The sequence below is a fragment of the Neoarius graeffei genome, chromosome 23 (assembly GCF_027579695.1).
Source record: "Neoarius graeffei isolate fNeoGra1 chromosome 23, fNeoGra1.pri, whole genome shotgun sequence".
Lineage (NCBI taxonomy): Eukaryota > Metazoa > Chordata > Actinopteri > Siluriformes > Ariidae > Neoarius > Neoarius graeffei.
The window spans coordinates 49014303-49158481 of NC_083591.1; the positions used below are offsets into that span (position 1 = coordinate 49014303).

At 41.0% G+C, this 144179-nt stretch overlaps 3 protein-coding genes and 3 non-coding genes across 11 annotated transcripts; 5 read left to right on the plus strand and 1 right to left on the minus strand.

The window, feature by feature from the left end:
* Window positions 1–1339: 1339 nt before the first annotated feature.
* Window positions 1340–1410, plus strand: trnag-gcc (transfer RNA glycine (anticodon GCC)). Its single transcript has one exon. It is a non-coding gene; the product is annotated as a tRNA-Gly (tRNA).
* A 379-nt stretch (window positions 1411–1789) lies between these two features.
* On the plus strand, window positions 1790–1860 carry trnag-gcc (transfer RNA glycine (anticodon GCC)). The gene has a single exon. It is a non-coding gene; the product is annotated as a tRNA-Gly (tRNA).
* Window positions 1861–2691: 831 nt separating this feature from the next.
* Window positions 2692–11757, plus strand: calr3b (calreticulin 3b). Its single transcript, XM_060906312.1, has 9 exons — window positions 2692–2892; window positions 5463–5564; window positions 5729–5932; window positions 6035–6129; window positions 6215–6424; window positions 6737–6850; window positions 10175–10318; window positions 10462–10554; window positions 10652–11757. The coding sequence occupies exons 1-9, from the start codon at window positions 2805–2807 to the stop codon at window positions 10853–10855; spliced, it is 1254 nt and encodes a 417-aa protein (XP_060762295.1). The 5' UTR covers window positions 2692–2804; the 3' UTR covers window positions 10856–11757.
* trnag-gcc (transfer RNA glycine (anticodon GCC)) lies at window positions 3470–3540 on the plus strand. The gene has a single exon. It is a non-coding gene; the product is annotated as a tRNA-Gly (tRNA).
* A 20360-nt stretch (window positions 11758–32117) lies between the features above and the next one.
* On the plus strand, window positions 32118–102109 carry eps15l1b (epidermal growth factor receptor pathway substrate 15-like 1b). Of its 6 annotated transcripts, none has more exons than XM_060906313.1 (24): window positions 32118–32206; window positions 43590–43631; window positions 48141–48230; window positions 50741–50788; window positions 51039–51140; window positions 51335–51397; window positions 51867–51992; window positions 55910–55969; window positions 57878–58150; window positions 61034–61194; window positions 64082–64238; window positions 68640–68702; window positions 68909–68997; window positions 69803–69875; window positions 71491–71652; window positions 71812–72009; window positions 72171–72323; window positions 74565–74679; window positions 76164–76264; window positions 83071–83134; window positions 87244–87320; window positions 87587–87680; window positions 92385–92539; window positions 99772–102109. In XM_060906313.1, exons 1-24 carry the CDS (start codon window positions 32180–32182, stop codon window positions 99913–99915), a joined length of 2637 nt encoding a protein of 878 aa, XP_060762296.1. In that variant the 5' UTR covers window positions 32118–32179; the 3' UTR covers window positions 99916–102109. The 6 variants fall into 6 exon arrangements, with proteins under 6 accessions (XP_060762296.1, XP_060762300.1, XP_060762299.1 ...); XM_060906317.1 differs by lacking the exon at window positions 92385–92539 and adding an exon at window positions 94702–94724; XM_060906314.1 differs by having other exon boundaries at window positions 32119–32206; window positions 74568–74679.
* A 5906-nt stretch (window positions 102110–108015) lies between these two features.
* klf2b (Kruppel like factor 2b) lies at window positions 108016–110508 on the minus strand. The gene is made up of 3 exons (XM_060905381.1): window positions 110084–110508; window positions 108992–109919; window positions 108016–108873 (listed from the first exon to the last, which is right to left on the minus strand). The coding sequence occupies exons 1-3, from the start codon at window positions 110153–110155 to the stop codon at window positions 108698–108700; spliced, it is 1176 nt and encodes a 391-aa protein (XP_060761364.1). The 5' UTR covers window positions 110156–110508; the 3' UTR covers window positions 108016–108697.
* Window positions 110509–144179: the final 33671 nt, after the last annotated feature.

Consider the following 144179-nt stretch of genomic DNA (forward strand, 5'->3'; position numbering starts at 1 on the left):
GCAACTCAGACAGAGTCAAAGAGCAAAGATTCCAGTATGTACAGGTTGGTATATATCCAGACACATTCAATGTTGATTACTCTAAATAGTGATTTACTGTAGTGGCCTAATCACTTTTTCTGTATCACTTACAAAACTATATCTATTTCTACAGAGGGTTTTTCAACTGGATGCAATGGAAAGACCCCATGAATACATCTACATGAATGAAGCTGGGTTTAATCTCACCAAAAGGAGAAGCTGTAATGTGATTGACCATCGGGCCATTGTTGGTGTCCCTGGGCAGCGTGGTGGCAATATCACATTATGTGCTGCCATCAGCAATCATGGGGTTGTCCATCATGCCAACCTGGGGCCCTACAACACTCACCAGCTCCTCAATCACATGCGAGATGCTCTGTTAGGGCAGCAGGATGAGCATCCCATCTATGTTGTTTGGGACAATGTGAGTTTTCACAGAGCCCTCCAGGTTAGAGAGTGGTTCAATATGAACCAAGGTTTTATCAATCTTTGCCTTCCACCGTACTCCCCTTTACTAAACCCCATTGAGGAATTCTTCTCATGGCGGTGGAAGGTATATGAACGCCAACCTTACACCAGGGTAAATCTCCTGCAAGCCATGGAACTTGCCTGTGGTGACATAGGTGTGGAGGCATGCCAAGCCTGGATACGGCATGCCAGGTTTTTTTTTCCCCCCCCATCGCCTGGCCAGACAAAATGTGGCCTGTGATGTGGATGAAGTCCTGTGGCCTGACCCAGTACGGAGACATGATGCTGTGGCTGAGTAATGCACTTATTTGTATATTTTTGCACTTTATTTTTACATGGGCTTACTGTACACAAGTGGCAAATGCACAAGATTTCTGCTTGTGCATTTACATGTAGCACTTGTAAAAACAAGATTTGTGTTTTTTGTCTTTGTACAAGTGCTAAATGCAGTTTGTTTGTTTTTTTGTTTTGCATCATGCATTTAGCCTACAGTGAACAATAAACATGTATTTCTCCAGCTTCATGTCCTGAGCATTGTTTTCTATTTTTCTATGTAGTGTTTAGTGACTGCTCTGTAGTGTTTTTAATTTTGATTGACTCGGGGCACGATTTGACAACATGGTTCAGTTTTGAGCACAGATTGAACTGTTTTGAGGTGGAAGTTTGGTTTTGCAAGAAGAGTCTGAGGTTTTGTGAATGTAGCTTGAAAATTAGGTTTTGTGTTCACAGTTTAGAGAAAAGGAGAGTAGCTGTCAAGAAATGTCTTAGCAATCAAAAAAACTGTAAACGTGAGACAGCAGAACTTGTCTGAAGTTTGCAGGCAGATCTTGTGAAAATGCAAGCCAGCACAGCATTGGTGGTTCAGTGGTAGAATTCTCGCCTGCCACGCGGGAGGCCCGGGTTCGATTCCCGGCCAATGCAAAGCAAAATCTTTTTTTTTTTCGCTTTTTGCTGGTTATTTTAAGACTTTTCATCAAGAGATTCACTTCTTTTCAGAACAAAAGCAACTCAGAGGCGCATAAAACAGCTAATAAATTTTTATTTTACTAAGTTGAATGTGTGTGTAAAAGTCTTAGACACGCTATTTTTGTAAACAAAAAAAAAAAAATTTTAATTACTAAACTTTTTTAATGAAGTGTATTTTTATGATTAATTATATTGCAGTCCAAACGAAAGGGATGCATGTGCATTTTAAGTCAGAAGAAGTAATTTCCTTTCCATAATAAAATTTGGCTAAACATGAGGCAGCCGAACTTGTCTGCAATTTGTAGCCAGATCTTCTAGATGGTCTACTAGTTGCGCATTGGTGGTTCAGTGGTAGAATTCTCGCCTGCCACGCGGGAGGCCCGGGTTCGATTCCCGGCCAATGCAACGTCAAATTTTTCTGTTTTGGGTCAATAGATCTTGCTAAGATTCATTACCCCCAAAAAATTACATATCCACTTCTGCAAAATGCTGAAGAATACAATACTTGTTGCAAGAAGTGCTTTCACAATGCACATTCGATTGCAAGTAATTCAAATAGACGTTTCCTATTTTTTAATAGAAAAAAGTTACTTTTTTTTTAGATAGGCAGGAAATGACTCTGAATCTTATCTGCAATCTAGTTTAACAGGCATTTATTATATTTCTGAACAAGCCTAAACCAGAGTCTATTTGTTTCGACAGTTGACACATGAAAAACTGCACACTGAAATTCTTGTGGTTGCTCGACTGACAAATACTGGATAAATATTACATTGAAAGTATACAAAACAAAATATACAAATGTGCAAATGCAAATTTAAAACCTAAGCAGGACTTTCAGTACACAAATAAATAAGAGATATACAAATTATCCACAGATATTGCTGAGTAGTGTATGCAAAAAAGATGGCTGTATGGTATTTAATTACTTTTCCCTGTGTATATATATATATATATATATATATATATATTTTTTTTTTTTTTTAATTTAATTTTATTTTTTTTTCAGTGTCGGAAGCAGCTGATTGGAACAAACTCGAGCTTTGATTCCTATCCACACAAAATCTGACTCATTTATTTTGATTCACTTCCTCTTTTTATCCATGAACAAAAATGTGATGCGAAGGGCGGAGCCACGCCCAGCGGAGGCGAGCCCTTCACGCTTCGTGGGCTATTGTGATTGGGTCGCTGGTCAGCTGAGGAGCCAATCAGAGATAGACATCTGTTCAGCCACGCTTCTCTGAAACTAGCGATAAACCTCACGAGACCTGGTCGAGGTGGACAAGTCGTTGGAGGGAAGGAGGACATACCGGTTCCGTTTCAGGAGAAACAAACACAAATAATTAAAAATGAAAAGCTTTATACTGTTTTCAGTGGCGTTGTTGGCGTTTTCAGTCAACGCAACTGTTTACTTTAAAGAGCAGTTCCTCGACGCCGGTAAGTTGAGTCCAGTGGGAAGGTTATTCGATATTAGCAGGATGCTAACAAACAACAGGAACTCAAGTTTTAACTAGCCAGAGGTTATAATGGCAGAAAGAAACACCAAAAAGTCTATAACTTTTTTTTTTTGTAAATTTTTTTTAGCAGTTTGGTCAGTTCAAATCTTTTAAAAAAAATGCATAAGTGGTTTACAAGCACACTTCTTCTGAGAAATAGTTCTTGATATCAAATTAAGGCTTGAAAAAGAGGCTTGTAATGTTTTGCTTTATTTTTGTATGTATGTCATGCTGGTTTTCTCTCAAAACATTACACATTTTTTTTTAGCTCTTTTAAAGAAGTGAAAGCAACAAACTAGTAACACTTCAAGATCCGAATCGAAAGTAAAACGCTTTAATAATGCTTTTTTGTGGCGTTTTGCCAAGCGGGAAGTGTGTTCTGCTGCCCTTTTTTCTAAAAGTTATTTTACTGTACACAGTTTTACTCGAAGTGATTCAGGAAATTTTGTCTTTTTCTATTGTTAGTTTCAATAAAAATTCTTTTTCTATTGGATTTTCTTAGCGTGTCTTTCAGCTGAGCATTGGTGGTTCAGTGGTAGAATTCTCGCCTGCCACGCGGGAGGCCCGGGTTCGATTCCCGGCCAATGCAACAACGAATTTTTTTTTTTTTTTTTTGCTTGATTTGGGTTCCATTCATTCCTCAGTGTCTTCATGTGATGTATAGTGGTTGTGGATATACTATTTATTTGCTACAATAACATTTAATCCCCTTTTTGGATACCTAGGGTTAAAATGCCCCCTCTTAATTGTATGCATAACCAGGGTGATTGGTCAGAATGTGGTGTCATTAGTCACAAGGGTGCATTTGAAAGCTGTAGGTTTGACGTTTATTACACAACTAACTTCATTCATTGATTATCCATAGCACTTATCTATCAAAAGTCACCGGTAAGCTGAACCTTTCCAATCCCAGCTGACTTTGGGTTTGAGGCAGGGTACAACCTGGATAGGCTGCCAATCTATAGTAGGATTAACACTGAGACAGAGAGCTGTTCATGCCCATGGGCAATTTAGAGTAGCCATTTGACCTAATCTGTGTGTCTTTGGCCTGTGGGAGACAACCAGAGCACTCGAGGAAACCTGCTCAAGCATGAGAACATGCAAACTCCTCACAAAAAGGCCACAGTTGGCTGCAAGGTTCGAAACTAGAAGCTTCTTGCTGGGAGGTGATAGTTCTAACCACTGTGCCACCTGCATAACTAACACTCATGCAAATAAATAATACAAACCTTATCTGCAGAGTGCGCTTGTAACCCAGACAAAGAAATGTTAAGTACAGCTGTGCATCTGTGGGTGGGTTTGCAATCTGAGCGGTGTTTAAGCCACATTTGAACATGATATGTAAATTAAACAAATTCTCAATTAAGTGTTACGCAAAACCTTTTTGTTCAGGAACCATTTTAAAGTTTCCTCACAGCTTTCACCTATAGAGATCTTGCATGTGACGTCACAGCCGATCCAGATTGTGACAGACGCCATCTTGTCGGTCAAACGCCATATTTCCGCCTTCTACTTCTGCTTCTACTTCTGCTTCTACCTTTTCTTCTGGAAAACCCTACTATATACAATTCTACTACAGCGGCTACAAGCTCTCCCTACCTGTGCACATTTCTTATGTTTTTTTGTGTGTATTTTTATCTGTACCGGACTTCAATATCCACTACAACCGTATAGACTTACTGGACATTGGTTTCCAGCAGAAAATGACAGTTTGTAGCGATTTCCATCGCATGCACAACATTCCGGACGAGATAGCGAGACCAGCGGGGTCTCCGTGGATTGTTATCGGGTCTGGCAGGCGAAGGAGGCGGCGCGGGGAGAGGAAGCAAAAGCAAGGCTGCAGAGCTGGCCTGTTGACTGACTAAGCTCAGAAAACAGCCACTCAAATCTCCACTGCCAAGCCTCTACCTCTCCAACGCCAGATCCATGATAAACAAGACAGACGATTTGGAATTACAGCTGGAATTACCTTATTCTATTCTATAATCGGCTGGTCAGTGCTATACTAGATACTACTGATATATCTAGTATCAGTACTAGTAATACTTAAGTGACTTACCCGTCCAGTGAGGATTGTTATTTTCTTGTTTACAAGATGCCACATCTGAGGGCGGCTGACAAATCCTGAATTTCTGTAAAGATAACTGTCCAGAGATTTATAAGCACGCAGTGCTTCACCACTGAACAGCGAGGGAAAGTTAATGAGGTAATTATACACGTCTGGGTATTCCACTTCTGGCAGTTCAATATCCACTGACACGGTCGTGAAAACTACGTCCGGTAATCGATAAGGGTCACTAATCTGTAGGCCGTTTATTTTAGACATGTATCTAGTTATCTGTTCATTAGAAAAATGAGCCGTGTAGTCCGGCGGTTGAAATTTATCCATTTTGTACACGAGTGCAGCAGTATTCAGCGGTGTTTTTTACCGACAAGATGGCGGCTGTGTACTTTCCGGTCACGTGACTGCCAGATCTCTATTGTTGACTTTTTTTTTTTATCCTGATGTAGATGCATGGAAGAGTCGGTGGGTGAACTCCGAGCACAAATCTGACTATGGACAGTTTAAACTCACTGCTGGAAACTTCTATGGTGATGCAGAGAAGGACAAAGGTAAATCCAATGCCGCTGCACAATTACATTTGTAAAGATTCACACTTGAGTGCTGCAGCCTGTAGCTGCTCTAAGATCTTAATGTGAAGACTCCGGTCGTATCCTGTTGTATTCACCACATGCATGCTTATTCAGTTTTGATTTATTTTTTTTTATTCCTTAAGGTTTGCAAACCAGCCAGGATGCCCGCTTTTATGCTACCTCTGCACGGTTTGAGCCCTTCAGCAACGAGGGCAAAAGCCTTGTGATCCAGTTCACCGTGAAACACGAGCAGAAGATTGATTGCGGGGGCGGTTATGTCAAAGTCTTCCCTGCTGACCTCGATCAGGCTGATCTGCACGGAGAGTCGCAGTACTTTGTCATGTTTGGTGGGTCTTGTGTGTGTGTGTTTTTCTTTTTTTCAATGATTGGTGAATCGGAGAACTAAGGTTCTTTTTTTTTTTTTTTTAATTATTTATAATTCTCAACAGGTCCGGATATCTGTGGTTACAGCACAAAAAAGGTCCACGTTATCTTTAACTACAAAGGCAAGAACCACCTCATCAAGAAAGATGTCAAGTGTAAAGTAAGTGATTGTGTATTTAGCGTGCCACTTGTTGGTATATGGGTCCACTGTTGTAAACACTCCTCCTGTAATTTCTTTGTGCCAGGATGACGAGCTGACCCACCTCTACACGCTGATCCTGAACCCAGACCAGACCTACGAGGTGAAGATCGACAACGAGAAGGTGGAGTCTGGCTCCCTGGAGGAGGACTGGGACTTCCTGCCTCCTAAGAAGATTAAGGACCCTGAAGCCAAGAAGCCAGAGGACTGGGATGATCGTGCCAAAATTGATGATGAGACTGACACCAAGCCTGAGGTATCATCTCGCACTTCATTCAATTAAATTGGTGGATGTTCATGTACGTGATGCTTTTAGGGACAATCATGTCATCAAATAATCTGTATATCAATTTACATACAGTATGTAAAGATGGCCAGGCATTATCTGGTTTAAATATATAGAAGAGTGAAATAAAACTGAAGTAATTGAGGTCTCTTCACTTTTTTTTTTTAAGTGCTTTCTGATCATTAGCACAATCTTCATGGACACTCCACTGATCCATGTTATGATCCAGAATGTTCTACATGTGTTTATTGATGGCACCATGTGTAATGGTTGCTTTCTTAGGACTGGGACAAACCTGAGAATATTCCAGATCCTGATGCTAAGAAGCCTGAAGACTGGGACGAGGACATGGATGGTGAATGGGAGCCTCCCGTGATCCCCAACCCAGAGTACAAGGTACAGACTCCTCTTGTGTTGCTTGGAGTTTTATTGACCCCTTTTTCATTTGACTTTGTTACTACACCTCGAATTGCCCTCCGTTCACACGAGCAAGTGAGCATGTGATTGCTGAACACTTTGTTTTCTATGTTCGTGTGAATCACAGAGCTGCAGTTTTGAGTCCTTGCTGCAGATACAAAAGAGCTGGGGGTGGAGCCAGACCTGTTCCATCTCCTCCTATAGACCCTTTTCACTCACGTGACCTTCGTAAACGCAACCGCCATTTTGGACGTGAAGAAATAACGGTTTATGGCACAGACCCTTTCGGTTCTCGCTCATCTAGCTGCTACAATGACTGCTTAGACTGCAACAATAATACCTAACGCACGTTTAAGTATCCGTCGTAAAGACGTGAAACTCGTCGAGTGACGGGTGTGTTCATTGATAAGCTAACACAATCTAAAAGTAGACATACCATCACACTGCCCTGGCGCTGTGTACAGTTTACCTTCTATGGTTTGTGCACTCACTATTTGCCATTACTTTCTCCAACCCAGTGTTCGAACTATGCCGATATTTTTGGGGGGTCCCTTTTTTTCCCTTGGGGGGGTGGGGGGTGCTTGCGCTTGTCTCAGAGCGCGGATCTCCAAACACATGAGAAGCCTATCTTACGCACATATCACGCAGACTCCACACACGCATCGCGTCTGAAGTCATAACTCATCAGGGGAAATCGTGTCCGCATTGGCATGTTCAAAAAACAACCTCGCGTCAACAATGATACCACACGCAAGAAAAAAAAAACAAACAGTCAGGCTACTCAACACATCTGATCCACAGCAGCACCAAAGCATCACTGGAAATCATGTCAACAACCAATCTTCCATTTCAACACGCGTCAACAAACAAATGGCACCACAAACATGAACGAATCGGTCAGGCTACCGATTCCAAACCCACAGCGGACAAATAATTAAATGCATCTTACCTTAAAGCAGAATCGACCACAAAGGAAGTCTGTTGGCACACTTCCTTTCTACTAGTTTGTGTCCCCAACCTGGCAGCAGCAGTCGTTGTCATATCGGTTTATTTTACCTTTGATGTAAACACAACACTTCGGATATGCAAATGCTTCCCGTTACACACGATTGCTATGTCAATAAACATCATTTTGCCAATATTTTAGAGACCATCCATCTTCTCCGTCGGTCAGCATCTGTCGGGATCCGATAAAATGATAAATCTTGCCTTGTGTGTTGATGGTTACTACATCCAGGTGCACAACAATATAATGGCATGATGGAAGTCTTGCTGAAAGTAAAAGCTTTCTTTGATGGCTATATTCCTTTCGATGCTTCGCCGTTGTTCCTTGTTGTTGGCTGTGGTAGACTACTGGTAGTTCATGTCCAAAATGGCGGCCGCGTTTGTCGTGACGTCACGTGGGAAGGGTCTATAAGCTTAACCCACACCACACTGTACTACACACAGTGAAAAACACTCTGGCTCCAGGTAGGAGGAGCTGGATCAGGTCTGACTCCACCCCTTTGACTTTTTGTTCTGCAGGGAGTGGGACTTTCGGGGACATTTTGAACTGACATTTTCATATTTCCTTTCAAATTGGGTGCAATGCAGTAAAATCATTAATCCAGACAATTCCTCAGATCAGTCTTGTGATTGGTATTACATGACGACGAGTATTTAGCAAATGCTCTTATTCAGAACAGCTGGGGGTTGGGTGATTTGCTCAAGGGCACTTTAGCCATTCCTGCTGGTTCAGGGAATCGAACCAGCAATGTTTTTGTCCAAAGCTGCTTCTCTAACCATTAGGCCATGGCTTCCCCTGAAGTAAGCTAACTGCACTAGAGGTACCACCAATCTTTTTTTTTTTTTCTTCAGGAAAGTGTATAAGCATGGTGTCGTAATCCCTCATTAAACATCTGTAGAGACATTATGAACAAAATAAAGCTTCAAAGGAAGAAATGGAGAACGCTGATACCTCTAGTGCAGTTAGCTTGCTTTACTAGCTTGCAAAAAAAAAAAAAAGCTACTACAAAGCCTAGCGTGTAACATAAACGGCCCATTTTTACAGAGGGTATTATTTAATTTGTGTTTAACTGCTTAGCTTTAGAAACTATGGAGCGCAGGTGGCCAAGTGGTTAGAGCGCTTGACCGCTAAGTGAACGGTCCCTGGTTCGAGCCTCGGCTCGACGGGGATCTGGGGCTCGCTCCCTGTCCACCCAGCAGTGAATGGGGACCTGGTGGAAACATTGGGGAAGTTAAAGGCGGCGAGGAAAGGAACTGGCCACCCTACCTCACTATGCCGATGGCCCAGGACAAGTGCGCTCTCTAACAGGCACTCCCCCAATGTACGAAAACGTATATGGGACTCCCCTTTGCTTTTTAGAAACTATATCTATTACTGTTTGCACACCCACAAGTGACAACTGCAGTGGTCACTACAGGACCCTTTGTTAGTGTGCTTAAAGGAACAGTCCACCGTACTTCCATAATGAAATATGCTCTTATCTGAATTGAGACAAGCTGCTCCGTACCCGTCCGAGATTTGCGCGACCTCCCAGTCAGTCAGACGCAGTCAGACGCGCTGTCACTCCTGTTAGCAATGTAGCTAGGCTCAGCATGGCCAATGGTATTTTTTGGGGCTGTAGTTAGATGCGACCAAACTCTTCCACGTTTTTCCTGTTTACATAGGTTTATATGACCAGTGATATGAAACAAGTTCAGTTACACAAATTGAAACGGAGCGATTTTCTATGCTATGGAAAGTCCGCACTATAATGACAGGCGTACTAACACCTTCTGCGCGCTTCGGCAGCGCATTGATACGGAGCTCAGATATCAATGCGCTGCCGAAGCGCGCAGAAGGTGTTAGTACACCTGTCATTATAGTGCGGACTTTCCATAGCATAGAAAATCGCCACGTTTCAATTTGTGTAACTGAACTTGTTTCATATCACTGGTCATATAAACCTATGTAAACAGGAAAAACGTGGAAGAGTTTGGTCGCATCTAACTACAGCCCCAAAAAATACCATTGGCCATACTGAGCCTAGCTACATTGCTAACAGGAGTGACAGCGCGTCTGACTGCGTCTGACTGACTGGGAGGTCGCGCAAAGCTCGGACGGGTACGGAGCAGCTTGTCTCAATTCAGATAAGAGCATATTTCATTATGGAAGTACGGTGGACTGTTCCTTTAAGTCTGAGTTTAAAGCAGGTTTTTATATATATATATATAAATTTTTTTTTTTTTTTTTAATTTAAGCATGTTTTGCATTGATGGCAAACCCTTTTGCTGTACTTATGATTCGTTTCATCTCTGCAGGGAGAGTGGAAACCAAAGCAGATTGATAACCCCAATTACAAAGGAGTCTGGGTGCACCCTGAGATCGACAACCCTGAGTACAGCCCTGACTCTGAGATCTACAAGTTTGACAACATCGGAGTTATCGGGCTGGATCTGTGGCAGGTGCTGTTCTCTTCTCTTAAGATGATTGGAGTTATTTAGTATCCCATATCTGGGAGCTGTAAAATGGGTTTATGATTGGAAAAACAAGATAGCAGGCTGTTCTAGTAATCTAACATGAACGTGCAAACCCTTGTTAATACCAGGTAAAGTCTGGGACCATTTTTGACAACTTCCTGATCACAGATGATGTGAAGGAAGCTGAGGAATTTGGAAAAGAAACCTGGGGCGTTACTAAGGTAGTTTGATTCTGTTTGTACTGAAGTTTTGTTCTAGGTAAAGCTTTAAAAATGTAAAGCTTATTTCCTCTAAATATTGATCTCTTCCTTACTGCAGGGCCCAGAGAAGAAAATGAAAGATGAGCAAGATGAAAAGAAACGTAAAGAGGATGAAGAAAAGAACAAGGACCAGGACACAGTAGCAGATGATGATGATGATGGAGATGATGATGATGATGAGGCAGGGGATGAGGATGAGACATCAGAGGAGCCTGAAGAAGAGGGAGAGGATGACGATGTTCAGCCTAAAGATGAACTATAAACCAGGAAGTGCTTCCTCGGCGCATGCGTTCTGGCACCAGGGATACAGCTGCAGGGCATCGAGTCAAAATGATGCCAAATGGAATGTGACTCTTTTTGCGTTTAATGTGGAACAGAAAGCAGAGTAGCAAATTTCAGATTTAGAGTTCAATGTTTTGGGGTGTTTTTTTTATCAAAGGGGTTTGGTTTTGTTTTTTGGGGGAAGATGAGGTTTGGAAGCAGGTTTAGGGGTTGAAATCTTTCACAGATCTTTAACTTTCACCTCATGAAAAATCAGACTACATTGCTCAACAGATCAATTTCATTCCGTGGAATTATTTTTTTTTAATTAAAAAAAAAAAAGCCTGAAGTCTTAACGATAATGCAGTTGTAAATAAGTTGGAGTTAGTTACTGGTTCACAGCAGTGGGAGATTTCTACCTTTTGTGAGAATGTGGTGGCTTGAGAGTGAATGTTTGCAGATGATTATACTTAATTTTGAACAGCAACTCTGTTTTCACTAGTCATTCTGTGTGGGTGGGGTGTCTCTCTCTCTCTCTCTCTCTGGCACTGATTTTTTTTTGGGGGGGGGGGATATCAATTTTTTCCACCCCTTTTTCTTTTTCGTCCCCCTCCTGTCTCCAACTAAGACGTTGAATGTGATTTTTCACTCGTTCCAGGTCTATTTATTTAACAAAGTTCTTAGGAGTAATTTGACCCACAGCATCATTAATTACACACTGTGAAAATAGTGACCAAAATGCCCAGGACAGTGTTTTATTAAATGTTAGCACTAAGGTCATCATGACCTAAAGCAGAGATTTCCAGCAGTAAATATGACTGTCATGGTATGTCTGGGTCACTTTGCTCAGTCATCAGTTGTGTGTCTGTAATGCCAATACTTTTAATAAAATTTATTAATGAATTTTGATCTGAGACTGATTTATGCATTAGTATAACCTGATGCCTTTTTCATCTCCTCTCATCTCATTATCTCTAGCCGCTTTATCCTGTTCTACAGGGTCACAGGCAAGCTGGAGCCTATCCCAGCTGGCTACGGGCGAGAGGCGGGGTACACCCTGGACAAGTCGCCAGGTCATCACAGGGCTGACACATAGACACAGACAACCATTCACACTCACATCTACGGTCAATTTAGAGTCACCAGTTAACCTAACCTGCATGTCTTTGGAGGAAACCCACACGGACACGGGGAGAACATGCAAACTCCACACAGAAAGGCCCTCGCCGGCCACGGGGCTCGAACCCAGACCTTCTCGCTGTGAGGCGACAGCGCTAACCACTACACCACCGTGCTGCCCTCCTGATGCCTTTTTAAAATACAAAAAGGGGGTTGACTAGCTTAAATAAGATAACTAAGTGTAGGTCATTTAAAGTGCTGACATGAGAAATTGCATATAATAAAAAGCTCTCAAATTAAATGGGGTAAGTCCAACAATCACATTTGGCATGTTATTTAAATTTCAGTTAGATTCTCTCCCCCCTGAGTGGCGTTTCTAAAGCTGCCAACTCTTCTAATTTTCACCACCACTGAATTTTTAATAAATATAACAAACTAAAACTTCACATTACATGCTTTCTGTTTATTTTTCCCCTCCATCTTCATATTGGTCTATTCTCTCTTTGGCTAATAGTTTCCTACATTACCCACAATTCTCTTCTACCACCAGTTGTTATTCTTGCCAGTGGGGTTAACCTTTCTTTGTCTCTACCTAAAGAGAGAGTGGTGCAGTAGCATCTTCAAGTGCATATCCTGGACCAATTATTTATTTTTAATATATGAAAGTTTACACACTCATCCAGAAGGGTAATTTTGCACAAGGCCATCTGTCTACAGCAGAAAAAAAAATAAAAAAACGCATCTGGAAAAATCCCAAGGGAGTCTGGAGCCAGATTAGTGACGTCACGTGCGGATCTGCCAGCAGGATGAGAGAGCTCGCATGGGTTCAGTGCACAGCCTGTGTAGACCAAGTTTAGCAGCTAGCGATTTTGCGTTGAAATATGGAATTGTCGCCTGAGCTTCTAAACCCATGGATTCATGTATCAATGTTCATCTGTCTATTGTTACATACAGTGGCGCTTGAAAGTTTGTGAACCCTTTAGAATTTTCTATATTTCTGCATAAATATGACCTAAAACATCATCAGATTTTCACACAAGTCCTAAAAGTAGATAAAGAGAACCCAGTTAAACAAATGAGATAAAAATATTATACTTGGTCATTTATTTATTGAGAAAAATGATCCAATATTACATATCTGTGAGTGGCAAAAGTATGTGAACCTCTAGGATTAGCAGTTAATTTGAAGGTGAAATTCGAGTCAGGTGTTTTCAATCAATGGGATGACAATCAGATGTGAGTGGGCACCCTGTTTTATTTAAAGAACAGGGATCTATCAAAGTCTGATCTTCACAACACATGTTTGGTGAAGTGTATCATGGCACGAACAAAAGAGATTTTTGAGGACCTCAGAAAAAGCGTTGTTGATGCTCATCAGGCTGGAAAAGGTTACAAAACCATCTCTAAAGAGTTTGGACTCAGCCAATCCACAATCAGACAGATTGTGTACAAATGGAGGAAATTCAAGACCATTGTTACCCTCCCCAGGAGTGGTTGACCAACAAAGATCACTCCAAGAGCAAGGCGTGTAATAGTTGGCAAGGTCACAAAGGACCGCACGGTAACTTCTAAGCAACTGAAGGCCTCTCTCACATTGGCTAATGTTAATGTTCATGAGTCCACCATCAGGAAAACACTGAACAACAATGGTGTGCATAGCAGGGTTGCAAGGAGAAATCCAGTGCTCTCCAAAAAGAACATTGCTGCTCATCTGGTTTGCTAAAGATCACGTGGACAAGCCAGAAGGCTATTGGAAAAATGTTTTGTGGATGGATGAGACCAAACTAGAACTTTTTGGTTTAAATGAGGAGTGTTATGTTTGGAGAAAGGAAAACACTGCATTCCAGCATAAGAACCTTATCCCATCTGTGAAACATGGTGGTGGGAGTATCATGGTTTGGGCCTGTTTTGCTGCATCTGGGCCAGGGTGGCTTACCATCATTGATGGAACAATGAATTCTGAATTATACCAGCGAATTCTAAAGGAAAATGTCAGGACATCTGTCCATGTACTGAATCTCAAGAAAAGGTGGGTCATGCAGCAAGACAACGACCCTAAGCACACAAGTCATTCTACCAAAAATGGTTAAAGAAGAATAAAGGTAATGTTTTGGAATGGCCAAGTCAAAGTCCTGACCTTAATCCAATGGAAAAGTTGTGGAAGGACCTGAAGCGAGCAGTTCATGTGAGGAAACCCACCAACATCCCAGAGTTGAAGCTGTTCTGTACGGAGGAATGGGCTAAAATTCCTCCAAGCCGGTGTGCAGGACTGATCAACAGTTACCAGAAATGTGTAGTTGCTATTATTGCTGTACAAGGGGGTCACACCAGATATTGAAAGCAAAGGTTCACATACTTTTGCCACTCACAGATCTGTAATATTGGATCATTTTCCTCAATAAATAAATGACCAAGTATAATATTTTTGTCTCATTTGTTTAACTGGGTTCTCTGTATCTACTTTTAGGACTTGTGTGAAAATCTGATGATGTTTTAGGTCATATTTATGCAGAAATATAGAAAATTCTAAAGAGTTCACAAACTTTCAAGCACCACTGTAAATCATATTTTTTCTGATTACTATTATGTATTTATATATTCATTTAGAAGAGTACTGGCTACTATAGGAGAAAGATTTCATAAGCTACACACATGGAATTGGCTAAGCACGGTTGTATATACATTTAATGTGTTTGACAGGTCCCAAGATCTCAAGCCCTGACACGCATATCCCTTGATACATGTGAAGTGTATTATTGCCCAGCGCTTTTGTGTTTACTTTTGTGTGTCAAATAACATTATCTGTGTACTACACAAACACAGGAACACCTAATTTAGAGTATCAAAAAAAAAAGTCCTTCCCACACCGCTTACAGTACCTGGTATTCCTAGGCAGTCTCCCACTCAAGTACTAACCAGGCCCAACCTGTATGGTGGCGCATCGGGCGGCGCCGATCTCCGTTTCCATAGCCCTCGGCCTCTCGCCTATTACATAGCTAGGGTTACAGTGGGGGGCTAGTCCTCTGGTAACCACGAGAGTTTGACTCCCCATGCACATCTGTATTGCAGCATGCCTTGCCAGATGATAGTAGGTACCATTTTTATGATGGTCTTTGGTATGACCCGACCGTGAATAGAACTCACGATCGAGAGGCGGACACGCTACCACTAGGCCACTAGTCGGTAATTTAGAGTATAGTCTCTCTTATTTCTTACCCTGGCAACAGTCAACTTGTGAATCGTCGACTTTCTTGGTCTTTTTCTCGGCTCTGCTTGGTCCTCGGCTTCCGGGTGCCTCGCACGAAGCGCTCCTATTTCTCTCTCATTGTCCGGGCTTTTGGGAAACGATGAGTACTAATCCCATCAAGACTGGTGTTGCTACACCCTTTTATGATACATCTGTTAACCATTTTAATAATTATGCGATAACGTTGAAGAAATTTGCAGAAAACCACCAGGTCGTTTTCTCATAAACAAACCAGCGCTGACGTAGGATTCAGAAGGAGGCGTCCCGCACGCGACGTCACGAAAATCAATGTTTGCCGGGAAATCCAAATGCCAAGTTTTTTCAGAGGCGGACCAATTCGCCTCAAATGGCTTGATTTCAACTGAATTTTTCTGGTATTGCGCAAGATAAAAAAATTGCACAAAATGCAAAATGTGACAGATATTTGACCAAAGTTTGATATAAAATAGTAGAATTACATCGATCTTGCTCCTGAATTTACTCATGATATGCACTTTAATCCTTCAGTCTATCCAGCTTTCTCACCTTGTCTGTACCAGAGGTGGACAAAGTACCCAACTTCATTACTTAAGTCAAAGATCTCACCGGTCAAATGTTACTCTGATACAAGTGAAAGTTGTACAAATTTTTACTTAAGTTAAAGTACCGAAGTACTTGCTTTTAAAAATAAGTATTAGAAGTACATTTTCTGTCAACGCATCGTTGTATTATTGCCACAATGCTTACAAAACCTAATGCCTCTGAATCAACCAACTAGATTTACTGACTCGTTTGTAGAACCTGTAGAATAAACATCTTTAAGCACAGATTTCCACATTGTTTATCTGGCAAGATTATGCTAAAATAGGGTGACCAGACGTCCCGGTTTTACCGGGACAGTCCCGATTTGGGGTTGTGTGTCCCGAGTCCCGACAAAAGTCTGTCGGGACACGGATATGTCCCGGTTTTCGCCACTCGCGACGTTTGGGACTGAGCAGCGTGGGAATCATTAGCGGAGAAATGTCTGCATTTACTATTTTGATGAATTGACAGGAATCGCAGACTTTCCTGGTTACTGCCCCCTGGCCCTGTGGCATGGGTGTTTATTTAGCCACATTATTCCAGACAACAGAATGTGTTGCCATGCAACAATAAAATAAACATTAACTGGCGCGAGTGTTCTTTGTCTAGCAGCTAGCAGCAGTAATGCCGCAGCAATTATGCCGAAAAGAAAATGTACCTTTTCCAAAGATTTACAGGGCACCTACCCCTTCCTCCGAGAGGTGCAGAACAATGCGCACGAAGCCTACTGCACACACTAAGTGCTTTGTTCTTGTACTGAGTTGGGTAGCCTATGTTGCAAATGCTGTGCGTTCCTGTGGGGGCTTTCCTCGGGCTGTCACCCCTCTCCTCCTTTACTGCTGTTTTGTTTGAGTGTATATTTACGGAAGCCGCGAGAGGCCCTTCATATAATCTTTTTTTATTCACCTTGTTATCCCGAGATAACGACATAATTAATTCAGGATCTCGAGAAAACAAAACCGTTATTCCGAGATCTCGAGAAAACAAAACAATTATTTCATGATCTCAGCTGGATCACTGTATCTCCGTCGGTAGAGACGAAGCCGGGCCAGTCTTCTGCGGAGGTACCGTGGACTAATTTTGAAATTATCCCTTATTAAAAGACTTAATGCAATCTCTCCCTGTGTCAACCCCTGATCAAAATATTGCCTTATTAGGTGATCGATTATTCCAGACATTCTAATGACCAAAGTTGCATCTATACAGAATGAGAAATAGCCCCAAAGTCGCATATCACAAGTCTCTTGGCGCACCGGAATGAACCATTTCTCAGCTGTTTACTCGAGATCATGAAATAATTCTTTTGTTTTCTCGAGATCTCGGAATAACGGTTTTGTTTTCTCGAGATCTCGAATTAGTTGTGTTGTTTTCTCGAGATCCTGAATTAATTATGTCGTTATCTCGGGATAACAAGGTGAATAAAAAAAAAAGGATTATATGAACGGCCTCTCGCGGCTTCCGTAGTATATATTCTCAAATCACTTGTCTCTTTTTTGTTTCTGTTTAACATACCATTCTGACACTTTGGCCATATTGCTGTGTTGAACAGCTTGTTGCACCTTCCATTAAAGCGTTCAGTTTTGTACACATCTTGCTTTATTCATTCAGTTGTGGGGAATGGTTAGTAAGGTTGATTCTGACCTAGGCTATGTTGAGGTCACATATCTACTTTAAGTTCATGCTATAGTGCATACAATTTTAGAGATATAGCCTACATGTGCATATGCATTCTTCTTGGTGTTCTCACAAACAGGTGAAATAAATCAGTTTAAATTTGGCCTATGGACATAGCCTGGCCTATTCTCAGCCATTACAAAATCTGTTGTCTGACCATAATTTAACTGATCTGTATACCACCATGCTACTAGATAACAAAATGCCTGTTTTATTTCATGTGAGATGTTGATAAATGTGAGCTTCAACAAAATGATGAGTGTAGCCGTTACAGGCTGAAATACACAACACCGCAAGGACACGAGCTCAAACTATACATTTCTTTATTCAATTGACAATATCTAAAAACAAACAAAAAAAACACTACTGAAAACTTAACACTAATAAAAAAAAAAAAACAATAAAAAAAATATCAAATTTAAATAAGTGGCACCGGTTTAAAAAAAGTTAGAACAAAAAAAATCAAAGTTAACTAATGGTTGATCTGCCCTATGAAACCAATTCACATGGGCTAAGCAGCAAGTGCAAATTGCAAGTAAAATCCATTGGCAACACACTACACACAAGCATGCAAAAGCCTAAGCAGCAAAGGCAACTTGGAAAAGAAACAGTACAAGCAACATGCGAACGAGATGGATGCCACACCACTACAAAAAAACCCCACTCAATATCCACAAATTACAAACATATAGACAAGTGCAATAATACAATTACACATCACAGTCATAAGAGCAGATCAAACCACTGCAATAGAAGCCCATAGGCCGACCAAATTAACAAGTAGGAGATACTATAATCCAAGGACAAGCCCAGTGAACACTGATAATAGTAAAACTTATGCATTCGTTTTCACACCAATTTCAAAGGTCCACACGCCACACAAAGAAAGCCACTACAAACGGAACACCACGCTATAATTCGTCAGTGGACTAGGCTTATCACTTAGACAGGGTAATACTCCTACTCAAACAATTAAAAGAATTGCCACTATAAAACCTCAACAAAGTACAGATAGAAAAAGGAAAGAAAACTACACTTAACACTCATTGAGAAGAAAAGGACGGCTCCAAGAGCCCATCACAGTCCACATTTACTCACGGCCCCACCCACAGTCTCCTTCGGCAGTCCAAGGGAAGGCGTTGCACTGAACGCGCAGGTCGCTTGACTACGCCTACGCGCCCTCTCAGTAACGTTGGCCGCTGCGTCCAGACTTTATAAGATGAATTGAGTGCATTAAAGAATCATCTGCCGGGTGCCCGTCACAGAAGTATCCACTTCTTCCGGGGCTGCGAAGTGCAGGAGGGGGAAAACACAATCAGCACCAGTCAGCTACAGCGGTTAGAGAAACCATACTCACACACGCACACAGTAAAAGCACAATTACTTCCCTTTAGTAAGAGGGTCGAGTGCGTCGTATACTCGCTCTAGCAGGTTGCAACTGGGGTGAAAAAAAAGACCTCGGCTCGTTCCTTCCTCTTCTCTTCTCAGACATCAGTAGTCAGGTGCGCATCAGTAAATCTCCAGAGCTTCCTTTTAAAGAGGCTTTCCACCAATCCCTGCTGGCGGCTAATCAACGCTGATATCGGGAACACCTGAAGAGAAAATATACCACAAGCACAACACCAAACACACCCCACAAACATACACAGACTGCCCCGCCTCATGTCTCATGTATAACATTTCCCCCGTTACAAGAGCACCTCTCTGAGTGTCACGTTTACGTAAAAAAAACGTGTGCGTGCACGAGCATGGTCGCACGCAAAAGTGTCCCGGTTTCAGACTAGGGAAATCTGGTCACCCTATCTCATCTCATTATCTCTAGCCGCTTTATCCTTCTACAGGGTCGCAGGCAAGCTGGAGCCTATGCCAGCTGACTACGGGCAAAAGGCGGGATACACCCTGGACAAGTCGCCAGGTCATCACAGGGCTGACACATAGACACAGACAACCATTCACACCTACGGTCAATTTAGAGTCACCAGTTAACCTAACCTGCATGTCTTTGGGGGAAACCGGAGCACCCGGAGGAAACCCACGCGGACACGGGGAGAACATGCAAACTCCGCACAGAAAGGCCCTCGCCGGCCATGGGGCTCGAACCCAGGACCTTCTTGCTGTGAGGCGACAGCGCTAACCACTACACCACCGTGCCGCCCCTGGTCACCCTATGCTAAAACGTATTTCTGAAAGGACTTCAGATAAGTTAACATTATTCATGCTAGCGTAACTCCATTTTCACATAATTGTAAAGCGTCCTTGGGTTTTTTGAAAGGCGCTATATAAATTTAACTTATTATTATTATTACATGCTAACAGTGTCCAAGTTAACTAGCTATGTGTTAACGTTAGCCGTGGACAAGGCGATAGCAACTTGGTGGGCAAATCCATAGAAAGTCCTTTGACTAACCAGACTGCATAGCTACATTTGCAATGTTATCGCTAGCTCTAAAAGCACAGACAACTTCATTACAAGCTTTCTCTTGGAATAAAACGTTTATATAGATCGATATGCTTTCACAGGTTGGGCAGCAAGTTTTTGTAGGCCGTGATGTGGTTCGTTTTAGGCAAACAACTAAAACAAAATGAATCTTTAATCCGTACAGAAAACTGAAGCATGGGTTCTCGGTATGGTCATGGGTGCGTGCATTCTCCAGAAGAATCGCCTCCTTTCATTCTGCCATCAACTGATCGTGTTCAAATAATATTGCTGAGAAATCATTGAATTTGATTTTATACAGTCTATGGACATGACGTGACCCTAGTGATTACTGACAGGCTGTCTCAGTATCACATGCGAAAAGAAAAAAAAACAAATCACTTTTCTTTTTAGAAAAGAAAAGAAAAAAACATCCACTTTCAAAGGTGCTTCATAGTAACGAGGACCTTGATAGAAATGTAGTGGAGTAAAAAGTACGATATTTGTCTTTCAAATGTAGTGAAGTTAAAGTCATAAGTCTCCAAAAAAAATACTCGAGTAAAGTACAGATACTCAAAAAGTATACTTACAGTGCCTTGCAAAAGTATTCATACCCCTTGAACGTTTTCACATTTTTCCACCTTACAACCACGAACTTAAAAGTTTTTTATTGAGATTTTATGTGATAGACCAACACAGAGTAGCACATAATTGTGAAGTGAAACGAAAATGATAAATGGTCTTCAAAATTTTAAACAAATAAAACTCTGAAAAATGTGGTGTGCATTAGTATTCAGCCCCCCTGCGTCAATACTTTGTAGAGCCACCTTTTGCTGCAATTACAGCTGCAAGTCTTTTGTGGTATGTCTCTACCAGCTTTGCACATCTAGACACTGAAATTTTTGCCCATTCTTCTTTGCAAAATAGCTCAAGCTCAGCCAGATTGGATGGAGAGCGTCTGTGAACAGCAATTTTCAAGTCTTGCCACAGATGCTCAATGGGATTTAGGTCTGGACTTTGACTGGGCCATTCTAACACATGAATATTCTTTGATCTAAACCATTCCATTGTAGCTCTGGCTGTATGTTTAGGGTCATTGTCTTGCTGGAAGGTGAATCTCCTTCCCAGTCTCAAGTCTTTTGCAGCCTCCAACAGGTTTTCTTCCAGGATTGCCCTGTATTTAGCTCCATCCATCTTCCCATCAACTCTGACCAGCTTCCCTGTCCCTGCTGAAGAAAAGCATCCCCATAGCATGATGCTGCCACCACCATGTTTCACAGTGGGGATGGTGTGTGCAGGGTGATGAGCAGTGTGTGTTTTCCGCCACACATAGCGCTTTGCATTTAGGCCAAAAAGTTCAACTTTGGTCTCATCTGACCAAAGCACCTTCTTCCACATGTTTGCTGTGTCCCCTACATGGCTTCTTATGCCTGTCTTTCAACAATGGCTTTCTTCTTGCCACTCTTCCAAAAAGGCCAGATTTGTGGAGTGTACGACTTATAGTTGTCCTGTGCACAGATTCTCCCACCTGAGCTGTGGATTTCTGCAGCTCCTCCAGAGTGATCATGGGCCTCTTGGCTGCTTCTCTCACCAGTGCTCTCCTTGCTCGCTCTGTCAGTTTAGGTGGACAGCCATGTCTTGGTAGGTTTGCAGTTGTGCCATACTTTTTCCATTTTTGAATGATGGATTGAACAGTGCTTCTTGAGATGTTCAGAGCTTGGGATATTTTTTTATAACCTAACCCTGCTTTAAACTTCTCCAGAACTTTATCCCTGACCTGTCTGGTGAGTTCTTTGGTCATCATGATGCTGTTTGTTCTTCAGTGTTCTCTAACAAACCACTGAGGCCTTCACAGAACAAGTGTATTTATGCTGAGAGTAAATTACACACAGTAGGAGTCTATTAACTAATTAGATGACTTCTGAAGGCAATTGATTGCACTAGATTGTATTTAGATGTATCAGAGGACAGGGAGCTGAATACTAATGCACACCACATTTTTCAGATTTTTATTTGTTTAAAATTTTGAAGACCATTTATCATTTTCGTTTCACTTCACAATTATGTGCTACTCTGTGTTGGTCTATCACATAAAATCTCAATAAAAAACTTTTAAGTTCGTGGTTGTAAGGTGGAAAAATGTGAAAAAGTTCAAGGGGTATGAATACTTTTGCAAGGCACTGTAAGTACAGTACTCAAATAAATGTACTTCGTTACTGTCCACCTCCTTGTCTCTAAACTATGGTACAAGAGATCAGTTTTCAATGTCAATGCCACCTCTCATGCTCATCGTTTTAGAAATCATTAACTTGCTGAGCTGTGTCAACGTAACTGCATTGTACACCGATCAGCCATAACATTAAATCTGCTTGCCTAATATTGTGTAGGTCCTCCTTGTGCCACCAAAACAGCTCTTGACCTATCAAGTCATGGACTCCATGTGTGCCACTGGTTCACCAGTTGTCCTTCCTTGGACCACTTTTGGTAGGTACTAACCACTGTATACCATGAACACCACACAAGACCTGCCATTTTGGAGATGCTCAGACCCAGTTGTCCAGCCATCACAATTTAGTCCTTGTCAAAGTCACTTTATGCTTGCCCGTTTTTCCTGCTTCCAACACATCAACTTTGAAAACTAACTGTTCTCTTGCTGCCTAATATATCCCACCCCTTAACAGGTGCCAGTGTAATGCTAAAATCAATGTTATTCCCTTCACTTTTCAGTGCTTTTTAATATTATGTCTGATTGGTGTACAACCCCGATTCCAAAAAAGTTGGGACAAAGTACAAATTGTAAATAAAAAACGGAATGCAATAATTTACAAATCTCAAAAACTGATATTGTATTCACAATAGAACATAGACAACATATCAAATGTCGAAATTTTGAAATTTCATGCCAAATATTGGCTCATTTGAAATTTCATGACAGCAACACATCTCAAAAAAGTTGGGACAGGGGCAATAAGAGGCTGGAAAAGTTAAAGGTACAAAAAAGGAACAGCTGGAGGACCAAATTGCAACTCATTAGGTCAATTGGCAATAGGTCATTAACATGACTGGGTATAAAAAGAGCATCTTGGAGTGGCAGCGGCTCTCAGAAGTAAAGATGGGAAGAGGATCACCAATCCTCCTAATTCTGCGCCGACAAATAGTGGAGCAATATCAGAAAGGAGTTCGACAGTGTAAAATTGCAAAGAGTTTGAACATATCATCATCTACAGTGCATAATATCATCAAAAGATTCAGAGAATCTGGAAGAATCTCTGTGTGTAAGGGTCAAGGCTGGAAAACCATACTGGGTGCCCGTGATCTTCGGGCCCTTAGACGGCACTGCATCACATACAGGCATGCTTCTGTATTGGAAATCACAAAATGGGCTCAGGAATATTTCCAGAGAACATTATCTGTGAACACAATTCACCGTGCCATCTGCCGTTGCCAGCTAAAACTCTATAGTTCAAAGAAGAAGCCTAAACATGATCCAGAAGCGCAGACGTCTTCTCTGGGCCAAGGCTCATTTAAAATGGACTGTGGCAAAGTGGAAAACTGTTCTGTGGTCAGACGAATGAAAATTTGAAGTTCTTTATGGAAATCAGGGACGCCGTGTCATTCGGACTAAAGAGGAGAAGGACGACCCAAGTTGTTATCAGCGCTCAGTTCAGAAGCCTGCATCTCTGATGGTATGGGGTTGCATTAGTGCGTGTGGCATAGGCAGCTTACACATCTGGAAAGACACCATCAATGCTGAAAGGTATATCCAGGTTCTAGAGCAACATATGCTCCCATCCAGATGACGTCTCTTTCAGGGAAGACCTTGCATTTTCCAACATGACAATGCCAAACCACATACTGCATCAATTACAGCATCATGGCTGCGTAGAAGAAGGGTCCGGGTACTGAACTGGCCAGCCTGCAGTCCAGATCTTTCACCCATAGAAAACATTTGGCGCATCATAAAACTTAAGATATGACAAAAAAGACCTAAGACAGTTGAGCAACTAGAATCCTACATTAGACAAGAATGGGTTAACATTCCTATCCCTAAACTTGAGCAACTTGTCTCCTCAGTCCCCAGACGTTTACAGACTGTTGTAAAGAGAAAAGGGGATGTCTCACAGTGGTAAACATGGCCTTGTCCCAACTTTTTTGAGATGTGTTGTTGTCATGAAATTTAAAATCACCTAATTTTTCTCTTTAAATGATACATTTTCTCAGTTTAAACATTTGATATGTCATCTATGTTCTATTCTGAATAAAATATGGAATTTTGAAACTTCCACATCATTGCATTCCGTTTTTATTTACAATTTGCACTTTGTCCCAACTTTTTTGGAATCGGGGTTGTATATCTGTATTGTATACTGGACCATGAGCCCAGTGTTTGCACCAAAGCTTCCACTCGTTTTATGTTGGATAGATCATTGATATCCGGTGTCCCTGGAAAATGGTGTGTATGATTAAAAAAACTCTTACACTTTTGTTTTTCAGAGCTAAACCTGAAAGGTATCCTTTATTTCTGAGATCGTTGAAAATGTTCTTCTATTAAACACTATTGTAACTGTTCTAGAATTAAAAAATGTCCTCCTGTGACACCAGTACTGCAAACAAACAACATCTAACCTATCACAAGAATAACAACAATACAACATTAACCAAAACATTAGCACCAGAATCAGTGAACACATCACTAATATTCCAATAGAAACATTTAATTTGTTTCAAGGGTGCAGTTTTTAAAGCCTTTAAACACCTGGGCTATTCACAAGGGTGTTTACACACGTGTGATCTCAAGAAAGGGACTTAAATATGGCTAAAGAAAGTGAAACAGAAACAGCAGAACGCAAATGTTTATAGCAAAAAATTTACAAGTAGACAAACAAACCAAATAAATTTGGATGTCTCGTGTTGAGGGCACTTTTCTAAAAGATACAAAGGTTTTCCTTTGTTACTACTGTAGGAAGTTAAGGTTAGAGCTAGATTTATGTGTCACATAGCATTAAAAAGGTGCATTATTGCATATTATTATACATACAGGCCACTTTTTCCATGGAATAAAAACATGTATTCTGTTCCCTTCTAGTGGGTTTATTGATAGCATGCAGTATTTTTAGCGTATCACTTATCCTCCATGTATTACGTCACTCTCCCCAATGGAGAATGAGTGTGCAATATTGTTACAATATTGCACGTTGTCAAGACAACACAATGTCACTCATCAGAGCTCATGCGAATATCCAATGACAAAACTTTTCGGCTGTGCATGCACACAATAACTTCTTTGTCCGCCGGGAAAGAGAAAAGATGAGGCTAATCCAGTGCTACTGCTCGGATTAAGAACTAAATAAATAAACCGAAAACTGAAACTGAAGACATGCTGAACACCCGAAAGGCTACCAAAACTTCATTATATATTCTTCATGCATGTTTACAAGAGAAAAACATACCAATGGACATCGAAAAACTGGAAAAGAGACACATCGGAGATGTAAAACTTCCGTGCTAGCGAGTGACTGTGACACTTTGTAAACAAACATAGCCATGAGGTTTGCTTCATTAAAAACAGAAGATTTTGAGAGAATTTTGGCTGTCAGATCGCTCTGCTGTGTGTAGCTGTCGTTGTTGACTTTAAAAGTAACTACGTAAGTTACACAGGGAAAGTAATTATAATATTCGGCTTGACTGCACTAGCATTGGCCTTTGCTAACACTAAATTGGCTGGAAGGTTAACTGCACTGCTGCGCTAACAACACCGAGTCACAGGTAAGCTAGCTACTGCTATGCCGGCTGGAAGGTAACTGGACTGCCATGCTAACAACACCGAGTCACAGGTAAGCTAGCTACTGCTACGCCGGCTGGAAGGTAACTGGACTGCCATGCTAACAGCACCGAGTCGTGGGTAAGCTAGTGTTGGCCTTTGAGAATGCTGATATGAAGAGAGTGTGTATGTCCGTCCATCCATCCATCCATTATCTGTAGCCGCTTATCCTGAGTGTGTATGTATAATAATAATAATATTGGCTCAATGGCTGGCTTTTTTTTGTGGTCTATCAGATATATTCCATTCAGCTAGCATGATATTGAGCTCATCTTTGAGTCATTCAATATCATGCTTGCTGAATGGAATATATCTGATACACCATTCAAAGCCAGCAAATATTATTTAAATGGATGGTACAGTACAGCTGGAAGAACTTGCTTACTGTGTAATAGCTTTCACTTCCAACCCTTGACACAAGATGGAGACATTTTAATTGAAATAACAAATAACTGACCCCCCAAAAATCTTGTGAGTCAGTGTGTTTTTTTAAATATGTTTTTTAAAAATAGATGCCTTTTATATACCCAAATTATAGCTATCAATAAATTTCATCTGAAAGGATACAATGGGACTCCATGACTGGACTATGTTCATGTTACTGTCCCTGATAATGAAAGCTTGTCATTATACAATCAGGTAAATGTCGGCTATATATGCATTGCATTAGATCATGCAGTCTTGCTTCCTTGCTATGACACATTAGGTTTATACAGCTTTTGATGAAGAACAAAATAGAGAAGACATGAAATATAATTTAAACTCACAAGATATTTATCGGCGGCACGGTGGTGTAGTGGTTAGCGCTGTCGCCTTACAGCAAGAAGGTCCGGGTTTGAGCCCCGTGGCCGGCGAGGGTCTTTCTGTGTGGAGTTTGCATGTTCTCCCCGTGTCCGCGTGGGTTTCCTCTGGGTGCTCCGGTTTCCCCCACAGTCCAAAGACATGCAGGTTAGGTTAACTGGTGACTCTAAATTGACCGTAGGTGTGAATGTGAGTGTGAATGGTTGTCTGTGTCTATGTGTCAGCCCTGTGATGACCTGGCGACTTGTCCAGGGTGTACCCCGCCTTTCGCCCGTAGTCAGCTGGGATAGGCTCCAGCTTGCCTGTGACCCTGTAGAACAGGATAAAGCGGCTAGAGATGATGAGATGAGATGAGAAGATATTTATCGTATTACATTCCACAAATGTCCCTTCACTAACACAAGTGATAAAGTGTCCACCATAAAAAAGTCCCATGTTACCAATAAAAGAAATCAAAATGATATGAGTTCAAAAGTTCATCTCCATTTCTGGATGCGAAATAAACATTTTCCTTCCTTCTTTTCTACTCAGAAACCACAAGTGATGCAAATTATTGCATTCAGTTAAAAGATACAGCAGGCCTAGATCTAGAAATCCATCCATTATCTGTCACCACTTATCCTGTGCAGGGTCGCGGGAAAGCTGGAGCCTATCCCAGCTGACTATGGGTAAGAGGCGGGGTACACCCTGGACAAGCTGCCAGATCATCACAGGGCTGATACATAGAGACAAACAACCATTCAAACTCACATTCACACCTATGGTCAATTTAGAGTCACCAGTTAACCTAACGTGCATGTCTTTGGACTGTGGGGGAAACCGGAGCACCCGGAGGAAACCCACACAGACACAGGGAGAACATGCAAACTCCACAAGAAAGACCCTTGTCAGCCACTGGGCTTGAACCCAGAACCTTCTTGCTGTGAGGCGACAGTGCTAACCACTACACCACCATAGCTAGAAATGTAGATGTTTATTCATATATCCAAATTAGATATTAGCACTTCAGCTTCAAATAAGGCGGCACGGTGGTGTAGTGGTTAACGCTGTCGCCTCACAGCAAGAAGGTCCGGGTTCAAGCCCCGTGGCCGGCGAGGGCCTTTCTGTGTGGAGTTTGCATGTTCTCTGCGTGGGTTTCCTCCGGGTGCTCCGGTTTCCCCCACAGTCCAAAGACATGCAGGTTAGGTTAACTGGTGACTCTAAATTGACCGTAGGTGTGAATGTGAGTGTGAATGGTTGTCTGTGTCTATGTGTCAGCCCTGTGATGACCTGGTGACTCGTCCAGGGTGTACCCCGCCTTTCGCCTGTAGTCAGCTGGGATAGGCTCCAGCTTGCCTGCGACCCTGTAGAAGGATAAAGCGGCTACAGATAATGAGATGAGATGAGCTTCAAATAATAAACATAGCAGGGACATTCCACTGTTAAACTACCCCTCAGTAATCAGTTTGTTTGTTTGTTACAGGGTTGAAGATCCAGCCTTTTTTGGGCTGTTTCACAATCAGGATAAACTTTCTAAAAGCAAACCTCAGATTTTTGTGTTTCTCTGGTGACCTTTGAAATAGAAATGAACTGTGCAGAGTTTTAGAGCTACAGAAAGTCATATACTGGGCGGCTTACTTGTAGTGAGAAGACAGAAGTGTATAGTGTATTTCTAAAATTGATCCATTTTCTTATAGTCCACTACAGTAAGGTATACAAAGTGAAAAACTGTTGAAATGGATGTGATTTTAAGTACAATTTTTCAAGTTCTGTGCAGGAATGTTTGTACACGGTGGTGACTGTAAGAACGCCTGAAGTGGCGATGATCCTTGCAGTTTTCCGGAGAGGACACTTTTTGACAGATTCACATTTCAACCACATGTGAAGCTCTGCTGCAAATGTGTCTCACATCTGTTTCAAGTCCTGTTTTTTACTGTGCAACAACAGAGTCTTCTGGTTCAAAAAGAGCCAAATGTTTTCTTTAAAAAATCATTTACAACCTCATCATATGGTGGGTGATTTCTGGAGAGGACATTTCTGACAGATAAAGGATGCTGTCGGAGGTGCTTAGTTTACAAAAAATTTAACTTCCACTCAGTATTGCAGTAGAGTCACTAAACCTCGATTCTGAGTTCAGTCTCAAGTCCCCAGTGTCCAAGTCCAAGTCATTAAAGAAAATTTTGAGTCGAGTCCACTATTGGGCCGAGTCAAGTCCGAGTTGAGTCTGAGAACAAGACTCCAACTGTACCATTTGACGGTGGCTGTTGCTGCCTTTATGTGAAAGCGTCTCTGTTACTGTGTTGGACTAACGTTCCTGCTCGACTGCCCCATTTTAGTTAATAGGCTACAGATAAAAAGCTTGTTCATCGCTCAACAAGCCCCGCCTACTATCAACAGGGCAAATAACATGAGGGTTAACACTAGCTAGTTCATCGCTCAGCAAGCCCTGCTATCAACAGAGCAATGAACATAGCGTGTCACTTACTGTTCTGGGTGGAGTCTTGCCAAATGAGGATTGAAGTTTGAGGTTGTCCCCGCTGTCTCCTCGATAATTCTTCTACATATTGAACACATAGCAGTGCATTTTTTCCCAGTGTACAAGAAATCTTTATAAGCAAAGCGGACAACCCTAGGGGTGTTCTCTCCAGGCATTTTAGCATCCTTAATGTTAGTTTGTTCCTGAACATGACATATGAACAGGTGAATGTGCATTCTCTTGCACAAAACGAGTATAAAAATTAACATAGATATAAATGCCTTATGCCAAATTATTATGGCATGTTACAAAAAAAAATAAAGAAAAAAATCAGAGTCTTCATCTCCAATTTACAAGTCCGAATGCAGTTAATGCTCGAGTCTGAGTCCAAGTCATCAGTGCTCAAGTCCAAGCCAAGTCACGCGTCCTTAAAATCAGGACATGAGTCGGACTCGAGTACTGCAAGCCTATTTCCACTTACATATCTTTTTATTATCAATGAAAGTATACGTTCCAGAGTAAAACCCAGTTAGTGTTAAAAATGCAATTCTAAATTTAACCAGGAAAATCCATCCACCCATCCATTATCTGTAGCCGCTTATCCTGTTCTACAGGGTCGCAGGAGTCTATCCCAGCGGACTATGGGCAGGATACACCCTGGACAAGTCGCCAGGTCATCTCAGGGCTGACACAGAGACAAACAATCATTCACACTCATGGTCAATTTAGAGCCACCAATTAACCTAACCTGCATGTCTTTGGACTGTGAGGGAAACCAGAGCACCCGGAGGAAACCCAGGCAGACACGGGGAGAACATGCAAACTCCACACAGAAAGGCCCTCACTGACCGCTGGGCCCAAACCCAGAACCTTCTTGCTGTGAGGCGACAGTGCTAACCACTACACCACTGTACCACCCCCAGAAAAATCTAAATGTAATAATTAAAGTAGAGTTAAATGAAATGACTACAAGGTCAAAACTGAGATGCATTTGACTCTTACAAACATATTTATAAGAACTTATAAGAGACATTAGTGCTGTAGGTAGGGCTAGGGCTGGTGTATTCCTTTAAAATAAGGTATAAGAAACTCCACTATATACCGTACAGTGGTGCTTGAAAGTTTGTGAACCCTTTAGAATTTCCTCCATTTCTGCATAAATATGACCTAAAACATCACCAGATTTTCACACAAGTCCTAAAAGTAGATAAAGAGAACCCAGTTAAACAAATGAGACAAAAATATTATACTTGGTCATTTATTTATTGAGGAAAATGATCCAATATTACATGTCTGTGAGTGGCAAAAGTATGTGAACCTTTGCTTTCAGTATCTGGTGTGACCCCCTTATGCAGCAATAACTGCAACTAAACGTCTCCGGTAACTGTTGATCAGTCCTGCACACCGGCTTGGAGGAATTTTAGCCCGTTCCTCCGTACAGAACAGCTTCAACTCTGGGATGTTGGTGGGTTTCCTCACATGAACTGCTCGCTTCAGGTCCTTCCACAACATTTCCATTGGATTAAGGTCAGGACTTTGACTTGGCCGTTCCAAAACATTAACTTTATTCTTCTTTAACCATTCTTTGGTAGAACGACTTGTGTGCTTAGGGTCGTTGTCTTGCTGCATGACCCACTTCTCTTGAGATTCAGTTCATGGACAGATGTTCTGGCATTTTCCTTTAGAATTTGCTGGTCTAATTCAGAATTCATTGTTCCATCAATGATGGCAAGCCGTCCTGGCCCAGATGCAGCAAAACAGGCCCAAACCATGATAGTACCAGCACCATGTTTCACAGATGGGATAAGGTTCTTATGCTGGAATGCAGTGTTTTCCTTTCCCCAAACATAATGCTTCTCATTTAAACCAAAAAATTCTATTTTGGTCTCATCCATCCACAAAAATTGTTCCAATAGCCTTCTGGCTTGTCCATGTGATCTTTAGCAAACTGCAGACGAGCAGCAATGTTCTTTTTGGAGAGCAGTGGCTTTCTCCTTGCAACCCTGCCATGCACACCATTGTTGTTCAGTGTTCTCCTGATGGTGGGCTCATAAGCATTAACATTAGCCAATGTGAGAGAGGCCTTCAGTTGCTTAGAGGTTACCCTGGGGTCCTTTGTGACCTCGCCGACTATTACACCTTGCTCTTGGAGTGATCTTTGTTGGTCGACCACTCCTAGGGAGGGTAACAATGGTCTTGAATTTCCGCCATTTGTACGCAATCTGTCTGACTGTGGATTGGTGGAGTCCAAACTCTTTAGAGATGGTTTTGTAACCTTTTCCAGCCTGATGAGCATCAACAACGCTTTTTCTGAGGTCCTCAGAAATCTCCTTTGTTCGTGCCATGATACACTTCCACAAACATGTGTTGTGAAGATCAGACTTTGATAGATCCCTGTTCTTTAAATAAAACAGGGTGCCCACTCACACCTGATTGTCATCCATTGATTGAAAACACCTGACTATAATTTCACCTTCAAATTCACTGCTAATCCTAGAGGCTCACATATTTTTGCCACTCACAGATATGTAATATTGGATCATTTTCCTCAATAAATAAATGACCAAGTATAATATTTTTGTCTCATTTGTTTAACTGGGTGCTCTTTGTCTGCTTTTAGGACTTGTGTGAAAATCTGATGATGTTTTAGGTCACATTTATGCAGAAATATAGAAAATTCTAAAGGATTCACAAACTTTCAAGCACCACTGTATATTGGACCTAGCTGCAGGAGATATAATCTGAGTAACAGTTGTTAAACTGGACGCAATAATGACAATATTTGAAAAATATGGCAAACAGCTGAGGGGACAGACTTGTCTCTTGGCCATGCTGTTAGAAAGGGCGTTGATGATGAAACTTCCTGTCATGTGACTTTTTGGTTTTTACTCTTCCTTTATCTGGGTAAGTGGGCTTCAGTGAGAGGGTTACTTGTACGTTGTGAGACATGGTTTAAATGTGTAATTATGATTACTTTAATTAAGTTAATAATGCAAATGAATGATTTCAACCTTAAATGACAAATAGTAATTTGACTATAGGAAAAGCAAAAACATTATTATTATTATTATTATTATTATTAATAGTAATGGTGTGATTTTTTTTGCGATTAAAAAAAACACGCATCTCAAAAAAAAAAAAGATCCTCCGATATGCAAATTTTTGGTGCGCGTTCACGAGGCGGAGGAGCAGAGCAGAGCAGTGCACGCGCATCGGGCAGAAGCCGGAAACATGGCGGCGCTCATGTCACTGACTCAGGTAACTCAGCGTTTTAAAGTTTGTTTTCTTCATTTTAAGCTTCACAAGAAAGGTTGAGTGACTTTAAACAAGCTTAGTGACGGTACACACCCCAAAGGGGCTGGTTGGTGGATGTGCAAAATGAAGTTTGCTCCATTTTCTGTGAGGAAAATGATAACAGGAGGCTAATTATAGCTAAAACCGACTGTGTTGTTCCTGTAGAGACCACAGCTGCAGCTCTGACAGGAAAACTGGTTCACGATCCAGGACAAGTGGAGTGTCTTTTCGCTTATGATATCAATTATAGATAGAAAAATATTGCTTAGAAATGCGTTTTTGTTTGTTTAGAAACTTGTAATAGTCTGTGTCCGTCTGTATTTGTAGGTGCGATCAAATCAACCGTGTCTCCTGGACGCCCACTTTATTCCTGACAGGTGTCTGTTACATAACCAGCTCTGTTTAATCTATACAACCTGAGTAAAATGTATTTACAGCTATTAGTGTCTTAATATAGGGATTAAATAATGACATACAGTGGTGCTTGAAAGTTTGTGAACCCTTTAGAATTTTCTATATTTCTGCATAAATATGACCTAAAACATCATCAGATTTTCACACAAGTCCTAAAAGTAGATAAAGAGAACCAAATGACACAAAAATATTATACTTGGTCATTTATTTATTAAGGAAAATGATCCAATATTACATATCTGTGAGTGGCAAAAGTATGTGAACCTCTAGGATTAGCAGTTAATTTGAAGGTGAAATAAGAGTCAGGTGTTTTCAATCAATGGGATGACAATCAGGTGTGAGTGGGCACCCTGTTTTATTTAAAGAACAGGGATCTATCAAAGTCTGATCTTCACAACGCATGTTTGTGGAAGTGTATCATGGCACGAACAAAGGAGATTTCTGAGGACCTCAGAAAAAGCGTTGTTGATGCTCACCAGGCTGGAAAAAGTTACAAAACCATCTCTAAAGAGTTTGGACTCCACTAATCCACAGTCAGACAGATTGTGTACAAATGGAGGAAATTCAAGGCCATTGTTACCCTCCCTAGGAGTGGTTGACCAACAAAGATCACTCCAAGAGCAAGGCGTGTAATAGTTGGCGAGGTCACAAAGGACCCCGGGGTAACTTCTACGCAACTGAAGGCCTCTCTCACATTGGCTAATGTTAACGTTCATGAGTCCACCGTGAGGAGAATACTGAACATCAATGGTGTGCATGGCAGGGTTGCAAGGAGAAAGCCACTGCTCTCCAAAAAGAACATTGCTGCTCGTCTGCAGTTTGCTAAAGATCACGTGGACAAGCCAGAAGGCTATTGGAAAAATGTTTTGTGGACGGATGAGACCAAATAGAATTTTTTGGTTTAAATGAGAAGCGTTATGTTTGGAGAAAGGAAAACACTGCATTCCAGCATAAGAACCTTATCCCATCTGTGAAACATGGTGGTGGTAGTATCATGGTTTGGGCCTGTTTTGCTGCGTCTGGGCCAGGACAGTTTGCCATCAATGATGGAACAATGAATTCTGAATTATACCAGCAAATTCTAAAGGAAAATATCAGGACATCTGTCCATGAACTGAATCTCAAGAGAAGGTGGGTCATGCAGCAATACAACAACCCTAAGCACACAAGTCGTTCTACCAAAGAATGGTTAACGAAGAATAAAGTTAATGTTTTGGAACGGCCAAGTCAAAGTCCTGACCTTAATCCAATGGAAATGTTGTGGAAGGACCTGAAGCGAGCAGTTCATGTGAGGAAACCCATCAACATCCCAGAGTTGAAGCTGTTCTGTACGGAGGAACGGGCTAAAATTCCTCCAAGCCGACGTGCAGGACTGATCAACAGTTACCGCAAACATTTAGTTGCAGTTATTGCTGCACAAGGGGGTCACACCAGATACTGAAAGCAAAGGTTCACATACTTTTGCCACTCACAGATATGTAATATTGGATTATTTTCCTCAATAAATAAATGACCAAGTATAATTTTGTCTCATTTGTTTAACTGGGTTCTCTTTATCTACTTTTAGGACTTGTGTGAAAATCTGATGATGTTTTAGGTCATATTTATGCAGAAATATCGAAAATTCTAAAGGGTTCACAAACTTTCAAGCACCACTGTATACGTCGAATGATAATATTTACACTACCGTTCAAAAGTTTGGGGGTCACTTTGAAATGTCCTTATTTTTGAAAGAAAAGCACTGTTCTTTTCAATGAAGATCACTTTAAACTAATCAGAAATGCACTCTATACATTGCTAATGTGGTAAATGACTATTCTAGCTGCAAATGTCTGGTTTTTGGTGCAATATCTCCATAGGTGTATAGAGGCCCATTTCCAGCAACTCTCACTCCAGTGTTCTAATGGTACAATGTGTTTGCTCATTGCCTCAGAAGGCTAATGGATGATTAGAAAACCCTTGTACAATCATGTTAGCACAGCTGAAAACAGTTGAGCTCTTTAGAGAAGCTATAAAACTGACCTTCCTTTGAGCAGATTGAGTTTCTGGAGCATCACATTTGTGGGGTCGATTAAATGCTCAAAATGGCCAGAAAAATGTCTTGACTATATTTTCTATTCATTTTACAACTTATGGTGGTAAATAAAAGTGTGACTTTTCATGGAAAACACAAAATTGTCTGGGTGACCCCAAACTTTTGAACGGTAGTGTAAACATACTAATCGAATTTCCAGAGAAGTTAGGGTGTTTCCCAAAATGCAATTAAAACAAAAATCTGTGATTTTGTTTATTCATGTGAACCTTTTATTTAACTGACACAACTACAAAGAAAATATTTTCAATAGTTTTACGAGATTAAATTAGATTGAACTTTATTGATCCCTTTGGGCAGGTCCCCTCAGGGAAATTAAAATTCCAGTAGCATCATTTACAGGATAAATAGAGAAAAAAACTTCTCATCTAATCTCATTATCTGTAGCCGCTTTATCCTGTTCTACAGGGTTGCAGGCAAGCTGGAGCCTATCCCAGCTGACTACGGGCGAAAGGCGGGGTACACCCTGGACAAGTCGCCAGGTCATCACAGGGCTGACACATAGACAACCATTCACACTCACACTCACACCTACGGTCAATTTAGAGTCCCCAGTTAACCTAACCTGCATGTCTTTGGACGAAACCCACGGGGAGAACATGCAAACTCTGCACAGAAAGGCCCTCGTCGGCCACGGGGCTCGAACCCGGACCTTCTTGCCGTGAGGCGACAGCGCTAACCACTACACTACCGTGCCGCCAGAAAAAACTTCTAGATAAATAAATTAGGTATTTGCATATACAAATCTAAATAAGAATAAGATATGGGGAAAGGGCCAACGGAAGAGGTATTGCACATTGTCCAGTATTGTTTATTGTCAGGCTAGGCTACTGCTCCTTCCCGTCCTCTGTCCTCCTGTTACCCCTCCTCTCCCCCAGAGAGGAGTTGTACAGTCTGATGGCGTGAGGGACAAAGGAGTTTTTAAGTCTGTTAGTCCTGCACTTGGGAAGGAGCATTCTGTCACTGAACAGGCTCCTCTGGTTGCTGATGACAGTGTGCCGAGGGTCACTGGCATCGTCCATGACGTTCAGTATTTTGTCCATAGTCGTCGTCTTTGCCACCGTCACCAGAGAGTCCAGCTTCGTGCCGACCACAGAGCGGTCCAGCCTGGATGTGTCCTCCTTGGATGTGCTGCCCCTCAGCACACCACGGTGTAAAACAGGACACTGGTGACCACAGACTGATAGAACATCCACAGGAGTTTCCTGCAGATGTTAAAGGACTGCAGCCTCCTCAGGAACTACAGCCTGCTCTGTCCCTTCCTGTACAGGTGGTTGGTATTGTAAGTCCAGTCCAGCTTGCTGTCCAGCCACAGCCCGAGGTACTTGTAGGAATCCACAGCCTCCACCTCGGCTCCCTCGATCAGAACTGGTCGTGATCTTGTTCTGGACCTCCCAACTAACCAACTTAATTGTATTTTGTAAATATAAATGAAGTTAGAATTTGATGCCAGGAATACACTCAAAAAAAGTTGGGACAGAGGCAAAATAAAACTGAAAAGTTTACAGGATATTTAAGTAAAACCATTCTGGAAGATTCCACAATAAGCAGGTTAATTAGTAACAGGAGAGGGGGTCATGATTGGGTGTAAAAGCAGCACCACCAAAGGCTCACCCCATGTCCGAAATTGCTCCCTACTCACTATATAGTGAGGACGCCATTTTGTACTGCTGTCCGAAACCTTAGTGAGGATTATTTACACTCTATATAGTGCACTCAAAGTATCCCACAGTGCATCACAAAAAGTAGTGGTCAAGTCAAATCAAGTTTATTTTTATAGCGCTTTTAACAATCAACATTGTCGCAACGCAGCTTTACAGAATTTGAATGACTTAAAGTGCTGATGACACGAACATGACTCTATGCAATTTCTTAAATAAACTATACAACATGGCAAACGTTAGATTTCTGTTATAATTACGTGAAAAGAAGCTGTTGTTACGCAAATATCCAACTTTTAATTGCACAGCGCAAGAAAACTGGGTCCGTGGCTCGCGGCCATGTTGTGACGTCAGCGGGAGAACGCGCTGCGGTTCACTGGCTGTTCTACTCTGGTTCTACTCAATGGAAATGGCGCATGAAAACGCCGGTGAACTCTCTAGTGCTAGCTCTTCCTCTTCTGGGAGTCTAGAATTGTGTTGATCTCTTCCAAATAGAATCTATGATAGCCTACCCTCTTTACCCTTTGCCTCTCGTTGCTAGGCGGCAGTTACATGAAAGCCGCAAGCTTTCACAAGCAAATACATGACTGATATCACGCCGACTTTATGATTACATTTATGATTATCATGTAGAATCTATACCTCTACGTACCTTTATCTTATGTCGTTTCACAACACATGTTCTGACAGGAGGACTGTCTTTGGATCCGGCATAGCTACTAGTAGACCCCCTCCGGAATACTGGCAGTGTTGCCAGATTGGGAGGAATCCCGCCCAGTTGGGCGGTTTCAAGTGCATTTTGGTGGGTTTTGAACATATTTTGGGCTGGAAAACTTCAGCAGTATCTGGCAACACATACTGCTGACGTTTTCCAGCCCAAAATATGTTCAAAATGCACTTGAAACCGCTCAACTGGGTGGGAAACCTCCCAATCTGGCAACACTGTGTAGGCACTGCTGATGGTAGTAACACACGTTTCTGCTGAACTGAACACCCAAGAGATTCTTTTAAGCTGGGAAGGGTGTCAAAACAATCCAAATCGAAGTGTTCAGAGCACAGGACGGATGTTGGTGAGGGCTCCCACTTGTCACGAGTGCGCCTGACTTGCTTCACCCACTTCGCATGCAGCTCGGGATCTCTGGGAAACTTGAATAAACTTACCCCATCCTTGTGGGTTTTGGAGCAAAAGCCGGCAACACAACGCGAACGCATAATAACTTTTTATATATATATATATATATATATATATATATATATATATATACTAATAATGACAAACTGAACACCTGTCGCATCAACAACAAACTGGTAAGTTAGGAGGAAGGTTCTTTCGCTGACGTCATATAGCTCCTCCTCCTCTTTCGTCTCCTGGATGCTGCAGCCTAAGGTATTAGGCAGAGACCCGTCCACCCGTAAATTTGACGGGCGATTGCCGATTTCAACGGGCAAGTATACACACAGACGGATACTGAAACGGACGATAATGCCGAAAATTTTCGCACATGAATACTCCCACATGTCATCCGATAAATCCAGTTATGTTCCACCCACACACGGACTGGCCATCGGGAGTAGCGGGAGTTTTCCCGGTGGGCTGGTGGTTCAGCGTGGGCCGGCGGAGAAAAAAAAAAAACAGTTGCGCGCTGGCCTTTAATATGATAAGCAATGTTAACAGTTTCTTTAACAAACTGTTAACATTGCTTATTACAGTTGCGCACTGGCCTTTAATATGATAAGCAATGTTAACAGTTTGTTAAAGAAACTGTTAACATTGCTTATCATATTAAAGGCCAGCGCGCAACTTTTTTTTTTTTTTTTTTTTCTCCGCTGGCCCACACTGAACCACCGGCCCACTGGGAAAACTCCCGCTACTCCCGATGGCCAGTCCGTGTGTGGTTCCGCCATCATTTACAAATCGTAAGAAACACAGTTTAATACGAAAAATACTGAAAACTTGAAATGAAAAATCAGAATATTTCATCGTTTCCGCCATTTTGGCCCGCACTGAATCTTGTAACATGCGGACTGAATAAATCGCGAATTCTGATTGGTCGAAAATTGCCAAACACCCTGCGTTGTAGTTTCCTCTTTCTTGGCGGGAGAACCGCATTTTTTTTTGCTGACTCACTCTTCTGGATCAAGATGAATCCCAACAAACGCCCCAAATTGAATGTGACAAAAACTGATTCGTTTTTCCACAAAAAGACAGAAAAGGTATGTGTGATACATTGATTAACAAGGGGGTTTCATTGGGGTATGGTAAAATAGAATACTGTTGGTTTTTTTTTTTAATTAAATACTGTAACTAGATCAAAAGATTATATACAATTCATTGTTGTTTATTTTCTTTTCACTTTTGTTACCAAATCAAACACCATACATACATCTGATACATTCAGGAGTGAAACTGAAAAAAATACAAAGTAAAAATATGCAATATTTCTGATCAAAAATTACACGCCATTTCACCCTGAAAATGTCCTAGAATGCAGGAAATGAAGTCTAAATTTCAAAAATTTTCTGGGGGGGCATGCCCCCAGACCCCCCTAGAGGGACTTCGGGCCTGCAGCGCTCGTCTTCGCACCTGCGGCGCTTATCAGGATTATATAAAATATTATTTTTGACTGGTAAATTTCTTTTTCTGCCTAATACCCTACTGCAGCCCCGTCAAATTTGCCCAAATAGCCGCGTTTTTTATCATAACTTGTAAAATAGGCACCTTCGTGAATTAATATATGAATCATCAGGAATTACTTATGTTATAAAACATCACCAAAGATGTCAAAAACGTGTCATCAGCACTTTAAAACATGAGCTAATTTTATCCCTAATCTATCTCCAATGAGCAAGGCTGTGGCAAGGAAAAACTCCCTCAGATGACATGAGGAAGAAACCTCGAGGGGAACCAGACTCAAAAGGGAACCCATCCTCATTTGGGCAACATGATTATAACATTAACAGTTTTAACATGAAGTCAGTTTCATTGATGTTATGACTCTTCACTGATGGAAACTTGAGTACAAAACTGTTCATGACAACTGCAGTCCTAAAGTTAGCAAGTCAACTGTAGTCCTCTGCCTTAAAAGCATTATTGTAAGTGTCCAGAGCGTCTTCCAAGTGTGACTTTCAGCAGTCCATATGGGGCCGTCCTCCACAGGAGCGATGTGATGAGACTCCGACCAGACATAGGGCATCAGGATGGATCAGATAGGTCAGAGAAGCAGAATAGAGGTCAGAATCTTATACGACCGATGGTCACTAACCAAAGCAATATATCCCGTTGTGCTGAAAGAAATCAAATTTAAAAGTCTCGAATTTGATTTAATAAAAGGCAGCGGCAAAGAAGAAAGTATTCAGCCTTGATTTAAAAAAAACAAAACTGAAAGATGCAGGTATTTTGTATTGATTTAATGTAGGAAATACGCTCAGTATAACTGGGACAGAGGCAAAATAAAACTGAAAAGTTTACAGCATATTTAAGTAACATCATTCTGGAAGATTCCACAATAAGCAGGTTAATTGGTAACAGGTGAGGGGATCATGATTGGGTGTAAAAGCAGCACCACCAAAGGCTCACCCTGTATCCGAAATCGCTCACTACTCACTATATAGGGCACTATATAGTGAGGACGCCATTTTGTAGTGCTGTCCGAAACCTTAGTGAGGATTATTTACACCCTATATAGTGCACTCAAAGTATCCCACAATGCATCACAAAAAGTAGTGTACAGCCAGTGGTCACTAACCAAAGCAATATATCTCATCTTGCATTGTGGTCATGCTGAAAAATCAAATTAAAAGTCTCAAATTTCATTTAATAAAAGGCAGCGACAAAGAAGAAAGTATTCAGCCTTGATTTAAAAAAAAAACCTGAAAGATACAGGTACTTTGTATTGATTAATGTGGGAAATACGCTCAGTATAATATATATTTATCACAAAAATACATGTATTTTATTATTTTGAAAACCCACCAGCCAACTGATCTGGCACGTTTTAATTGTGCGACAGTAACGATGTAAATACCAGCGTGACAGACTAGTATCCGAAAGTGTTTTTTTTTCTTTTCTTCATTTTACCAATGAGCTCACTATTTAGTCCTCTATATAGTAATTCCCGATGTAGGGAGTAGTGAACGAGTGACTGATTTCGGACACAGGGTCAGTCTTTGCAAACAAGGATGGGTTGTGGCTCACACCTTTGTGCCAAAATTCGTGAGAGAATTGTTAGTTAATTCAAGAAGAACGTTTCTGAATGCAAGATTGCAGAGAATTTAGGTCTTTCAGGATCTATAGTTTATAATATTGTGAAAAGATTCAGGGAATTCAGAGACATCTCAGTGCGTCAAGGGCAAAGTCGGAAACCACTGTTGAATCGAGCCCTCAGGCTGCACTACTTGAGAAACCATCATGCAGATGTGACATATATCCACGCGGGCTCAGGAAGACTTCAGACAATTGTCGTTCAACGCAGTCCGCCACTGTATCCAGAAATGCGACCTGACTCTGTATTACGCAAGGACGAAGTCGTTCATCAATTCTGTGCAGAAACGCTGCTGATTTTTCTGGGCCTGAACTCCTCTTAGATGGATCGAAAGACAGTGGAAACGTGCTGTGCTTAGATGAGTCCACGTTTCAGGTTCTTTTCATTACGTTCATTATGTCTTATATTGAATATTGTTAGTTTTTTCTTTTTTATCAGACATCTAATTTTTTAGGTTTGTTTACCTGACATGTTTCGACGTACGACTGTCGTCTTCCTCAGAGTGTCACCGGATGTTATTGGTGACGCATCTTTTATCAGCTGATGTTTCCGAAGGCGTGGCCTTCCTGTCTGGATTGACAGGTCGGTCACGCCTTCTACTGTCAGTTCGTCCCCTGCAAGATGGCACTCCAGGTATGGGAGAGCATGTATGCTCCCTCATCTCGGTTGATGGTCCTCGGACTTCGCTTACGGATCTCTGTGGCCTCCCTGATCCAGCGCTGATGTTTATTATCTTCTGTGCGGATGACTCTGGCATTCCCCCAGTCCATAATATGATATGATTTAATATGGACTGGGGGAATGCCAGAGTCATCCGCACAGAAGATAATAAACATCAGCGCTGGATCAGGGAGGCCACAGAGATCCGTAAGCGAAGTCCGAGGACCATCAACCGAGATGAGGGAACATACATGCTCTCCCATACCTGGAGTGCCATCTTGCAGGGGACGAACTGACAGTAGAAGGCGTGACCGACCTGTCAATCCAGACAGGAAGGCCACGCCTTCGGAAACATCAGCTGATAAAAGATGTCACCAATAACATCCGGTGACACTCTGAGGAAGACGACAGTCGTACGTCGAAACATGTCAGGTAAACAAACCTAAAAAATTAGATGTCTGATAAAAAAGAAAAAACTAACAACACATTTCAGGTTGTTTTCAGGAAAACTGGACATCGAGTTCTCAGTGCCAATGGTGAACACGACCATCCAGTTTATCAGAGAAAGGTGCAAAAGCCAGCATGTGTAATGGTATGAGGGGCATCAGTGCCCACTGTACGGGTGAGGTGCATGTGTGTGAAGGTACCATTGATGCAGAGGCATATATTGAGATTTTAGAGAGACGTACTGTATGTTGCCATCAAGGCAGCTTCTCTTCTTGGGAAGTCCATGCTTATTTCAGTAGGACAGTGCCAAGCTTCATTCTGCATGGGCTACAACAGCGTGGCTTTGGAGACATAGAGTGCATGTGCTTGACTGGCCTGCTGCCAATCCAGATGTGCCATACATTCTCAATAGGAGACACATCATGAAGAGGAGAATCAGACAACGGCGACCACGGACTGTTGAGCAGCTGAAGTCTTGCGTCAAGCAAGAATGGACAAAAATTCGGGTTGCAAAACTGCAACAATTAGTATCCTCAGATACCATATGATTCAAGTGTTATTATAAGGAAGGTGATGTAATACAATGGTAATAACGCTTCTGTCCCAACTTGTGTGTGTGTTTTTGTTGCAGGCATCAAATTCTAATCTCATTTATATTTACAGTGTACAATGAAGTTGGTCAGTAAAATGATTAATCTTTTCTTTGTACCTTTATCAGTTTAAATAAAGGTTCACGTGAATTAACAAATCACAGATTTTTGTTTTTATCGCGTTTAGGAAAATATCCCAACTTTTGTGGAAATGAGGTTTGTATGTCTGACATGCTAAACTCCATTAAAAACAACAAGAAGCAGGTTTATTTTACTTCAGTTCTACAACAGACATATTGTTAAAGCCAGAGGTGACAATAGCGACAACATGAAGAAAAAACTTGAGACGCAAAAGGAAATCCATCGTCTTCTGGGTGGCACCAGAGACAGCTTATAAATCATTACTCTTCCACAATTATACTACATTCTATAACATCAAGGTATAAAGTTAGTATGAGTATAGTATTTATGATTACAGCAGCAGTTCTTGGTGTCATCTACAGCATGCAGATGAGCTTACCCACTGAATCATGCTTGAAATTTAAACTGTCTTTGGGAAATGCACATCTTTACGGTATCCATGTGGACCCATCAACAGCAGCAGATCACACATGCAGAAGAATAACTTGGGCAGGTTAGAAGGGCGAAGGGGACACGGCAAAGATGACAGTCGAATGAAAAGGTTTTTTTTTTGTTTGTTTGAATATTAAATATTCTTCAATTTGCTTAATGCCATTTTTTATGTTTGTGTTTTATGCTAAAATTTGTTGTCTTTTCATTTTTACATGTTTTATTTTTCACTGTATCTTGTTCTTTTAACTTAACACAACTTTTGTTATAGATTTGGTAATAAAAACTAGCGATATCATAAACTGACATTTCGACATCAGAGTAAAATAGTGTTTTAAGAGTCAATTCAAGTTTTTATAAAGTCCCAAGAAAGTGCATCAAGTAAAAACCTTACTCCAATCTGATTCTGTCCGTGCTAAGGTTTTTACTTAATGCACTCTCTTGGGGCGTCATAAAAACTTGAACTGACTCTTAATCACTTACTGAAACACTGTTCATTTTACTCTGATGATGTCCGTGACATCGAAATGTCAGTTTATGATCTCGCTAGTTTTTATTATTAAATCTTGTTCATTTTAATGACCACACACCTTCTTTTTCATCTTATTGTATAATAATGTTAGAGTAATGTTTATTCTTTTATTTATATAGATATCAAATGGAAACCCAGCGTATGAAACCTTCTACAGACAGGTAACGTGGTATTGCTCATATGTCTTTATAAACTTTATGACCAGTGAACGTAATCACATTATATTCATTATTGTGGGGCTTTTTTGTTTGTTTTTTTTAAGGTCTGTAAAATATTTTCATTTTTGGTGATAACCAGAGTTTAAAATGTTTAAAAACTGTTTGAAATAGAGGTCTGTGCGGGACAGAATTTTCAGTCCAGCTCCCGCATTGTGCAGTCCCGCTCCCGCAAAGAATTATGATTTTCAGTCCCGCTCCCACCTGCCATATTTTGTCCCGCTCCCGCCCGCAAATCCCGCATGATGCAGACGTTCGCGTTATTTCTCACGAAAGTTCTTGTCATTGGCTTGGGGAATTAAACATGCTGAGCTTAGCTGAGTTCTCCACTGACCGATCCTTCATTTATTGTAAGTTTATTGTTTAGACTCTGACATTCTGCTGACACATTCCAAGTGAGCGCTGCATGCGCTCATGATTGACAGCTCTCGCTTTGCGCACTCGCACTCCCACTTCCGAGTCTGTGGCGTTATTATTCCAACCGCGATTTCATTCTCCTCTCATATGAAGTGCTGCGCAACCACAACCAGCTCCTCAGATTATACACTGTCTATTTCTAGCTTTAAATTGAACAATCTGTGCGATACACAGTCCTTTTTAATACTAGTTAATACTTTTTAATACTTAGGACTAATACTCTTGACTTTTTAACGGTAAATGTACCTCTTTTTAAAGCAGCACTTACTTCTGAAGCACTGTGAGCTTCACTAGAGGAGCTCTGCTCTTCTGCCATGATCGAAGATCTCAAACACGGAAGAGCGGAAAGGAATCGGAAACGTACGCGAGATTAGACCACATCCGCAAATTTAGGCATCTTAAAATGTTTTTATTAATGCCAAATAAAATATCCAGCACAAATTAATAATTTATAAATTTTATTTTAAACACGTTTTTAGTTAGCGGGACTGCAGCTTATCACCTCTCCCGCCCGCGCCCACATTGTGCACTCCCGCCCGCGCCCGCAATGAGCTTTCAAAATTTGTCCCGCGCCGCACTGCTTTGCGTCGGGTCCCGCGGGACTCCCGCGGGAGTGCAGGGCTCTAGTTTGAAAGATGTACAAAAGAGAAATATTGTAGTTCAAGAAAGCGTGTCATTTCCAGAGGGGAGAAAAAAAAAACATGTTTATTATTATAGCAGTGGCTACAATTATTGCCACCTTTTCAGGTTTACCAATAAAAAAAAATTGTAACAAAAATTTACAAAGGTGAGTTTCAGTTACAACAGTTGTTAATTGGTTAATTAATCAACCGGAAGACCCGCCCTCACCCTTTGAGCTTGTCGTCTGAGCTCATTACCTGAGATGGAATTTTTTTCAGCACAGTCAGCAATTTCAGGAAAACCAGGATGTTATCATCGCAGGTAAACATGGTGGAAAGATCATGGACATGTTTTTACTGATCAAAATCACCGATATTTCATGATCTCCTTGTCGAAACCTACTTTGTTTCTTACTCTTTCATTTGACAGTTGCCATTTTATATCTAAACGCACGTTTGAGAAGTCACGTGTGTGAGGTGCTGATAATAATGATCACTTTGACCGGTGTCCACCATTATCGACACCCTGTGGAATTAAGTGACATTTACAACTATTATGGATCGATCTTTGTGTAACGTTGTTAAAGTCGATGAAGTACTTTAAAAAAAAAAAAAGTGCTGTGATTTAGAATATTTTTTTCTGATTCATGACAGAATGTAATGTTTATAGAATATTTGGAATCCTGTTGCAATAAATGGAATTGGACCAGAATTAAATTCCTAGCATATAAAAAAATTACATGCTTGAAATATTCAGATTTTTTTCTGTTCCATTCAGAAAATATTTTTTTTGCAGTTTGTTGTGAATATCTGCCACATATTACAATGCCAGTAGACATTTTGTATTTTTAGATGTAAAAATATTAAGTTTTGGTTCGAAGAATGACATGCGACCTTTGACCTGGATTTTCATGTGGTTACCAGGTCAACTGCCTGTTGACATTTATTGGTAAACTACAAAACTAGAAATTAATACAAACTAGAAAAGCACTCGGAAAGCGGAGACCTCCGCCAAGAATCCTTTAAAAAAATCCGGGATCCAGAAGGTGATCCGGATCACCGCCAGAATTTAATGGATTGTTACTTGTGCCCAGTCTCACACCTGGAAAAATTTTCAGAGCAATCCGTTCATAACTTTTTCCGTAATGTTGCTAGCAGACAAACCAACAAACAAACAAACCAACGCTACCGAAAACATAACCTCCTTGGCGGAGGTAACAACAACGAATGATTAACAAAATGTGATCTATGAAAATACTTAGAAAGTGGAACAAAAAGATTTTCTGGCAGGTTAAACATTATCAGTTCATTTGTTTACAAACATTAGAATTACTTCATTACGTAAGCACCGATATCGAGATATTTATATAAAAGATATTTTGTACTAAATATAAGTCTATGTAAAACAAATTTAAAATAAAAACTTCTGTCAACTTAATACCACATACCTATTTATTTATTAATTTATTTTTAAAATAAATAATCATCTGGGTGTTTAACTGTGGAGAAAGGTGTCAATACTTGTGGAACGGTGTCACGTGATCTGATATGCTACAGTGGTGCTTGGAAGTTTGTGAACCCTTTAGAATTTTCTATATTTCTGCATAAATATGACCTAAAACATCACCAGATTTTCACACAAGTCCTAAAAGTAGATAAAGAGAACCCAGTTAAACAAATGAGACCAAAATATTATACTTGGTCATTTATTTATTGAGGAAAATGATCCAATATTACATATCTGTGAGTGGCAAAAGTATGTGAACCTTTGCTTTCAGTATCTGGTGTGACCCCCTTGTGCAGCAATAACTGCAACTAAACGTTTGGGGTAACTGTTGATCAGTCCTGCACACCGGCTTGGAGGAATTTTAGCCCATTCCTCCGTACAGAACAGCTTCAACTCTGGGATGTTGGTGGGTTTCCTCACATGAACCGCTCGCTTCAGGTCCTTCCACAACATTTCGATTGGATTAAGGTCAGGACTTTGACTTGGCCGTTCCAAAACATTAACTTTATTCTTCTTTAAGCATTCTTTGGTAGAACGACTTGTGTGCTTAGGGTCGTTGTCTTGCTGCATGACCCACCTTCTCTTGAGATTCAGTTCATGGACAGATGTCCTGACATATTTTCCTTTAGAATTCGCTGGTGTAATTCAGAATCCATTGTTCCATCAATGATGGCAAGCCGTCCTGGCCCAGATGCAGCAAAACAGGCCCAAACCATGATACTACCACCACCATGTTTCACAGATGGGATAAGGTTCTTATGCTGGAATGCAGTGTTTTCCTTTCTTCAAACATAACACTTCTCATTTAAACCAAGAAGTTCTATTTTGGTCTCATCCGTCCACAAAACATTTTTCCAATAGCCTTCTGGCTTGTCCACGTAATCTTTAGCAAACTGCAGACGAGCAGCAATGTTCTTTTTGGAGAGCACTAGCTTTCTCCTTGCAACCCTGCCATGCACACCATTGTTGTTCAGTGTTCTCCTGATGGTGGACTCATGAACATTAGCCAATGTGAGAGAGGCCTTCAGTTGCTTAGAAGTTACCCTGGGGTCCTTTGTGACCTTGCCGACTATTACACACCTTGCTCTTGGAGTGATCTTTTTTTGGTCGACCACTGCTGTGGAGGGTAACAATGGTCTTGAATTTCCTCCATTTATACACGATCTGTCTGACTGTGTATTGATGGAGTCCAAACTCTTTAGAGATGGTTATGTAACCTTTTCCAGCCTGATGAGCATCAACAACGTTTTTTTCTGAGGTCCTCAGAAATCTCCTTTGTTCGTGCCATGATACACTTCCACAAACATGTGTTGTGAAGATCAGACTTTGATAGATCCCTGTTCTTTAAATAAAACAGGGTGCCCACTCACACCTGATTGTCATCCCATTGATTGAAAACACCTGACTCGAATTTCACCTTCAAATTAACTGCTAATCCTAGAGGTTCACATACTTTTGCCACTCACAGATATGTAATATTGGATCATTTTCCTCAATAAATAAATGACCAAGTATAATATTTTTGTCTCCTTTGTTTAACTGGGTTCTCTTTATCTACTTTTAGGACTTGTGTGAAAATCTGATGATGTTTTAGGTCATATTTATGCAGAAATATAGAAAACTCTAATGGGTTCACAAACTTTCAAGCACCACTGTAAGTAATCGGGAATCAACTCCCCCCAGTGGAAGTTTGAGTAATTATTCATGCCAAATTTACATATTGAAAGTCTTCTACTTTTGCAGCGGTCAAAAGATTGTTAAGGTGTCGATAATTGTAGCCGCTGCTCTAATAAAATGTCAAATTTTTGGTTTCCAGGCCTCCACACGTGCATGAACAGGAACAAGCTAAACATTAGTGTAAATGCTATTGTTGCCGATATATGTGTTGTTGTGTGTGTCTGGTTGCTGCAGGTGGACCCAGGAAACATGGGCAAAGTTGGTGCAGCTGAAGCAGCGCAGTTTTTGAAGAGGTCAGGACTTCCAGACGTTACTCTGGGCAAGGTAAGCCCCTCCAGCTCTGCCTCGTCAAAACAACTAACCAGTTCGGTTAATGGAGATACATGTACTGTCGAATTCTCGATTCAGAAATTACAAGTTAAATCACAGGTTTATATTAACGTGCAGTACACGTTCTAATACATTATCATCTTTAGTGTAACTGTTTACTCCTTTTCTGTAAGGAATCACTTCTTTAGCGTTTTAACTACTTGAGTAGTAGTGATTAACCTCATATGATGATTTATTACATCTATAAAGTACTACATTCAAATGGATCAGAATATCATTCATACTCGAAATAAAAAAATTAAAGTGCTTGTCTAATAAGCACAACATAAAATCTGATTGTTCATGAAATGTCCTTAAAATAAATCAACAAATATTTACCAAATATCATAAGGAAATTTTTCCGCAGGTTAGTTTCATAAATCTTCCAGGACAAAGAGGAGTGAGACGAGAGCCGTGGGAAAAAGACAGATGTGAGCAGCACAGAGTCGTGTGTGTGTGTGCTGAATAAATTAAAATTGCTGAAAAGTGAACAAAAATAAAGCACACCTTCCATTTGTCCATTTCTGTTTTCAAACTCCGTGTGTAAAAGCAGTCGACACAGAAGCTGTGCGCGTGTGAATAAACATAATTTAATAAATTAAAGGAGCAAGAAGTGTGTAGTCTAATGTAATGGAGTACTTTTTTTCCATCCATCCATCCATCCATCCATCCATCCACTATGCGTTAAAACTACCCCTATAAGTACAATTTATTGGAAAAGATTTACTTAAGTATGTGTAACAGAGTAAACATAATGTGTTACTACCCACCTCTGATGGAATGAGGCTCCAGAGTCAATGCTTTAGAACAATCAGATAAGAGGTAAAACTGTCACTTTAATGCTGTGTTCACACTTATACCGGTATGAAAGTGGTATAACTGTATCGATACAAAGTATACCGGTACAGTTTAGTGCATCTGTCCACACTAGCGAGAAGTGTTTGCGATTTTCTTTCACGGTAGTTGAAATGCGCGTGCGCGAAATGTTTCCGTGGTTACCGAGTAACTTCCTTCCGAGAATATATGGCATCCGTTATTTCGAGATCTCGAGAAAACAAAAGCGTTATTTCATGATCTCAGCTGGCTCACTGTATCTCCGTCGGTAGAGACGAAGCCGGGCCAGTCTTCTGCGGAGGTGCCGCGGACTAATTTTGAAATTATCCCTTATTAAAAGACTTAATGCAATCTCTCCCTGTGTCAACCCCTGATCAAAATATTGCCTTATTAGGTGATCGATTATTCCAGACATTCTAATGAGCAAAGTTGCATCTATACAGAATGAGAAATAGCCCCAAAGTCAGCATATCACAAGTCTCTTGGCGCACCGGAATGAACCATTTCTCAGCTGTTTACTCGAGATCATGAAATAATTTTGTTTTCTCGAGATCTCGAAATAACGGTTTTGTTTTCTCGAGATCTCAAATTAGTTGTGTTGTTTTCTCGAGATCCTGAATTAATTATGTCGTTATCTCGGGATAACAAGGTGAATTAAAAAAAAAAAAAAAAGGATTATATGAAGGGCCTCTCTCGGCTTCCGTACGGATGAAACAACGTGTGTGTGCTTTTTGTTGTCAGTGTACAGTCTGTATTTCTGGTGGTCATTTATTCAGTCGAATCGTATAAAACGCGCGAGGCAGTTGAGAAAGAAAGAAAGAAAGAAAGAAAGAAACAAACAAACAAACGAATCTCCGTTCTTCACTATTTTATTCAGCGAAGACATTGATTGAGGTGTGTGACTTTGTGCATTATATTTGTATCGATACAGACCTGTCCACACTACAGCGAAGCGCTACAGTACCATTACTGTACCGGTACGAAACCCATACATTTGTGGGTTTCATACCGATACAGTTATACCGCTACAGTACCGGTATAGTTGCTAGTGTGGACAGGTGCTGCGGTACAAAAGTAGTTTCGTATCAGTACAAAATCCCTAGTGTGGACAGGGTATATGTTTTCAGGATGGAGGACTGTTCTACAGAGCCCCAGAAGGGGCATTGGGGGGGGGAATGTAATTTTGCGAGATCTAGTAAAGTTTTTTCATTTAGGTTTTCGTGTCATTTGAGTTGGTGAAACAACAAGAAACTCTAGCAAATTTGAAAGTTGCATAAACGCTGTTTAGCCTCCATTACAGCTGTGTTTCCATGTTGCCACTTCGATCTGGACGTACATTGACCTAAATTTAAAAAAAAAACTGTGCAAGATCTTGAATTTTTTTTTTTCTCTTTCTTTCCCCTCTTGTCCTTTGAGGAGCTTTGTATTTTTCTCAATAGCAAGCTGCAATTTTCATTTTGAGATGCTGGGGAGGAAATGACTCTCTATAGCTGCTATAATATGATTAATTTCCTGTAACAGCACAGCCTGTGGTGTTTTCCTGTATCTCTCACACATTTATAATTTATATTTCTGCTTAATTTTGTTAATTGATAAGTGTGATTAAGCTCTCTCTGATATTATTATTTCAGATCTGGGATTTGTCAGATCCAGAGGGAAAGGGCTACTTGGACAAGCGGGTAAATGTGTCTGTTTCATATGAAAGTAGGCATTTTGTGGTGATGGTAGTTTTTTTTTTTTTTTTTTGTTTCATTTTCAGGGATATTTATTATTATTGTTGTGGTGCATTACCTGTTTAACCATCCCATATGATACAATTTTGTGTGCGCGGGCGCTTTTTTTTTTTTTCTTCTTCATTCTGATAAATGTATGTGGAAGTTGCTGCACTGATCTCTCTTTTCTTGGGATTTTCTTTGTCCTGCTCTGTAGGGTTTCTTTATTGCACTAAGGCTTGTCGCTTCAGCCCAGAGTGGCAACGATGTCAGTCTGTCCAGCCTGAACCAGACCATGTCAATACCGCCTCCCAAATTTGTAAGCGTTTCTTAATTCTTTTTGGCTAACTGGAGTAAAATGTGACTGTCTAATTTGTCATTTGAGGCACATTGCAAAAAGAGTATTTAGCTCCCTACTGAAAAATTGTTGCTGAAGATGGCTCAGAATAAATGAAAATAAATCTAAAACTATATCGTAAGTGAAATGAACGATATGTCTGTTTCTGTTTGTAGAGAGACACAGGCAGTCCTTCTCTAATCTCAGCATCTTCCAGTGACTCCACATGGACGCTGAAGGTGAGAATGTGTCCGTTAAAGATCGGTTAAATATAAGATATCTGTTTCATCGCTGTAAAATCCTCTCATTGGTGAAGGATTTTTTTTTTTGTGTGTGTGGGGTGTTGGGTGCAAAAGTTTACACCCCCACGTTTCTCACTGGAATATTACAGTACAAACTGTTCAAAGGATGCAAAAAGGGTGATAAAGTTATAAGAAGTTTCACTATTAAGATCTTGGCACACACTTTTTGGCTATTTGTGTTACTTGTGATAATGGAAACGCTCAACTAACACACACACACACACACACACACACACACACAAAATATTTTGTTGGCATAAATTGCACTGTCTTCTGGTCTTCATTCATTTTGTTCTAAGGGTGTGCAAAGTTTCCACTTAACTATACTTGATTATAAATATGCTCTCTCTCTCTCTCTCTCTCTCTCTCTCTCTCTCTCTCTCTCTCTCTCTCTCTCTAACTACAGTTTGATGAAAAAGCTAAGTATGACAGCATATTTGAGAGTCTCTTGCCCATCAATGGGCTTCTGTCAGGAGATAAAGTGAAGCCAGTCCTCATCAATTCGAACCTGCCCCTTGATGTGCTTGGGAAGGTATGTTATGGAAGGAATAAAACGCAACAAGGCCTGCTGTTCTAGAAAAATGATCAACGACAAAGTTGATTTATTTTCCAATAACGGCACAACCTGAAGTGGGTTTTTTTTATTCCTCTTGTATCACAGCAATGTACCAACAATTTACTATTCGTAATTTAATAATGAATTACATATCAAGCTTTTTATTAGTTGTGAAATGTCTGTAAGGCAAGTTACTTCCTGTTATCGGTTGCATTATAGCAGTTTTACCCTCTTTTAACTTTTTTTTCTTTTATTCAACCTCAACTTTTTTTTCCTCTCTCTTTTGAAGTAAGCACGACAAAAAAAGCAACTTGTGATACAGAAAAAGTGCTAAATTCTGACCTGTGGACACCTGACTCATTCCGCAAATATTTCCTTGTTTTAAAAAAAAAAACTCACCATATCAACAATTTTATAAGTTATTTTAGTTTACTATTGGTCTTAGATTATGTAGATCTGCCATACTGCCAAGCCCCTGTGAGTGATCTGTCACTATAGAAATGATAAAGAGAACATTAATATAACTTTGTGGACTTACTTCCTGAGAAAATGAATCACCGCCTTCCTTCTGACCAATCAGATTCAAGAATTCTATAGCGCCGTCGTATAAATATGGTTTATTGTGGCTACTGCCTTGTAGAGACGGAGCCACTATGTCATCCTGTTGTAAGAATGAGTGTAACAATCGAAGCGAAACTTCGTAACCAGTCAGCACTTATCTTGATCAAGTTCGATTACCCGTTCTACTTCTTGATACACGTCAGAACCAGGAAAGAAATAAGAGAAACCTAGTTATAACTTCACAGTATCGAAAGATAATCAGCAGATAAAAAGATGAACAAAATTCACCTCGTGGTTCTCCAAGGCTACCGATTCGATATCAAGTACCGTATTGGCTCGAATATAAGACGGTGTTTTTGTTGTAAAAAATAGCTCTTAAAAAGGGGGGGGTCGTCTTAAATTCGCAGACTAGACAAAATGCCGCCAAAAACGAAAGTGAGGACAGTGAGAGTGAGCAAAGTGAGGCTGCGGATCTCTGTGCTGAGTAGCTGTAATTTAGCAAACTACCCTTTCCATTGTTTCAGTTGTTTATTATTGTAAACCTTAATGTATTGTTTAATGCATTGTTTAAAAGCATTTGCACTGTTCTGCAAATTTATTCCATATACCCGTAGGCTATTGGAAGTTATGCAGTGACATTCTGAAGTTTATGAACTTTCAATCTAAACCTGACAAATTTGTTGAATTAATGCAATTTAAATGTTTTAATTTGGCTTGTCTAGTAGCCTGCAGTTTAGCCTCTTTTTTTTTTTTTTTTTACTTCTATGAAAAGTGTTCATGGAAATGAGACTGAAATGACCTCTATTTAAATGTGAAAAACAAAAGCCTCTAAGGCCCACTTTACACGGGGACGGTATAAAACAAAAACGCAAAAGTCCGTTTTCGTTCTCACTTTTTTCCGCGTCTACACGACCGTTTTCAAGGAGGAAATCTGCGTCTATACGGTGACGCATAAATGTCTCCGCTATGTCTGCACGCATGCGCAACGTCTTCTGTCTTGTCTGATCTGCACATCTGCGCCGCTGTTCTGGCAAGTTATCCTAACAAGCCTACTACGCATGCGCGAAATCCAGGAGGGTAGGAAAATTCAACAGTAGTTTTGTCCCACCGATCAGCTGCGCTGATAGAAAATCGGTGAGAATTTCACGCATTTGCCGATTTTCATGTTTTGTGCATATTGGTCGAGTCTTTGGCCGAGTCAAATAATTTGTAATGACTTATTTTGAATAATAAAACGATCTGTATGAGAACTTGCTAGGATAACTTTACAGAACACCGGTCCGGCTGAGGTACTGTAGTGCTCGAGGGAGGAGCAGGAGCAAACCGAAACTCTTTTAATCTGCCTTTAAGTAACACTCACTCTTGTTTCGGTGAAGAAGAGAAAAGGCAGTGTCCATCTCAGCAAAATAAACCCGTTCGGCTGCTGGTTTTGTTTTCAGTCTCGGGTTTATGGTTTCACGAGCGGCTTGAATAGGCGGCGCGCGCGTGCACGCACACGCGTGTGCGCGTAACTTGGCGACACCAAACTGAGGAGCTCCAGCTGGGCGGGTGAGCAGGAAAACACATCTACTGCATTAAAACACAGAGCAGCTTGAAGGTCTGTTGGATGGATGTAATCAGACATGCTCTTTTTTTTGGATAGGACAGTGTAGAGAGACAGGAAATGAGTGGGAGAAAGAGACGGGGAGGGATCGGGAAATGACCTCGGGTCGGAACCGAACCCGGGTCCCCGGATTTTATGGTATGGTGCCTTAGCCATCTGAGCCACAACACCCCCGCTTACTTTCTTACTTCCCGGGCTGGCATGTACAGTATATGACACATGTATGACGTAAACGCGTACCCGACGTGAGCAGATCCGAGCAGAGTTTCGCGTATTGGGTAGTTTAGACGGATACGCAACGGGGGCCGTTTTTAAACTTATCCACTTTGGAAGGCGTTTTCAATTTTATCCGTTTTTCAGCCTCGGAAATGCCGTCCTCGTGTAAACGAAAGGCACTTCTGATAAAATATTTAGTCGTTTTTACCCGACAGCGTCCTCGTGTAAACGGGCCCTAATTTTAAACAGAATTTTGAAATAAATACGCTTTATATGAATGAACATTTGGTCTTCAAAAAACTTTTTCCCCAAAGATGAACTTGGAAAAGGGGGGGTCGTCTTACATTCAGGGTCGTCTTATATTCGGGCCAATACGGTAAGTGGTGTTTATTGTAAGAAAATTTACCTTTAATTATCACAGCTTTTGTTTGGTCTTTCTGAAAGGTCAAATGAAAGGTTTTGTAAGGGTGGGTTTTTTTTTTTTTTTTGGAGCTTTTTGGCAGATATTTACCCCAAAAATTCAAGCCATTCAACAAAAATTCGAGAAGGCAGCAAAGACAACGTTGGAATCTTTTGAGCGATCTGCTCGGTTTGCAATTACAAAAGTCCCATGTGGGACTAAGTCAGCTCCTTTGTGAAAACTAAGAGTAAAAGTTAAAAGTATAATTGGTCAAACTTCTACTATTCGCTTTAATTTTTTTAATTTTATTTTTATTTTAGAGTCTTCACACTACACTTGTGAAACAAAATGCACTCATTAGTACTAAATAATGCGTCTAAGACAATTCATGAACAAGTGCTTTCTTACTATTTTGAAAATAGATCTAGTTCACAGCACTGTATTTTGAACCAAACACAGTAAACAAAATTGGTAGCCAAAATACTACTAGCCCTGATGCTGTTCACAGCTTGGTGATGCTTGCAAGAGATGAGGCTAATATAATTTATAATAATGCTATATTTACTGTATGGACATGGGATCAGAAAACACATTTATTTATAAGCAGTAGTCACATGTACCCATAGGGTACCTATTTTTACTGTTTACTACTACATTATACGTAGATGTTATGCTTTAAGAAGAACTTTTGTTCATCACACACTTGTGAAATTCCTCTCTGCATTTAACCCATCTGAAGCAGTGAAAACACACACCCAGAGCAGTGGGCAGCCATGCTAACAGCGCTCGGGGAGCAGTTGGGAGTTGGGTGCCTCGCTCAAGGGCACCTCAACCCAAGGCCGTCCCATATTAACCTAACCGCATGTCTTTTGGATTGTGGGGGAAACCGGAGCACCCGGAGGAAACCCACGCAGACACGGGGAGAACATGTAATTTCCACATAGAAAGGCCCCTGCCAGCTGCTGGGCTTGAACCCAGAACCTTCTTGCTGTGAGGCGACTGTGCTAACTACTTACACCACCGTGCATTACATGTGTTTTTTAAGAGGTTGCAGTGTTTGTTTATTCGAAGCGTTCTAGACAATGCTTTGCATGTTTTGTGTTCTTTTGTCAGATTTGGGATCTCAGTGATATTGATAAGGATGGACATTTGGATAAAGAAGAGTTTGCAGTGGTGAGTTGAAAATCTGATCCAGTTGTACAGTATTTCTCATTTTAAGCACATCATCTCTTCATAATCCGTGTGATATGTACAGTGGTGCTTGAAAGTTTGTGAACCCTTTAGAATTTATTATATATCTGCATAAATATGACCTAAAACAACATCAGATTTTCATACAGGTCCTAAAAGTAGATAAAGAGAACCCAGTTAAACAAATGAGACAAAATATTATACTTGCTCATTTATTTACTGAGGAAAATGATCCAATATTACATATCTGTGAGTGGCAAAAGTATGTGAACCTCTGGGATTAGCAGTTAATTTGAAGATGAAATTAGTCAGGTGTTTTCAGTCAATGGGATGACAATCAGGTGTGAGTGGGCACCCTGTTTTATTTAAAGAACAGGGATCTATCAAAGTCTGATCTTCACAGCGCATGTTTGTGGAAGTGTGTCATGGCACGAACAAAGGAGATTTCTGAGGACCTCAGAAAAAGCGTTGTTGATGCTCATCAGGCTGGAAAAGGTTACAAAACCATCTCTAAAGAGTTTGGACTCCACCAATCCACAGTCAGACAGATTGTGTACAAATGGAGGAAATTCAAGACCATTGTTACCCTCCCCAGGAGTGGTCGGCCAACAAAGGTCATTCCAAGAGCAAGGCGTGTAATAGTCGGCGAGGTCACAAAGGACCCCAGGGTAACTTCTAAGCAACTGAAGGCCTCTCTCACATTGGGTAATGTTAATGTTCATGAGTCCACCATGAGGAGAACACTGAACAACAATGGTGTGCATGGCAGGGTTGCAAGGAGAAAGCCACTGCTCTCCAAAAAGAACATTGCTGTTCGTCTGCAGTTTGCTAAAGATCACGTGGACAAGCCAGAAGGCTATTGGAAAAATTTTTGTGGACGGATGAGACCAAAATAGAATTGTTTGGTTTAAATGAGAAGCGTTATGTTTGGAGAAAGGAAAACACGGCATTCCAGCATAACGACCTTATCCCATCTGTGAAACATGGTGGTGGTAGTATCATGGATTGGGCCTGTTTTGCTGCATCTGGGCCAGGACGGCTTGCCATCATTGATGGAACAATGAATTCTGAATTAGACCAGCGAATTCTAAAGGAAAATGTCAAGACATCTGTCCATGAACTGAATCTCAAGAGAAGGTGGGTCATGCAGCAAGACAACGACCCTAAGCACACAAGTCATTCTACCAAAGAATGGTTAAAGAAGAATAAAGTTAATGTTTTGGAATGGCCAAGTCAAAGTCCTGACCTTAATCCAATCGAAATGTTGTGGAAGGACCTGAAGCGAGCAGTTCATGTGAGGAAACCCACCAACATCCCAGAGTTGAAGCTGTTCTGTACGGAGGAACGGGCTAAAATTCCTCCAAGCCGGTGTGCAGGACTGATCAACAGTTACCGGAAACGTTTAGTTGCAGTTATTGTTGCACAAGGGGGTCACACCAGATACTGAAAACAAAGGTTCACATACTTTTGCTGCTCACAGATATGTAATATTGGATCATTTTCCTTAATAAATAAATGACCAAGTATAATATTTTTGTCTCATTTGTTTAACTGGGTTCTTTTTATCTACTTTTAGGACTTGTGTGAAAACCTGGTGATGTTTTAGGTCATATTTATGCAGAAATATAGAAAATTCTAAAGGGTTCACAAACTTTCAAGCACCACTGTAAGAAAACGTCAGTGCAAAGGACCTAGAAGAAAAAGAAAAGCAGTGATACATTTATTTGTTTTGTAAATCAGGTCTTACGATGCAAGGTTTATGGTATAAACTTACACTGTGTACAGTATCTAAAAACTTGGTTTTTTTTCTTCCTTCAATTGATATTTATGGAGACGAAAGGGCATGTCTGTGTAGGTGATTCACTGAGTGGTGTTTACTTCTCTGCTCAGGCTATGCATTTGGTATACCGAGCCCGAGAGAAAGAACCCGTTCCTTCCATTCTACCAGCATCCTTGATCCCGCCATCCAAGCGGAAGAAGAGTGCAGTTGCTCTGGCTGGCTCTGTGCCGGTACTACCCTCCAGTCCTTTCCTCCTGAAGGAAAACCTTCGACCCACAGTACCTCTCGCCAAGAGCCCTCTGACCATCGCTTCCAATCTCTCACCATCAAACTCCTTTAGGAGCGCCAGCCCAAGTCCTAGTCCCAGCCCAGCACCACAGCTGGTACACACACACACACACGCACACGTTGTCTCTTAGTACAAGATTTTAAAATTTTCTTAACATTGGTAAAAGTAGCAGAATAGACAATGCTTTTTAGGAGCTCTAGCTAGATTCTCCAAATACTTACAGTTGTCAGAAGTTTACATACAGTGACATGAAGGTCATGGCACTATTTGGGCTTTCAGTAACTTCTTTGAACTGTTCGTTTTCTGTGGCAGAATGTACAGCATATATCTTTAATTTAAAAAAGTCAGTGCACAAGTTTTAATTTTCTTTGAGTTTTCTGAAATCAACACAGGGTCAAAATTATACATACATCGTCAAAAATTTACATACACTTACTTAGATTATTAATTCAACGCTGCTGAAACTTCCAAAATGCCTCTCATCTCGCCAAGGCCGAGGTCTCTTAACTTCCTGTTAGTGATCATGATTGACTACAGCTGGTAGCTTCTCTGTGCCTTCATAAAAACAGTTTGTTTACAGCACTTATTGACTTTACCAGCACACAGTAAAACGGGAAAGTCCAAGGAGCTCAGTACAGATCTGAGAAAGAAGATCGCAGATATACACAACTCCGGAATGTCTCTTGGAGCCATTTCTAAACAACTGCAAATTCCAAGATCAATTCAAACAATCGCATGCAAGTCATTGTGAGGTGTAGTCACTTTGCCAAGCCACTTTGCTTCAAGAAAACCCAATCTGTCACCCTCAGCTGAAAGGAAATTGGTTTGGATGGTTAGGAACAACCTGGGAACCACCATGGCACAGCCCTGCCATGAACTAGAAGCTGATGGATCACTGTCTACAGTTCAGATCAACAGCTGCTATCCAAGAAATAACCCCCTGCTCCAAAATTGACACGTTCAAGCTTAAATAAAGTTTGAAGCTGACCACCGGGACAAAGAAGAAGCCTTCTGTATGGTCAGATGAGACAAAGATTGAGCACAATGACCACCATGTACAGAGGAACACTGTAGCAGGTGGTGGTGGTAGGATCATCATGCTCTGGGGCTGTTTTGCTGCCAGTGGAACTGGTTCGTTGCACAAAGTGGATGGAATAATGAAGAAGGAGGACTACCTCAGAATTCTTCAGCATAAACCATCAGAAACTTGAACACGACTTGGGAGTTACAACAGGACAACGAACCCAAACACGCATCAGAGCTGGTTGTGGAGGATAAAGCAGGCTAACATTAAGCTTAAAACAAGTCCTGACTTCAGTCCTATTGAAAATATATGCACCGTGCTTATAAAGCCTAGGTCACAACCGGATGTACGATTTTTTTTTTTTTGGCCGTGTGATTTTTGGCGTTTCCCAAATCGCTGCGTTTTTTTTTTTTTTTTTCATGAAGAAAGACGCACATTGGCCGTAAGTTTGTCTTGCAACCTGAAAAAAACGTAAGAGTAAACGTAGAGTTTGTTTGACATGACAAAGAACCTCTGCGGCCAGTCTACGGCTCGAAAATCAGCACGTCACACACGCGCCCTCCGTGCGTTTCTTGCGTTTTTTGCACGTAGACCGGCCGTAGGAGCACGTACGGCCGGTTGTGACCGAGGCTTAAGTTGAGTACATGCCAAAAAAAAATTTTTTTTTTAATTGAACTCTACCAATTCTACCATGAAGACTCGTGAAATATCCAGCCAGAATTCTGCCAGGAGCTTGTTCATGGTAAACAAAAATGTTTGGTCAAGGTGAATCTTGCAAAGAGACATTTTAGCCAAATATTAGGTGTGCTGTCTGTATATTTTTGACCCTGTGTTGATTTCAGAAAACCCAAAGAAAATTGAAACTTGTGCACCAAATTCTAGTGTTTTTAATTAAAGATGTATGCTGTACATTCTGCCACAGAAAAAGAACAGTTCAAAGAAATTACTGAAAGCCCAAATATTGCCATAACATTCATGTCACTGTATGTAAACTTCTGACCACAACTGTAATACTCAGAATACTGTAATGTTTGGTTGATCTCTGTTGCACTCTGACGATGTGGACCACCACCTTTCAACCCATCAGGACAATCTCGTTTCAATGCAGGAAGCTCCCTTTTTTAAACCAGCACAAAGGCGTTCTTGTGTAGGCACACCAAAGGGAGGGGATGGTATTTGTTTGAATTTTGGGTTTCAAAACGGCGAACTCTAGCCAACTTTTCTCCAAAATTGCTGAGCATATACCTTTAAATGTGACAGGAATGATATTCCATGTGGAGTAAAAATGATTTCCTGGGTTATAAAATAAACAAGGAGCTTTTAAAAGCGTTAATAAATGGTAGTTTGATGGTTATACAAACCTAACCACCCAGAGAATACAAACATTCCCACCCAGTCAGAATGCTGTATCAGACGTCAGCCCAAACCTGCAGGAACGTGAACAGTCTCTTTGAATAAAGTTTTAGGATACGCTTTATGGCAAGTCAAATGTTGCTTTCAGTATGTCTGTGCTTTAAACAAGAAAGACATAAACCTAAACTTGTAAAAGTAGCAGCGTGCTTCGTCCAAGACTTGCGAATTAGTTTCACTATGGCACGTTTTAGGACCTTTTTAAAAGGCCGGAGTTTGTTTCAAACCTGTATGTGCTGTTTTACCATTGAATCAGCGCCAGTGAAACTGGTTTATCAACATTCTGAGCATGACCTTGCACCCCGTTCCTTTTGTACGGTATTCATGTCATGATGGCATACATTGCGTGTATTGCAACACCTTTAACATTGTGTCTTTTTGTAGAGTTTTCTGTTGTACCTGTCCACAATGTTGTTTAAAAAATAAAATCTCTCAATTTTTATTTATGATGGAGCTTTAAATTGTAATCACTTATGATGATTTTTTTTTGGACTGAATTTGGAAATTGATGGGTTTTTTTTGGTGTGTGTGGGGGTGTTGTAGCCTGTTTCGACGAACTGGGTGGTGCCTCAGGATGACAGGGAGCAGTATGAGGAAATCTTCGATCTGGCCGACTCTGATTTCAGCGGCCTAGTTGGAGGAGGTGAAGTTAAGGATATCTTTATGAACTCGGGGCTGCCTCAGAGTGTCCTGGCCCACATCTGGTAAAAATGCTGACACACAGTGCATTTCAGTTTCTGCATTTAATCACAACTACAGGGTTATGTACAGTGGTGCTTGAAAGTTTGTGAACCCTTTCTATATTTCTGCATAAATAGGACCTAAAACATCATCGGATTTTCACACAAGTCCTAAAAGTAGATAAAGAGACCCCAGTTAAACAAATGAGACAAAAATATTATACTTGGTCATTTCTTTATTGAGGAAAATGAGCCAATATTACATATCTGTGAGTGGCAAAAGTATGTGAACCTTTGCTTTCAGTATCTGGTGTGACCCCCTTGTGCAGCAATAACTGCAACTAAACATTTGCGGTAACTGTTGATCAGTCCTGCACACCGGCTTGGAGGAATTTTAGCCCATTCCTCTATACAGAACAACTTCAACTCTGGGATGTTGGTGGGTTTCCTCACATGAACTGCTCGCTTCAGGTCCTTCCACAACATTTCGATTGGATTAAGGTCAGGACTTCGACTTGGCCATTCCAAAACATTAACTTTATTCTTCTTTAACCGTACTTTGGTAGAACGACTTGTGTGCTTAGGGTCGTTGTCTTGCTGCATGACCCACCTTCTCTTGAGATTCAGTTCATGGACAGATGTCCTGACATCTTCCTTTAGAATTCGCTGGTATAATTAAGAATTCATTGTTCCATCAATGATGGCAAGCCGTCCTGGCCCAGATGCAGCAAAACAGGCCCAAACCATGATACTACCACCACCATGTTTCACAGATGGGATAAGGTTCTTATGCTGGAATGCAGTGTTTTCCTTTCTCCAAACATAACGCTTCTCATTTAAACCAAACAATTCTATTTTGGTCTCATCCGTCCACAAAAATTTTTCTAATAGCCTTTTGGCTTGTCCACGTGATCTTTAGCAAACTGCAGACGAGCAGCAATGTTCTTTTTGGAGAACAGTGGCTTTCTTTTTGCAACCCTGCCATGTACACCATTTGTTGTTTAGTGTTCTCCTGATGGTGGACTCATGAACATTAACATTAGCCAATGTGAGAGAGGCCTTCAGTTGCTTAGAAGTTACCCTGGGGTCCTTTGTGACCTCGCCGACTGTTACATGCCTTGCTCTTGGAGTGATCTTTGTTGTTTGACCACTCCTGGGGAGATTAACAATGGTCTTGAATTTCCTCCGTTTGTACACAATCTGTCTGACTGTGGATTGGTGGAGGCCAAACTCTTTAGAGATGGTTATGTAACCTTTTCCAGCCTGATGAGCATCAACAACGCTTTTTCTGAGGTCCTCAGAAATCTCCTTTGTTCGTGCCATGATACACTTCCACAAACATGTGTTGTGAAGATCAGACTTTGATAGATCCCTGTTCTTTAAATAAAACAGGGTGCCCGCTCACACCTGATTGTCATCCCATTGATTGAAAACACCTGACTCTAATTTCACCTTCAAATTAACTGCTAATCCTAGAGATTCACATACTTTTGCCACTCACAGATATGTAATATTGGATCATTTTCCTCAATAAATAAATGACCAAGTATAATATTTTTGTCTCATTTGTTTACCTGGGTTCTCTTTATCTACTTTTAGGACTTGTGTGAAAATCTGATGATGTTTTAGGTCATATTTATGCAGAAATATAGAAAACTCTAATGGGTTCACAAACTTTCAAGCACCACTGTAAGGGATAAAAACATGATGTGGCGCGCTGTTATAGGAAAAACGGGTGTGTTACTGTTACCATCCTGGAGTTTTTTTTTTTTTTTTAACACTTCCCCCAAAAATAGCAGGACATCCTGAAAAGCTTTATTCCTCTGATGCCACAGTAGTTTTCCAGAACGAACCATTTTTAATTTGTTGAATGACACTTTTTTTTTTTTAAATCCATTTACATATACTGTACTTACATTTAATATTGTGGAACATTCATGACTTACGATAAGAAGTCATTCCATCACCAGCCTCTCCTTTTTAAGCAAAGTGCAAAGTCCTCTGTCCCGAAGGCTTTGGTACTTTATTATAGTGTGAATTCAGTAGCACTGTGGGATAAGAAATATTGGCTGGACAATGTTGTTGTTTAATCATGGAGTGTATGGCAATAGTATAATGTTTTTGAAGCATAATTCAGTCCAACTGATTCAGCCCCATGTTTATATTAAAGTGCCTATTCTGGACCAATTTCATGTTTTTTTTTGTTTTTTTTTTTATGAAAGTATGTCCCTTTACACACTCATCCAGAAGGGTAATTTTGCACAAGGCCATCTGTCTACAGCAGAAAAAAATAAAATAACAAAACGCGTCTGGAAAAATCCCAAGGGAGTCTGGAGCCAGATTCGTGACGTCACCTGCGGAAGCGCCAGCAGGCTGCGCGAGCTTTACATGGTTTCAGTGCACAGCCTGTGTAGACCAAGCGCTCCCATTTCTCTCTCATTGTCCGGGCTTTTGGGAAACGATGAGTACTAATCCCATCAAGATTGGTGTTGCTACACCCTCTTACGATACATCTGTTAACCATTTTAATAATTACGCGATAACGTTGAAGAAATTTGCAGAAAACCACCAGGTCGTTTTCCCATAAACAAACCAGCGCTGACGTAGGATTCAGAAGGAGGCGTCCCGCACGCGACGTCACGAAAATCAATGTTTGCCGGGAAATCCAAACGCCAAGTTTTTTCAGACGCGGACCAATTCGCCTCAAATGGCTTGATTTCAACTGAATTTTTCTGGTATTGCGCAAGGTAAAAAATTGCACAGATATTTGACCAAAGTTTAATATAAAATGGGAGAATTACATTGATCTTGCTCCTGAATTTACCCGTGATATGCACTTTAAACTAAATCTCTGGTGGGGGAAACCTCCTCTTTTTTTGTTTCTCATTTACTTTCTCGTCTCTTCCATCAGGTCACTGGCAGATACCAAAGGTGTTGGCAAAATGACCAAAGAGCAGTTCTGTCTGGCTATGTACCTTATTCAGCAGGCGGTCAAAGGTGTTGACCCCCCTCAGAGCCTGACCCCTGATATGATTCCTCCTTCAGAAAGGAGCTCTGCTGCCTCTACCGTGAGTCCATGTTGAACTGAGTATGCAACATTCACTAGAGGTGTCCAGTCTTATCTGCAAAGGACCAGTGTAGACGTCTGTGTTTGTACTTGTTTGCAGAGATGCCAGCATACACGATTTGGCCGTAGCAGCTACGGATTTGAAGCACAATTACAGCGCTGCACGTAGACCTGAAAATAATACGTTTTTCAACCGGTTTTGCCCGTGTATCGACCGAATCAACATATTTTCGGCGTTCAGGCTGTTCCACATATTGTTGACACCGATTCGGATAATTCTGGGAATTTCCATATCTTTACGTTAGCTGCGCTGTGATTGGCCAAGAGGTGATCTGATTCATGCTCTCAGCCAATCGCAGCGCGTGTTAAATGCAGTGCTCAGAAATGTGCAGTAGTGATGCGTAGTCGTCTTCTTGGGAGCAAACTGTCTTCATCGGTCGTGTGTGAAGTGAAGACAGACCACGGATTGTGAATGATGCACTACGTTCAGACTGCAACCTGAAACGACCCATATCCGATTTGTTGTGAAATCCGATTTTTTTGTTAGGCCGTTCACATTACCAATTATATGAGACTTGTATGCGATCTCCAATATGAACGGAAAACGACCCAAAAGTGTCCCGCATGCGCAAATTGACACGTAATAAGCACATCTACGTAATACGTAAACAAAAAAAAGCGCACTCTTCAAGTTTAATGATTTCTTTTTTTGTTTGTTTGTTTAATTATCTGGTTAGTGTTAAAGTGTGAGGTCTCGTGTGTGTTTTTGTTTCTGAACTGAAATGAAAACGTGTAGCCTGGTAACGAGGGTTGACTCCTAAATGTCTCTCTAATTTCTATATAAGTGCACTACATGTTACTAGGAAGTAATGGATTTTTAAACTCTATATAGTGCACTCGAGCTTCAGTAGGCAGTCATTTGGGATACGGCCGCTGTATTACCAAACTCTTAATTCAGGCTTAATAATTTGCACATATTTATTTCGCCATATTAATAAACTTTTTCTACATTTTTATAAATATTTATTTAGATTGTTTATAGCCAGCTGAATTCTGCAACTTCTCTCAGCGCTGGCTCAAGGTGCAGAAACACCAGTGCAGTTTGCTATGGAGATGAGGCGAGACCTGGCGATGTGGTTTTTGTGGCGGCGGCAGAACTCACACAATAATCTGATTAATGTGGGCAGCAGAGTAATGAGACCGAAGGTGTCAAATTACTGGAAATTTCCAGAACAATCTTATAATCTTGTAATACAGGATGGTTTAGTTATAAATCAGTTATAGAAACTGTTTTATTTAATCAGGCTAACAGATCAACATCCAGGTCCCTACCAAATCCACCATTAGCTTGATCAATTCTATAAAAGTCTATTTAAATTCTGAAAACTGTACAAATGTTGTTGTTTTCCACCAAAGAGGCGGGATTAGCCAACGCAGAATAGTGACGTTTGTCTCTTGTTGATGACGTGTAGGTCGCATGAATGCGACCTGTCCGGTCAGACTGCAGTCGCATGTGAAAATATCGGATATGCATCGGATTTAGGACCACATATCCAAGCGGCCTGGGTCGCATGTGGAAAAAAATCGGATCTGTGTCGTTCAGATTGTCAATAACAAATCGGATACAGGTCGCATATGGGCAAAAAAATCGGATATGGGTCGTTTCAGGGTGCAGTCTGAACGTAGTCATGGAGTCTGCGCCTAAAAAGAGGAGGCTATGTGAACAGCAATTTCTAGCTGGATACACAGCCGAGTGAACATCCTGGTCACATATAAGCAATACAGGATTGCCAAAGTTTCAGTTTGGTACTGCCAGTCATACAACAGAAGTACACTGGAGAAGGCAAAGTCAGCTACATACAACAAGTTACCTAAGTAACTTCAGCACGTTCAGTTTAATTAAATGTTGTATGGCTGGGCATCTTTCAATATTGACTTTAATTCCAGTATTAGACTGGTGCACAGGTCAGGAACTAAATACAGTGTTAATTTTGTTGTTATTGAAATCAAATCAAAGTCCTTCCCACGCCATGTGGCGCACAGGGCGGCGCTGATCTACGTTTCCGTAGCCCTCGGCCTCTCACCTATTACATAGCTAGAGTTACAATGGGGGGCTGGTCCTCTGGTAACCGTGAGAGTTTGACTCCCCACTCGCATCGTATTGCAGCGTGCCTTACCAGACGGCAGTAGGTACCATTTTTATGATGGTCTTTGGTATGACTCGACCGTGAGTAGAACTCGCGATCTCCCGATCGAAAGGCGGACACGCTAACCACTAGGCCGACTCGCGGTATATTGTTATTGAAAGACCAGTACATAAATCTCTTGTCTTTTACTCTGGCTTTTGTTGTTGATCATGATGAAACAACTGAAACACTGTAGTACAGTACAAGCTCCGTTATCTGAACCCTCTTTTATCTGAACATCCTCTTAGTCAAACTTTTTCCCCAGAGTGTTTGGATGATTGAGGTTATACTGTACAGTAAACCCTGCATTTATTCTCCTCAAAATGACCTAGATTGCATCTCTGAGCTTCCCTGAAATTTGGTTTCTGGGGGCCTCGGCGGCCCCCAGACACCCGGCCTAATAGGAAACCTCGCTGCGCTTGGAGATGCTACTCTTTTTCATTTGCCAGTGTTGGCATCTCTGTGTTTTGAAATAAAATTCTGCAGCTACACTACCGTTCAAAAGTTTGGGGTCACTTTGAAATGTCCTTATTTTTGAAAGAAAAGCACTGTTCTTTTCAGTGAAGATCACTTTAAACTAATCAGAAATCCACTCTATACATTGCTAATGTGGTAAATGACTATTCTAGCTGCAAAGGTCTGGTTTTTGGTGCAATATCTCCATAGGTGTATAGAGGCCCATTTCCAGCAACTCTCACTCCAGTGTTCTAATGGTACAATGTGTTTGCTCATTGCCTCAGAAGGCTAATGGATGATTAGAAAACCCTTGTACAATCATGTTAGCACAGCTGAAAACAGTTGAGCTCTTTAGAGAAGCTATAAAACTGATCTTCCTTTGAGCAGATTGAGTTTCTGGAGCATCACATTTGTGGGGTCGATTAAATGCTCAAAATGGCCAGAAAAATGTCTTGACTATATTTTCTATTCATTTTACAACTTATGGTGGTAAATAAAAGTGTGACTTTTTTCATAGAAAACACAAAATTGTCTGGGTGACCCCAAACTTTTGAACAGTAGTGCACGGTACATCAGCTCTGAAGATGAGACTGAACATCAATGTGCATGTACTGTACTGCATGACAACATCCTGTGATGCCCTCTAGTGGCTGGTTACAGTACAGTTTCTAATTTTGACAGTTGAGACAGGGTTTTTGTGTGCACGTTGCAGTGGTGTTGTCGAGTCACTAAACCTCGAGTCCAGTCTCAAGTCCCCAGTGTTCAAGTCATTTAAAAAAAAAATTTTGAGTCGAGTCCACTATTGATCCGAGTTGAGTCCAACACTCCAACCGCACCACATGACGTATGAACAGGTGAATGTGCTTCTCTTTATCAGGGAGCGCAAAGTATTCTGTCAGAGATGGTTGGGAGACGGATGTAAGCGCAGAAGGTGCGTTTATTAATACAAGTGAAGACATTAAACAATCCAGAACGGCAGGCAAAGCAGTGAACCAGGCAATAGGTTGAGCGACGCACAAATAGGCTATCGTAGACTTGGCAGAATCAAAGAAGAGAAACAGGAAATCAGGATTCAGGAAACCAAACAAGGAAATAAGACTCAGTAATGCAACTCAATACTTTGCAAAGCAAGTGTGTTTTTATATAAGCGTGCTGACTGCGCCTTAATCCTGTGCAGATGCGAGTCACTTACGGCGCGCTGTCCGGAGCGCGCCCGAGAGTCTGTCTGATGCACGTGCCAAGGCACACAAGTCTGACACTCTTGCATGAAATTAGTACAAAATTAATATAGATATAAATATCTTATGCCAGATTATTATGGCATGTTACCAAAAATAATAAAAAATCCGAGTCCTCGTCTCCATTGTCCAAGTCGAGTCTCGAGTCCTTAAAATTGGCGCACGAGTCAGACTCGAGTACTACAAGCCTGGCATGTTGGTACAGTTTGCACAGGTGGAATTAATGGCATTGCGTTGTCCAATATGTACACAGTCACAGGTACACGTACAATTTATAAAGTAAAACACAAGATTTTAAGTGCTTGTACAGATTGGTGGGTTTTTAATTTTATTTATTTTTAATGTGCACGCATCAGCTAATGTTTAGAATCAGTACTTCCTTTCCATGGTCAGAGAGCTAAGAAGTTTTAAGAAATAGTTTGGGTTGCTCAAACCACTAATTCATCTTAATAGCATATTTGTCAACCTCTTCCTTTTTTTTTTTCCCTTTCTGCTCTCTCTTCCTTGTTTCTTTATCCTTAGGCAATCTCATCAGAAATTTCATCGGTCAGTTTTGAAATGCCTGGACTCTCCAGCATTTCTAGAGTAAGTGATATTTGTTTTAAAATTTTTTTTTTTTTTTTGCCTTTCGGTAAATTCACTACTGCCATCTAGCGTTTACTTGTGTGCACTGCGTTATTAGGTTATCAGATGATCATCTTATTTCATACACCCCTCGCTTTCTAATGGGTTGTTAGGTGTGAACATGGGCGACTTCTTCTGTGTTTTGCTCAGTTGTTTTCTCATTTTAGGAGATTAGTAGTTCAGTGGTGCCGCCGGTGGAGTTGACGGGAAACAAAGAGCTTGATGACATTAGCCAAGAAATCGCACAGCTTCAGAGGTGAGACGTTTCAGCCCTATAATAAGGTGGAGGATGTTTTATTATTATTATTATTATTATTATTATTATTATTATTTTTAAATCCATTGTTCATCTGTGGCTTGGTGATTTCAGCAATACTGAACATGTATGAATAGATATATGTTTAATTCTAATGCAACATAAGCTAAAGTGAAGAGTAATGACCCAGTATAACCGTATATGGTGGGTGTTCATGAGTGATTCACATCTGCTGAGTAGTATAATTTTTCAGTCAGTTCAGCAATAGGTCTAATACTTGCTTTGCTATGCAGGCGAAACTGATCTAATTGAATAGATCGCCCTTAATTTAGAGCAGTTTTCTTACAGAGGTTAGAGTACATTCCATTACAGGCATTTAGCAGACGCTCTTATCCAGAGCGACGTACAACGTACCCAGAGCAGCCTGGGGAGCAGTTGGGCGTTAGGTGCCTTGCTCAAGAGCGCTTCAACCATTCTTGCTGGTCCAGGGAATCAAACCGGCAGCCTTTTGCTTCCGAAGCTGCTTCTCTAACCATTAGGTCATGACTTCTCCAGTAGGTGATAAATGGAGGGCTTAAAGTTATATCTTTTTATTACATTCAGAAGGTGAGATGTAAACTTGAAATTGTCATTTTATTATATTTACGATTGTCATCTTACCATTTTTTAAGTAATAATAAAAAGGGAGCACGTGTAAAACTTGGCGAATTCAATAACTTGTTAGAAAACATTTCTGTGTCTTTTTAGTTTGTCCTGTAAGTATGCAGAATATTGACCTTAACCGTCTTTATTTATATTTGAATAGCGAGAAACGCAGCATGGAGCAGGAGATCAGACAGAAGGAAGAGTCCCTTCGTCAGAAGAACAGCAAAGTTCATGTAAGGCTCAGACTGCAAGAAATTACTTGCTACTTAACAGTACAGTACAATTTCTTGCTCCACTATAGAGGTTTTCGGCCCACGTGACCGTTGCCATGTCGACAAGTAGATGGCGCCATTTTGGCGGTCACAACAATGGCGACTCCCGCTAGATCTGTATACCTGTATATCTGTATCCCACATGATCTATGTCGTTAAAAACCCATCGCCATACACAGGTATTGATCTGAAAGCGTATGAGTTTGGATGCCTACAAATATTTTGTGTCAGGCTGGGTAACATGCCTACATCAGTGGGTCGTCCCTGGAGCCGGTGGTCGCCATCTTATTACAGCTAAGGTTTGTTCACATTTTCATTTACTTTCGGTCCTCAGGATAAACAAAATGTTATTAAATGTCATTGAAATAACTTCTTAGTCTGTTGAGACATGGCCCGTTATAAATTCGCTGTTACCAGGCAATGACCAAGAACTGTATTATTAGGGTCGGTGTCTGTGTTGTAGCAGTGTACTAGCAGCTAGCTGTTAGCACTAGTTAATGTCAACAACATAGCTGGTATGTTACTGTAGCAATGTTTACGTTCAGTCATTTGGATGACTGTTAAAACCTTTCAGTCTCAAGTTTTTCCTTTACTGTATTTACTAGTTTACTGAGCTAGCGCGCTCGGGCAAGCTGGGAGCGAGCGCGCTAGTTCCCGGCCTGCCCGAGCGCGCTAGTTCCCGGCCTGCCCAAGCGCGCTAGCTCAGTAAACTAGTAAATCCAGTAAAGGAAAAACTTGAGACTGAAAGGTTTTAACAGTCATCCAAATGACTGAACGTAAACATTGCTACAGTAACATACTAGCTATGTTGTTGACATTAGCTAGCTTGACCTTCAAAATGGCGGACACCGGGGTGTCACGTGACCCTGTGACATCAGGTGAAAAACCTCTATAGCTGCATTTTCCACTGCACTTTCAACAAGAACCGGCCCGAACTGATACCCAAACGGACTTTGGGGCTCATGTTTATTTTCAAACATTTGTGCTGGCCTGTGCGCGCACGAGTGTGTATTTATGCTGCCTTACGCTCAAGTACGTATAGTGCCAGTTGATAAAATCATAGAGCTGGTGCCAAAACCATACACCTGGTACCTTTTCTATACTTGGTACTTTTTAGTTTTCTGCTGAAAAAAAGGCTCACCCATGTTTTTTTTTTAAAAGGGTGAAGAACCACCAGCATGCCATTTTTCTCAGACATCGTTGACAATCAAACACACATTTTACTTTGCTGTCGTGGTCTAAACACCAAGGGAGTGTTTTTACTCTTAAAATACTTTGGAGAATGTTTTTAAGAAGGTGCCACCACAAAAAGTGTTAGAAATTCTCACGAGCATTTTTACAACGGTTCATTAAGTGAATTATGTCTTTGATTTATAATGTGACCTACCTTTTAAGAAATGCTCTTGCCATGATCTAGCCTCAGGTGCTGACATGGCATTAAAAAAAATCACTCACTCACTCACTCACCCTTTCTGCTGTGAAAAGTTTCTGTATTTTGCTCTGAAGGAAAAAGCTGCATGAGCCTGTTTTATTACAGACAGAGCATAAACCTGTGTGTGTGTGTGTGTGTGTACAGAGCATGCAAGTGGACCTGGAGCAAGAGAACAGCAGTGCGAAAGAACTGGAGCGACAGACGCTGAGCGCTCAGAACAGACTGCAAGAGATGGAGCAGCAGAGGAGCAAACTGGAGAGCAAAGTGACTGAGGCCAAGAGCAAGGTCCAGGAGGAGAACAGCAAGGTGAGAGACTGAGAAAGGCAGAGAGATAGTACCATATACAAACACACACACAGATTTACAGTGAAGGAGCAGAGAGTGAGAGACAGAGTTACAGTGATCAAGAGAGAGGAGGAGTGTCAGGATTGAACACATTATCGCTGATCTGGTGTGTGTGCGCAGATCTCCTCTTTGCAGGGGCAGATCATATCTCAGGAAACGGCTCAGCAAACGCAGGAGAAGGAGCTGAACAGAGCCAAGACGGACTTGTACTGCCTGGAACAGGAGGAGAAGCAGCTGGAGGAGAACCTGCGTGCAGGAAAAGCCAAGTTAGAGAGCATCCTCAAACTGCTCAAAACCTCTCAGAATGAGATGGATGAGGTTGGAGGCCACACTCTCTCTCTCTCTCTCTCTCTCTCTCTCTCTCACTCACTCCCACACAAAAGATAGCAGTTGTGACTGCAGCAGTTTGTCTGATTGTATCCGAAGATGCTCTTTAACCTGTTTTGTTTGTTTTTGTTGAAATGTCACTCGTCGCATAGGTACGTGAAGAGATCTCACAGATACAGGAGAGGCAGAAGGAGCTGAATAAGACCATCGAGTGCTTCGACAAAGTTCTCAACAGCAACATAAGGAGTGTGGCTGAAATCGACCAGCTCCTTGCTGAGGAGGGTTCAGGACTCAGTAACACTGTGGTGAGACACTTTTTAAGTGTTCTATGTCACAGATATTCATTTTCTGTTTTTTTTTTTTTTTGGGGGGGTGTGCTTTCACATTCTCACCACTTCCAATCCCAAAGTCCATTCTGCTTTCTTCACAGCTCCCACTGAAGGCATGAATGGAATGTAATTTCCAATAATTAAATTGCTTTCAGTGTGCACATGCTCAAACATCCATTAGTTAAATATTACCCATAGTATATGAAAATATATGCTTATTGACCATTTGTCGTCATCAGATTTTCACACAAGTCCTAAAAGTAGGTAAAGAGAATCAAGTTAATCAAATGAGACAAAAATATTATACTTGGTCATTTATTTATTGAGGAAAATGATCCAATATTATATATCTGTGAGCGGCAAAAGTATGTGAACCTTTGCTTTCAGTATCTGGTGTGACCCCCTTGTGCAGCAATAACTGCAACTAAACGTTTGCGGTAACTGTTGATCAGTCCTGCACACCGGCTTAGAGGAATTTTAGCCCGTTCCTCCGTACAGAACAGCTTCAACTCTGGGATGTTGGTGGGTTTCCTCACATGAACTGCTCGCTTCAGGTCCTTCCACAACATTTCGATTGGATGAAGGTCAGGACTTTGACTTGGCCATTCCAAAACATTAACTTTATTCTTCTTTAACCATTCTTTGGTAGAACGACTTGTGTGCTTAGGGTCGTTGTCTTGCTGCATGACCCACCTTCTCTTGAGATTCAGTTCATGGACAGATGCCCTGACATTTTCCTTTAGAATTTGCTGGTATAATTCAGAATTCATTGTTCCATCAATGAGGACAAGCCGTCCTGGCCCAGATGCAGCAAAACAGGCCCAAACCATGATACTACCACCACCATGTTTCACAGATGGGATAAGGTTCTTATGCTGGAATGCAGTGTTTTCCTTTCTCCAAACATAACGCTTCTCATTTAAACCAAAAAGTTCTATTTTGGTCTCATCCGTCCACAAAAATTTTTCCAATAGCCTTCTGGCTTGTCCACGTGATCTTTAGTAAACTGCAGACGAGCAGCAATGTTCTTTTTGGAGAGCAGTGGCTTTCTCCTTGTAACCCTGCCATGCACACCATTGTTGTTCAGTGTTCTCCTGATGGTGGACTCATGAACATTAACATTAGCCATAATGAGAGAGGCCTTCAGTTGCTTAGAAGTTACCCTGGGGTCTTTTGTGACCTCGCCGACTATTACACGCCTTGCTCTTGGAGTGATCTTTGTTGGTTAACCACTCCTGGGGAGGGTAACAATGGTCTTGAATTTCCTCCGTTTGTACACAATCTGTCTGACTGTGGATTGGTGGAGTCCAAACTCTTTAGAGATGGTTTTGTAACCTTTTCCAGCCTGATGAGCATCAACGACACTTTTTCTGAGGTCCTCAGAAATCTCCTTTGTTCGTGCCATGATACACTTCCACAAGCATGTGTTGTGAAGATCAGACTTTGATAGATCCCTGTTCTTGAAATAAAACAGGGTGCCCACTCACACCTGATTGTCATCCCATTGATTGAAAACATCTGACTCTAATTTCACCTTCAAATTAACTGCTAATCCTAGAGGTTCACATACTTTTGCCACTCACAGATATGTAATATTGGATCATTTTCCTCAATAAATAAATGACCAAGGATAATATTTTTGTCTCATTTGTTTAACTGGGTTCTCTTTATCTACTTTTAGGACTTGTGTGAAAATCTGATGATGTTTTAGGTCATATTTATGCAGAAATATAGAAAACTCTAATGGGTTCACAAACTTTCAAGCACCACCGTGGGTGATTGTGAATACAGAATTTCTTAAAGCAACCTACAATGCTGCTACTCATACCCATGACGTATTGTATAAGTGAATTGTAAACAGCATAGAAATCTATCCAAGTCCAAAACATTATAATATATAGCGTGCTAATTTTATACCTTCTCTTTGCGTAGGAGTCATGATCACAAAAATAGAGCTCCAAAAGTGTTTCTCATCCTGTCATAACTCACTTTGTACATACATCCATGCCACTCGCTGTCAGACTGGCTTCCCTGGAAGTACGCTTCCTCTGATGTCACCTTCATGAGCTCTCTTCTCTTCCGAGCAGGAAATGAGTAGATGAGGGCTTCATTTGAGACGCAGTAGAAACCGTCCTCCTTCTGGTTACAATGATAATATTTTCCCCCCACACTGAGCAGGAGAGCAAACAACGTCTCTGAATGGCGCGTCTGTTTCAGCAGGACTCCTCCTTCAAGTCGAGGCTGGCCATGTTTAATAACAACGCTGCTCAGAACTTCAGCGTGGATCCCTTTCAGACTGAGGACCCCTTCAAAAATGACCCCTTCAATAAAGGTGCTGTGATGTACAGGGGTAACTTAACCTATTACTTACAGTGTGAGTGCGTGTAAGTCAGATATAATGGAAAGCACTATTTTAAAGTTTTAAATGCATAATAGTACGAGTGTACTTTGGGTTCGTGTGTGTTAAAAGGCATTTATATCACAGCGTTGTTGAACTCTCCAATCTGATTGATCAGAATGTCTTGATTATTTTTGATCAGGGTTATATTAAAGCGCCACTTCTAATACGTTATCATTTATATAATAACGGCTAACTCGCAGCAGTTGTATAACAGACATTCCTTATAATTTAAGCCTAAAAATAAACATTATATTTTCTGTAAGAGGGCGGCACGGTGGTGTAGTGGTTAGCGCTGTCGCCTCACAGCAAGAAGGTCCGGGTTCGAGCCCCGTGGCCGGCGAGGGCCTTTCTGTGCGGAGTTTGCATGTTCTCCCCATGTCCGCGTGGGTTTCCTCCGGGTGCTCCGGTTTCCCCCACAGTCCAAAGACATGCAGGTTAGGTTAACTGGTGACTCTAAATTGACCGTAGGTGTGAATGTGAGTGTGAATGGTTGTCTGTGTCTATGTGTCAGCCCTGTGATGACCTGGCGACTTGTCCAGGGTGTACCCCGCCTTTCGCCCGTAGTCAGCTGGGATAGGCTCCAGCTTGCCTGCGACCCTGTAGAACAGGATAAAGCAGCTAGAGATGATGAGATGAGACATTTATGCAATTTGTCACGTGTCCGTTAAGCAGAAATGATTTTGTCGTATGTTTTGTATAAAGTTTTTATCGAATTTGCCAGAAAAAAAGCAGCCGTTTCTTAAAAACCAGTGAACGTGGCTAGAATAAAACAATTATTCCACTCGATTTGATCGTACATGGCTTATAGCGGAGTTGTCAGCTCATGTACGACTCGATTTAGTGGAATAACTGTGAAATATTTATGAAGGGAGTCTCCAGTGTCCAACATGCTTAGAGTTTGTGCTTTCCAAGCTGCTGCCCTTTTATATAAAAAAAAAATCTTAACTTGGAGAGAGAAAGAAGAGCAGCTGGTGAAGCAGCTAGCTTGTTTTGTCGATGGCCCATTATGTATCATATGTTAAACCTTTTCGTTTAGAATGACCTGTGATTGGCTTTGAGCTGAGAACAGTAAGTCAAGGTGTGTCACATCACATCACATCACATCACGCCAATCTGTTCATTATTTTCCTTTAACAGTATGCCCGTAGTGTTTTAGACGTGGTCCACACAATATTCTGCTTAGCTAGCATCTGCATTTCTGTGTTTGGACAAGCTGATCATCCAAATGCAGTTTCAGGCAGAACTAAAACAGTCAATCTGTGTTAATTGCAGCTATGTAAAATAAATAAAATAATTATTTGATTCTGATCTAACACACTTGGATGTCAGCTTTCCAGCTGTTGTTGAAAAGATGAGCGAGTCTGTATTGCTTTGAAACACCTTGTGTATATCTAAGGATTGTTTTTCTACTGTAGCCGACCCGTTCGGAGGAGATCCCTTCAAACAGAGCGACCCTTTCAAAGACTCCTTCAGCAGCTCGGATCGCTTGGTTAAAAGTCCCACCAGCCTGTTAAATGTGAGTGTCTATCTGCTCAAGGGTATGTTGGGTGTGTTCATGGTTTGGAGTGGTCTGTTGTGGGTTGCTGCTGTGACAGATCAGTTTACTGATGGGTAAATTAACATAAAACGAAAGCATCTTCAACAGATATATAATGTGTGATTTTAAACTTGCTGTACCTTTAGTTCATCAGGCTTAATTCTTATAAATGAGGACACAGATTAGTCAGCAGTCTGTCTGTCTGTCTAGACAGTGCTCAGCGTAAATAAGTGCACCCCCTTTGAAAAGTAACATTTTAAACAATATCTCAATGAACACAAACAATTTCCAAAATGTTGACGAGACAAAGTTTAATATAACATCTGTTTAACTTGTAACGTGAAAGTAAGGTTAATAATAACTTTTTTTTTTCAGTTTTACTCAAATTAGGGTGGTACAAAAATGAGTACACCCCACAACAAAAACGACTACATCTAGTACTTTGTATGGCCTCCATGATTTTTAATGACAGCACCAAGTCTTCTAGGCATGGAATGAACAAGTTGGCGACATTTTGCAACATCAATCTTTTTCCATTCTTCAACAATGACCTCTTTTAGTGACTGGATGCTGGATGGAGAGTGATGCTCAACTTGTCTCTTCAGAATTCCCCACAGGTGTTCGATTGGGTTCAGATCAGGAGACATACTTGGCCACTGAATCACTTTCACCCTGTTCTTCTTCAGAAATCCAACAGTGGCCTTAGATGTGTGTTTAGTCATGTTGGAAAAGTGCACGACGACCAAGGGCACGGAGTGATGGTAGCATCTTCTCTTTCAGTATAGAGCAATACATCTGTGAATTCATGATGCCATCAATGAAATGCAGCTCCCCGACACCAGCAGCACTCATGCAGCCCCACATAAGGACACTGCCACCACCATGTTTCACTGTAGGCACCATGCATTTTTCTTTGTATTCCTCACCTTTGCGACGCCATACAGTTTTGAAGCCATCAGTTCCAAAAACATTTATCTTGGTCTCATCACTCCAAAGTATAGAATCCCAGTAGTCTTCATCTTTGTCAGCATGGGCCCTGGCAAACTCTAAGCTGGCTTTTTTGTGCCTGGGCTTTAGGAGAGGCTTCTTTCGTGGATGGCATCCATGCATGCCATTCCTCTGCAGCGTACGCCGTATTGTGTCACGGGAAATAGTCAGCCCAGTTTGGCTTTCTACTTCTTTAGATAACTGCAGTGAACTAGCATGCCGATTTTCTTCAACCCTCCTCATCAGAAGACGCTCCTGTCGAGGTGTTAACTTCCGTGGACGACCTGGACGTCTCTGTGAGATGGTTGCAGTTCCATCTTTCTTAAATTTTTGTACCACTTTTGCTACAGTATTCTGACTGATAAGTAAAACTTTGCTGATCTTCTTGTAGCCTTCACCTTTGTGGTGGAAAGAAATTATTTTCTTTGGGGAATTCTGAAGAGACAAGTTGAGCATCACTCTCCATCCAGCATCCAGTCACTAAAAGAGGTCATTGTTGAAGAATGGAAAAAGATTGATGTTGCAAAATGTCGCCAACTTGTTCATTCCATGCCTAGAAGACTTGGTGCTGTCATTAAAACTCATGGAGGCCATACAAAGTACTAGATGTAGTAGTTTTTGTTGTGGGGTGTCCTCATTTTTGCACCACCCTAATTTGAGTAAAACTGGAAAAAAAAATGTGTAATCTAAGTTATATTATTAACCTTACTTTCACGTTATAAGTTAAACAGATGTTATATTAAACTTGTCAACATTTTGGAAATTGTGTTCATTGAGATATTGTTTAAAATGTTACTTTTCAAAGGGGGTGTACTCATATTTACGCTGAGCTGTGTGCATGTATGTGTGTGTGTTTTTAAAGGATTAGTCCAGGATGAGGGGTTTATTTATTTTTTTTAATCTAATCCATCTTCTGTATATATTGTGATGACTGCAGACAAGACTGTTTCCTTGTAAACAGTTTTTTCCTTGTATTGAATATTCACTTATTATGGATGCCTAAGGCTAGTCAATAAACGAAGCAGTAAGTAAATGTAATTTTTTTTTTTATTATTCTATCCATTACAGAGCAATAACTACAATACAAAATACAGAGCAATACAATAGTATCTTACCAAAGCTGCTGTCTTGTGGATTTATTTTAGAGCAGTACTGTACAGTGACCATTGACTGCCCCAACAACTGCCCTAATATATATGACTATTGCCTAAATTTAAACGCTCGATGAATTTGTGGTCGCCATTTTGTCATGTATGCTGTAGTTTTGGATAAAATCATACGTCAAATTACATACACTACTGACAACGCATCAATTAAATGTTTAGCATTTTTCATTTATAGTCTGTGTAACTAAAGTTTTTAATCAGCATTTATTAAAAACATCCATCATGACTAGCCTTGTGTTCTACAAACAAGGGGGGGGGGAATGGTTCTAGTGTTAGAGAATTTACACAGGAAAAAGTTAGAGTATTGCTTTAAGACAGAGTTCCAACTGTGAATTGTAACAGCTTTGTGGTCTTCTATTTATAAGTATCTGATACAATTTGGTAATATTCGTGCAGAATGATTCAAGTGTGAAATTTAGACTACGTTCAGACTGCACCCTGAAACGACCCATATCCGATTTTTTGCCCATATGCGACCTGTATCCGATTTGTTATTGACAATCTGAACGACACAGATCCGATTTTTTCACATGCGACCCAGGCCGCTTGGATATGTGGTCCTAAATCCGATGCATATCCGATATTTTCACATGCGACTGCAGTCTGACCGGACAGGTCGCATTCATGCGACCTACACGTCATCAACAAGAGACAAACGTCACTATTCTGCGTTGGCTAATCCCGCCTCTTTGGTGGAAAACAGCAACTTTTGTACAGTTTTCAGAATTTAAATAGACTTTTTTATAGAATTGATCAAGCTAATGGTGGATTTGGTAGGGACCTGGATGTTGATCTGTTAGCCTGATTAAATAAAACAGTTTCTATAACTGATTTATAACTAAACCATCCTGTATTACAAGATTATAAGATTGTTCTGGAAATTTCCAGTAATTTGACACCTTCGGTCTCATTACTCTGCTGCCCACATTAATCAGATTATTGTGTGAGTTCCGCCGCCGCCACTAAAACCACATCGCCAGGTCTCGCCTCATCTCCATAGCAAACTGCACTGGTGTTTCTGCACCTTGAGCCAGCGCTGAGAGAAGTTGCAGAATTCAGCTGGCTATAAACAATCTAAATAAATATTTATAAAAATGTAGAAAAAGTTTATTAATATGACGAAATAAATATGTGCAAATTATTAAGCCTGAATTAAGAGTTTGGTAATACAGCGGCCGTATCCCAAATGACTGCCTACTGAAGCTCGAGTGCACTATATAGAGTTTAAAAATCCATTACTTCCTAGTAACATGTAGTGCACTTGTATAGAAATTAGAGAGACATTTAGGAGTCAACCCTCGTTACCAGGCTACACGTTTTCATTTCAGTTCAGAAGCAAAAACACACACAAGACCTCACACTTTAACACTAACCAGATAATTAAACAAACAAACAAAAAAAGAAATCATTAAACTTGAAGAGTGCGCTTTTTTTTTGTTTACGTATTACGTAGATGTGCTTATTACGTGTCAATTTGCGCATGCGGGACACTTTTGGGTCGTTTTCCGTTCATATTGGAGATCGCATACAAGTCTCATATAATTGGTAATGTGAACGGCCTAACAAAAAAATCGGATTTCACAACAAATCGGATATGGGTCGTTTCAGGTTGCAGTCTGAACGTAGTGTTATTGAGAATAAAGGCTGGGAATGTGATTCAGCCACCCATCAGCATGGTGGTAATAATTTAAAACTTCAACATACTTTGTAGAAACTTTTTATCTGGCCAACTGTTTAAACTTACTTTATGGCAGACCTGGGCATTTTACGGCCCGCGGGCCACATCTGGCCCTTTGGTTCATTCTGACCGGCCCGCGTAAGGTTAATTAGAAATTACAAAATAAACGTATTTTCTAATTTTACCTGATGCATGGACTGACTGTGCATTTGCTTTTATTTTGAAGTTGTGTTCAACAAAAACTCAATGCGCACGACATGAACATGACATGAAAGCCCACGAAAAAAAAGCCCAAAAAAATCTTACAAAAAAAAAAACCTAATCCCGCAATAACTACTTCCGTAATTTGTCCAGACCAACCACAAACTTGTACATCATCCTTCAAACGGTCCAGCCAATCACATAGTGTGACGTCACTAGCAGGCGCCGGAGCCCGAGCCGGTCTGTAGATCTGATACCTACACCGAATCAACGTTGTTGCGAGCAGATCACAAGAAGACTTTAGTCCCCAAAATGTCCGCAAAAAGACGAAAGGTAGATGCCGAATGCAGGGCTTTCAACAAAACATTGACTGCTAAGTATTGAAGTCAGAGATAAAGCCGTGTATTTAGTTTGCGGAGAGCAGATCGCAGTGTTCAAAGACTACAATTTGAGTCGGCATTACCAAATAAAAAACACCAAATGAGGTGATTAGACTACAAATGTGGGCATCATTATTATAATATGATGTATCTTGCTTGATATGTGGAGTAGAAAGCCAATATTGTGATGTCTTTATTGTGTTTTGGGGTGAATGTGACTGAAAAAAAATGGTACAAACGTTCACATTTTGTTAAGCATTGTTTTGGGAAATTTGATTGAATAAATGACATTTTTTGTAAGGCAACCTCGTTTTTTCCATACTCTTAGCAGTCTTAGCAGCTTGTAAAAACAATGTTATTTATTGCTTTATATAAAGAAATACAATTAATATTATGCAGAATTTAGTTCAGCCTTTTGGTCCGGCCCTCCACAAAATTTTCTGTTTCTCATGTGGCCCCATGGAAAAAATAATTGCCCACCCCTGCTTTATGGAGTACCTGTTATAAGGACAGCTGGGTTTGCGTTGGCTGGTTAAAGGCTAATTTACACCAGAACCATTTGTGAGGCATTTCTTCAGTTGTCTGTCTGACGTCTGTCTTTTGCTACAGATAAAATTTCATTGGAATCAACGCAACAGTTTAGGCTGATAGTGCGTTAAGCAGGCATTGCATCCGCAAAATCATGACAGGAGCATTTATTAAAAATAAACGCTTCAGTTCCGTTTTTTAAATCATGTAAATGAAACATAATAGAAATACACACACACACACACACACACACACACACACACACACACAAAAACCTGCCTCCTATTTTGCCCCATTAAAACATTGTGTTCGAAGACTCGGGAACTGCTACTTTGTGACACCGATGTCTTTCCGTGTCATTGTTTATGCCATGACACTGTGATGGCATGAAACATGAAATAAAATATCCTTACAAACTTTTGTGAGCATGTTTACGGCTTATTTGCTGCTCTTGAAATGTCCGTGGCACAGGCATCCCCAACACGTCTTTTCAGGTTTTCATCTCGCGTCCTATGAAGATTTTTTTTTTTTTAACCGTTTATATCCCGTTACCTTGGCGATTACGCCACTTTGGCCTTTAATACAAATTCCAGGTTCGTCATTTTGTTTACTTTTTGTGGGGCACGAGCCTGCTGTTGTGTTCTCGAATCTTAAAACTTGCGCTTTAGAAACGGAGACCGTGTAAATTGGCAAACCTTCACTTACGTTTCACTCACGCCTACGTCTTGCTCGCTGTGTAAATTCTCTAATACTAGAATCATTTCCCATCTTTCTTTGTATAGGACGAGGCTCGTCATCATGGATGTTTTTAAATAAATGCTGATGAAAAACTTTAGTTACACAGACCTATAAATGAAAGCTGCTAAATATTTAATTGATGCACAGTCAATAGTGTATATAACCTGAGGTATGATTTTATCCAAAACTACAGCATACATGAGACAAAATGGCGACTGCAAATCCATGTTTTGGTGCCTGGATTCCCTCTTGTTTCTGTGAATTGCGGCGATCTGTTTGATTCTCATTTCTGTAGCTTTCAGCAGTCTGTAAAAAGAGAGCTCGGATTTTCCTGTTGAATCTATCTGGAGAGTTAATCGCACCCTAATGCTGCCAGTAGTCTTTTTGCCACTCGGTGGGCATCGCCGCAGTGACTTACACATATATGATGAGGTCATGTGCATACCCTCTGTACCGTATGTTTCAGCTCATGTTGTGGCCCAATTATGGAAAATAGCTGAATCTTATTTTTTTCAAAAATATTTAAGTGTTTTAAACAAATGTTAGTATATTTCCCCAGATTATATTGCTTTAGAGTCTGGTTTAGATTTTGTGCAAAGATCACGTTAAATAAATGAAGAACTGCTGCAAAAATGAATGTGGGTGGATACTTAAAAAAAAAAAATTATGGTTATATTTATTATTTTTATATTGCGATTATTACATGTTAAATAGAAATTATATCAGTGTATATAGCAGTTGCTTTTAGTCAGTGTCTTGCAGTCAGAATTTGTTATAAATGCTGTAGCTGAAAATCTCAAAATTGGAACATATGAAGGGTTTTCCAGCACCTCCAAACACGCTGTTTCATTTTGATATTTTGACCCTCACATGATAGAAACTTGAACGTGGTCGTCAGAAACGCAAGATGTGCTTCACTGTCCACAGTAAGGAATTATAATGAAGTACCATTTTGCATTTGAGGTTACTTAGAGAATGAGGAACTCCTCTGGGGAAGCACCATCTACTCACTGTACTCTCTAAACCATGAAAAAATAATCTCGTTTCTCTCCCGTTTTGTCTTTCTTCCCTCTTGCACACCCTCTCCGTTTCCTTCTCATGCTGCAGGCCAGCCCTTTTGGAAGGCAGGCGAATCTTACATCCACCAGTTCTTCCAAGTTTAAAGACTCAGGTACTGCATGTTTCCTGCTCATTCGGAGTTACTCTCTTGCTTAATCAGGCTGCATGATTCCTCGTATAAGTCACAAACACGTAACCGTGAAGTTTTCCACTGCACGTTAAAAGACCAGACCTGGCGCAAACCAGCAGAACTAGGGGTTCTGCTTAATTTTCCACTAACTTGAGAGATGACTGGAACGGTTACAGTGATGACAGTAAAACCGACGACGTCATCGTTACAGTGCACAAGGATGCCTTTGTGCAACATGATCCACTGCTGTGCTGAAATTACTCATGAAATGCTTGATTTAGTTGTTTTTTAAAAGAATTGGCACCATATAAAGTAAAAAAAAAAAATTAAACACAACAGCACAGTGTTGCAAAAGAAATGGATAATGCTGCTTCTGTGTTTTGTTTGTTTGCTTGTTTGTGATGGAGTAGGGTGAGGAAACCTAAACGTTCCTGTTTTTCTTTTTTTTAAGCGCTTCGGTTGCTGGTCATATTCATTATCTCTGTAGGTAGCCTTCTCAAATTGTTCATAAGGGGAAGCTTCGAGGCTTTCTACGTATTAGGGTTACTATAATTTCTGAGAGATGATGGTAGATAAAGGTCTGAGTTTCATAATGCAGCATAACATCCTTGCACAAGCAGGCAACACTGTTCCTCATGTTAGTTCAGATTTACTGACACAGTATTATAAATTATATCCTTTTTTTTCTCTCTCTCTTTAAACGAGACATTATGTATATTTTCTTTCTTATTTTATAGTTTTCCTGAGAAATTTTTGCAAAGATTTTTTTTTTGAATTATTAAAAAAATGCCTTGGTTCTTATTTTTAACCCTGTTTTAACATGGTATGAAAACCCTACAGAATAAAACAGGCCAACTTTGGGGATGTACCTTTTTAAATTTAAATATGTAAATAGCTTTACATAATAGATTGATTGGCTGTTTACAGTGATCTTTGCATAGTCATACAGTAAGAAATGCAGCTTGTCCTGTTACTGAGAACCTGGAAAGTCCTGAAAACTTCTGGGTTTGGGCGCATGCGCCTGCCCCTCTGAAAATTTTGAAATTTACTTTAATGCATTCTCAGCTAATAAATTACTGTTTCCCTGTAAAATACTTGCAACATATGTATGAAATTTCTCTCCAGATGTGTGTGTGCTTGGCTTTCTTAGTTACCCTCTGTAGTACGCTGCCTGGCTCTGTAACATAACTACGTGATGAGCTTATTTGATGCATGTGTAAATTTACATTATATTTGTAAAGTATTTTGTGAAAACTAAGTAAAATCATCTGCAACAACCAAGTGCATCTTTACCATCGTCTACTACGATGTGGTCCGGCTCAGCCAGTCAGAGCGCAAGAATCGATCAACAAATATGGCATTGTTTTCGGTCATGCTGTACCCAAATTAAAGGCAATTTCGTGGTGAAATAATTGGATTTGCAATAAATTATGGGCAGCGGAGACTATCTAAATTGCTTGAACATTGAAAGGCAAGGGTGTGGGTCGCGCCCTGCGCTAGAGGTCTGCGCGGGTCGGGTTTTTCAGTCCCGCTCCCGCCCGCGCCCGCATTGTGCAGTCCCACTCGCGCCCGCAAAGAATTATGATTTTCAGTCCCGCTCCCGCCCGCGCCCACAAAGAATTATGATTTTCAGTCCTGCTCCCGCCCGCGCCTGCCATATTTTGTCCCGCTCCCGCCCGCAAATCCCGCATGATGCAGACGTTCGCGTTATTTCTCAGGAAAGTTCTTGTTTTGACACAGCGTGATGGTACCCCGCCCCCTACTTTGAGTGGATTTGAGCATAAATATCCACAGCTCATGTTCACGTTTGTTATTATTTACCTTGTTTCTGAATTCAGCATGTAGTGTCTCTAATAATAATAATTAGTGCTGTCAAGTGATTAAAATATTTAATAGCGAATCGCACATTTTTGTCACATGAGAAACCATTGTAATTCTCTGATCAGCATAAAAAAGTGAATGGTCTTGCTTTGTACCAAAGTTTTTTTTTTTTTTTTTTTTAATTGCAAAGCAGAGCTAGCAAGAGAACCATGAGTGAACAACTCTAATCAGAGAGACAGGTTACACAGTGACGGTAGGCTTGACTCAATGCTATCCCAGAAATCCTTCCTGTAATAGGCAAATTTGGCCGCCTCTGATTGGACAGCCAAATTTGCATATTACAGGAAGGATTTCTGGGATAGCATTGAGTCAAGCCTACCATCACTGTGTAACCTGTCTCTCTGATTAGAGTTGTAGACTAACTCAAGCAGTAAATCACTTCACTCATGGTTCTCTTGCTAGCTGGGTGTGAACGGCGAGTCATTAGAGTGATCAAAGGATTTCCCGTTAGGGTGATCAATGGCAAATTTAAGATGCCATTCCTCACTCAATCTGGCAATCTGACTCTCTCTGCAAATTTAGGCATCTTAAAATGTTTTTATTAATGCCAAATAAAATATCCAGCACAAATTATATATGATAGACATAAATTAATGATTTATAAATTTTATTTCAAACACGTTTTTAGTTAGCGGGACTGCAGCTTATCACTGCTCCCGCCCGTGCCGCATATGTGCACTCCCGCTCCTGCTCGCGCCCGTATATGTGCACTTCCGGTCCCGCCCGCAATGAGCTTTCAAAATTTGTCCCGCGCCGCACTGCTTTGCGGCGGGTCCCGCGGGACTTCCGCGGGAGTGCAGGGCTCTACCCTGCGCCCCCCCCCTTCTTCCGGGATTGAGTAGCTGGCGCAGACGGTCTGTGTAGGTGGAGAAAACCGCTGGTTGCTGGCGCTTGTGGACATCTCTGCTAACTGTTACAAAGCACTGGAACTGGAGACTCCTTCCATAAATATTAAATAATATCTCCTTATAGAAAAGTCTCAGTGAATTAGCTGTTTAATATAGAAATGATAACGTCTCAGAACAAGAACATTTAAGATGAGCATGTGATTTGAATTACAGCTAGAATTATTGTCAGAGGTGCTGCTATAGAAAATTAATCCGCGCCTTCCGGCCAATCAGATTTGAGAATTCATCATCAATGATTGATTTATGTATAATTTATGGAAATTTTCAACCTGTGATTCAGGTGTAGCTAATATAGTAAGGGAGAACTTTTCCAGCAGAAGGAGTCATCCAGTTCACACAAGTGTGCTTCAGAGTTTCTGTTTTAATTTCTTGTTTTAGGTGTTTTTATCCGTAGCGCTTCAGATTTTCCTGTGGCGTAAAGGCTATTTATAGGGCTTTTACCTGGATGAAAAAAAACCTCCAGCTGTTCCTAAAATAGTGCTGCCGAAACAGACTTTGCTTTGTGGCCAAACAGAGCATCCCGCTAACATGTTAGAGCAGGAGAACTCTCGAGGAACACTGACACTTTTGAGCTGCCCCGATTGCTTACACACGCACACTCGCACGGCATAGATGTCAAACAGCTACACACTATTTCTATTTTCTCACCGAGGAAATGGAGTTAATTTATGAAAAACAGTCTCCTACACCTTGTTTTGTATGAATACTGACTTGTGTGTGCTGCATTATTACTGGTCCTGTGTAGTATTCATGGAATAAACAGAGGGGTTTCCACATCTAATATCGTCTTACCGAATGCCAATTCTGTGGTCGCAAACACAAGCAGCACATTGTATAGAAATAATGTTGTTGTTGTTTTTTTTCGTTTGTGTTTCCTTTCTGTCTGTTTACTGTTTTATTCATGAAGTCATAAACTGTGTTCCATAGCGCTAGATAGATGATAAGGGCTGTTTGCCACACTCCATCGAACACTGCTTCTACTTAAGTCTATAATCAGTTAATTAAAGACATACGTCATGAGCATCTCGCGGGGGAACTGAAAGCAGGCTTTTCAGGAGTAGTCATGGAAAATGAAACAGTGCAGCCACAGTAAAGCCACGTGCCTAAAATAAAACGTTCAACTCCCGGACTGTTCATGACGCTGTTTGCTGACCTGATGGCGTGTGTGTGTGTGTTTCTGTAATGGAGAGAAAATAACAAAAGCATACCTCTGTACCTGTATGAGAAGTAATAAAATGCATCATGTCTGTCTGTCTAATTTTTTTTTTCCCCCTTTTTCCGTCCCTCCCCCCCAAAACATAGATCCCTTTGCTTCAACGGACCCTTTCGACTCTTTTGGCGGAAACAGTGGCTTTGCAGACTTTGGAAATATGTCAAAGGTAGGAGGGAGGTCACTGGTGAAACGGCCTATTCAGTAATCAGCCCGCAGGAAAGCACAAGTACATTTTGCACCACTGGTAGTTTACATGCTGCTCGTTATCTATCATCTGCCCATAACTGCTCATTTATTCCTTTTATCTGGAATCCCGAGGATAATTCAGGGAATTTTTAACGAGGCACAGCCTTAAAAATAGTTCTCCGGCGTGTTCTGTACCATGCTCACACAGTCCGTATTGTCCTTCATAAATCTGTATCATCTTTGAAGGGCTCCAGTGGGAAACCTGCAGGCCGAAAACCCACCTACCCACTGCCTCCACCCAAAAAACCTGCACCAGCCAGACCAGCACCACCTCCTTATGGTGAGTGTTATTCGTGTGTGTGTGTGTGAGAGAGATCCAATGGATTTATTTTATTATCTTTACAGTGTGGTGTGTCTGTGTGTGTGTAATGTATTTATTGTACGTATACACACGTGTCGAACCTTGTTCGTTTGCACCAAAGCCGTTTGTCACACACCATAATTAGATATTGTTGATGGTGATAAGTGCTACTGTATGAAGTAAGAGACATGGTGTCTTTTGTGGTGTCTGTCGATTACCACTCTGTCAAAGGCATAGGCAACAATTTTTGTCGAAATTAGCTGAACCTAGCTGTTCAGTAGCAGGAAACGCCTAGAGTCTAATTTGCACTAATAGCATTGCTGAAGTAGTATTTTCTCCTCGTCTTACAGAACAGATCCACTTCTATTTTAACCAACGTTTCAGTCATAACCACTTTCATTCCTCCATCATCGGTATCTAATTTTGAAGCTCAAGCGACATTCCCGTTCACATCCCTCTTAAACACGATGAACTAAGCTTGGATTTAAAATCATAATCCACAAACTTTTACCATTTGGTGCTCATCCAGTTTCCTTGACTGATGTCTGCTACCAGAAATTGCACAATAATCAACGAAGCACAGCATTAAGATCGACTTTCGGTATTTCCTCTTGCACTTGTGCTTTTAAAGGCATATAGATGTATTGAGCATCCACACGCAGACTGTCGTGGGTGTAGTCTGGTTGCCTCTAATGCACCTGTACTCTACAGTACAGGAGTTATAACACTGGACAAAGTGGAATAGTCTCTCTCTCGCTCACACACTGGCCATGAAATGGACCGTACTTTTTCCTTTTTTTTTTTATTTTTTTTATTTGACCTTCGTTAATGGCCCACTTTTTGAAGGTGTGTTTCAAGCCCATAACAATAATTTGGGGAGAAGTGAACAGCAGTATAAGGAAGGGAAAAGACATTTAAAAACATTTGCTTTCATTCTGAGTCAGCAGGTCTTTGGTGCCACACCCAAGATTTGAACTGGCAACCCCTTGGTTGCTGGTGCAGAACCCGCTGAACCACAAAAACCATGTGTTCTGTGCTACGCTGTTGCTTTTTTTTTTTTTTTTTTTCCCCACTTTGATCTTGTGACCTCTGGCTTATCTGTTGTGTGCATGGTTGCATTCGACAGAGGGGTCAGATAGGGGTTTCTTGGAGGGGCATACGTTCTTTTAACATACGAAATTAGCTGATGAAGAAAATCAGGTGTTATATTTAAAAAAAAAAAACCACTCTGAACAAGATCAGAAGTGTCATCCTCAAGGGTCCAAGCATTCCAGACTGTACTGTAAATTAAAAGGCTAAGGTCAGTTGCCTAACTATAGTTCTAATAGGCATCCACAGGTATCCGTGAATCATTTCTGTGCTTAATTAATCCACATCTCTTTTGGATTTGTTTCAGCTTCTGTTTCTTGGACATGCCACACGAATTTCTCTCCGGTTCTGTATATAGAACAACAATTGATTTGACCTTTCACTCTTGTGTTGTTGGCATAGCTTGGAGCCCTGTGCTGTGCTGTGCTGTTGTGTGTACAGCATCAGACTGAGTTGTTTTTCTGTTGTCGCTGTAGACATGGGTGGGGTGCTGCACTGTTGCTCATATCACTGAAGAGAGGAAACGTGGAGATGAAGCAGGAGAGAGAGAGAGAGAGAGAGAGTGTGAGAATTTGACCGTCATACACACTTCACACCCTACAGAAAAGTGTGAGGTTCCCACGACTGGCTAAAAGCGTCAATGCCAGTGTATTCTCTCTATTTCTGCTTTGCATCTTTGAATAAATAAATAACACACTTCTTTCTGTATCCTCACCTCCTGTTGCTGCTACTACTACTACTATTTCTATTAGTAGTAACTTAGAGGACTTTCAGAAAACTGTCAGACATCTTAGCCAGAGAGGATCGTTCATTTTTGTCAACCTGGAACGACCATCACTGAACAGAGGTGGGTGTCTATTGCCGCTTTTCCACTACAAACGCGGCTGAGCCGTGCCGTGCCGTGCTGAGTCGAGCTGAGCGGGGCTGTTGGAGTTGCATTTCGACTACAACCGCGCTGAACCGTGCTGGCTGGAAGTGGGTGGACACATTGGGTGGAGTTAGCGAAAGTGGGTGGACGTCACGTGATGTCGTTAAGCAGCGCAAACAGTGACATCAGTGAGCTTTTAAGCGGTAGTCTCACGACCTGAATACTAAACAATAAACATGGAGGACATGGAGTCGTTAGTGTTGCTGGTCTTGGTTCTGTGGCTTGTCACCGACAACACCAACAGATACTGGCAAGAGCGTATAGATGAGGCGAGGCGCATAAGGCTTCAGAAATTCTCGTAATTCGTAATTCTTCTTCTTCCGGGTTTACGGTGTTTACAGATCCCAGCGTGCTCGCGGGGCGTGTGTGGGCATGTGAGGACACTCCTCCTCACCAATCAGTGCACAGGGGAGTGTCTGCTCACGCCCCCAGCCTCACTCGGCTCGCTTTGGCTCGCTTCAGCCCCACTCCAAAACCGTGCGAGTTTTAGGGGCTAAGCAGGGCTGAAGCGAGCCGAGTCGTGCTGTTTTTTGGTAGTCGAAACGCGAGCCGTGTCGGGCTGAAGTGAGCTGAAAAAGGGTAGTGGAAAAGGGCCACAAGACATCTTTTATCAGCCACCTACAATGCAGCCATCAGCATTCTGATTCGGATTCTATGATGATCCATGAGAGGATAAATACTTGATGCTCCCTATTAGACAGAACTGAGGATGCCTTTCGGACGAGAGGCGAAACGTCTTCAAGACTTTTCAAGCAAGTCCAGTTGCTCTCTTCTACCAACCACAGATTACTATGTACCTGGATGACTGAGTATCTTCACAGATATACCACTACTACAACAACAAGTAGTTTTAATTTATATAGCACCTTTCACCAAGTCAAGAATGCTTTGCAGAGTAACGTTAAACAAACAAAAAAACATTTGCCACTATTACCACTACTACTAATTATCATTATTAGCTCATCCAGCCAACAGGCGATGAGCTTATGCCATCATGTGTTGTCTGGCGTCGTCCACATTTCACGAAAATCACTTCTTCTCTCTGTTCTTCACTGATATTTTTATTCTTTTTGGCAGGAAGGTAGGTAGGTAGGTCTGCCTGGGGTGCATATAGTTTCTACCCAGATTTGCTTAATTGTTAATGAGGTTATGGACTAATTAAGCCTTAATGAGCATTTCAACAAAAATCGCTTCTTCTTGATCAATTCCTTGCTATTTTGGATTCTTTCTGGCGAATAGGTCGGTATTCCTAGGGTGTATATAGCTTGCAGTATTTATTGCGCAAGGTGGCCCACTTTAGATAGTTCCTTCTGGACTAGACGGGGCTGGAGTCAACGACGAGACCGATGTTGTTATTGTTGATTTATTATTATTAATGTTTATCCTGTTACTACTATTATAACTACTAGTCATGCTAATACTATATTCACCGTTACTGTTATTACTACTGCAAATATTATTACAAGTACTGATACTTCTCCCTAATTTACTAACCTGGCTTAACTTTTTTTTTTTACAGCATTTCTTCTAATGTGTCGTTTATGGTTGAGTGCAAAAATTTGCACACACACCCCAACCATGGTTTACAGATAGGAAATAAAGGAAACTGTATATCTAATTTGCAGTTTATTTACATATAAAAAGAGTTTCAAGTCACTGTTAAATAAATAAAATCAATTCCGTACTAAACAAATAGCTGAAGATTACAACTGAGGATCAAAAGCTGTTGTAATCTAATGGTACAAAAAATTCTAATGGTAAAAAAGAAACTGGAGGCAGTTATAAAGGCAAAGGGAAGGTCATTTAAGTGAGTTATGTCATTTGGCGCACACACCCCTCCAAACACTATTAATAGCTTTGAGGTAAATGATATATTTTCTGATAGTCTTGTTCTCTTCAGTTTGTCTCAAGGGTGTGCAAACGTTTGCACTCGACTATCTATTATAAAGGAAAGAATGATTGCGTGCATCTATAAAGAGCATTAAGACATTGAGCCATAAACGATGCAGCACAGTTGAAGGCTTCGAAGATTGTGAAGTAGCTTGAGGTTCTCATGGGTGGCTAAAATCATCTATGCCAGTTTCTACTCACTTCTCTCTCTCGCTGCTTTCTGTTTCCTCTGCAACTTTCAGTAAATAACCTCCCTTTGCTTATGTGCTGTGCCTCACCCGTGAGAAAAACAGAGGAAGCCCAAAACCAGTCTCTCACTTGCTGAGCAGCTGCTGTGCGACCTTTTGCACTTGGAGTGTGGCACACGGGTGATCGCTGATAGTGATGCTTTATTTTTTACAAACCACATCAGCAGCTTCATTCCTTTTTTTTTTTTTTTCCTCTCAGCAATGTTTTTGAGGCATCAGCATCTACAGACTGAAGCAGAGCTGCAGAGGACTGTATACTACAAAACCTATGGCTCAACAATCTTGTGTTGTGTTTGTCAACAGTTGTTGTAACAGCTTACAGGCGTTGTAATTGGTTTTGAAAGGTGGCTTGAATTTGCAGAAATGAAACCATTGCTCTGGTTTTGGTACACCGCAAGTCAACCCTTTTAAAAAGCTCCACGGCCTGATCTCACTGCTGCTCAGGGGTCAGGGAGTCACAGAGAACATATGAACAGTGATTTTTGAACACTTGTTTTTCTAACTGATGCCCTTTCTGAACTGTTTTAGGCACAGGTTCAGCAGGAAATCGTACGGGAGTTGCCGCTCATAGACAAACGCTCGGTGTGCCCCACTTTCCGAAGCCGTATGAGGGAGCTCTGTCTTCGTCGCAGCCCAGTAGATCCACCTTAACAGACTCTCTTGCTCTTACAGACCTTAGAGCCGTAAGTTGAGTCTAGTTAACCCTTGCCGGTGCGTCCAGCTTAGCCAGCAATGAGTGTCCCCGCAGGCATGCCAGCACGTGCTGCTTTCTGTTGTGTTTTATTGTATTGTATTGTTCACCCTTAGCTGCAGCCACGTTGTTATTTTGTCTTAGTCCCAGCATGCTCTTTCTCCCCCTCACCCACCGTTCATGTCTTGATGGATAACCAGCAGTATCCCAGACCTGTCGACCCCGCTGGTCCTAACCGTCCTGTTTTACTCGTGTTCCTCTTCCGTGCATCCAGCCCCCTGCTGTGTCTGCCTGACCTTGCTTGCCTCCTGCGCACTGTCGTTCATAAGAATCCAGTCGTTTTTCACTTGTCGGTATACCATGATCCTAAGATTAACAAGTAAACTTTAAAGGAAAGTGTGCCCCGAAGTCTGCATATTTATGATCGAATTCACGGTTGAAATTTTTTGTTTATACTACTTCTTACTTTAGTTGAGTAACGGTTTTCCTACATAAACCGAAACGCTGTTTGACAACCCACTGATTAGTCCTGGAGTCTGTCCAGCGCTCTCAACTCTTCAAGTGTACCGTACATGAGAAACCGATCAGCGTCCAAAGCTTCAACTTTCATGCTCACACCAACATCAGCGCTGACTTTGCCATAGAGCTGCATTACGTTCTGCACCAAAGTCTTCACTACACTGGATTTCTCATTAAAATGGGAAAAAGAAGCTCTTCTCTCTCTATTTATTTATTCATTCATTTTTTTTTTTTTTAAAGGAGCTAACGTCAAAACCTCGTTGTTATCACTTAAGTTTTTGAGCGCCACACACAGGAGCAAACCAGTCACTACATGCATCATTTCAATATAAACAATGTTTTTCAGGGTGGAGTTTTCCTTTTAAAGTGCCATTCCACCATCGGATGTATTCTTTGGCATAAAATACAATATATTTTATGACGACATGACTAGACAGAGAAATCTTTTAGCTTCAAAATGATATATCAAACATAATTTTTTGACGACAAGTATATTAATTTTGCGACCAAAGTCACCTACCCTTTTAATTTCCGCGCGGTAGTGAAACGTGATGTCATCGGCAGGTTCCCCTTCTTGTGTACCACGTCACGTGTGACGTGGCACAGATTATCAGCAACGGCGGATAGAACGCGATTTCCACTTGTCGATTGCTGTGCCGATATTCGCCATCGACCGTCTCCTTTGGGCATCACTTGCTATTTTCCTTCGCTTCTTTTCCGAAGCTGACCATCGCGTTCTATCCGCCATTGCTGATAATCTGTACACAAGAAGGGGAACCTGCCGATGACATCACGTTTCACTACCGCTTGGAAATTAAAAGGGTAGGTGACTTTGGTCGCAAAATTAATATACTTGTCGTTGTCAAAAAATTATGTTTGATGTATCATTTTGAAGCTAAAGGATTTCTCTGTCTAGTCATGTTGTCATAAAATATATTGTATTTTATGCCAAAAAAATACATCCGATGGTGGAATGGCACTTTAAGCTCCAGTTACACGAAATAAGAAAATCTTATTATTAAGTGGATTTATTCTCAAACTTATTTTAAGTAAAAGTAGTCGCAGATTTCAAAAAAAATCAAACTTTCATTTTCGGAGATCAAATAGTGTTTGAGAACAATGAATTTTCTTTAAAATGCCAGATGGGCTTGATGTACACGATGACGTCAGGTAGTGGTTACTTGGCTGTTCTCTGTTTACACCGTGGTTTTACTTAAAATAAGTTTGAGAATGAATCCACTGGAGGATCCCTTTAATGCACATCGCTGCCTTTGGCACGATTTTATGCATCTTAAGTGCCCTGTTTTAATAAATAGATCCTATAGGCGGCATACAGGCTTTATGCCCTCTTTAATGCGTGAATTTGACTTTTTAACCTCAGAGTGAAAACAGGAAGTTCCGTAAGTTAAACCTCGCACTCATTCTGAGCCAAGTATCAAACACCAACTTGTCATTCCTTATGTCTGACGTCGCATCATGTGTCTCCTTATAGCTTGTGGTTTGAAAACTACACTAGCTGTTTACTTCACTATTTCTTTCACCAGCATATTAGACACACATAAACCTGCTCGTACTTTAAGCTTAAAGATTTAATTTCTGTTGATAGTAATGATATGATTTTGTGTAATTCTGTAGTAGATCTGACTTCTACTGTTAAGGTAAGTCTAAAATACGCCGACACGATTTAGTGGTCAGCGCAAAAGTGCCGTATTAGTGCATTTAGTGCTTGCAGCTTATGCATGCTATTATTTTACCATGCAAAGCCCTTGCATGTGTTTGCTATGCAAGTGGGGTGTGTTTTTGTCATGTCCTCCTGTGTAGCATGAGCTTGTTTGTGGTGTTTTGTTTTGTTTTAAATCAAATGTCATCCTGATTTCTTTAGAATGGTCATAATGTGTCTTTCTCTCAGGCCCTGAACATTTGAAGGTAAGTCAGCTCAGGGGTTTGGGTCACCCACAGCCCAGTTTTCTATATGCCTGAGTGTTAACCACAGCGAGCATCTACTCCACCCGACGAGAACACAAAATTTGCTTCACCTCAAGTGTGAAAACGGATTTATTTGGTATTCACACGGTGGAGGGAAGCCTTATAACCTTTTAACTTCGTATGCAGCTGTTGTATGTAGCAATGCATTCAGATAATATCCACATGTAAGCTCTCGATAACTTGAGTGTAGCTGAGTGGATTGGGATGAAAAGCTAAAGCACACGTGACTGTAACGGATCTCAAATGGAGAGTTGGGGTTTAGGTGCATCACAGTTCTCATTGGTCATTTCCCTGGTCGTTCATTTGTGTAGTGAGATTGTAATTGCATGTGCATTTTATACAACCCCAATTCCAAAAAAGTTGGGACAAAGTACAAATTGTAAATAAAAACAGAATGCAATGATGTGGAAGTTTCAAAATTCCATATTTTGTTCAGAATAGAACATAGATGACATATCAAATGTTTAAACTGAGAAAATGTATCATTTAAAGAGAAAAATTAGGTGATTTTAAATTTCATGACAACAACACATCTCAAAAAAGTTGGGACAAGGCCATGTTTACCACTGTGAGACATCCCCTTTTCTCTTTACAACAGTCTGTAAACGTCTGGGGACTGAGGAGACAAGTTGCTCAAGTTTAGGGATAGGAATGTTAACCCATTCTTGTCTAATGTAGGATTCTAGTTGCTCAACTGTCTTAGGTCTTTTTTTGCTGTATCTTCCGTTTTATGATGCGCCAAATGTTTTCTATGGGTGAAAGATCTGGACTGCAGGCTGGCCAGTTCAGTACCCGGACCCTTCTTCTACGCAGCCATGATGCTGTAATTGATGCAGTATGTGGTTTGGCATTGTCATGTTGGAAAATGCAAGGTCTTCCCTGAAAGAGACGTCGTCTGGATGGGAGCATATGTTGCTCTCGAACCTGGATATACCTTTCAGCATTGATGGTGTCTTTCCAGATGTGTAAGCTGCCCATGCCACACACACTAATGCAACCCCATACCATCAGAGATGCAGGCTTCTGAACTGAGCGCTGATAACAACTTGGGTCGTCCTTCTCCTCTTTAGTCCGAATGACACGGCGTCCCTGATTTCCATAAAGAACTTCAAATTTTTATTCGTCTGACCACAGAACAGTTTTCCACTTTGCCACAGTCCATTTTAAATGAGCCTTGGCCCAGAGAAGACGTCTGCGCTTCTGGATCGTGTTTAGATACGGCTTCTTCTTTGAACTATAGAGTTTTAGCTGGCAATGGCGGATGGCACGGTGAATTGTGTTCACAGATAATGTCCTCTGGAAATATTCCTGAGCCCATTTTGTGATTTCCAATACAGAAGCATGCCTGTATATGATGCAGTGCCGTCTAAGGGCCCGAAGATCACGGGCACCCAGTATGGTTTTCCGGCCTTGACCCTTACGCACAGAGATTCTTCCAGATTCTCTGAATCTTTTGATATTATGCACTGTAGATGATGATGATATGTTCAAACTCTTTGCAATTTTACACTGTCGAACTCCTTTCTGATATTGCTCCACTATTTGTCGGCGCAGAATTAGGGGGACTGGTGATCCTCTTCCCATCTTTACTTCTGAGAGCCACTGCCACTACAAGATGCTCTTTTCATGCCCAGTCATGTTAATGACCTATTGCCAATTGATCTAATGAGTTGCAATTTGGTCCTCCAGCTGTTCCTTTTTTGTACCTTTAACTTTTCCAGCCTCTTATTGCCCCTGTCCCAACTTTTTTGAGATGTGTTGCTGTCATGAAATTTCAAATGAGCCAATATTTGGCATGAAATTTCAAAATGTCTCACTTTCGACATTTGATATGTTGTCTATGTTCTATTGTGAATACAATATCAGTTTTTGAGATTTGTAAATTATTGCATTCCGTTTTTATTTACAATTTGTACTTTGTCCCAACTTTTTTGGAATCGGGGTTGTATATACTATTCATTCATAATTGCATGTGATTTTTATAGAGCTGTCATATTTAAACTGACGTGAAAAATAAAAGCAGTGCTTCTCAAGTCATACTGATTTCCTGTCACAAAATTAAAATGCACATCAGTGAGAGCAGTTACATTTTGGAAACTTACAAATCCATGACGGCTTTCTCAGCATACTAAGAAAAACCAAAGTACCGTATTTTCCGGACTATACGTCGCTCCGGAGTTTAAGTCGCATCAGCCAAAAAATGCATTATGAAGATGAAAAAAACATATATACGTCGCACCGGACTACAAGTCGCACTTTTTTTGAAGGGTTATTCTGTCCATAGAATCTGTGATTCTATCTGATAAGCGGCGCGTGGTTACTGCGCGACTGCATCGTTTATTTAATAAACAAACAGCTGAGCAGTGATAATGCGCCCTTTGCCCTGTAAGTAGCCTAGTCTGATTATTTTAAATATCTACTACTATCTTTAATACTATCACTATCGTTATTGCTAATAGCCTATATTATTATTATTATTATTATTATAACTAATATTAGTAGCCTATTACTAATCGTTACTATCGTTATTACTCGCGGTGAAAAAAAAAAAAACATGTATACGTCGCACCGGAGTATAAGTTGCATGGCCAGCCAAACCATGAAAAAAAGTGCGACTTGTAGTCCGAAAAATACGGTACGTGGGGGACGTAATTTTATTTATTTATTTATTTATTTATTTTAAATGATTATTTTTGCATGGGGTTTGTGTTCAAGTGGTAGCACAACTGGGACTGTCTGATTTGATTTTTTTTTCCAGCGGTGTAAAGAAATCGCACCTCCACTGTAAATGAAATGCCTCATTGCAATCAGACCCATCCCACAATGCAGGAAAATAATCAACGTTAGTGTGGTGTGATGCATTAACACTGTTTCCCCCCCGGAATTGATAAAATCTTTACCAATAACAGCATGTCCTGAAGTGTTTTATTCCTCTTATACCACAGCAATTTGCCAATTATTAATTTATTAATGAACGATGTTATTCTTTTTAGACCAACATTTAATCTTGAGCTTGTGCAATATAAGTGATTTCCTGTTATCACTTATGTAAAAGCAACTAATTTAACAGTTATTCCACGAAATCGAGTCGTACATGAGCTGATAGCCGATGAGGCACGTAGCACCGAGTTGTCTATAATCCATGTACGACGAGATTGAGTGGAATAACTGTTTTATTCTATCCACATTCACTGGATTTTGAGAAACAGAGCATTTATTTTGAATTTTTGCAAATTCGATAAATAAAAGCTTTATACAAAATGTCCAACCAAATCATTTCCACTTAGAATGTAAAAAAACGGGCGAAATGACAGGAACAATTTGTGAAAAATGCTATAATAATAATAATTCTTTGGGGGGGGACACACCTTCTTACCATCAAATACTTTTATTCCTTTTTTTTCTTCCCCTTTCTAAATTGAGGCAAAAATGCAGCGTTTCTTCTTACTGAGAAAAGAGTGAAGTCAGCTGTCCTGAAGACTTTAGACTGCTACAAAGTGCTGACACTGGAGACTCCTTCCAGAAATGTTAAACATCTCCTTACTGAATACTTCAGCATATCAATGATTTTCTTTGTTCGGTAGCAGCACATTCTTTTATTCATTTATGTTCAGCTTTAGATTATGTGGCGCGCCACTGTACAAGTGCCTGTGAATGAGCAATTCATACAGAGACTTATTAGAACGATGCCATTAAGATAAACCTGGCAGCTGTTATCAGAGCTGCTGTCTTTTGACCAACCAAATTTGACAGTTCAACAGTGCTGTGGTATAAAAAAAAATGTTTTACACCAAGTGATTTTCATTGTTTTGAACTGATCAATTAGATTTTTTTTTTTTTGGAATCACCTCAAAATATCCTTCATTGAAATCCACCAATCGATCCATCCATTGCCATGTATGCAAGCATGTTTAAAGGAACAGTCCACCGTACTTCCATAATGAAATATGCTCTTATCTGAATTGAGACGAGCTGCTCCGTACCTATCCGAGCTTTGCGCGACCTCCCAGTCAGTCAGACGCGCTGTCACTCCTGTTAGCAATGTAGCTAGGCTCAGTATGGCCAATGGTATTTTTTGGGGCTGTAGTTAGATGCGACCAAACTCTTCCGCGTTTTTCCTGTTTACATAGGTTTATATGACCAGTGACATGAAACAAGTTCAGTTACACAAATTGAAACGGAGCGATTTTCTATGCTATGGAAAGTCCGCACTATAATGACAGGCGTACTAACACCTTCTGCGTGCTTCGGCAGCGCATTGATACGGAGCTCAGATATCAATGCGCTGTCGAAGCGCGCAGAAGGTGTTAGTACGCCTGTCATTATAGTGCGGACTTTCCATAGCATAGAAAATCGCTACGTTTCAATTTGTGTAACTGAACTTGTTTCATATCACTGATCATATAAACCTATGTAAACAGGAAAAACGCGGAAGAGTTTGGTTGCATCTAACTACAGCCCCAAAAAATACCATTGGCCATACTGAGCCTAGCTACATTGCTAACAGGAGTGACAGCGCGTCTGACTGACTGGGAGGTCGCGCAAAGCTCGGAGAGGTACGGAGCAGCTCGTCTCAATTCGGGTAAGAGCATATTTCATTATGGAAGTACGGTGGACTGTTCCTTTAACGTGTGTGTGTGTGTGTGTGTGTGTGTGTGTGTACTGTGTTTCTCTGCCATGGCTGGTGCAAGCCTCACTCTGCCTGTTGCTCTGTCTTAGTTCGGAAATGAAGTCGAACAGCTGGAGTGGGCCAAGCGAGAGAGTAAGAAGGAGGAGGAGCGTCTGAGGAGGCTCCGCCTCCAGGAGCAGCAGGATCTGGAGCTGGCTCTTGCTCTCAGCCGGGTCGACATGTCCAGAACGTGAGGCCAGTCCACATTGCCTTGTCCAGAGCCCACCACTGCACCGTAGCCATCCTAAATCCCGCTTCCTTCGAGGGTAAAAACAACAGAACACAGGGTCCATTGAAATTCTCACTGTCGAACGTTCCCCTGAGTATTGAGGCTCGCATAACTCGGTTTTCTTCTCTGCTGCTAAAATTGCACCCGATCCTACACTGCCTTACACACGGGCAAACCAAATCTCTCATGGGTGCTTCCCAGGTTCGAATTAAAATGCCTCGAAACAAAACTGTACTGAACAAATGACCAGGGGTTATATGAGCTAAACATGGATAACTATTTATCATTGAAACAGCCTTCGGACAGTTTATTTTATTTGTACTGCCTCTGGGCACTGATCTCTACTAAATACATCACTGGTGGTAGAGAAAGTGTCACGATTAGTGGCCTTGATTTAAAAAAAAAAAAAAAAAAACTCCTTCTACTCTGTTTGCTTTGGCGCTGAAATGGCTTCTTTAGTAAGAAGCGTATAAATGCACTGTATTTATTGTTTGTTGTTTTTTCTAATGTACGAGCCGTTTATAAACACATGGATCAGTACCTTCATTACTAGGTGCCTGTTTAGACCAAATGCTATCCAAAGAATGTTACATACCAGCTTAACCATATGAACGACAAATGCAAATGATTTTGACGACACTGTTAGTAATTATTGTAACAAAACGATGTTCTTCATTCAAAGCTTTCTGAAAGGTCACAGTCTGTCGAAGCATGATGAAATGTCGAATGAATGAATTGAAGTTTTATTTAAAAATGTAGCATTTTTCATATAAATCCCAAAAAAAAAAACCAAGAACTCGTTAAAATATAAAGCAGTGATTCTAACTGTACGTTCACACAAGTCACTGGTGTCGCTTGGAGTTTGTTTCGGCTGGGCGGACGATAATCACAATGTCGCTTGTAGGCGTGCAGCGTCCAGATTTTTTTTTTTTTCCTTTTACCTCGATGAGAAATGGGAGTGGCCAGAATTGTGTAGCTGGCAGCCCACTATATAAATTATATACACTTTTTTTTTTTGGGGGGGGGTGTATTCAAGTTTGATTTACATGTTACATGCTAGGATTTGTACAAGCTTAGCAACAGATTATCAAAACATGCTGACTGTATTAGCTACATGCGCTCATCAGATGCACCGACAATCTCTGCTACTTCCTTCCAGGCTGCGTTTTTCTTCAGAATGTCTCTAGACATTTATGAGAAGCTGTACATACTGTATGAACCATGGTCACTTATAGCAGTTAAAGTTGTGAACGGGGAGCTAAAGATACATCTCGCGCCTCATTTGATTGTTGAGAAATTATTCCAGCCAGTCATCTGGACTTGGAGCTTTACCATGTCATACACACCTAATTTGCACAGAATTAAAAAGGGAAAAAAATGCATTTGTTCATTTGAGATGTCGCTGAAATCACGTACACGGCAGTTCCATGGGAAATTAATGCTCGCCTGTGGCTTGTGTGCATCAATGTAGGGTTAATCTCAAATCATGGGCACATTATGCAATGCGCGTTTGTGTTTTCCTGCACAAACACAGCTCAGATAAGAACTGTGGTAGATATGCGACCAGAGTGTTTAAGATCATGTTGCTAGAGTGGTTTGAAAACTCATTCATTATTATTAAAACTTATTCAGTGATTAAATGACTTATTTATTACACAGGCAAGCTTCAGACCAAGTATCGGCACAAACTTTGAATCTAACTCCAAGTGATGGTTTTGTTTAGTTTTAAGAATATGAGATTGCATTTTTGGCCTTTACAAAAATCACCCAGAAGTTTTGGGTTTTTTTTTTTTTTTTACCTCCTGTTTGGTTTAGGAAGAGCCGCTTTGTGCTGGTGGTGAAATACAGTGCGATTATGACATTAGTTTGAAGCAATGTAGGAAAAATTGCGGTGAACCTGAATTCATGATGATTTGTTTAGCGGTTTTTAGTTTTCATATGGCCTTATACTGTATATGGTGTTATTTCTTTGTGTTCTAATATATTTATTGTGCTTGTCAAACACTACTCATATCAATCAACGTGTGAGAAATATTTATATTTTGTTAAGTAGACCTGATCACGTGTGTGATTTTTGTTCTGCTTATATGGATTTACCAAATGATGGAAATGGATTTTATTTGCTTAACTTTGTCATTAAACTCATATAACATTCGAAATCAGTGAGATTTCTTTCTTTTTTTAAAGATATTTTTTGTTTTTTTTTCACCTTTATTATTGAATAGGACAGTGTAGAGACAGGAAATGAGCGGGGGAGGGATCGGGAAATGACCTCGGGCCGGAATCGAACCCAGGTCCCCGGATTTATGGTATGGCGCCTTATCCACCTGAGCCACGACGCCCCCGTGAGATTTATTTCTAACGAAGTCAGATTGCAGATTCCTTCCGGATTAGTGTGTTGGTTTAGGTGTCCCAGTCCCGCACACCTGAAATGCTCCTTTCTCTTGTTCAACATATTTCACAAATGATTTTTTTTTTTTTTTTAAATCATCATGAATGTGTTGTTCAGATTTTTGCTACTAAAGTGAAATTCTATGCAAGCTGTGTGAACGTGCAAAAGTCATTCACGTAGCTGTCAGCATTAATCACACCTCTGCATCAGGTTTCTTCACGCGATCCCTCACACAAAAAAAAAAAAAAACAGACGTTTAGGTGAAGTTTTGTTCTGAGTTTAGCTTACAATGATGCACCACGAAACGTGAGTTTCTTCATGCTTCAGACTAACCTCTAGTATTTTCCAATGCCTCAGCCTCAGCCGTTCATTGAGTTCATTGTCGTGTGCGTGTGAGAGATTAATCATATTGTTACAAGTATATTTTCAGTTTCATCAGATTTCCTCAAAGATTGGTCCCTGACTCATGTAGGTCATGGACCATACTGTAACTGTAGCATCATGTATAATTGTAAAGGGGGAAAAAATTATTCTAGATGTAGCTCATGTGAAGACTGATCTAAAAGTGTGCACTATCTTATTAACTGTATACTGGAATAAAAGGTCATGTGCTCATCCAGTTCCATTAGTGTTTGTCCAATGATGTTTGCGGGAAGCCATGGCCTGATGGTTAGGGAAGCTGCCTTGGGAGCAAAAGGTTGACGGTTCGATTCCCTGGACCAGCAGGAGCAAGGCACCTAACTCCTGCCTGATAAGAGCGTCTGCTAAACGCCTTTAATGTATTAACCTATATAGACTTTCATGTATATAATCCTTGCTTGAGGGGCGGCACGGTGGTGTAGTGGTTAGCGCTGTCGCCTCACAGCAAGAAGGTCCGGGTTCGAGCCCCGTGGCCGGCGAGGGCCTTTCTGTGCGGAGTTTGCATGTTCTCCCCGTGTCCGCGTAGGTTTCCTCCGGGTGCTCCGGTTTCCCCCACAGTCCAAAGACATGCAGGTTAGGTTAACTGGTGACTCTAAATTGACCGTAGGTGTGAATGTGAGTGTGAATGGTTGTCTGTGTCTATGTGTCAGCCCTGTGATGACCTGGCGACTTGTCCAGGGTGTACCCCGCCTTTCGCCCGTAGTCAGCTGGGATAGGCTCCAGCTTGCCTGCGACCCTGTAGAACAGGATAAAGCAGCTAGCGATAATGAGATGAGATGAGATGACTGCATCATATGGCAGTGTAACATACTCAGTGCTGTCTGCCCTCTTTTGCATACATGAACTCGTAGATGCTCACGAATGACTCGTCTTGCTGTGATGAAAGAGAGAGAGAAATAACAAACAAACACCCAGTGAGCATGGTACTTTCAGAAGAGGAAGCCTTAATTGTCACACATACATTACAGCACAATGATATTTTTCTTTTTTTTTTTTTCTTCCCTTCACACACCCCAGCTTGTTACAAAATTGGTGTCAGAGCACAGGGTCAGCCATGATCGTATTCCTGATGGCCCCAACAGTGGCCTTGATTTCATCTCATCTCATCTCATTATCTCTAGCCGCTTTATCCTGTTCTACAGGGTCGCAGGCAAGCTGGAGCCTATCCCAGCTGACTACGGGTGAAAGGCGGGGTACACCCTGGACAAGTCGCCAGGTCATCACAGGGCTGACACATAGACACAGACAACCATTCACACTCACATTCACACCTACGGTCAATTTAGAGTCACCAGTTAACCTAACCTGCATGTCTTTGGACTGTGGGGGAAACCGGAGCACCTGGAGGAAACCCTCGCGGACACGGGGAGAACATGCAAACTCCACACAGAAAGGCCCTTGCCAGCCATGGGGCTCGAACCCAGGACCTTCTTGCTGTGAGGCGACAGCGCTAACCACTACACCACCGTGCCGCCTGGCCTTGATTTAAAAAGGCAAATTAATATATTGTAATCACAAGCGAAAGTATCTGGAAGCCATGAATTATGATCATGTGGCCCCGAAATACCAAAGTCACAGACACAGTTTGTGAAATTTGAGCCCAGGGCTTTGACATGCTATGTGAACATCATACTACTCCATTTCCTCGAGTTAGTAATTTGACCTTGTTAGAAAATTATTGCCATGTCGTCTCTGAACATCTGTGGCAAAGTTAGGTAACAGCAAAACATGCACACACACACACTGGAAGGGTAATCTGCTTGTCTCAGCACACCCGCTACTGATTTGTCCACCTCTGAGAGTTTGCAGGAGTAGAGATGTGCAACAAATGTGTCTTTGAGCTCTTTACTATGTTCCTGTTCGTATTTTATGTGTAAAATGCAATCTCCCTATTAAGAAACTTCCTTTGTCTGATTAGTGTCAAACTCTTACACTGCTTTTATTGCATTTCCATTTTCTCAAAGGTTGTGCATTTAAAACGCCACACAAAACCGCCTGAAATGCTTCAATGCTTTTGACCATCTTTTTTTTTTTTTAAAGCTGAGTTTCGAGTAAATGGGTTGAACATGAATGCAAGAGTTCAATTCAAGTGTGAAAAAACATCAGCAGCTGGATGAATCTATGGGTTTTGCTATGGCAATTAGTTATTTGAAATAACAGGACATTCCTGGGTGCACTTTAAAAAAAATTTATATATGTATATATATAAAATATATTTACTAAAAGCTTCACACACGGCTTGAATGGAAGATTGGGAGAGAGAAAGAAGAAAGAGGCCGGGTAAGGCTCGGGTGACATTGAAGTACGGGGCAGGAATTTGTTTCTAATTCCTGGTTTTTTTTTTTTTTTCATTCAATGGTGTGTGTGTGTGTGTGTGTCTCTTCTAAGCATCCACATGTGTGGTTAATTTTAAAAGACTTCTCGTCAGGCATGCTCTGCCACATTCTTGTCTCGTTTTTAGATTTAGCTGCAGTGTGTCCTGTGTCAAGAGGGTTAATAAGAGACTGCCTTTGGAGATTCCTGGAAAAAAATCTTTTTTTTTTTTTTCTTTTCTGAATGCATTCATGTTGGCTGTGTCTGGGGCCAACCTGCTGTACATACAGTGGAATTTAGACTTTTTTTTTTTCTCCTATGATTTTTGGGTTCTTTCTGGAAACAAACAAACAAAAAAACCCCTCCTTTTTGAGTAAATATCTCAGACACACACACTAGTGCAGCTCAAAAAAATTGAATATTGTGGAAAACTTCAATATTTTCCATCAGTTATTTAAGAAAGTGAAAATTTTATATATTATAGACTCATTACACATAAACTAAAATGTTTCAAGCATTTTTCTATTTTAATTTTAATCAGTATGGCATACAGTACAAAAACAAAAAAAAACCATCTCAAAATATTAGAATATTTCATTTCGAGTTTGAGTAAAACAGTATGAACACAGTGTATCTCTCGGTCTAGTTCAGTACGCACAACCACAATCATGGGGAAGACTGCTGACTTGACTGTTGTCCAGAAGATGATCACTGATGCCCTCCACAAGGAGGGTAAGCCACAAAAGGTCATTGCTGAAAAGGGTGGCTGGAAAAGGTGCACAAGCAACAGGGATGGCCGCAGTCTTGAGAAGATTGTCAAGAAAAGTTGATTCAAGAACTTGGGAGAGCTTCACAAGGAGTGGACTGAGGCTGGTGTCAGTGTATCAAGACCCATCACGAACAGACATCTTCAAGAAAGGGGATACAACTTTCGCATTCCTAATATCAAGCCACTCCTGAGCCAGAGACAATGTCAGAAGTGTCTTATCTGGGCTAAGGAGAGAAATAAATGGACTGTTGCTCAGTGGGCCAAAGTCCTCTTTTCAGATGAAAGTACATTTTGCATTTAATTTGGAAATCACGGTTCTAGAGTCTGGAGGAAGAGTGGAGAGGCACAGAATCCAAGGTGTTTGAAGCCCAGTGTGAAGTTTCCACAGTCTGTGATGATTTGGGGTGCCATGTCATCTGCTGGTGTTGGTCCACTGTATTTTATCAAGTCCAAAGTCAACACAGCCATCTACCAGGAGATTTTAGAGCACTTCATGCTTCCATCTGCTGACGAGCTTTTTGGAGATACCGATTTCCTTTTCCAGCAGGACTTAGCACCTACCCACAGTGCCAAAACTACTACCAAATGGTTTGCTGACCATGATATTACTGTGTTTGACTGGCCAGCCAACTTGCCTGACCTGAACCCCATAGAGAATCTATGGGGTATTGTCAAGAGGAAGATGAGAAACACCCGACCCAAAAATACAGATACGCTGAAGGCCACTATCAAAGCAACCTGGGCTTCAATAACACCTCAGCAGTGCCACAGACTGATCAATACCATGCCATGCCACACCGCGTTGATACAGTAATTCATGGTAAAGGAGCCCCAACCAAGTATTGAGTGTATAAATGAATATACTTTTCAGAAGTTGGACACATTTCTGTATTGTAAATCCTTTTTTTTTTATTGATCTTAGGGAATATTCTAATAATTTGAGATACTGGATTTCTGATTTTCATAAGCTATAAGCCATAATCATCAAAATTAAAACAAAAAAGGCTTTAAATATTTCACTTTGCATGTAATGAATATAGAATATATGAAAGTTTACCTTTTTGAATTAAATTATGAAAAAAAGGAACTTTTTCATGGTATTCTAATTTTTTGAGATGCACTAGTATATACATATATATATTACACACACACGTGTATAATGTGTGTGTGTGTGTGTGTGTGTGTGTGTGTGTATCCATCCAACCCTCCATTAATCCTGAAACTTGCATTAGCAGCATTTTTGAAAAGCATCTTTAAACGTGTATTATATAAACCCTTAAAAATGAGAAGCTTATATTGCTGTTCATGCGTGTCCTGGTAGTATAAGCTACTATCCTCGGAACAAAAAAAAAGTGAAATGAGACTTCTACTTTTACACCTCACCAGTTTGCTATTAATAACTCCGCTTGCATTTCTTCTTTTTTTTCCCCCATATGAGAAATTTGTTCACCAGATCTGACCATGACCATACCACGTTTCACACAGAAATTTCAGCAAACTCTACTCTCATTTCACTCAAACAAAACTTCTGGTGTTCAGTCTGGTTTTTCACTTTTTTTTTTAAAGAATTTGCCCTGTACTTCTTTTTAAACCTTCTCCACTCAGTAATGTTTTGGTTGTCCATCTATCATTAAGGTTAGGAAGGCTTCGAACTGAATGTCCACAAGCATGTGACTGAGTTTTGCATCACATCAGCAGATCCACGTGCTTTCTTTCGATGAGCCTTCATCAGAACCTTGTGTAAATGTGTAAGCTTTATTCCTGCACTTCTGGATCTTCAGGATGGAGCCCAGCTCCCCTCCGTCCAGACATATCTAAATTCTCTCTCTGTAATTATGTAAATGTAATGTTTGTATTTATAGGCGAAAGCCACAGGCTGCGGGCCTCGTCTCACAGCAGCTGGAAAGCATCTTGGCCTAAACTATAATACCCAATTCCATAAGCCTGAGTGGGGGTTCAGGAATAGCAGCTTGGTACCCTCGCCTTAACCAAATGCCGTGTTAAGGGCGCATGGTTACCAGTAATGAGCTTGTGTGCCAGAGTGTTTCTAGGGACTCCAAAGTAACATCAAAGCAGCCCATAATAAGAGGCTGAGCTTAAACATGTGAGTTTTTTTGGTCCCTAAGAGGAGGGACCAAAAAAAAAAAAAAACACACAAATGACAAACATGATATATTCAAATTTAGTTTAATATGTACAATAAATACAATACTTACAATATAAAACTTATGTACACACTTCTTTAAAAAAAACCCAAACAATTATTATTAATAATAACAATAATAATAATAATGCAGAGCATCTAGCCCTGGTGTATGTGCTAGCGTACAATGGGGCTTGAACAGGTTATTGTACCTTCATGATACAATATATCTAGACTTCCATGAAAACCAAAAGACTGTATCAAAGACGAGAAACACAGTTCTTGGTCGTTAGAACAATTTTGGAGGCAGTTTCAAGAGGAAAACATTGTCATGACGTGTGATTTCAGGATTTTGCACAATCCTGCATGGCAGCACAGCATGCATCACTATAAAGGCACCGTGTTCGACTTATACACTGGTTCCAGTTTCAACATAGCTATGGAGATATAGAGAGAGATTTTATTTATATATTAGGCTATAGGACCAGCCCTGCAGGTTGCTGTTTGTCTCTAAAACACTTTAACTGCCTGCTCTATAAATCCCACGTAGTACCAGCTACATTGATACAAAAGTATAAAGAACAATAGAAATCTTTCTCGACCCAAAAACAGGAAGGTCTTTTGGTCTTGTACAAAGGACTTAAATAAGGCAGTAATAAGGCTTTTTTTTTATGCCGTTTGTCTTCTCTCTCTCTCTCTCTCTCTCCCTCTCACATGTGCCTCTTCATGTGCAATGCAAGGTGATCGGAACGGGAGAACGCGCGCTCGCACAGGTGGCACTGGAACGGTCGGTGGCCGGTGTGCTTGCGGAAGTGACGTGTGAGCTCGTCGGAGCGGGCAAACTTCCACCCGCAGCCTTCCCAGTTGCAGTGGTACGGCTTCTCACCTGATGGATCAGGGAAAAAAAACAACAACATATTAATTCAGTAGCCTGCTGAGTTCTGAAAGGTTTACGCATGCGCAAATCATAAACAGTTCAGCTTATGCATAATTTGTTCTCTTACCGGTGTGAGTTCTGTGGTGCGCCTTGAGGTGTGAGCTCTTGGTGTACGTCTTGCCGCATCCGGCGAACGTGCAGGTGTGTGTGGCGGCGCGCTTCCTTGGCCAGGTGCGTCTGCCGCGCTTCGGCTTGGACTCGAGAAGATCGAGCGGCGAGGACGGCGGAGTGAGGAGCGCGCGCGGCGCACCGGGCTGCACCATACCGAGGCCGTCATCGAACATGCCTGCGTATGCGCGCGCTCCTGCGTAAGCCAGCGGCACCTGCTGATGCTGCGGGAGAGGTGCGTGGCTCGGGTAGTAGCCGTTCTGCGGGAAAGTGGTGCGGCAGATCTGCGTGTGACACCGCGCCTGGTCATCCGGGCTGAGCGGCGGCGTCATGTTCCCCGCAGCCTGTGGAGACACGGCGAGTCTCGGCTGCTCAAAGGACATCGCACACGATACGTTTCCCTCCTGCTTGATCCGGTGGCAGCTCTGTGGCACCATGCCCAGCACGGGACCGTAGCCGTCCGCGCACGGCTCAACCTTGATACCCTCGACAAAGTCCTGCCTCGGGAAAGGCGCAGAGTTCACCACGAACCGGCCCTGAATCCCGATGCTGTTGCTGTTACAGCTGCTGGTGGTGGTGGTGATGGTGGTGGTTGTGCTCATGCCGTACGTGTTGTCCGCGTCGGAGTGCAACAGTTCCGCTACAAGGCTGTGGGAGTATGGTGGTGGTGGAGGCACGTACGCGCTCCCGGTTTGGTACATGTTGCAGTTCTCCACTGCTGCATTATAGTCCGCCGGTCCCACTACGCTCTCGAGACCGGTTGTGTTGGCCAAAATAAACTCCAGATCCAAGAAATCGCTCAGATCCTCGTCGTCCTTTCTGTCACGACTCGCATCCATGATCGGCACCGCGCACACCAGCGGCTTCTCCACTTCTCCAATCCACCTCTGCAAAAAGAAAAAAAAAATAGAGAGAGAGAAAAAGAGACAGACATACATTTAGTATTAAGATCATCTTTCATTGCATAGCTAACCGTGCGTTTAATTCTGTTCATGCGTAAAATGCGTTTTGCGTAAAATGCGCACAAAACAAATGCGTAAAACACACTTACACTTTCCCAAAGTTTCTCTTTCTGTCCCGCGAATGTAGAAATGGACGGTAAAATGGTCCCAGGTAAAGCCATTTTCCAAAAAAAAAGTTATACTTTTATGTGAGAGTAAAATACACCACCCTCCTTGTCCAAAAAATATTAAATAAAATAAATGAATACACGTCTGATCCCGAGTTTGTTTTGTTTAAAGCCGCGCTGCTCCAGTGTCCTGAGCGGACAGCGAGTGTGTGGCAGGTAAAAAACCCTCCTCCCTTATAAACCCCGCTGCTGGACCAATTGTGCGAGCGAAGGAAGCTGCGTTCAGGATGAAGGTAGAGCGGCCCAAAATAGCCGCTATAAAAGAGCAGGTCGAGTGGCGCTCGCGCTCTCTGTCGCTCTGTCTCTCCACTCACTCACTCTGAGTAAAACACACGCGCGCGCTCGCTCTCTCTCTCTCTCTGTCTGCGCTCATACACGCATTTAGCTACTCACAACGATGTGACGTCAGAGAAGAGGCGGTGCTCCTGAGGCCGCTTGATTTGCATTGCGCATGCCCAGAAGTCCTGTCGCTCCCAGTTGGCAGATTTGAATGCCTTTAATCACACTGGGCGGTAAAACAATAGAGCCGTGGATCCATTTGATATGATTTGTGATATTTTAGTGTCTCGTTCGTGACACAAGTCGTTTGGAAAGAGTAGTAACTCACGTTTCAGGACTTCATCTGGGTCAAAAGATGGCACGAATAAAACAATAAATAAATAAAAGTAACTCGAACATAATATCAACCCGAAATACAGTAGTTTACTTATAGCCCAGAGGCAGGCTGGGGTGTAATTTAGAGACACAAAGCGACACATTCTGATGAAAAAAGAAACAACCAACCACAAGATGTTATTTTGTTTGTTTGTTTTCTTCTAGTTTGTCGTGACGAATTCATACCTGAATACAAAGCCAAGACTCACACACTTCAGCCAAACCCACTTCAAAGAAAACAAATGAAATGTTAACATTTTTATTTCTTTTTTTTTCGTTTAGCTTATTTAAGTGTGTGTGTGTGTGTGTGTGTGTGTGTGTGTGTGTGTGGCTAGAACGTATTGAGTATGTAGTGAACATTTTAAAAATGAATCTCTCAAAACAAATGTGTTAAAACAGCAGGTTTTGTTATTGGTTAGTATTATTAGTTTTATTTTAGTTACCAGTACAAAAAAAAAAAAAGTGTGTGTACTTGTTAATGTACAGTAACAACCAATACGACTCATGCAATAATAATAATAATAATAATAATAATAATAATAATAATAATTGCTCACATGTGCGGTTTTTTTTTTATTAATAGTTAATTCCATAATAATGTCATGGGACTCAGTGCAAGTGCCACTTTGTTTGTTTGTTTGTTTGTTTGTTTGTTTGTTGGTTTATAATTTGCTTTAGTGAAGTGAATCAGCTGAAGGTGATGCATAAGCGCGCGCGCGCGTGGCGTGGGTTGGAGAGGTTCTCTGTGCGCGCGCGCGCGTGGCGTGGGTTGGAGAGGTTCTCTGTGCGCGCGCGAGCGCGTGGCACTCATCGCGCTCGTGGCTTCTTGTGTGTGTGTGTGTGTGTGTGTGTGTGTGGTGTGTGTGTGTGTGTGTGTGTGTTTGCACAGCAGGTTTGTCTAAACGTGGGCGCCGCTCCTGTCTCCTCTCTCGGCCGCGCGCTCCACGCTCACGTCGCACGCCATTCACGTGCAAATGAAGCGGCGCATTGAGGTCGGACGACGCGCCGATCGGCGCAGCGATTTTATTGGCATTGTTTACGGAGCCATTAAGTTTCGCTAATGACAGGTTTGGGGAGGGGGAGGAGTGGCGGGGTGGGCAGTAAATACTCCAGACTGCAGACTTTTATCATGTCGCTTTGCTCCGAACAGCGGTGGCCTGCGCATGCAAACGACAGCACAGATTAATGAATGGATGGCTCGAATGGGAAGCATTTACATAGCTAAATAAAGTGATAGATACCAAAACCAGGACTGATGGCGCATTTTCAATACCTGCTGTAAGCAGAGTAGAGCTTTCCCTGGATCTCGGACGCATCTTCTGCACCTTTAGCTTGTATTTGTGCAGTGCACGTGCTGCACTTTTAGCTTTAAAGGCACTATATGTTGTCCCCTTCATGGTACCGTACCACTCCATCAACAAGGAAAAGTACAGTGCAGTGAAAGACCTCTTATTTCTAAACCCTGTGGCATATAATACCACCATGATTCATCTTACATTACTGTTTTTTTTTTTTAAACTTATAAAGTAAGTGTACACTACCGTTCAAAAGTTTGGGGTCACCCAGACAATTTTGTGTTTTCCATGAAAAGTCACACTTTTATTTACCACCATAAGTTGTAAAATGAATAGAAAATATAGTCAAGACATTTTTCTGGCCATTTTGAGCATTTAATCGACCCCACAAACGTGATGCTCCAGAAACTCAATCTGCTCAAAGGAAGGTCAGTTTTATAGCTTCTCTAAAGAGCTCAACTGTTTTCAGCTGTGCTAACATGATTGTACAAGGGTTTTCTAATCATCCATTAGCCTTCTGAGGCAATGAGCAAACACATTGTACCATTAGAACACTGGAGTGAGAGTTGCTGGAAATGGGCCTCTATACACCTATGGAGATATTGCACCAAAAACCAGACATTTGCAGCTAGAATAGTCATTTACCACATTAGCAATGTATAGAGTGGATTTCTGATTAGTTTAAAGCGATCTTCATTGAAAAGAACAGTGCTTTTCGTTCAAAAATAAGGACATTTCAAAGTGACCCCAAACTTTTGAACGGTAGTGTATGAGGACCAAAATCTTGCATCTGGGCCACCATATAGTCCATAGTGGTGTATCTGTTTTAAAATCACACTGATCCAGGATGATGCTTTGTGACAAATAATGTATGACAGAAGCATAAGGAAAGCTTTACATTTCTTTCCATTGCACAAAATGACCACAATTATAAACACACGTCATGTACGCTGTCTAATTCTTTCACTCTGCCTGACGTGCGTGTTAATGGCCTGTATGGCCAACCCCCATCCACTCCCAGCAACATAACAGGCCTCATTTCTAAGTGATGTGTCAACCTTCCGTGTGTGTATGTGTGTGTTTCTATGGGATCTTAATGTCAAGCAAGCACATTGTAATTCCATGCCCCAGCTTGTGTTTGTGTGTTCAAACTTGGACGGACAGAATGTCCTGTTTGCAAAACCCACCTCTGTTTTCACGGCAGCCGTCTAAAAACATTAGCTCACTGAGGCCTGTCTCACTTTTACTGATGCAGTTTCACTTGGAGAAATACCTACTTTGCCCTCCCCCCCCTCTCGCTCGTGCTTGTGACTGTAGTCAGATTGAAGGTTTTCACATTTTTGAGTCTGTGATGATTCAGATATGAATTAATACACAGCGGTTACTCACATGTCAGAACATCTTTAGGCTTGTGTCGTGAATCTGGGTTAAAGCCAGATGAGTAAATGCTTCCCAAACTCAGTGGGTTTTTTTTTGCACAATAGTCAAGATGGTGTAAGAAAACCTAACTACTGCAAAAAAACAAACAAACAAACAAACAAACAAACAAACAAACAAACAAAAAACCCCAGGAGATCACTATGCTTGAAATAACACGATGGTGTGTGCTGTCATAGGAAAATAATCAGTGATATGATGTGGTGTAGTGGTTAGCGCTGTCGCCTCACAGCAAGAAGGTCCGGGTTCGAGCCCCGTGGCCGGCGAGGGCCTTTCTGTGCGGAGTTTGCATGTTCTCCCCGTGTCCGCGTGGGTTTCCTCCGGGTGCTCCGGTTTCCCCCACAGTCCAAAGACATGCAGGTTAGGTTAACTGGTGACTCTAAATTGACCGTAGGTGTGAATGTGAGTGTGAATGGTTGTCTGTGTCTATGTGTCAGCCCTGTGATGACCTGGCGACTTGTCCAGGGTTTACCCTGCCTTTCACCCGTAGTCAGCTGGGATAGGCTCCAGCTTGCCTGCGACCCTGTAGAACAGGATAAAGCGGCTAGAGATAATGAGATGAGATGAGATGATGTGGTGGTGTAATGTGCCCTGAAGCAGATCTGGCTTACTGTTGCCACCCCAAAGTTGATTCCTTTCCAATAACAGCATGTGTTTAATTCCTCCTCAGTCAGTAGTCAATAATTAAAATTTTGTAATTTTACAAGTCCTGATGAATGAACTGTTACAACAGAAAAGATAGCATACTAGAAGGAGAACATTAATATAAATGTAATATATACACATACGGTTCCGTGCAAAAGTCTTAGACACTCTATGTTTTTCCATACAAACTTTATTATAGATTTCTATTTTATGACTTCTACATTATCGAGTTGGTACAAAAACATTTTTGTTTGTTTTTTTTCCAGCACAAAGTTAAACGTTACAGAAAAAAATGTTTGTATCTGAGATCTGAGCGGCATGTTAGATAATAGCGCACTTTTTAGATGAAAAAAGAAAACATAATGAAGGCTGCTGGGTTTTGGTGCAAAATGAAGAGGCGAGTGGGACAGTCAAAGTGTCCAGAAGAACTGTGGCTGGTTCTGTAAGATGCTCAGTAAAACCTACAGCTCATTTCCGTATAAAACTGCACTCACTGGACCTCAGACTGTTTTTTTTTTTTTTTAAAGCAAAGGGTCGTCTCACACCAAATATTGACTTTGCATTTATTTGTGTATTATGGCTTACTGCTTACTGTTTATAGTATTTCTTTTAATGTTGAAACATTTCATTTATTTTTTTAAAGTCATTTTTGGTCCACAGCATTTCTTTACATTACATGTGCCCAAGACTTTTGCACAGGACTGTTTATAGAAAATGAATCGACATCTTCTGACCAATCAGAATCAAAAATTCAATTCAACAGCGCTCTGGAATAAAAACCTATATTTCAGGTTTTGCTTTTCTAAATCATCAAGTTTCTGAGTGATCGTATTCCGACAGTTCACTTTCTATTTAGTTTCCAGCCTCCAAGCAATAACTCACCGTCTTCTTACGAGGATGTGAATGGTGATCTTTTAGCAAGTCCTACGACCGCCATCATTCTTGCACTTGGAATGTATGAAACAGACAACATTTCTCTGGTGGGCTCATTTTAATAGTAAGCTTCTATCATCACGACTCTTTTCATGTCACCTTGCAGATGTGTTATGTCTGAGTGTATGTGTGTGTTGCGCCCAAGGCCTCTAAGGTTCACTTTCTCCATGCCTGAACTAATTACCTAAATGTCCTGTACCAGCCTTACAGGATCATACATATCCCAAACAAAAGCGTCAAAAACTGGTAAGAGGTTTTCGTTTTTTTTAAGGAGAACTCAAACATGCTCAAACTCGTTGCTTCCATCAAAGAGTCTCATTACATGTGTGTTTTTGTCTTCTTGCTTTTGTCTCACAGCAAATAAAAGGCCGAGTGATAAAAAAAAAAAAATCAGAGCCTTCAAACAAACCAAAAACCTTCAAAGTTCCCCTTCTCCACAAGTTATGTAGGCCATACTTGTGAATGCACTTGTGGAGCATCCAATTTGTGTCTTTTCTCCAGTCTGAGGTCTGGTTTTTCTCCTTTCATTTTTCAGTACATTAGCTGTCCTTGTTTTACAAGGAATACCTGCTGGATAGAGACGTTGAGCCGGGCTGAGAGAATGGGAGCGAGTGAGTAACATGCTTGTGGAAAGTGTGTTCGAGAGAGTTTGACGGCGAGTGGGCTCTTGCCCGGGCCTTTTATACCGGGTTATTTTTAAACGCACACCCCTTGCTTATTGCGGCGTTTCCTCTCTGGGCCACTCAGGAAGCCAGTTTGGTCCCATTTCCTGCACACACACGGCCAGATTCGCACAGAATCAGAGAATGATAGCATTGAGTGAACTCATGGGCTCTGCAAAGAAAAATAGAGAAAGTGGGGGTGGGATAGTTGAGAAATGAAAAACAGAGATTGGTTGGCACGTGCAGCCATCTTTGCTGGAATTCAAAGGCCTGGCTGGCGTCCAGTTCTAATTTCAGTATACCTCAAATATTTGTGGAAAAATTCTGGAACAAACCCGGCGTTCACGTTAGGCTTTTTTTTTTTTCCACTATGCGCACCTGAAGGCTGAGGGCCGCACTGTTCTTTCTCTGTTTTGCCCTGGGGTTCAGTCAAACCGAAACAGATCTACAACTGAAACAAAAAGAAAGCCAACAAAGCAAGCAACGGCCCCTAGTCGAGCCAGGGAGTGCTTCTCTAGCTGTCTTACATAAGACTGGGATTAGGTCCCATTACATCATGTTGCCATTTGCTGAACATACAGCTCAGTGATTTATACACACTCAGGCCTGCGTCTTTGGACCAACCTGACAAGTCTGTACAAATAGAATACATGGGATAAACTGTTTTTAGATCAACTTCAGCTGAAAAGTTGCCATTGTAGATAGTAAATTGTCTGTCGTATGTATACCTTGGGCTTTGTACACGATGCCAGGGCTTTCAGGCCCATGGGGTTTTAATGATGTGCTGCATCACTAAATTCCCAAACGACTCGAGGCCTCACCAGGTGTGTTATGAATCAAAAGGTCACACAACACCTACAGCATATTTAATGCTCGGAGCGGGTTTTCATGCTCCCAGTTACACTCCAGAGGAAAGTGAGACTCGCGTGTGAAGCATCTGATCCAATTACAACACCACAACTTTGTTAAACAGTCAACTCCAGCTGCAGGGTTTATCTAAACGCAACACATTCATTCTAATACGTTATCGTAACAACGTATATACATATATGTTCGTCCTTCCTGAGGGGAGAGGACCATCTTTACTATCCATACGTGATGAATGTTAATGAAGATGACTTGTGCGTAAGTGAGGTGGAGTTGTGCGGTGTCATTACATTACATTGTCCAGAGAGACGTACAACATACCCAGAGCAGGTGGGGGTTCGGTGCCTTGCTCAAGGGCACTTCAGCCATTCCTGCTGGTCCAGGAAATCGATCTGGTGACCTTTTGGTCCCAAAACTGCTTCTCTAACCATTAGGCCTTGGCTTCCCCATGAAACCGTCAGCCTCACTCTCTATTCCTATGCTCCACCTAGATCCAATAGCAGGACAAGGTCCAGATGGCTGGAGGTGAAGCCAGGTGCAGTGGATGACCAGGGCATCTTTTGTGTCTTGCCATGCTCTACACATTCCACAATGTGTTGCTGGTGTATCGCCTTCCTGCCTGTTGAACCACGCAGTGGCTTCATCCGCACAGTACACAGAAGACCAGACTTCACATGCTTAGGTAGACAAACCTAGTCACCAAGGGTAGGTGACCCATCAGTTCCTCTCAACCTGGTTTAGTTGGCTGGTCAAAGCCATTGCCTCTGGTGTGGCTACTGTGCATGTTACAGCTACTTGGAGCCACAGCTAAGTGGGGGGACCAAAGGTGAACGAGATACTCCAAAGTGGAGTACGACTGCTCCCAAACCAAAGATAGATATCCCAACCTGGACACCCCATCATCATTGTCAGCTGTCCATCACTAGCGATGATGACTGCTTCATTAGGATGTGCAGAAATGCAGACAGGCCACGAGGCCTGCACTAGACCAACAGAGTCATCCATAGTGGTGGCATGAACGGCCTGGTTGAGCTGCCATGGAATGTCTGGTTTCGTGAGCTCTCATACACTTCCTTTGACGCTTGTCTTCAATTGCGGACACTGAGCTTTTAACTATGCTTCGCCATGTTGTTCTTTCTAAGGCATCCCTTTCCCACGTCTGATTGATAACTCCAGCATTCTTCATGTTCCTCTTCAAGACATCTTTGTACCTCAGTTTCTGTCCTCCTTGTCTCCTCTGTCCTCAGCTCAGTTCTCTGTAGAAAACAGCTTTGGGTAGTCACGTGTCAGGCATGCGCCAGATCTGTCCAGCCCAACGAAGTTGGGAGGCTGTGATAAGGGCTTCCATGCTTACTGTTTTGGCTTGCCTGAGGACTTCTACATTGGGGACCTTGTCCTGCCATCTTATTTTGAGGATTTGATGCAGGTGTCAGAATTGTAGCCTGGTGTATAGACAGTCCATACACTACCTAACAACGTACATGGCGATGTGGATAATGGACACTACATGTAAACGGGTTACTTTATTTAGCATTTATGGAAGGAGTCTCCAGTGTCAGCGCTTTGTATCAGAGGTTAAACAATAAACTTAAGTCTTCTGCTCAACATTGATTATTTATCCTCTAATAGCACACCCTGAAGTGTTTTATTCCTCACATATGAATGCATCATTACATTACAGGCATTTAGCAGACACTCTTATCCAGACCGACGTACAACATACCCAGAGCAGCCTGGGGAGCAGTTGGAGGTTAGGTACCTCACTCAAGGGCACTTCAGTCATTCCTGCTAGTCCAGAGAATTGAACCAGCAACCTTTTGGTCCCAAATTTGCTTCTCTAACCTTTAGGCTATGGCATCCCCCATCACAGTGGTTTGATTCATGTTGTTTAATTCTCCCATCAGAGTGATTCACACACGAGCCATTGTATAACTCTGAGCTTGTGCTTGCAGATCTGGGGTATGGGTCAGACACCGGCACGCCGACTCCATAAGGACGTAACTGGGTGTCAGTGTACAGTGCACAGGACGGGGCATGGTTTTCATTTATTAGCTGTTACCATGCTGAATCACGGCTGTGTTCTGGAAACACATACCTGCGTCTTAAAATGTTTTATTAGGGTGGGAAGAGATTTTGAAAGGTGGCTTTTGTTTGATCAGAGGAAATGATCTGGTTGTGCAATTGGCAGTTATTTGACGAAATCGAGTCGTACATGAGCTGATAACCAACGAGGCGTGTAGCTCTGAGTCAGCTACAGTATAAAGCATGTATGACAAGATTGAGTGAGCAGAATAATTGCTTTATTTTATCTGCAGTCACTGGATTTTGAGAAATAGAGCATTTTTATTTACATTTTTTTGCAAGTTTGATAAACAAAAACTTTATATAAAATGTCCGACAAAATCATTTCTGCTTAGAATGTAAACAAACCGGTGAAATGACAGGAGCAATTTGTGAAAAATGCAATAATAATAATAATAATAATTCCTGAAAAAAAATGAAAAACTGATACATTCTTACCATCAACTATTTTTATTCCATATTTTGTTGCTTTTTTAAGCAAACATTTTTTTGGGTTTTGTTTTCGAGTAGAGTTTTTATTTCGTCCTCGGTTGCTTCAGCAACACGCTCCGCCATTTTGTTTTTCTCTACTCACGGTATATGAGCTGATATCCTAGTAGTAGAGTAGCCAATCAGAGCACACGATTGCTCATATCCAGTGAATGTGGATGGAATAATAGGTTATAGAGCAATGTTAAGGGAGTCAGGAAAGAGAGCAGGCCGGAGTTGTAGCCTGTAAAGTTCTACGCACTTCCTGAGGAAAGCAGGATTAAATCAAACGCCATGACATTACACACAAAGTCACACGAACTTCTCTTGTGAATAATCACACAATTCGCATGCGGTATTTACATGTATAATGTTTTAGCACGCATGCAGTAAAATAATTCTTTTACAGGTATTTCCGTGTGATATTTTTTCCCCCACATGATTCATTTTTTCAATGTGATTTCTCTACACCAGTCATTTATTTTCATGTTTCTGATTTTTTTTTCGATTTGTGTCACACAATTTTTTACGCATGATTCATTTATTTTCACATTTGTTTCTTGATTCATGCGGTTTCATTTTCCCCTGCTGATAATTCTTTTCTACACATGATCACATATTGGTCACACATTTCAGGGCATAATGTGTCCAAATACACACATATGTTTGACATAAACGTGTAATCATTTTTGAAATACGATCCTGCTAACGTCCAACCGTCCCTCTGACAGCGATTTGCTCAGATGAATCAAATCTCATTAACCACATGACTGTTTCAGCGTGAACGCAGCACAGACTTGAGGCCTGACTAAAATGGGTCTGTTTCGTTTCTGAAGCCTGCCGCAAGTGTGCTTGAATCTGCTGCCTCTAAACTCAACCAGCTGAATAAACAACACACACACACACACACACACACACACACACACACACACACACACACACACACACACACACACACACACACACCCCTACCTCTCACCGTGTGCATACCTATACAGCCTCACAATTGCTACTATTTAGTATTGGATTGCCTGCTTGAGCTGGCGTCCATCTTTCTGCCATATACTCTTGTGTTTTTTTGTTTTTGCTCATCATTGTGACCTCTACTCTCGGGTGGGATGGCCTTCTTTGGCCACTCGCAGGCTCCATCATTGGTACGCCTTTATATACAAGGCCATTTTGGGTTTGCTTCCACCATATTTGTGTGTTTTCATGGTGCCAAAGATTATGGGACAATATTCCTTGCGTTCCCTTGATCATGATCTGCTTTTAGTCCCAAATGTCCGTACTGAGTTTGGGAAAAAGGCCTTTGCTTATTCAGCTCCTATGGCATGGAACAACCTGCAAAATGTGTTTAAATTAGATTGTCTAGTTACTTTAAACGAATTTAAAGCTAAACTGAAGGATCTAGAGATGACTTCTTTAAGATGTCGGTGTTTTTAATGTATAATTTCGATTTTAATGTTGTAATATTGTCTCTATGTATTTACTGATGTTCTTTTATATTGTATGTCTGTAACAGTTTTCAATGTTGCCTATCTTGGCCAGGTCTCCCTTGAAAAAGAGATTTTTAATCTCAATGGGACTTCCTGGTTAAATAAAGGTTAAATAAATAAAAATAAATAAAGGAAATGGCTTGAATTTGTTTCCTTGCTCTGATTCTCAGGAGGAGCAAGCAGATTTCTTTAAGGTGTATCCTTGAAGGTCGGACGTTAACGGAAAACGGAAGACGAAAGTGAACAGAGATGTTGAAGAACGTATTCAGGAAGAGTTTAATCGATCGTTTTGTTTCTTTTGTTCTTTTAACATAGTATTTGTACTGACTTCAATAGCAACTTCCTCACATTGCTTGAAAGTCACTGGATGTTGTAATGAAATTGAAATGATGACACTGCACTGTTCCGGTTTCCACTGAAACATGACTCAGGTTTCAGTTATTTATTTATTTATTTATTTATTTACCAAGAAATAATATGATCTTCGTGATTCACTGTATAATATGCTTGCAATTATTGGTCTGATTGCCGTTATGTAACTCTGTAGGCAGTTTTTCAAAATCATTCAAATGCTTTCTTTCTAAGCGTCCAACATCCAAACAATTAAGATCTGTGGCCCTTTCGGTACCTATGCACTGAATCAACAACCTCACGTTCTGTAAATCACAGTCTGATGCGGGCGGAGGTCTGAATCTGAGCTTTGTTTGAGCACCTGACAGGTTTTGGACTCCGTCCATATTTTCAGTACCTGAAACAAGGCCAGAGGTTTTAGAGAAACGACAGGAAAGGGCTCAGTATCTGCGGCACACTTTCGCTGTGATCAGCAAAGGAAACAGGACACTGGCGGGTCAGTCTGACTGCTGCCCTCTGATCTGACACACATCGCGTTAATAAAACGGCTGCTCGGGTCACGTCCTGTACACGCTGCCAATGGCGTCATCACAGGCATATGGGCCGGTTTTACGGCCACTCGCGGGAAGAGGTAGCACGACTGCGCCCGAAATGCTGATCATGCTGTGATGCTGCTGCTATGGAATTCTTGATTATGATTCTAATATGCCGTCATTTCTCTCTTTCTATAGTCATGTAACTATAAATGGATAAAAAATTTTAGTACTAGCAAACTGAAGCCGTATAAGCCGTATAATAAAACTCTTGAGGATGTACTGTGATGGAAACAAATTAAGGATAGTTAGTAAATTAGGCTCGGTGAAAATACACATACTTTTGTCATTAGCGTCATGACATCCTCATTAATATTCATTAAAAAAGCTGAAGTAAAAAACGACTTAAAGTCTAGAGAAAATATGCATAACTGTATCGTTATGGTATCATGATAGTTATTAAGTATTCATAAAATTCTTATAAGCAGAAATATGAAATCAATGTGAAGGGCCGGAAAAAAATAACCATAAATGTCATTACTGTTATAAGTATTCATAAGCGTCTTATAAGAAGAAATACGAATCGCAGTTTATTAAGAGGCAGAAAAGATATTTCTAACATCTGCCACTACTGTGTCATGGCACGTTTGTAAAATTGACATTGCGTCATGACGTAACGTACATAAATTATACATAATTGTGTCATTACGATGTCATGACAGTCATATACATAAAATCATATAAGCAGCAATAAGAAACACAGTTTGCATAGGAGCTGGAAACAATATTCATCACTTCTGTCATTATGGTGTCATGATGTAATCATAAGGGCCAGAGAAAATACACATCATTGTGCCATTACAAGATCATGACAGTCATAAAACGCTTATAAGCAGAAATAAGAAATACACCTTAATTAAGAGCAAGTGGAAATATACCGTACATAACTGTCATTATGATATCAAGGTATTGTCAAAACAAAAGAATGAATGCAAATCTTAAGTGGAAATAAGAAGCACTCTTAAGAGAGTGAGAGGATATTCATAACTTCGGTCACTATGGTGTCATGACATTGTCACAAGTAGTTATGAGACTCTTATAACTTCGGTCATTATGGTTTCTTGACCTAATCATTATTTGTGTCAGTCCACCAGATTTTCATACCAGATGCTCAGATTATGGATTTTGAGTTCTACCTGCTGTATTACATTACTGTGCAGGAAATACAAACCAAAGTGAAATTGGACCAAGGGAAGTTACTGTAAATCTGTCATGAAGTCACATGCGCACACACACACAAAAAAATGGTCCATTTTCCAGGCAGAAAGCCTTCAAAATGTCCATGATGTTTCAGCTTGGTCTAAAGTGTATTTTTGGACCAGAATGACACTACTTTTACTGTGGATTTGCAAAACAGTTATAGGTAATTTAATTCAATGCCTCACTGATTGGTTGGCACCATGCCAAATTCATTTTTGGCACCATGCCAATGATGTCAGAATATTATTTGTCGATGCACTGTTTCGAACACAAGACCGACTTTAACCTGTACAAAATGTTACCAACAAAGCTAGAACTGTTGTTGATACAAGATAGTAAGGAGCTTTTTTTTCTATTTTTTTTTCTGTTTGTTTGTGTGGTTTGATGTTTGTTTGAGTGTTTTGTCCACCGGTTGCGGTGTAGCTCTGGACCTAGTTTTGGGCGTCGGTTTCCTCCAGGCCTTGGTTCACCGTGAGCGATGCCTGCGCTCCCAGCTGTGGACTGCAGTGAGCTCGTTGCTCATTTTACATCGTGGTTGTCCAGCGCTCTGTGCTTTAATGCTTGGCGTGATGTTCCGAGCGATGTTGCTCGGTGGTGTCACGGCGGCTGTGCAGGCGGTTTGGGACACACCAGCGCTCTGCGTGGCGGAGCTTCTCTGCTCGCATTGTGGATTCATGGCGTGGTGTTCGAGCGATGTTGCTGGCGGCGGTGCTGGAGATGTGGGACCTGTTTTCGTGCGCCTTTTGGTGGGACTGTGGCTGCTACACCACGGGAATTACATCCTGACCCCTACTTGGTGGACTTTTTATTTTATTTTTATTTATTTATTTTTTATTATATTTTTATTTTTTCTTTCTTTGTCTATTATTGTTATCTGTTGTCTGTGTGTATTTGTGTGTGTGTGTATGTTTGAACCTTCTGTAAAGCGTCTTTGAGTACCATGAAAAGCGCTATACAAAACAGATGTATTATTATTATTATTATTATTATTATTATTATTATTATAGTCCGTCATAAAATGTGTTTTTATTCTTTTGAACATGCAGTGCTGAAAGAAGACACGGAGACCAGGACTCTGAATCAGTCAGGACATGTACAATGAATGGACACTATTGAGTCAAGTGTTGACTCATTTCCGGTTCTGGACAGTAACTACACGGTAGTCATTTAAAACGAGTCCCTGTCTCAAGTTCTCTAGAAACAGTCTCAGTCCAACACAGTCGTGGATGATGTAAAAGTGGTAAATGTATCCTGTAGGGGCGCTCTTGAGGTGATTCTTCATTGATAGTTACTGGATCAGCCAGAAAAAACGGTGCAAAATTTCACGTGCACAGTTTTCAACGCCATTTCTATGCATTCTGTACAACAGAGCATCTGGTACAAAAATCCCGTGGCGCAATATTTTATATATTTATTACATGGTGGCGCCGAGATATGAAGTTTATCTTCGAGTGGTGAATATATTCATGGGTGAGCAAAGCAAATGAGTGAAAATATTTTCAACATGAGAAGATAAACTTCATATTCTTCACACCATCATGTAATGTTCTTTATATTGCATGGACACATCTACAAAAAAAAAAAAAATCGCAAGTTAATCAGAAGAATTTTAATGTTGAACCGGTTCGCCATTTTGACAACACACTTCCAGTCAGTGGGAAAACGCTGGGAGTGATGTCATCAGAGTGAAATATCGGAAATTATTAAACACACAGGACACTTTTTCGATGGAATACTAATGTGTTCTATTCCCTTCTAGCGGGTTTCATTCATTTGGTTTGATAGCATGCAATATTGTTAGAATATCGCTTATCCTACGTGTATTACGTCACTCTACCCAATAGAGAATGAGCGTTGAATATGGTTTACAATATTGCATGGTTGTCAAGACAACATGACGTCACACGTCAGAGACGTAAAACTTCCGCGCTAGCGAGTGACTGCGACAATCTGTAAACAAACATGGCCGCCAAGTTTGCTTCGTTAAATACAGAAGATTTTGAGAGAATTTTGAAAGAGAAAGACGCATTAAACACCCAAAAGGAATGTGTACGTGTAATAATCTCATCTCATCTCATTATCTCTAGCCGCTTTATCCTGTTCTACAGGGTCGCAGGCAAGCTGGAGCCTATCCCAGCTGACTACGGGCGAAAGGCGGGGTACACCCTGGACAAGTCGCCAGGTCATCACAGGGCTGACACATAGACACAGACAACCATTCACACTCACATTCACACCTACGGTCAATTTAGAGTCACCAGTTAACCTAACCTGCATGTCTTTGGACTGTGGGGGAAACCGGAGCACCCGGAGGAAACCCACGCGGACACGGGGAGAACATGCAAACTCCGCACAGAAAGGCCCTCGCCGGCCCCGGGGCTCGAACCCGGACCTTCTTGCTGTGAGGCGACAGCGCAAACCACTACACCACCGTGCCGCCACGTGTAATAGTAATAATAATAATAATAATGGCTAGCTTTTTTTCATGGTCTATCAGATATATTCCATTCAGCTACTCATGTTTGACTTGTTCAGTATCATGCTAGCTGAATGGAATATATCTGATATACCACAAAAAAACCCAGCCAATATTATTTAAATATCTCACTCAGATCCGCGATGTATTTCATATGAAAAATGCCAGTTTTTCAACACGAGAAGATAAACTTCATATCTTCAAGCCAACATGTGATTTTCTGTTTATTATATAGACATATTCATAAACAAAAAGTCTGCAAATTTATCAAAACAATTCAACGATTTCCTCACGACTGACATAAAGAGATTTATGTCACGGTTTTGGTTCTCCATGTCCTGTATGAAAAATACAAGTGGCGTATTTCATAGTAAAACACTCGTGTCCATATATAAATACTGCGAATAAATACATAACTCTGTTGCTTGAAAAATCCTAAGCAGTCCGTAAGGTAATTGCTGTTGTAATAATCCTTTATAAAGCTTTACGAAGGTTTATGTGAGCTGTCATGAAAGGCCAGTGAAGGACATGTGACCTTATTTTATTTGCAGCACACGAGTTATACCAAAGTTTTACCAAATACAGTCATAGAACGTTCATTCCTTTACAACTGATAAGGTAGAAGAGGATGTAGAAATAACGTCCAAATGTTCAATATAGAATATTTCAGTCATTGTGGAAACTGAATGACTACCCAGCCCTAATCAGTTAACCCACTCCACACGCTAATCTGTAAAAGTGGAACAGCAAGGTGAAAGCTCAGCTGTAACAGTTCTTGAATAATGAGTAAATTAGTGAATGTGTTAAAGGGAGTATCCCCAACACTGACTAATTATGGATTGTGGGCTTGGCTGAAACAGTGCGCCGCAGATCAGTTGAGAAAGTAGCTAGCTTAGTCAAGAGTAGCGGCGTCTCCGAGTGCAGTCACGCGCGGGGTGAGTGTCGTCATAGAAACCACGTCGTTTCATTGGTCGGGCCAACGCTGAACTTGGTTGTGATGCACGGCCACCTTGCTCATCTCTGGTATTTGTTGCATTGGCGCGGAATGTGGAGCAGGTAGAGAGGAAGTGGTTACGTTCACTGTGGCTACACACACCCGCTCTGAATGAAAGAGTGAGTTTCACAGCCAGACAGAAAACAACAACGCCCGTGATGGTGTTAAAACCGTTCATTCTGAATACTTTGCTTTAAATCAGTGTTCCTGCTGTCGGTTAATCGGGTTTCTGAAGAGGAGAAAGTCCCCTTTGACTGTTATACAAATCTAACTAGAGGATACTTACATTTCTCTGTTTCTATTTTGCAGCTCGTGTTCTGTCAGGCATGTCCAAAAATCTCAATTCCAAAAACTAGTTCGAGGTTTAACAGACTGCTTCATACTCTTTACTTAACATCTTACTTGTAGATGTAGAACAGTGGAGGTTTGCAAAAATTATATATATGATGTGTACTTTTTATCCGTTTGTAGCTGCATACAGTTACTGTTGTGGAGCATGGAACATCCATGAAACAAGTTAGTTAAGGCCTCTGCATGCTCTTGCAACAAGGCTTTCGCAGATAGCTTTTCGCAGACAGTTGTAATTTATCGTTGAGCGGGGAGTAATAGGCGTGCGTGATGTTATTCACTGCCACAACGCAAGGGGGCGCGAAGTCGCGAAATCGCTAGGAGTAGTTGGTGGGTGTGGTTAGTGGAGTGTTTATCCTCCGGTTACTTATAATGACTAGAACTGGAGTCGTATAGATGTACGTACTTCCTCACTTCCTCGATCAACTGCTCTTCGTGCTGCTCCATCTTCGCTCGTGTTTTTAAAAATGGCGGTAGTGGAAACAAAACAAACCAGGAAAGTAGGGAAGCGGAAGTGCGTGTACAGTGGATGTAGAGTGGACCAATCAGAGCCCTCTTGTCTGCGACACTGTCTGAGAGGCTGTCTGTGGTAGTCACAATTTTTGGGAGGTGCGCACAGAGCATCTGCGAAAGGGGGGGCTTCGCAGACGCCATCTGCGACGCCATCTGCGACGCCATCTGCGAGGACTGGGTTGTCAGCATAAATTGGCCTTTAGTCTTATCACTTTTGTGACAACAGCTATAAACAGTCATTCCCTCACCGGCTTTTATTTCTCTCTCCTCTCTCTGTCTCTCAGAGTTAATGTTTAAATAATTTTGTCTGGCGTTGAATGGTAAATCAGATATATTCCATTCAGCTAGCATGATACTCAACGAGTCGAGGACGAGTAGTTGAATGGAATATATCTGATATACCATGAAAAAAAGGCAGTCAATATTATTATTATTATTATTATTATTATTATTATTATTATTAAGCATTCCTTTTGGGTATTCAACGTGTCTTTCTCTTTCAAAATTCTCTCAAAATTTTCCGTATTTAACAAAGCAAACCTGGCAGCCATGTTTGTTTACAAATTGTCACAGTTGCTTGCTAGCATGGAAGTTTTACATCTCTGATTTGTCTCTTTTCCAGTTTTTTGATGTCCGTTGGTATGTTTTTCTCTTGTAAATATGCATAAAGAATATCTAATGAAGTTTTGGTAGCCTTTTGGGTGTTTGGGCGTCTTTCTCTTTCCCGATGAACACAGAAATGCTTCTGCGCACGCGCAGCAGAAAACTTTCTCATTGGATATTCACATCAGCTCCAAAGTGTGACGTCATGTTGTCTTGACAACCATGCAATATCGTAAACCATATTCAATGCTCATTTTCCATTGGGTATAGTAACGTAATACATGCAGAATAAGCAATATGCTAACAATATTGCATACTATCAAACCAAATGAATGAAGTCTGTTGAGAAGGGAATAGAACACGTTATTATTCCATCGAAAAAGTGTCCTGTGTGTATAATAATTAAATAACATTGGCTGGCGTTGAGTGGTACATCAGATATATTCCATTCAGTTGCATGATACTGAATGAGTTGAAAACGAGTAGCTGAATGGAATATATCACGAAAAAAAGCCAGTCAATATTATTATTATTATCATTATTATACATACACATTCCTTTCGGGTGTTCAACACGTCTTTCTCTTTCAAAATTCTCTCAAAATGTTCCGTATTTAACAAAGCAAACCTGGCGGCCGTGTTGGTTTACAAATTGTCACAGTCGCTCACTAGTGTGGAAGTTTTATATCGCCGATGTCTGACGTCATGTTGTCTTGACAACCATGCAATATCATAAACTGTATTCAGTGGTCATTCTCCATTGGGTAGAGTGACGTAATACACATAGGATGAGTGATATGCTAACAGTATTGCATGCTATCGAACCAAATGAATGAAGCCTGCGAGAAGGGAATAGAAGACACGTTTTTATTCCATCGAAAAAGCGTCCTGTATGTATAATAATACAAAATACACAGTTTGTCAGTTTAGTTGTTATGAAACCATGAAGCACAAACTCCTCTGTCCTGAATGAAGTCTTTCCAACTGTGGAAAACCTCGTTACCTCTGTTACAAAGCGCTGACGCTGGACCCTCTGGAGAATATACTGTAAATCTATTATTCTGTATATACACACTCTCTCTCTAACTCCAGAGATCATGAAGCGAAGACGAAAATGAAATGAAGAGTTCCTTGGTTCGAAATGATTTTGTTGTTTGTCTCTTATAGATAGAAACCATGAATCACTGGTTTATGTTCGGCCGTTTGACGGCACTTCGTGTCGAGGCGGTTGCTTTCTGCGTCTGGCAAAAAAAGGCAAAGAAAAGCAAATAAAAGCACAAAGGAGAGGCGGGTTGTTCTTGGAGGAAAAAAAAAATCCAATTTGAGAATAGATCACAGCACTGTAGGTGCAGCCATAACTTATTTTGAGTCTAAAGGGAAAAAAAAAAGAAAGAAAATACAGCTTCAAAGCATGATAAGGCATAATCTTCTGAAATGCTTTGGCTATTTTAGGAATAATTATACACATCTTTGTACACACATCGTAGTATTTACAGAGCTGATATTGTAGACACGTACGTATGTGGAGGTATAATGAAACGAATATCACTCCCAGCCGAGAGTAAACAGCTCTGAGGATTGTGGAGAAGCTCCACAAATTATCAGCAGTGTTTCGAACATTAAGGAAAATATTTCAATCGAGAGTTCAGTCACTTTTAGCGGATTTCTAAGTAAAGTTTGTATTGTATGTGTTGTGTCGCCAATCACCACCTCAGAGCTGATTATTTTCCGACCCCTTTTTTCCAATTCCTTTTATTTGTCCAACAATGACGTTTTATCCATTTATAGTTGCACTGAACGTTGTGGAAGGCCCATACAACAAGTAAGCTGTTGTTCTTCTAACCACCAGCCATTTCCTTACTAGCTCCTCTTTTTTTTTTAAATATAAGTTTATATAAATGCTAAATAAACACACCCTTTCAGAAAAGCTTCATGATGGTACTTTTTCTAACCCCTATGGATGTGTTGTTACTATAGAAACGATAACATATTAGAATGACCACATTAAAGGAGAACTGAAGTAATTTTTTGAAACCTTGCTTTATTTCTTAATTAACGTTATTGAATTACATTTTCGGTTTTAGTAACCTTATATCGTGACTCATATTGGCAACTAATTGCAATTAAATATACTTATCGGCCTATTAGGTTTTTAGCCGTGTTGAATTTAGTTTGGTCCATGGCAGGCGTCGCTTATCCACGCGATCTTCATGAGACTTCGAAACGTGAAGTGTCAGCCAGGTGTCAGTGCCGCCATTTTGAAAACTGTTTTCCAAACAAAATATTGCACAAAAACGAGTTTAAATGACGATTACTGCGTACTTTTTCAAACTTTCCTGATTGCTATCAAAACAAACAAAACTTCCGGCTTGATTACGTCAGCGTTCGAGAGAGGGCGCGCGCGTCTTTTGACAACATTGACAGATGTTGGTCGCTTTGATTTCCGCTGTACGTTTTACTTCCGTCCTACGATGTCTCGCACAGGTCTCAACGAATCTCGTTTGCGGCCATTGCTTTGACATATGGACTGATATATTACAGAGCGTATTTCAAACACTCATAACTTGCTCTAGCAGTGACAAAATAGCTACCAAAAAATAGCTATCTCCTTAAACCTTAACCACTACTGGTTCTCGATCCTGCTCTGGATGTTTTCCATCGTTCCTCACTGTCCCATCCTGACTGAACTCATCAGTGGCATTTTGTTTAGCTGAGCACACTTGATTAAATCAAGAGCATGTTAATGACACTCACTCCATTCAGGTGTGTTTGGTTTGGAGCGACAGATAGAAGATATGCAGGACAGGGGGGCTCGAGGAGGAGGATTGAGAAACGCTGATCTGTAACCTTGCAGCTACACTACAGTCAGAGCTGCTGTTAGAGGAAATGAATCCACAAATTCTAACCAATCAGAGTCAAGAATTTGAGAGTGCTGTGGTATAAACATAATTATTCTATCCACATTCACTGGATATGAGCAGTCACGGGCTCTGATTGACTACTCTACTACTAGGATATTAGCTCATATACCGTGAGTAGGGAAAAACAAAATGGCAGAGCATGTTGCTGAACCAACCGATGATGAAGTAAAAACTCTACTCAAAAACAAAACCTCAAAAAATGTTATCAAGTATTTAAAAGAAACAGAAATAGCCAAAAGAATATAGTCCCCGCCCCCAAGATCTCCAGCCCAGTCAGTGGCGGTAATGCACCTTTATGTTGGTTTGCCAATCATCACAAAACCCTAAAGAAGAAGAAAACCCCAAAAAATACAACCCCGATTCCAAAAAAGTTGGGACAAAGCCCAAATTGTAAATAAAAACGGAATGCAATAATTTACAAATCTCAAAAACTGATATTGTATTCACAATAGAACATAGACAACATATCAAATGTCGAAAGTGAGACATTTTGAAATTTCATGCGAAATATTGGCTCATTTGAAATTTCATGACAGCAACAAAAAAGTTGGGACAGGGGCAATAAGAGGCTGGAAAAGTTAAAGGTACTAAAAAGGAACAGCTGGAGGACCAAATTGCAACTCATTAGGTCAATTGGCAATAGGTCATTAACATGACTGGGTATAAAAAGAGCATCTTGGAGTGGCAGCGGCTCTCAGAAGTAAAGATGGGAAGAGGATCACCAATCCCCCTAATTCTGCACCGACAAATAGTGGAGCAATATCAGAAAGGAGTTCGACAGTGTAAAATTGCAAAGAGTTTCAACATATCATCATCTACAGTGCATAATATCATCAAAAGATTCAGAGAATCTGGAAGAATCTCTGTGCGTAAGGGTCAAGGCTGGAAAACCATACTGGGTGCCCGTGATCTTCGGGCTCTTAGGCCAAGTTTACATTAGACCGTATCTGTCTCGTTTTCTTCGCGGATGCACTGTCCGTTTACATTAAAACGCCTGGAAACGCCGGGAAACGGGAATCCGCCAGGGTCCACGTATTCAATCCAGATCGTGTCTGGTCCGGTGCTGTGTAAACATTGAGGATACGCGGATACGCTGTGCTGAGCTCTAGCTGGCGTCGTCATTGGACAACGTCACTGTGACATCCACCTTCCTGATTCGCTGGCGTTGGTCACGTGACGCGACTGCTGAAAAACGGCGTGGACTTCCGCCTTGTATCACCTTTCATTAAAGAGTATAAAAGTATGAAAATACTGCAAATACTGATGCAAATACTGCCCATTGTGTAGTTATGATTGTCTTTAGGCTTGCCATCCTTCCACTTGCAAGTGGTAAGTGACGCGCATGCCCGATATGCACTGAGATCACACACACAGCGGCTCAGTCCCAAATCACTGCTCGTGCACTATACTCGCGCACTCTGTGAGCTGCGCAGGGCCGGAGTGCGCACCCTCCAGAGGGCACTCGCTGTTCAGGGCAGAGTGATTTGGAGCGCAGGATGCCTGCGGAGCCGAGCGTATCCGTGTATTGGCGTTGCTATGTGCACGCGAATCGTGTATTGGCGTTGCTGTGTGCACACTAATTGTTTTAAAAACGTTAATCTGATGATCCGCTGATACGGTCTAATGTAAACCCCACCTTAGACAGCACTGCATCACATACAGGCATGCTTCTGTATTGGAAATCATAAAATGGGCTCAGGAATATTTCCAGAGAACATTATCTGTGAACACAATTCACCGTGCCATCCGCCGTTGCCAGCTAAAACTCTATAGTTCAAAGAAGAAGCCGTATCTAAACACGATCCAGAAGCGCAGACGTCTTCTCTGGGTCAAGGCTCATTTAAAATGGACTGTGGCAAAGTGGAAAACTGTTCTGTGGTCAGACGAATCAAAATTTGAAGTTCTTTATGGAAATCAGGGGCGCCGTATCATTCGGACTAAAGAGGAGAAGGACGACCCAAGTTGTTATCAGCGCTCAGTTCAGAAGCCTGCATCTCTGATGGTATGGGGTTGCATTAGTGCGTGTGGCATGGGCAGCTTACACATCTGGAAAGACACTATCAATGCTGAAAGGTATATCCAGGTTCTAGAGCAACATATGCTCCCATCCAGATGACGTCTCTTTCAAGGAAGACCTTGCATTTTCCAACATGACAATGCCAAACCACATACTGCATCAATTACAGCATCATGGCTGCGTAGAAGAAGGGTCCGGGTACTGAACTGGCCAGCCTGCAGTCCAGATCTTTCACCCATAGAAAACATTTGGCGCATCATAAAACGGAAGATACGACAAAAAAGACCTAAGACAGTTGAGCAACTAGAATCCTACATTAGACAAGAATGGGTTAACATTCCTATCCCTAAACTTGAGCAACTTGTCTCCTCAGTCCCCAGACGTTTACAGACTGTTGTAAAGAGAAAAGGGGATGTCTCACAGTGGTAAACATGGCCTTGTCCCAACTTTTTTGAGATGTGTTGTTGTCATGAAATTTAAAATCACCTAATTTTTCTCTTTAAATGATACATTTTCTCAGTTTAAACATTTGATATGTCATCTATGTTCTATTCTGAATAAAATATGGAATTTTGAAACTTCCACATCATTGCATTCCGTTTTTATTTACAATTTGTCCCAACTTTTTTGGAATCGGGGTTGTACAAAAAAAGCAACAAAATATGGAGTAAAAGTATTTGATGGTAAGAACGTATCTTTTTTATTTTTCAAAAATTATTATTATTATCACATTTTTCACAAATTGCTCCTGTCATGTTGCCGGTTTGTTTACATTCTTTATCTTTAAGCATTAAAATTTGTTGAATTGTTTAGTTCAAAAGCTCAAATAATTTTGAAAATTACAGAACTGAAATCTCCAAGGAAGAATTAAATAAATGTCTAAAGTTATTCTATACCTCGGCACGACAGCGAGATGGCATGTTCTGCAAAAAAAAAAAAACCCCACTAAATTCAATTTGTGCAGCCATCAATAGGTTTTTAAGAAGTCCGTCTAAGCGGAAATTATTTTGTCTGACATTTTGGATAAAGTTTTTATTTATCGAATTTGCAAGAAATAAAAATAAAAATGCTCTGTTTCTCAAAATCCAGTTATAAAACAGTTATTCCACTCAATCTTGTCATACATGGCTTATAGACCCTTGTCAGTCACGTGACCTTTGTTAACGCGACCGCCATTTTGGACATGTAGTGGACTTCGGCTCGAATCAGTTTGAATGCGAGGAAGGTGACAAACAAAAAACATAAAAGAAAAAGGAGCGAGATGCAGAAAACACCTTCACTATCCAGCGACGCAGGGCATTTACAGGGCGAGCAGAGGGAGAGGTATTTGCAAAAATTGAGGTTAGCAGGCTTAGAGAACGACGTTTACCTGCTTCCACCAGGATTGTTCACTGATGTACGGAAGTACACGAAGCCCTCGTCTTTACCTGACTTCGGCCCACATGATCTGTATACCTATGTCGTTAAAAACCCATCGCCATACACATACACGCCAACATCCGAGGTTCCGGAGTGCGTTCCGTCTTGCTCCCGGAGTGCTCCGGCCGAGGTTACGGAGCGCGCTCCGGCTTGCTCCAGGAGTGCTCTGGCCGAGGTTATGGAGCGTGCTCTGGCTTGCTCCGGAGCGCGCTGCTTAATTTGAGGGGAACCTCGGCCGGAGTGTGCTCCGGAACCTCGGCCGGAGCACTCCGGGAGCAAGCCGGTGCGCGCTGCTTAATTTGAGGGGAACCTCGGCCGGAGCACTCCGGGAGCAAGCCGGAGCGCGCTGCTTAATTTGAGGGGGAGCAAACCGGAGCGTGCTCCGGAACCTCGGACGTTGGCTCCGGCAGCTATTTACACTGGATCCGGTGTAAATAGCTGCCGGATCATAATTACAGTAAACTAGTAAATACAGTAAAGGAAAAACTTGAGACTGAAAGGTTTTAACAGTCATCCAAATGACTGAACGTAAACATTGCTACAGTAACATACCAGCTACTTGTTGACATTAGCTAGTCAACAATAGCTACTACAGAAGAACAAAGAGGTTACAATGGGTTATTTTAGCCTATTTGGTTACACACTCGCCGCCACAGAATGTTAACAGCAATGTAATGCCTTTTCTGGCTAATTTTATACGTCTTACCTCCAACAAAGTGGTCACTACACAAGCGTTGGTATGCCGAGGGCTGCCAATCTTTCCTGTTAATGGCCGCTATCCATCTTCTCCGTTGGGATCCGATAAAATGATAAACCTTGCCTTGTTTGTTGATGGTTACTACATCCAGGTGCACAACAATATAGTGGCATGATGGAAGTCTTGCTGAAAGTAAAAACTTTCTTTGCTGCTGTTCCTCAATGTTGGCTGTGGTAAACTACTGGTAGTACACGTCCAAAATGGCGGCCGCGTTTGTCGTGACGTCACGTGAAAAGGGTCTATAGCCAAGTTGGTGCTATGTCAGCTATCAGCTCATGTACAACTTGATTTGTTGGGATAACTGTTAATTACACTTGCATTTTGTAATTATTCCTCACTCAAGATGTCAAGAGCGGAATACAAGTTGAGGGAAATCATCTGGAACAAATTCACAGCCATATGATTACGATACAAAGCTGGGAAACGGTCCATGCGTGATCACTTGCCAGAATCCATTTAAACGTGTGTGTTTCTGGCTCACATGTTGGGTTTTATCTTTCGAGCTGTCCGTTAAGATGTGCGAGGGTTTTGGGTATGGTTGATTTAACCTGATTAAGTGACTTGGCTCGGCTTTGTCGTGTGCAAAAGCAGGCTCAAGTTTCCTCCACCTGGAGTGGGGAGTGCACCTCTGACATAAGTCCAGGCTCGGGCCAACCGCATGGTTCTTGTTCGTCACCCCTCTCCTCCCTCCTTCCCATGAGGTGAAGTAGTCATCACAGGTTCTTTCTCTTTCTCTCTCTCTCTCTGCAGGGCCTGGCGGTGTTTAGAAAACACTCGTGCGCTGGTCACTCGGCAACGGCATGCGTTGCGCAAGAACGTATGAGGTGCTTCAGGAGAATGCAGTCAATTTGCCATCAGTCTGATAAAGAAGTGTTTTTCTGGAAGAGATATGGTGTGAGTTTTGGGTGAAAGGGTGAATGAGCTGTGTGTGGAAAAAGTGAAGGATGTCGTGAAGTCACGCTGTGAATTGCTACTTCTTGTGATTCATGACCTCTGGCCTTTTGACACTCTTCATTCTAACCTCATCCTCCTCTCATGGAGCTGTCAGCATGGCGCTTACAGACCTCCTGCACATGTGTGACCTCGGCCTGGGGCAAAAGTGTGTCTTTAGGCCCCCTGTGGACTGCATTAAGCATGTGTGCTGTTATTATTTAAGTGGAGAGCGTGTGTGTGTATGAGAGAGAGAGAGAGAGAGAGAGAGAGAGAGAGTGAGCATGTCTGGACACATCAGCCTGATTCAGGTGGAGGATTTGTTTCTCTTGCTATGCCATAAGGAGATAATTACCCTTAAGTCCTGGTGCTATTAAGGGGAGGAATGTGTCCCTTTATAACATCACTGCAGCTGTGCAGGTTCACTGCATATAGAGACGATATGATAAGACAGATGTTCTGTCAATCTTTAACTAAAGGTCACCTAAATGTTTACGAGCCAAAACTTTGACCTAGGCTCGACTTCAGACTCTCTCTCTCTCTCGGTTTCCTACATTCTAGCAAGCCCAACGATCTTTAAAACACATCTTTGCCCCGATAAGACTTTGTCTAAATAATACATCTTTTAAAGATTTAAAGTACATAAGGCAGTTTTGCAGTCATGTACTAATAATTGACTTGTATAGCACTGGAATCATCCTTTCCTATAGCTGAATTATGAAGGATTCAGCTCAACATGGCTGAGTCAAAGGCATACAAAGGCACCGCTGGCAGCCATCGTACTACTCGTGCTCAGATAGTCACACCTATGGGCAATTTAGAGTAGCCAGTTAACCTAACCACAGGTCTTTGGGGGAAACCAGAGCACCCAGAGGAAACCCACACTGACACGGGGAGAACATCTAAACTCCACACAGATAGGCCCTCATCAGCTACTGGGCTCGAACCCAGAACCTTCTTGCTGTGAGGCAACAGCATGAACCACTACGCCGTGATATCCATAATGACAGCTTTATCTATAACCAGAACTGCCAGTCAATCCCACTCATCCTTGTCTCACGCCTGCAAATTAGCCCTATAAGAAAATTAAGAAAGTTGGGATTATCATTTAGTGTCTTAATTTCGACAAATTAATTTCTATACATCAGGAAATTCAACTAAATCCCCCTTGAATGGTTCAAATGCATTAACCCTTGAAATGAAATGAAAGCGCTCCTTACAAAGCATATACTGTTTCCTCTTGCAGAGGATGTCACCCAACTGTCTGACTCACCTTGTTATTATCATCATGACAACCAGCCCGAATGCACATTTAGCAATTTTTTTTCGAATGATACAGCAGTGAACTTTTGCCACACCACACCTGTGGCACCATTCTCAGCAAAGTCCATTTCGACTTTGTTGGAAGCTCAGTGCCTGAACAGCTAAACATAGATAGTCTTATTTCAATCTCATTGAAGAAAAAGAAACGTCCCGTAAAATACATACTCATATGGTTCATTTTCAGAATGACTAGGTCAGGTGTTTTGCTGCACTTTGCCAGCACGATAAGTGAGTAGTTTGCAGCCACTGAGTAAATTAAAATTTACTGACTTGAGCTCTTAGTGTGCTTTTTGCCAATATGATGAGATGATGAATAATGAATATTGTGCCTTTCATTGTCAGAAACAGGGCTTCAGTAGGAGTCCATTTCTGTCTGTCAAGTGGGGTACACTAATGTACCCATAGGGCTGAATATTGGACCTCAAGGTACCTTTTTAAGGCCAAAAAAGTACATATATGTTCCCAAGCAGTATATAAAGGGGACAAATGGGCACCTTTGAGGGTACTGCCTCAGTAACAAGCCACTGTACCCTTAAAGATACAATAATGTACTTTATTTTCTAAAAGTGTTTCTTGTCATCAATTGCGAATCAATCACTTATGGTTACTTATAACGCTGGCATAAGCTTCTTCTCCTTTCCTAAATGATAATAATGATAATTATATCAATTTGCCAGGAGCTTTATTCTCAAATAGACTTGCCAATGCAAAATTTGACCCACTAAGTTCAAACTCGTTTGCTCCTTTAACCGAGAAGTCTTTGCTTAGCCGTAAAAGTTGTGTCAAAAATGCGTACTTTTAAACATGTTGAGAATGGTCTTTACGCCACAATCTCCTCATTGACCCATCTGAGGCCTGCTTTCTCTGCATTCTTCTAAATCCTGACCCCTGTGGAGCTTCTCCGTGTTCATAAACCAAGGACCTGTCGCCACTCACTCAGGCTTCAGAGAACAAGATGTAAATATCCATCATCCTTTAAAGGGTTTTGAATGGTTAGTTAAAGGCTCTCTGGTTTAGAAATGACTCACAGATAAAGATAATTCCAAGAAATCAAACGTTAGCGTGTTTTTGTAGAAAGGAGAGGCGGTTATGAGAGGACACTTGCAACACGTTTGCATTCAGAAAGATTTTGATTTTTTTTTTCATTGTTAATACCTTAATCTGCACTATGTTTTGTTACAGGAGCATCTGGGAAACATAATGCAAGAAGCATTCGAGTTTGTCCAGGGTGTGCAAACTTTTGCACGCAACCGTCGAGACCTTCTGTCTTTATTTCTGCACTAGCAATTCCACATCAGGTGCCAAATATACAGTATATAGATAGATAGATAGATAGATAGATAGATAGATAGATAGATAGATAGATAGATAGATAGATAGATAGATAGATAGATAATCATCCAAATGAATTACACTGATTGGTTGATTGATTGATTACATTTGTGTTTGTTTGCTGTTTGTGATTGAATTTAGTCATAGAGAGGGAAAACGTTCATGCAGTTTGTCTCTGCAAAGCCATGACTCTGACTCATCCTGTGTATACCTTTTCTGACTTTTTCCATCACTGTGAATCAGGCTGATGGAAGAAGCTGATAAACAGAATGTGCCAAAGATTGAATAGTATTTAAGAGCAACTTGATAATGTGCATTGAATGTACAGCGATTAATAAACGGTTACTACTACTGTTACTGTGTACTCCTTACAAAGTTCAACAGTGACTAATAGTGTGTTTTCACCTGTTATCTCGAGTATTGTTTTCTATCTTGAAATGAAATTTTGTGGCCTGGAGGGTGTGTGTGGATGTGTGTGGTTAGAAGAAACTGGCACATCTGAGGCTGGTGTTGAGGTCGTATGGGTAACTGTGGTAAAAAGGAGGCTTTTTTTTTGTGCACATATGCAAAGCTGACATTATAGCAGATGTCTTTGCACTAACGTTGCTAAAGAGAGTTGCTTCAAAAAACTGCTCTCTTTCCTAATGTGTCAAAACTGTGTAATGTTACTGATATTAATAACTGTTCATATTTGCAGTTGGATGAAAAATAGCAACGGTCACACAATACACAATACACCTATTTGCACACTTACACAACAAAAAAAAAAATTAATGAAAGAAAGAAATAGATATAGAAAGAAAGAAAGAAAGAAAGAAAGAAAGAAAGAAAGCAGTGTTCATGCCTAACACAATGCCCTCCTCTTATTTAGCAACATTAAGTGAGCTAACAAGTTGCTTAAAGACTGCCTTAGTAATTAGCTTAGCTAATGTTACCTGACCAGCAGGTGCGATTGATTTTAATGACTTAACAAGCTAGCTAAAGTTAGTATTAAGTATTACATTCTATAATTTACAGCACTAGCTAAGTACTGAGTACTAGCAAACAAGCTAACTAAGTACCTAGCAAAAAGAGGTGCTAGCAAAGAAATGAATAATGGGAGCTAACTTGGTGAATAAGTTTTAGCAAACTAGCTAACTAAGTAGCTAGCAAAAGAGGTGCTAGCAAAGAAATGACTAATGGGAGCTAACTTAGTGAACAAGTTTTAACAAACGAGCTAAGTATCTAGCAAATAGAGACGTTAGCAAAGAAATGACTAATGGGAGCTAACTTAGTGAATAAGTTTTAACAAACGAGCTAAGTAGCTAGCAAAAAGAGGAGCTAGCAAAGAAATTAATAATGGGAGCTAACTTGGTGAATAAGTTTTAGCAAACAAGCTAAGTAGCTAGCAAAAAGAGGTGCTAGCAAAGAAATGAATAATGGGAGCTAACTTGGTGAATACGTTTTAGCAAACAAGCTAACTAAGTAGCTAGCAAAAAGAGGCGTTAGCAAAGAAATGATTAATGGGAGCTAACTTAGTGAATAAATTTTAACAAATGAGCTAAGTATCTAGCAAATAGAGGCGTTAGCAAAGAAATGACTAATGGGAGCTAACTTAGTGAATAAGTTTTAACAAACGAGCTAAGTATCTAGCAAATAGAGGCTTTAGCAAAGAAATTAATAATGGGAGCTAACTTGGTGAATAAGTTTTAGCAAACAAGCTAAGTAGCTAGCAAAAAGAGGTGCTAGCAAAGAAATGAATAATGGGAACTAACTTGGTGAATATGTTTTAGCAAACAAGCTAACTAAGTAGCTAGCAAAAAGAGGTGCTAGCAAAGAAATGATTAATGGAAGCTAACTTAGTGAATAAGTTTTAGCAAACAAGCTAAGTAGCTAGCAAAAAGAGGTGCTAGCAAAGAAATTGGACCACAATGGAATTTTTTTTTACACTTTATTATGTTATCCTTGGTTTAGTTTCATGTTTATCAGTTGTATTGTATTTGTTTATTCTATTTCTGATTTGCATGGGATTTTTACCTGAATAAATTCTATCTATCTAAATAACTGATGGGAGCTAACTTAGTGAATAAGTTTTCGCAAACTAGCTAACTTGATTCCATGAAGTTGTGCACAATGTTACAAGCAATCAAAAATGGTGTCTGTATTCCTGTAAGTTACACCCATCAGTTTAAAAAAAAAAAGTTATCAGAAAATGCCTGGCTTCTTATATAGGTCACTTTGCCTCAGTTAATTATAGAAAAGCCTGGAAAAGAAAATCAATCTTTTTTTTCTTTCTAATATCAGTCACTAGATATGAGGCTGAGCTAACACCAGGCTAATTATTTATTATGTTGTTAAAACGCTTAGCCAGGTTTGCTAGTCAGCCTGCTAAGATCATGCTTAGAAGTACTGTGCTTAGAAGTCTTGTGTAAACCTGGAGAAAAATCGCTAGTCACTAGCTAACTTCTAGCAAACTGTTGTATTCTGTAAAGTCAGCAAACATTACGCTAACTGTTATATTGTGTTACCGTACAATCTGTGTTTGCTAGCAGGGTTTGCTAATTGACTTTGGGATAAGTATTACTGTATATTGCTAGCAAGTGTAGTTTATCTCTCTCTCTCTCTCAGCAGCGTTAGCTCATAGTAAAGAGAGATAACAGAGTGAAACTGGCAATGAATAAATTCGTAAACATTTCTGTTTTCATCTTCAGCCTGTGCCTAAAATCAGAAGTGGCAGCAACATGATGGCTCACCGGGGTTTCCCTGTTCGTTCGTTATGTTTAATGTCTTGGTGCCCACACGTGAGCTCGCAGCACTATGGCAGAGCTGCTCCCAGCTGTGGACTGTATCGTTAGAACACTTTACACTCGTGGTGATTTAGATGATGAGGAAAATAATCCAGCTCGAGCTGTTTCAATACAAGCATCTGTAAAACATCAGCAATGATGCAGTCCTGCTGGAAGCTCCCCTAAGTCCCTACACAAACACACAAGCATGCACACAGACACACAGCTGTTCGGGTCTCCCCCTTTTTTGTTGCCATAGCTTTCTTTTCTCTTCCCAAAACAAAGCTCATGACATTCCTATCACATCATTGCTCTTCTGCGTGTTCCAGTGTTTACAGTTGGACTGTTCTCCTTTCCATTTGACTGTTTTTCATTTGGCGTTATTATCTTCAACGCTTTTGGTTTCTTGTTTTTAGTGGCTTCGAATGTTGAATACTTAAATACACAATCTCTAGTTATGTTTACTCACATGGCGCTTGCAAAACTTTATTAACTCTTCAAACGCTAGGAATGTTCCATCCATCCATCATCTGTAGCTGCTTATCCTGTTCTACAGGGTTACAGGCAAGCTGGAGCCTATACCAGTTGATTATGGGCAAGAGGCGGGGTACACCCTGGACAAGTCGCCAGGTTATCGCAGGACTGACACATACAACCATTCACACTCCCATTCACACCTACGGTCAATTTAGAGCCACTAATTAACCTAACCTGCATGTCTTTGGACTGTGGGGGAAACTAGAGCACCCGGAGGAAACCCACGCGGACACCACTCCAACTCCACACAGAAAGGCCCTCGTTGGCCACTGGGCTCGAACCTGGACCTTCTTGCTGTGAGGCAACAGCGCTAACCACTACACCACCGTGCCGCCTGCTAGGAGTGTTCATTATCTTAAAGCATATTTTTATTTAGTAACTACTATGAATTGGCGGCTAATTGGAAAGCTGTGTAGATGTTCTGAGTGAAAGATGTGACCACTGATTAGTGCTAGAAGTTACACGGTTAAAACTGTCCCCTGAAACTGAAACATGACTCATTAGGAGCCACCACTATAGTCAAAGACTCAATTTTCTGTACTGTATATGACTATCATCTGTAGCACATGCTGGTCAATTATACTGAACATTTCTAAAACTGCTGTGAACATGGTCAATAATTATTTCACTCTTATTCACCTTATTTTCCATGATGACACAGGAAGCGCCATCTTTGTTTACTTTGTGTTGGAACTTCCAGTTTGACAGCTGACCAACTGATTCAGATTAAGACCACAGAAATAATACACGTACAATATGAGTAGATTAATATTCTCAGTTAGAGGGTGGGAGAATAATTGAGAGCATTTTGCTTAAACCGCAGAGTTGGAAAGACAGCACAAAACGATTGGAATGTTGTGTTATGGGGCACCATACAATTTATATCCACTTATATTATATGGAAATGAATGTTTTACTGGGAAATACACCACGCGTATTTTCATACGAGCCATCCAGGACATTGAGAACCAAAACCGTGACATAAATCTCTGTATGTCACTCGTAAGGGTATTGATGAGTTGTTTTGATAAATTTGCGGTCTTTTTGTTTGCGAATGTGTCTATATAATAAAAAGAAAATCACACATTGGCTTGAAGATATGAAGTTTATCTTCTCGTGTTGAAAAACTCAAATTTTTCATGCGAAATACATCACGGATCTGAGTGACATATTTCAATAATATTGGCTGGCTTTGTGTGGTATATCAGATATATTCCATTCAGCTACTCATCTTTGACTCGTTCAATATCATGCTAGCTGAATGGAATACATCTGATATACCACGAAAAAAAGCCAGCCAATGTTATTATTATTATTATTATTCTCATCTCATTATCTGTAGCCACTTTATCCTGTTCTACAGGGTCGCAGGCAAGCTGCAGCCTATCCCAGCTGACTACAGGTGAAAGGCGGGGTACACCCTGGACAAGTTGCCAGGTCATCACAGGGCTGACACATAGACACAGACAACCATTCACACTCACATTCACACCTACGGTCAATTTAGAGTCACCAGTTAACCTAACCTGCATGTCTTTGGACTGTGGGGGAAACCAGAGCACCCGGAGGAAACCCACGCGGACACCATGCAAACTCCGCACAGAAAGGCCCTCGCCGGCCATGGGGCTCGAACCCAGACCTTCTTGCTGTGAGGCGACAGCGCTAACCACTACACCACCGTGCACTACATGCATTATTATTATTATGCATACACATTCCTTTTCAGTGTTTAACACGTCTTTCTCTTTCAAAATTCTCTCAAAATCTTCCGTGTTTAACGAAGTAAACCTGGCGGCCATGTTTGTTTACAAATTGTCACAGTCGCTCGCTAGCGTGGACATTTTACATCTCCAACGTGTGACGTCATGTTGTCTTGACAACCATGCAATATCATAAACCATATTCAACGCTCATTCTCCATTGGGTAGAGTGATGTAATACATGTAGGATAAGCGATATGCTAACAATATTGCACTCTATCAAATCAAATGAATGAAACCCACTAGAAGAGAATAGAACACGTTTTTATTCCATCGATAAAGTGTCCTTTATGTATAACAATTTCCTGATATTTCACTCAGATGACGTCACTCTCAGTGTTTTCCCGCTGACTTGACATGCGTTATCCAAATGGTGAACTGGTTCAAAATTAAAATTCTTTTGATTAACTTGAATATATATATTTTTTTTTTTTGTGGATGTGTCGTGTTTCAAAAAATTTGATATTAGTTGAGATGTAACTATCCCAGAAACTACATAGTCTAGGCAAATGAAACTGAACAGGCTTAATGTTGAGCAATATAAGATTTATTCTTGAAAATTTGAATGAGAAATTCAAAGGTACGTGGATTCCAGGAACGATTTCACACATTTTCAATATGAGCGCCGCCTGAAACACGGC

What these genes read in the sequence shown, in the direction of transcription:
- calr3b (XM_060906312.1), top strand. Translation starts at nt 2,805, where the DNA reads ATGAAAAGCTTTATACTGTTTTCAGTGGCGTTGTTGGCGTTTTCAGTC. An exon ending in TGATGCAGAGAAGGACAAAG is followed by an intron (nt 5,565 to 5,728) that starts GTAAATCCAATG and finishes TTATTCCTTAAG; the next exon opens with GTTTGCAAACCAGCCAGGAT. An exon ending in TCGGGCTGGATCTGTGGCAG is followed by an intron (nt 10,319 to 10,461) that starts GTGCTGTTCTCT and finishes TGTTAATACCAG; the next exon opens with GTAAAGTCTGGGACCATTTT.
- eps15l1b (XM_060906313.1), top strand. Translation starts at nt 32,180, where the DNA reads ATGGCGGCGCTCATGTCACTGACTCAG. An exon ending in AGAAGAACAGCAAAGTTCAT is followed by an intron (nt 69,876 to 71,490) that starts GTAAGGCTCAGA and finishes GTGTGTGTACAG; the next exon opens with AGCATGCAAGTGGACCTGGA. An exon ending in AAATGACCCCTTCAATAAAG is followed by an intron (nt 74,680 to 76,163) that starts GTGCTGTGATGT and finishes TTTCTACTGTAG; the next exon opens with CCGACCCGTTCGGAGGAGAT.
- klf2b (XM_060905381.1), bottom strand. Translation starts at nt 110,155, where the DNA reads ATGGCTTTACCTGGGACCATTTTACCGTCCATTTCTACATTCGCGGGA. An exon ending in AAGAGAAACTTTGGGAAAGT is followed by an intron (nt 109,920 to 110,083) that starts GTAAGTGTGTTT and finishes TTCTTTTTGCAG; the next exon opens with AGGTGGATTGGAGAAGTGGA. An exon ending in GCACCACAGAACTCACACCG is followed by an intron (nt 108,874 to 108,991) that starts GTAAGAGAACAA and finishes CTGATCCATCAG; the next exon opens with GTGAGAAGCCGTACCACTGC.